The sequence below is a fragment of the Argiope bruennichi genome, chromosome 9, assembly GCF_947563725.1.
Source record: "Argiope bruennichi chromosome 9, qqArgBrue1.1, whole genome shotgun sequence".
NCBI lineage: Eukaryota > Metazoa > Arthropoda > Arachnida > Araneae > Araneidae > Argiope > Argiope bruennichi.
This window is the reverse complement of record NC_079159.1, coordinates 122704284-122848462: the sequence shown is the minus strand read 5'-3', so window position 1 is coordinate 122848462 and position 144179 is coordinate 122704284. Positions and strand designations below refer to the sequence as shown.

At 31.1% G+C, this 144179-nt stretch overlaps 2 protein-coding genes across 8 annotated transcripts; one reads left to right on the top strand and one right to left on the bottom strand.

Annotated features, from left to right (window-relative positions):
* The first annotated feature begins 34516 nt into the window (after window positions 1-34516).
* Window positions 34517-54872, top strand: LOC129983908 (S-adenosylmethionine synthase-like). Of its 2 annotated transcripts, none has more exons than XM_056093610.1 (9): window positions 34517-34672; window positions 42503-42580; window positions 43566-43688; window positions 45020-45132; window positions 46587-46730; window positions 48351-48569; window positions 50085-50267; window positions 51759-51892; window positions 53376-54872. In XM_056093610.1, the coding sequence occupies exons 1-9, from the start codon at window positions 34558-34560 to the stop codon at window positions 53476-53478; spliced, it is 1212 nt and encodes a 403-aa protein (XP_055949585.1). In that variant the 5' UTR covers window positions 34517-34557; the 3' UTR covers window positions 53479-54872. The 2 variants fall into 2 exon arrangements, with proteins under 2 accessions (XP_055949585.1, XP_055949586.1); XM_056093611.1 differs by lacking the exon at window positions 34517-34672 and adding an exon at window positions 41141-41281.
* Window positions 54873-57414: 2542 nt separating this feature from the next.
* LOC129983906 (SEC14-like protein 2) lies at window positions 57415-132884 on the bottom strand. 6 transcript variants are annotated; one of them, XM_056093605.1, is made up of 13 exons: window positions 132726-132884; window positions 81865-81949; window positions 78401-78470; window positions 75847-75890; window positions 74802-74867; window positions 73771-73864; window positions 73519-73610; window positions 70755-70836; window positions 70478-70558; window positions 67337-67423; window positions 64614-64720; window positions 59107-59416; window positions 57415-57583 (listed from the first exon to the last, which is right to left on the bottom strand). In XM_056093605.1, exons 1-13 carry the CDS (start codon window positions 132773-132775, stop codon window positions 57486-57488), a joined length of 1266 nt encoding a protein of 421 aa, XP_055949580.1. In that variant the 5' UTR covers window positions 132776-132884; the 3' UTR covers window positions 57415-57485. The 6 variants fall into 6 exon arrangements, with proteins under 6 accessions (XP_055949580.1, XP_055949581.1, XP_055949582.1 ...); XM_056093606.1 differs by lacking the exon at window positions 132726-132884 and adding an exon at window positions 115844-115965; XM_056093607.1 differs by lacking the exon at window positions 132726-132884 and adding an exon at window positions 113180-113199.
* Window positions 132885-144179: the final 11295 nt, after the last annotated feature.

Here is a 144179-nt window from a genome sequence, read left to right as displayed (position 1 = left end):
TTAATCAGCTAATGTCAATTCGATTTGCCGATTCGAGGGGAGTGGCACGGAGCTCTTGAACTCAAGATTCTCAACCTCCGGACAAAACAGGTGAAAAGAATAGTGGCATGACGTTGAGATGATTTAGTAAGCGGTTGTGCTTTGATAATATATATAGGGATGACGAATATTTTAGCGGTTATTACGTAACCAATATCATAAAGTCACAAATAAAAGTGATCAATACTTTTGAAAGAGGGGTATGATTCAAATCCTTGATACGATCTTACTGATGATATTTCGATTACAGGTTTTGGATCACGATAGAAAGTAACAATCGATACGATATCACTGAAATTTACCGGGGCGGTGACTTCACTGGAAAGTAACAATCGATAAGATCTGTCCAATGGAAGCTCTTGAACAAAACAGAAAAGGAGAAATCTGTGAATGGATTGAAAAGTGAACGGACTGGTTATTGGAATTATCATATCATTGAATTGCATATCAATGAAATTTATCGGAGCGGTGACTTCACTGGAAAGTGTGAAGTTGCCGCTCCACTTCATGAGAATAACCTTAACTTTCTGATATTCGTATTTGATGATGCACTACTCCATACATATCCTTTTTAATTGCTTGTGACTTGACTTTGCATATATTCCGTTTACTGCTGGCGCCATCTATTGGTAAAATATAGAACTAAAGTAAACAATTTAAAGAAATGACATATATATTTAATTCAAATTTTTCAGAAAATGGTTTACTCCAATAAAGAAATTAAATAAATAGTTTTGAACAGAAAACAAATTTAAGAAGTAAGCTGAAATAGATAAATTAATTCAATCACACGTTACTTAAATTAGTAAATTAAGTATTAATTACAATTAATAGATTTTATATTTAATATTAAGTAATAATTTTTAATTAATAATATGATTGAAATAACAGATATTTGGAACAAATATTTAAAAATAACAATAGCAAAATTATTTGTTATTCAAAAAATCGTGGATTATGCATCTCTAAATATATATATATATATATATAACTTAGGAGTGCAACTTATTGTTGATATGTCGAGACAAAATTAAGAAAAAAAAAAGATCTTACATGAATGTTTTTATTATTTATTTATCAAAATAGGTTCTTTAATTGCGAAACGTTTCCTGCCAGACATCTGTCAGTTTTGAAATGAGCCTGCAAAACGAGCTTGCATATAGGCAACTAACGCTATCTGTTAATCCATATCTGAGTGAAACCAGAAAAGCCGAAATGAAACAATGAAAGGGAAAAGAGCGGGTTGTACAGCTCAATAGGTGGAGAAAGTGCTTCCCGCGGAAATCGCGAGCTGCGCAAATTTTGCTACTTCTACGTTGCCTGTGGAAATCGTGGGATACGCAGCGAGAGGGTTAAAGCAATACTAAGACTGTTTTGGGATGGAGCTTGTAATCTTGAGCCGCGGTCAGATGACGAAGGCGACATCTGAGCCGGCATCTCCCTTCTTCCACTCCATATCACGTCAGCGGAAGGACAATTGGCCTCGACAAATTTAACATGCACCAGACTCGCTTACGCGATGGTTTTTCGGTGGAATCACGTTTCGAACTTGAAACCCTCCGGCTCCGAAATCGAGAATTTACCACCAAGTCACCGCAACCGAAGTTTTATTATAAATGAATTTATCGTTTCTTAAATATAATATTCAACAAAGTCAATTTTATTTAAATAATTCTTAAGCAATATCAGTTGGATGCATTTCTGAGAAAGAGAACTAATGGTTTGAGATGTAATATATTGTTTCCTGAATATGATATCTCCTGAATCTCGAAGAATCCGGAGAACATTTGAGGTACTTGAAAATTATGTAGTATCAAATTACAGTGTTCTCGGATGATCAAATTCCTGATTTTATGTTTTAGAAAGAGGTATTTCTATGCACTTAAGATGCACGTGCATAACAGTTAAGAGGTTAAATTTTGAGTAAAAGAAAGTTATTTTTCTTAGCTTGAAACTTCTCTTTTCTCACAAAATTTGCGACGCTCCAATTTTATAATTTTTTGACTTTTCTTTTTCTGAAAGTTTATTTCCAATTAAATTGTGAAACTTGTCTTCATTCATTTTTATATAAATTCAGAATTTTTTTATCAAAAATGCTTTTATATTTATATCACTGTTTATTTCCTTGTTCAGTTTAAAAGTATTTCAAGAAATGCGCAGCTTTCTGATATTCCAGAATTCATCAAACTTCGCTTGCAGGACAATGGTGTAAACAAAAATCTATTCCCGTACAGAGAGGAACGAATGGTATGAAAGCAGCTGTATCATACATATTGTGATTTCCTTCTTCTAAGCTTTAAAACTGTAGAAACGACGCGCTTTAAGTTGGAAATGACAGAAAGAGAGCTTACGTCGAGTACTGTTTCACATTGCATAGGAAGAAAAATGATACTCTCCCAGCAGTTTATTTTTAATGCAACATCAAATAGAGACATCCGTCATCAAAAAATCCATCATTTTGGTCGATATACATAGAGAAATTCAAACAATTTTTCTTTCTAATTGAACGCGAAAAATTCGCAGTTGTAGCCGGTTAAAAGGTCAAGCTTGCCGTCGTGTAATAATCATACTTTGTTAATTTATTTGATGCACTTCTAATAGCGAATTTTGCAGCAGCTCTTCAAGACGGCAACAAGATGGAATCATGCCAATCTTAATCACATGCTTCTTTGAAAGTGCAGGAAGAAAATTAATTTAATGTTGTGTTAAGAAAGTGTCGTGTTGTGTATGCCACCTGTGAACTACACGAAGCAAAGCAACTGCGCAGCAAATACGATTTAAAAAACATGCCATAATATTTTTAGATCAACATTTAGATTAGGTTGCTTTTACCATGGATTTTTTTCCCAAAATGGACGTAGAATTTCCACATATATATTGTCATTTGATTTATTTTTCTATCCATACATTTATAAGATTAATACTGCTCACCATTTCACATCTATTCCATATTTTAATATTCCGAGTTTCGAATATCTAATATTACCTATTTTCCTCGCCTGTTTTTCCAGAATTTTTACTTAATCGAATACGAAGTTTAGAGAAAGTATTATGATTGTCAAAAAATTCGAATTCAAAATTTTGACGAATCTCTACCTGTTAGACCTCTTTGAATTCGAAAAATACATTTTTGGCTTTATATCTGCCTGCCTGCGATAAAAATAATTCAAAAGCGATTTGAGCTAGAAAGATGACATTTGGTATACGGTCTTTACACTAAGTTTTTTGAATTCTATCAAATTTTGAACAAAATCCGTTCAGTAGAAATATGTCTGTTAGGCTGTTCGAATATAAGTCAACACGAGAACCACGCAGCGAAGAGAGATAATTCAAATTCGGTACACAGTTTTAGCATCTATACTGCAAACACTCATCAAATTTTGAATCAAATACAATAAGAATTGGTTATTTATTGGCCTGTACTTTCAGAAACGCGATGGCCGGCGTCCTGGCATAGGGATAGCGCGTCTTCCCCGTGATCTGGGCGTCCTGGGTTCGAGTTCCGGTTTGGGCATGGTTGCTCTGCCGTTGTTCTATCTGTGAGAAGTGTGAATGTGCCCTCATGTAAAAAGAAGTTGTGCAAGCGAATGAGTGATGCGTGAGTAGCAAAGTCGTACTCTTGGCACTAATTGGCGCTACTATAAAAACAAGAGACGCTTCCCCACCAGCTTAAATAGCTGTCTTCGTAACAGAGGGCTTGTCCATGGCAAGTGCCATAAGAAACAATGACAGAAACGTGATAACTGAAAGCGCCTTCAATTAAATGTATCAACTTTGATTCTAAAACACAAATTCAATTGTCGTGTACTATTAACCACATGCCAGGATTAATCACTAAGAATCACACGGTAGATTCAGTAAAAATGCCAAATTGCGCCAAAGGCTAACAATTCGGAACTATCATGCGCCAATTCAGAGCACATCATTTTCTGGAATAACATTTTAATTAGATATTATGCAAAAATGATTTTGGGGAGACTACTGCCACAGGTTCTTGATCTAAAATCGTGTTAGAATAGAACAATATTCTCGAATATCATACTGTGTCAAGTTTTCCTATATGCTTCGATCCGCATCATAAGAATTGGGGCCTATTTGAGAATTATTAAAGTTTTTATTTTCTTACTATGTTATAACAAAGCACAAATGAAGACTCAGAAATATTGCAACGGAATTTAAAGTGAGATGATGTAAGGGAGAAATGCATAATCTTGAAGTCAGAAGCATGCAAAACGCACCTGTGCTAACTTGATTCGATGAAAAGTGATTGACAAAGACCTGTATGTGAGAGACGGCGCAGAAAAGTTTATTTTATTGCTGTCTCATTAGTGTTGCAAGACAAGAATTGTAGGCACATATTTTTCTTATATAAACTTCAATTTTCATTTTTTATTCATTTATGAAACGAGGGAAAGCTGAAATCATTAAAATCAATTAAAACTACAGAACAGAATAGAAATAATAAGTGAAATAATTATAATGCAAGAATTGAACTTGAACAATGAACATATCTGAGAACATAAGCTATCTTATGAAGAAAATCGTGAAATTAGCTTTCAACACCTGTAAAAGAAAATTTGTTTCAATTATGTACTCACGCATTGTCATCGTGAGTGTCTGGACTTTTCACATTCCTTCAGAAAAGTCGAACGAAGGTCAACTTCAGGAGATCGACCGGGAATTGATATAAAGGAGAAAAAGATTTTTGCTCATACAGTTTCACAGAAAACAGAAAAATGCAAAAGTTTCAGCAATGATTTGATTTGCTATGAGCTGTACTTACATGTATTTTCGTAAAAATGACACGCTTATTCGGGAAGATATAAAGTTTTTTCCTTTATCTAAAGCTTATTTCTCAAATTTAGTGCTTATAAAATGTAGAGTTTCCAAACTTACAGAATGTCTTTTCTCACATGGTTATTGGAATTCAGACCAGTTGTAATGTCCCCCGTTTTTACATACATAGTTAAGTGCAAACGGACCTCAGATGTGGATCCTTTTCACTAGGAGAGTCATTATGTCTGGACATTTGTTACTAACCAGGTGTGGAAACACAGATGTATATCCAGATGTACAGATGTACAGGTACCAAATGCATCAGGTATCAGATGCATACCCAAAGAACAATTTTCGAATAATATACTTACAGTGCAGTTATGATCAAGAACAGAGGCAACCATTGAGGTCCATTACATGCTGATGAAACAATGAACAACGAGCAGAACGCTGCTGTTTTCCTTGTCACAACTTGTATTTTACACCCGATACGTAGGAAGATCGTAGAAGATCGCCCGCTTCCAATGCCTTGGCAATGTCTCAATGCAGTGCCTTGCCTCAATTAATTATGACACAGGAAAAATAGGTCGGATAGTACGGAAGCCGGATAATCACGAACCGGATACTCGGAAGTGTACTGTATTATAAAAGAAAGCAGTAATCCTTTTTTTTTTCTCTTTCAGTATATAATGAATAGTTTATTAGATTGTCAAAAGCAAAAATCCTTTCCTCTTTAGATTTGGATTCAGGTTTTTTTGCCTATCCATCCAAAAAATACTGGAAAACTGGCTTTCTGCGCAAATTTTGGCTTATATGAATAGTGAAGATGATCTTTTTTTTTTTTTTTGAATATTTATCAAACACAATGTTGTTTTTGCTTGCAATTATTTATCTTATATCACTGTGTACTCAACAAAACTCAACAAAAGAATTTATGTGGACCTAAGTACCATAAAATCAAAAATGTCACAGTATTAAAAGCAAAAATTTGTATTCAATAGTTTTCCTTAAATTATTAAATCAAGCTTAGGAGTAATTGGGTTCCTGTGGTGTTTAAAAAATAATTTATTTAATTACTTCTTAATACTGTTGACTTAATACTAGTTCAGATGTTTTTCAGTTTGTTAAGAATTGTACATTAAGCCAACTTAATAAGAAACGAAGGCAAAAAAGAAAAAAAAATTAGTTACACAGATGTCTCTTAAAATTAAGCCTTTTGAATGCATATTCTGTTGACCCTTTGAGAAGTTTTAATTGCTACGATTCAACAAAAACGTCTCTGCATACCATAACTGACTTTGCAAGAAGACGTTTTGGGTTTTTCATCAAAAAAGGAAAATTCTGAAACTTAAATTATTATTTTAAAACAAATGTTCCAAATTCAGTCTGTAGTCAACTGATAGAAAGGCTATATTCTTCTACATTAAAAAAATTCTCATGAAACATCTTTTAATTTCAGCTTATATTCTCAAATAAATGGTAAAGTTAAACGTGCAATCAACCACTAGCAACTAAACGTAAACGTAAATTATTTGTCTACTAAAATGCCTTCTCCAAACTTATTTTAAAACAAATATTCCACATTCAAGTCCATGTAAAATTGTTAACTGGTAGAAATTCTACATTTAATTTTTCTAGATTAAAAAATTCTTATGAAACATCTTTAATTTTCAGCTTTTCATCCTCAAACTAATGGTAAAGTTGAACGTGTCATTAGGAATTAAATTTAAATTCCTTCTCTACTGAAGTTTCATGGATAAAAGTTCTAGAACAAGTAATTAATGAATGTAATATAACCCCCATTTGACAACTAAATTTCCCCCAGCATACCTGTTGTTTGGAATATATATGATTCTTCCATTGGTCAAAATAATAATTATAATTATAACTATTGAGTTATAACTAACTCATAGACTTCCATATCAAAAATAAAATAAAATATAATGCTCGCTTTTTTGAAAAAAATTATTTTAGATGATTTTGTTGTTTAATTATCCTAATGCAAGAAAATTAAATCCCTCTTTTTCTGGCCCATATGGAATAATAAAACAGTGTTCTGAAGTAACTTACGAAATTAATAAACCAGTTTCTTTGAAATGAAAAAAAAAACACATCACTTTAAATTGTACGTGTTTCTAAATTAAAATACTTTTATTTTACAGAAAAATTTAAATTGAATCATAAATAAATTATAAAATCTATAAACATCAAAAATTTTAAAAAATTATTAAATATAAATCCACTTATTTTTCCCTTTGTTAAGGATCAACCTATTCGAAATCAATTCTCTATGAAGGGTTGATTCCTGTCCTTATGCATTTTTAGATGTTGGTAAAAAAAAAAACTGACAATTTATTTGTATCACTGCGCTTGAGCACTACACTATTGCGAGTTGCCCCGTGCTTCGTCTCTTTTTGGTAAAGAAAACACGTTTCCCATGTCTCTCTTGCGAGACTTCTGAGCAATACATATTCTTCGAAAATATAAGAATTAGGATATTTTTACTGGCTTTAAATCAGATGTCGCCAAATATTTATATCGGGAAATATTACCAACTTTTTGAAACTTTCTCATTTTTATTTACATATCTTGATAAAAATTATATTATTATCACATTCTTTATTATTTTTATTTTTGGTTTTTGAAAATGTTAAAAATTTCATTTTCAGGTTAAAAAATGAAAAAAAGAAACTCTCCCACCCCAAGTGAGACATGTAAAAAATTTCCGAAGAATTCTTTTCAAGTTTAAAACTGTTGGAAAAAAAATTACAAGCATTTTCGATCTCATGTATTCGATCTTAATTCCGTAAAGCAACTGCATTGCTAAATGAAGCCTGGAATTCTAGCAAAATTACAATGCTCCACATTAATTATAGAGCTTTTTAGTTTCCTTTTACAAGAATGGCGGCCACTTCCAGCCGAAACTTTCCAACAGTAGTGGGTAGTCTACTTTATGGAGTTGTAGTAAAGGTGACTCCATTTCAATTGTCCATAGCAATTGTCATGCCAGCAGGTTAAAAAGGTGTTAAAGTGTCCGAATATTTTTAATTCTATTGTAAAACAAATTATTCAATATTGAAAGAGCAAATAATGACGAGTAACATAATATTTATATTATTTACGATGTCTAATTTATTCCAATTTATGTTATGTACTTGCTTTGTAAGTATAAAGAGGTATTTAGTGTATTTTTGATTGTATATAGAATTCAATATACTTTTTCGAAGATTCAAGTATAAAGAATATCATTTCGTGAAAAACCCTTCGTCATTCAGATTCTCCTAGACTGAAAACTGAAATTCAGTTCATTGAAATGCCGATATCTTTCTGAGTCTTAATGGCATTCAGCTAAAGCTTTTACACAAGTTTCTCTATGTATATGGCTTTGAAGTTAAGAAAGCAAAATATGTTTTATTTCTCGCATGCACAGTTAAAATTGATCTGCTAATATTTCCTCGGATATTTATAGTTCCTTCAATTTTAATATGATGTTTTTGCATAATTTTGTCCCATATTTTGTATGTATCATACAATCTGGTCGAAACATCTGCATCTTGTAAGCAACGTACTTGCAGAAAAATTTGCAAATGCATGCAAATATTACCCGGAGTAAATCAAGCCAGTTTTGAAAATATGAAATTATTTTATGTTCTATGTGAAAAAAATGAGACAAAGTTTTTTTTTTTCCTTGATCAATTTCCTGTCGATCTTCTATAAGCCCACATGACTGCATATTCTTGTAAGATGTGAATTAAAACGATTCTTTCGGATGACAGGAATTGCAAAACAACTCGTTCAGTCTTTCTGGAGAAATCTGGAAAAATGCTTGAATCCGGATACTTTTATTCGCGCAGTGTTTCCCCGAACATAGAAAGGTTCTGTCCCGCAATGCATCCTAAAAGGTGTCATAACACTAATTGAACAACCAACCATCATTTGATTTGAAAATTCACCTACGCTGTAAAAAGCTTCATTTTTGAATCATTAATGGTAGATTTCTAATTTCAAGCATCGTTACAAATTAATTCAAAAAATGCGTCGTCTTAATTCAGGCTAAACATATCTGTTAAGGAGCTGTTTTTGCCGATGCGAATTTATTTATGGACAGCTTGCTACACGTGTTCATCGGTGCGGCACCATTATGAAATATTTCCTAGAATGCCTGCTAAGTGAGCCCAATTAAAGTTTCAAATCGCACGGCAACCCACAGAGATGTTCAAAAATAAAGAGAGCAAAAGACGCAGGTGGAGAGCAGGAAACAAATTCAGACGAAGAAAGTTAACTCTCTTATGTTTCGTTTCTAATTTAAAGAGAATCGCCTTGAGGTAAGACATTCTGGAATCAAAATAGTTGCTACGCAGCAAAAGATAAATGGCAAAATGTCATCGGGAACTTTCTCCCGTTCTTGATACTTATTATTCAACAAAATTAATTTAAAGGACAGTCTAATGCGCTCATTTTATTTGAAGGAATCTTTTTTCAAGAAAAAAGAAGTTTCTGGAGTTTAATATAATCAAAAATAAAAATAATAAGAAATTTATTGAATAGTCATATGTGAGAAGAAATTTTATTAAAATAAAGTCAATTTTATAATTCTATCAAGATTGCTTTTTCGGATAAAGCAGTGGAAGTGGTTTCCCAAACATTTCTTATGCACTTTCTAAAAGTGTAATTTCTCCCGCATTAGATCCAACTAGTAGATCCTGCAGTAATTGAAGGTTATCAATACTAAGAGCGTTATTGTTCTCGGAATTCGGAACCGTGGCAAAACAGAAGGGTGGCAGTAGAAGCGGGCAAACGAAATCTCTCCCGATCTTCTTCGATGACCCATTTGCCTTTATAGTGTAATGAAGAAACTGAGCAACACTTCCTTTCGAAAGATAGAAATCAAAATTGAATTATTTGGTATTTGCACCCAATCACATTTGTGGATTCTCAACCAGTGTCATTTATGTCGTCTTTGTAGATTTATGAGAACTTCATAACCTTCGTCAGGAAAGCGCGATGAATGATTAGGATTGTTTCCGTATATTTCGTTCTTATAAGTTTGTTCTTAAAATGTTGTTTCAAATTTCTGTATCATCTTGCATATAGTAATATTGCATCTGTTCGTATCCGCTTCATACGATGGAATTCTCTTAGAGCTGCAACGCAGCCCTACTGATTCTGGAATAACAATTGAACCAGCGACACTTTTTCATGCAACGCAGCCCCTGCATGCGGAGAATTAACTAATGCTGGTGCAGAATCCATCTCCTTTTTATCCGAAGAATAATATTAAGATACATGTGCTGTAACGAAAATAATATATTCACGTTTTCAATACATATAAATAATTCAAGTTTAGTTCAAATTTTATCATTTAGACAAATAGAATGAATTCAAGAATCCTCTGTAGAGGGAAACTTATTTCTTGCTAACTTCGTTCTTCCATGTAGCAACACAAGTTTACCCTAGAAGAATGTTTCTCTGATAGGAAACAGGTAAGGTAACACCTGCTCCATAAATGTGTCTGCTCACATATTTGTTTCCATTTCATTCTTTATATAATACGATAGACCGTGTCTATTTCGAAATAAAAATTTGTATATTAAATTCCGATTATTTCCACACAAAATTTGTTTGAGATTTATTAATCGCAAAGTTTTATTATGTAAAATACTACTGAAAACTACAAACGTTCTGACAAATACACTTAAAACTATCGCATCAGGTTAAAACATACCTATACTCAATTTATGAAGATAGTTTACTTTTAAGATCGGAGGTCGCGCCATTTGCTTCGTATCATAACTCACTTTGATGTGACATAGTACAGAATCGGGGCGTTGTGTCAAAGCAGTTTTCAAAGAAACCAAAGCATTTTGAGACATTGAAATGTGTCTAATCAGAAAGCAGCGTCCAAAATGAATTTGAAAACATGCGAAAGTTTTAGAAATTTCTTATTTTCGCGGATAAATAATAATGAAGAAATTATTGAATTGTACGAATTCAGTTGTAAATGTAACCATGACTAATGCAAATTTAATGTACTAAAAATTAATTTGTCACACTTATCAAACGACATCTGTAATTAATCATATGAGAAGGAAAAAAACATATGCAAGGAAATATTTTAAAACTAATCACATGGGATAGTAGAAAACAGGATCAGTGGATCAGTACGATCAGTGATCAATAGATGTCACTCATTTCGGTTCTACTGTCGCGATGACAGTTTACCTCGCATGTTGTGGCAATTCCCTCGTGGCCATATTGAGTGTCTCTGCATTATCGTACATATATATATATATTTAATTTGATACAAATAAAACTTACTTTTCTATTTCAACTTCTGAAGTCACGAAGCTAATATGGCGGAAATCACTAAATAATTCTGTACTTTGGTTGCGGTGGCCTGGTGGTAAGGTGTTGGCTACGGAACTAGGGGGTTTCAGGTTCTTCCTTCTGCTGATGTGGTGTGGTAAGTTTAGAGAGGGTTGCCAACTCAGGTGACGGCCTCGACATCTGATCGCGGTTCAAAATTACGAGGTTCGTCCCAGAACAGCCCTAGTTTTGTTTTAAAGCAAGACGTTAACATATTTAAACTCAGCTTAGTTAGATGGATCCATTCATTTGCCTATAGCTAATTTTTAACGAGCAATGAATAAATAAAAAACGAGCATAATTAGAATATATTTGAAAAATAGCTTTCTGGTTTAAAATTCACTCACACACGCGAGCGCGCATATATAAGAGAAATTTGACTTGTATCTCGTTGTACACCAAAATTTCAAGTTCGTTTTTACTTTGCAGTCAGTATTATATTAAAAAAAATCACAAATTTCATTTAATATTAACGAATTATTTCCTTATGTACGAGAATGATGAAAAAATGAAATATTTTTTTTTTCAATATTACTAAAATTATTCGGGAAAAATATGTTACAATTGAATGAGAGTCGATTTTTTTTCAACTGTAGGTGAGACTGGGATTAACAATTTCTGGAAAATTGCTTTGCGATTTCTTGGTTATAAATTATCTTTATTACTTAACTATTCGCTTATAAACCGCATTAAAAAATATTAAACTATTTTGTTGCTTTTAACACCAGAAATAAGGGGGTGGCCGTTCGAAGAAGTTTCACTGTATATGTTCAGCGTTTCTTCCTGAGAAACTGAATGGCATTCAACTAAGCAACTGCCGCGCGTATTTAAACAGTCTTTTTTTCTTAAGAAATTATATTCATAATATTCTTGAAACTCCAAATTTTAAATCAAAAATTGTTTTTATCGATGCGAAACCAAATTTGACAAAGTTATGAAATTTTGACTATACTACTTAATGATAATCAACACGATTACTGTGAATTTTACAAAGTACAAAATTTAATTTTGTCTTTCATTAAGAAATATAAAAAATTTGGTCTTTTTTACATTTTGGAAACTCTACCATTATTTTTTATAATTATCTTTTATTTTAATTCGTTCTTTTTCAATGTTTTTATTGGTTTTAAAGTAGTGGTGTGCCCATGTTTAAAAACGAGTGTTCTGTCGCTCAAACGAAGAAAACCTACCTTACGCTTTAGCGTTTGTGAACAAAATTTCAGTACTACTAATATAACAAACAGTATTCATTTTTGAAAATCAACCACCGGCGGAATTTTCTCTGGCTTAAATAATGCTTTAATTTTAATTCAAAAACGTTTCAGTTAATAAAAAATTATATATATATATATATATATATATATATATATATATATATATATATATATAACGCTAACATACGTGGCACAGAAATCGTTCTTATTACTTATTAAGGAATGGCAGCAATGAAATGTAAATATATCGATGTACGAAAGTTTCAGCAGACTGCTTTATTCAGTGTTTTTACAGCTGCACTTAATTCAACATTTCGCAAATTAAATAAAATTATTACATTATAAATGCTGCTCATCGTATCAAACCATTCAGTCGGAAGATGCAAAAGAAATTAAGAAATGAACTTTAGTCGGAAAGTTTAACAATCGAGAGTGGAAATAGGCTTAATCCTCACTATGACTTACCTACTGGAAATAGAGGACTTCCCAAACTATTCATTTCGCCAAAAGTTTTTTGCATTATCTTAAAACTCATAAATTATCTCTTTAATGATATCGATTTCATTTCTATATAGTTTTTTTTTTTTACTTTTATTAAATTCTTCAAGTTTAATTTACGGTATTAGGTTTATGGTTTTAATGTTAGGTTTGGTTTGAAAAATGTTTATTAGGAGTACCTAATGCTCACTTCAGTCGCTTTTTTAATGTTATGAAATTCTAGCTCATCCATCAAAATATTTAATTGAATCGCGAGATTTTGTTAATGTTAAAACTAAGATAAAATAAATTACTTTATAATTAATTCCGAAAAATGATTTTTACTTCCGCTTATATTTCATAGTATATATGCAAATTTAATTTTAATTTGTTGCCCGTTAATTTGAATGATTCCGTTAGGGTCATATTTTTAAGTCGAATCAGATAAACTGAAATTCTATAAAATGCACCCCATATTAATTGTTTAATAATCTAAAAAAATCAATAATCCTAGCGAGGAAGCTGGTCGCCAAAGGTAGTAATACAGTTCTACCTTAATAACTACATGTAGTTCTACGTTAAAAATATAGTCCTACTAATTAATGTAGTTCTACATTAGTTCTGAAATGTAGTTCTACGTTAAAAATATAATACAAGAAAGTATTTTAATCCCAAGTAACGCCGGGTATATGATTAAAAATATACAATCTCATTGAAGTATAAAAAGCTTTTTTTGAGATTGGGTCTATTATAACGAAGACTTTAAATGAAAACACTAATTATGAATTAAAATCAGAGTGCAAGAAGCCGCATCCTTGGGATGATTCATTATACAAAAGAAGAAAGATTGTTGTTCATCTTCGCTCGAAATCATCTCATGCGAATAAGATTCGTAAAAAGTAAAAATAACGAAGTTGTAATATCTTTCTTTGCTATTTTAGAGAGTTTAATATTAAAAAATGAAGTCAATCATCTTATATACTCAAATTGAGTAATAAACGTAACCACGGTCGTTTATAATATGAACCTAGAAATAGGATGGCAAAGATAGATTTGCAGTCCAATTTCATTGCTAAATGAAGCGCTTCTACAGCAGTTGAGTTTTATTTATTGTGACAAGAGATCATAAATCTGTTTTGTTTAAACAGATTATCTGGCCAAACAAAATCACTCTCAGTTATCGAATTAAACTTCATGTTTTGACTGTGATTCAGTAGGTATTAAAGAAATTTTTCTCTAAAAGAAAACGTTTAGGAATAAATTTTATTGATTTGAATTCCTTTTTGCTCATTTGTGCCAGTTATTCACTCAGAAATGAGCGCTCTCTGAGCCTCGGGCAGTTTTCGATATAACATTTTTAACCCCTTAAATTGCCAATTTAAGGGTTTAAAATTTTTACGTTTATATGACATTTTTTATCTGTAAAATGTACTGTTATTTCCATTTTATGAAAACGAAATAAGATATTTAAGCATGCCAAAGGAATTTTAATGTTTTAATTAATTGTTGCTTTAAATAGGACTGAAATATCAAACATCGGTACACGTATCAAAGAAATTTCAGTTGTTGGGATTAATTTGTTGTTGGTCAAGAATCTTTTGTACAATTCGGATCTTTAGTAAAAGGCAGTTTCTCGACAAACCTGTCTATCTCAACTTGATGATGAATGATCACGAAATATTAGTTAAAAGAACTGGACCCCAGACATGTGTATCATTGAATACATGTGTGATGCCTTACAACGTACAGTTCAGAAGAGATCACAACCACTTCGCTCTCCTATGGACTAGTCTGCTGTTCCAAGATGTGAATCACTTCGAAGATGCCTTCAGTTGTCAGTCGAGTTCATGCCACTTCGTGTCGTGGCATTTCTGCATGCTCTGGAGTCTAGATGTTATTTGGCCTTTTTACCAGTTCTTTTAGGCGAGTGGGGGAGGGGCTTTTTATTGTAATATAAACTATGCCAAAAGTTTGAATGCAATTTTCTCGAAATTGATTGTCTATTAAGTTTTAATAATTTAATGAAAGAACATTTTAAACATAAATCTCATCTCAATTTTCCAAATCCTGCTCTTTCCTTGTTAGGGAATATCTCCCTAGTATGAAGACTGTAGACCTTCGATAAGGCTAAGGGTTATTTATTAAATGACTCGCAGGTGCACTTTGCGTTTCAATTATCACGATTGAAACGAAATTTTGACACATATAAATAATTTTATAGACACGATTGGATAACAGATTTCCTTTATCTGATATTTAGGTTTTTGAGTTATCCCGTTACATAAATAGGAATGTGCAGACGATCAGATAGTTTATCTTTTGACTGCACTTTAAATATTAAAACTATATACCAAACTGTATTATTCGAGATTCATAAATTTTGAATTATCTTATTCGTCCATATTCGGATAGATATACAAAATAAGAAAATATCCATGAATAGGTTCCTTATAAAAGTTGACAGAAATCTACAAATTTGATGTATAAAGCAGGCATAATTCCAAGAATGTGTGTTGTGACTCATGGCACTTTACAAGCACTTTACGATTTAAGCCGAGTGAGCCTCTCTTGTTTTTTTAGTTGCGCCAACTAGGGCAAAGAGCAAGCACGACTTAGCTACTTCATGCGTCGCATTCGCTTGCACAACCCCTTTTTAAAAGGGAACGCATTCACACTCCTCACAGATAGAACACAGAAGAAGAGCAACCGGGAGGCCCAGATCACGTGGAAGACACGCTACTCCTATGCCCAGGACGCCGGCATTCCAAGAATATAATTTTATAATCCAGGAAGGTCTGAAATGTGAAGACTCATCGACGGTTTGACGTCAAATTTTTCGACGATTGCAGATTTTCTTTACATATTTTGCATTCGAGAAAATAATAAAAATCTCCATAAAAAAGCACATGAGCATACTTATAATCACTGAGAGATATGTTCAAAATATCCTATTTTTCTTTACTCGTGTACAAGGAGAAAAAAAATTGGAAATGATTTGACGTCGTGTTTGTGATGAAATTTTATTCCATATTTTAAATTTCTTGTTTACGAAAAACATAATGAATTATATTGATACGATAACTCAAAAATCAAATAATTCAGTACCGAATTAATACATTTTTTATCAAAATTTGGGGAAACTCGTTAAGTTTGGAATGCGTTTCCATAACCTTTTGCCTGATTTCTGATTTTGCTTTAATATTGATCGTGTGTCATGGATTTTGACAAAGAATCTTTTTTAAAACATCCAAGAAGTAAGTCTTCAATTTAATAATTATAAAAATGTCCTTTAAAGAGACTTGCTTCTTTCCCAGAAAATTCATTTAATCGTGAGGGGGAGAAAGAGAGACGATTTCTGACTGGAGTATTAAAGTGGTAAATGGGCAAGTGCTTTTTACATATTATCCGTCAAAAATAGAAATGGTGACAGAATAATACGACGATTTCACAAGCTTTTTAATCGCTTGATGTTGAGTGCTTATTCTTAATTGTATAAAATTCATAGATGTAGATTTTCCTGACAAGCGACATTGAATTCACAAACAGGTGTCTAACAGAAAAAAAGTCACAATGTACTTCACATTTACCTTAGCCTTCAAAAGTAATGCCAATTTGACATTATGCATTTTCTAAATGTTCATCATAGTTTAAGCATTACATAAAGATACTAGCGAAATTGCAAAAGCATAATTTTCAAAAATTTATAATGTTAATTTCATCTCTTTTAAATCTAGTCATTGGTTTGATATTTAAAATATGTGAGGCAAAGACAGAGTTGCAGTTCTCTTTTAGAGCATTATTATCGGAAAGGATACTTTGGAAATTACTTTAATTTTCGGTTTTGATAGAATTATATCTTTCTTTTTTTTTAAATTCAAATGAGTATTGAAATCTGTGATTTATCAACTAGAGTTTGAATACTTTAAAAATTTTTACTAATTATCGACCATATATTCTTGATATTCCAATCAAAATATAACGTCTGCTAAGAAAATGTTTACCATTAAAGCTTTAATGCTAAAAAGACGTAAATTAGCTGAGCATCTTTCAAGTCCTGAGCATTGCTAATATAATTTCACCCTCCACGCCATAGAGAATTCAGACTTGAATTGAAAATTAGACAAATATTTGAAACTAAATTTTGTATTCATTAGAATGCATCCAATGTAATCATTGGTCTTGGATAGAGAAGGCCAGAGAGCGCTATCTTATAATTGTGCTAGAAGGTAAGGTTTCCCAGAAGAATATTTGAGAATCCGTTTTTACAATGAACATTTTTGAGATTCTAAGAAGCAGTCACTTTCTCTAAGAAATTTGGAGTCTGTTGGCTTATCTTTCATTCTGTGGCAAGTTATGAACTCCTTCAAATAAGACAAGTAAAGCTTAAAAACTGATAAAAGTTAACCGTTAGGTATCTCGAGGAGACATCTTATCACATTGGCCCTTGTTAATTAAACGGCAATGTATTACAGGGACAAGCGTATTATATCGCATGAAAACGCGTTTCCCTCCAAGGTGGTGTGCTTTTCGCCAGCATATATAAGCAGCTCTCAAACTAGAAGATGCGAGTGGATAAATAATATTGACATCGCTGACATTTTTGGTCTAAATATTGGGGGTTAATTTTCTCTCCCTAGTTCTGAGACACTTTTCAGTTTCAATGCATTATTAATAGTTTTGTCAAGTCGAATGAGATTTCGTTATACATTTAATTTATAATCAACATGAAAATTACAATCAAGATTTACGTCATAGTCAAAAAAAATCCATTTTGTGAAATGGGAGGTATTTTATGAATTATTATAATAATTATCTTATGCCACCCTTTCTCACAGAACTTTCATTATGAAGACATTATCATGACTTTAAAGGGCAAAAAAGTTTTAAAAGAGACTTTAAAGTTTATCTCCGGAGCAAAACCAAGAAATTCAGTATTAAATAAAGTAATATTATCGGAAAAACATTACTCAATAAGCTGTGATTGAATATTTGAAATGAAATCTACTTTCAGTCGCATCGCCAAGACCAAATAACCAATGAGGTCGTCACCAATATAGCCCCAAACAATCAAGTGCAGCGCTTTATTTGCATTATAAGCCATTCACTGTTAAAGACATCACATTTCTTAGCGATGATGGACTTTTGGAGAACAGAACCATTATAAAGCCATTTTGCATATACCGAGGCAATCCCGACTTTTGAAGCTTTGTTCCAAATGGTAGGAAATGTTCGTGACTTACTTATAACGAATTTTAATTAAATGTCTTTTTTTCTACATAGAAGTGAGTTGCTTATATTTAATAAAATTTTAAAAATTAATTATGTTTATCAAATTAAAACACACAAAGAAAACCATGAAAGGAAATATAAGACCTTAATAGATAAACGATTTTCTGCACCCGCACTGGATAAATGACGTTTATTTTTCATCGTCATGATGATGTCATTTGGTGAGCAACATACGATTAAAATCGAAATAAAATCTTGCCAATTTAGTTCCTCGCCAAATCAGCAAAAAAAAAAGTAACACTTTTCTCACTCATCCTAGTTTCTACCACTTATCAGCAAACAAAATTTTTGAATACGTCAGGAAAATAATTATTTAACAATCATTGAAAAATGTATTTTATCTTTCTTGCTTCAAATTAGAGAGAGATGTTCGAATAATTATCTTTCTTGCTCAAAATATAATAAAGGTAATTGAATCAGGAAAATCGAACTCAGCAATTTTTGTTTCAATTCTTTCTATTCAAAAGTCTTCCGGAAAAGTAACTAATTTTTGAAAATTTTCCAAGATTGAGAGAATCATGTCAGACAGAGACACGTCAATAAAAAAAATTCTATAGAATTGCCCTCTTCAGAGATTTGCAGATTTTCTTTTCTACAAACTATATTTCGGGCAAAGACATGCAAAAATTCTCCCAAACATTACAAAACATTCAATAAAGGGTTTCTATACAAAATTTTAAAATGCAGGTTTTGAGGTACATTGACTACCTGCATGCCAAATTTCATGGTTATTAAGTGTAAAAGATACCACCGAGCACTTCAAACAAACATGCGCGCATACACAGATATTTCTTTTTGTAAATATAGATCTAAAATGAGAAATAAAAATTAAAAAATTTTATTTTACTAGCTTTTTTAATTTGAATTAATTTGTAAGATTTAAAAAATACCGTAACAATTTTCCTTAAACTCGAGTTCATTTTAGTGGCTTTAACAGGGACAGTTTCAGTTTTTCTGATAATCATTGGTAAGTATGCCTCGACAGCTTCAAGTGGCATCGTCTAAATTGGAATGCAAGCAGTGATTCGTTTTTCATGGGCGAAAAGGTGTCGTTGCACTGAAATTTATTGGCAGGCACGTCAAGCTATCGCGAAGTGGTGCAACATGTTTGTGAATAGATGTACAAATATTGATGACATGGATCTCGAAGGAAGACCAGCAACAGCGACACATTTTGAAATCGCTGCTCGCGTAAATGAATGCATTCTTGCAAATATACGCATAACAATAGACAAAATCTCAAAGAAACTGGCTAATTCTCATGGAAATGTGTATAAAATAATTGCATATCAGTTAAATTTCTTAAAGTTTTTCCTCGATGGGTGTCATTGACGGAGGAACATAAAGGGAAGTGTTTTCAAATTGCATTTGAATTTCTGCAATATAACCAAAAGGGAGGAAATGAGTTTTCGACAAAATTTTGTCCGGCGATAAGACTTGGATTTACCACTTCTCACCTGAAACGAAATGCAGCTTACAACTTGTTCCATCTCATAGTTTCGAACATTTTTTATTGATGAATAGAAAAACAAATTCTGATTCGGAAAAAAATGAAAGCAATTTTTAAAAAAAATAATATATATAGGCAAATGAAATAAATAAAAATGTTTTTGAAAATATCATCAAATTTATCCTTAATTAAATACGTCGAAATATTTCTCCCCATTAGCCGGATCATATGTTCAGAACATCTCAATAGCCATTTTAGTTGGGCACTAACTGTGGTGATATAATAGAAGCCAATCATAAAGATCATATTTAGCGGAAATTCTGATTAAAATTTTTTAAAAAATCTGCGTGATGTGAATGTTACAACCACCCCAGTACTCCCCTGTTCTTAAATGCACCGTGAAGGAGGAAAATACTATTGACTTTAATTATTATTATTATTATTTGAGGTGGAGGCAAAGATATGGTGACCTGAAAAATCTGCTTATGGTTGTTGGCGAACACACTTCTTCATGCCATGACCAAATCGATCGTCAATGCGAAACTATGTAAGAATTGCAATGGCATAGACAGGAATCCAATCCGTCTTCTCTGTTCATATTTATACCACCATTTAGAATAGGAATTCATCAATGGAGGGGTCGGGAATGACCATTCCACGAGCGTGTCATGGAGTGTTCTCAATGAGAATACGAAATATGACATTCCTCCATAAATCCATGTGATTATTTTCATGATATCAAGCTATGCTGTCTTAGACTGCTTACAAATCCACTGTTCTTCTAAAAAAAAAAAAAAAAAAAGGGAATGAATTGACAAAAATGATAGAGAATAGTAATATGTCGTGCGTCAATATTTTTCATAGGCTTTTATTACTAGTAAAAGGTATATTCAAGGTTGAGATAAATTGACATTCGATTATTTTCATGAAAGATACGAAATGACTCCGTCACTTCCATAAAACCTTTTATGCTTAGCATCTAGATTGCAATAGTAACAGTTTGTCCTTGAATATTTTGAGCGTTATCTGAGACGTCATGCAAATCATAGAATTTTTTTCAATGTGACTTCTGTGTATTGACCTTGAAAATGGGAATAATATTAGCTGAATTTTATTTTTGATCGCTCATAATATTTTATGCGAGCCATTTTACTGCAGATACACTAAAATATAGCGAAAATATTGTATTGTGTAATACTGATACCAGAAAATCAAATTATGCGATTTGGTGAAAAAGAAGACATTCATTCAGTTAATCATAGTATACTAATCATGCGAAAAAGAGAAAAGTTTTGAAATTTTGATAAATATAGGTTTGAACTATTTTGATGGATACTATTCTGATCTTATTAAATATACTTTTTATTATAAATTACTTCAATAAATTTTTGAATAAACATTATGTTACAAGAGCAATCTCTAAACAATAAAAATGCAATCTCTTTATGTATATTGAGTTGTTCTAGATCTTTTCAAAACTCTATTCATTTCTAACAATTTTTGGAATTTTAAATAATAAAAGTAGATTGCTATTTATAGTGGAAGTATGAAGAATGCCCGAAATACCTTGCCTTTGACTTTTGTTGAGTAAATATTTATCCTAGTATTTGTATACATAAGATACATAATATATTACATACAAATACATCCTGGTATTTATATTCAATATATTCCATTGCTTTGATCAGTGAAATTTCGTGACAAATAAATAAATCAACACTTATCATAAAATATCTCAAAGAATAAGATAATACTTCTCTGTAGGAATACAGTAAAAATAGACTTTTAAAAAATTGTAACTAATTAAAATTTATCCTAATTTAATCATTTTTTCAAAACTAATTTAAAATCATTAAAACTAAATTAATCATTAATTTCATATTTTAAAAAATTAGCTTTTCAATTACATAAATTTTATTTATTGGAACATTTTGTTTAATTTATCTATATTTCTATTAATAATGAAAATGTGTGCGTGCGTATGTGTGTTGACGCTCTATGGGTCAGATCGTTTAAATATATTATACATATACTAATTTTATAATTTATATATAATATAAATTATAAAATTAGTATACATTTATATATAATAGCTGTTAAGTGTGACACATATGCATTTTGAAGGATGGAGATGTATTGTCCTGAGTAATTTAAAAAATTTTTTAATTAATTAAAAATTGGTTATTTAATTTAAAAAATTTTAAGATGGTACGTTTAAAATTTTGTTTAGATTTGTTTAAATCTCAGTGCCAGTAATTAACTTCTGCTGTTGGGCGCCTTGGTGGGCAATGCTTTTGGACCCTGAATTCAACTGTGTTTTTGCATGGGATATGTTTAATTTAAACTGTTTGAGTAAAATATTTTATCTTGCTTTCCACTGATAAACCTAGAAACTTGCTTCTCTTTTCGCTGTCCGCTAAGAGATTACTGGTATTGATAGAGAACCAAAATCCGGTGATAGAAAATGTCTTCGTCTCAAATTCATTTCTCAATGCAGAAACCCTGTTTGATATTCCCGTCTTCGTTATTCCACATAAAAGCTTGAACTCTGTTCCAGGAGTAATATCAGAACATTATTTTTTGAGTGGATCAGATTCTACGGTCCTTGAAGACTTTTCTGATCATGGCATAATTCATGTTCGCCGCGTTTCTGAAAGAAAATGTGCAGAATTTCAACCTATAATTCACATAATTTTAACATTCAACAAAATTAAACTGTCAAAATTAATGAAGTGGAATACTTACATCTCTCTATATATACCCTTTCATTCCAAATACAATTAGATGCAACAAGTGTCAATGTTGTACTAGATATGCGACAGTTGAGTGCTCTGTCAACTAGAGCTTAAGGTTTCTGAATTGTGTGTGATCACATGAATCTAGTTCAAAAAATTGTCAGACTAGGAAAAATAAATCCAGAAACTGAAAGCATTAAAGAATATTTCCAATTCTTTAGCACGTAAATTATGTTTGCCAGTAACTGCTAGGCCCTTTGCAACCACAGTTCATCAAAACGAATCTGTTGATACAGCAGAAAAATCAACACAAGCTGGTTCAAATATTATTGTTTTCTTCCTAAAAAAATCTATTTCAACACTGACGGTAAGATTTGTAATAAAACACAACCTCCTGAAAAGAAAAAAAAAAATGTTAAACTGGATACCAGTATTCGTTTTAATGGGAATGTGACAAAATCCCAGAATACAGGTTTTAATACACTTTTTAGAGCCCCAAATGAAACATATTGCAAAGGAAAAAAACCAATCTAAACAATAGTTTCTGTTAATTCATTATTGGAATTTATGTTCAGTTCATTTGTTTCCTGATTCGCAGATATTACAGAATCCGAGGATTGTATTGATTACCATTCAGGAGAATCAATAGACAAAGATTGATAAAAGACCTTACACAGCAGCTTTCTAGTAGTCGAATAACCAGTAATACAAAATTTTATCGAGATTTTTAATGGAGGTCAATGAAACAATAAAAAAAATGCTGACATTTAGTGTGTAGCACCGGCATTTACAATCTTATACCATTGGCTTATGTTCAGGGAACTTCCCTCTGCCTAATGTTAATTTTTGTGCAATTGTTTTTAAATATTTATATAGTGAAGTTTAGATTTCTGAACCTTATAATATTCTTTGCTGTTTTATAATCAAACAGTTGTATTGCTTCTATGTTCGTTTTTCATTTGCCACTTTTATCCAGTCTTTGAATTACACTATACGCTTGGTGCAGCATAATCAGAAATAGTTTTTGGGACATAAAACTTCACATTCACTCATTCACTTACATCTGACTTATCATGAGAACACTTAAATCCATTTAATTGATATTTTACAATTTCCATAATACCAAGATGGCAATTAAAACTCAAACGGGGAAGCCTTATTGACCGAACGCAAAAGCTTGTACGAGATCACTGATTTTCTCTTCGAGTCATGAGTAGATTCAAATGAATAATGATTGTTTTGTCTTTGATAGCCGTTTTGATGTGGAATGAAAGGTTCGTTTAGATTCTAGAAACAGTCGCAAATACTTTTATTCGTTAATCCAGATGGGTTGGTAAAATATTTCAATTTGTTCTAACAATGATTTACGCAGGCTCTTGTGAAGAGGAAAACACATTTATTTGAATAACCATAATTATCTAGTATATGAACAAGAGCTTCAGTGAGCTGTGTTTGCAGCCGTGCATTGATCGTGAGTTAAAGTCATAATTGCGTTGTCAACAGCAAAGTTTTTTAAATGACGGGAAAAAAAGTCTCAGAAATATCGTTGGCCGACTCTTTAAATTCTATCGAATGTTGACCTCTGTGTGCGAAGAGTGTTTGAGAGAGCAGCTCCTACTTATGAAGTGATGCAAGTCAAGAAGAGGAGACAATACCTCCCACTCGAGAAGCAAGACACAGGCGAATAATTTTGCATCAGATAAACCAAAATGTTAAATAGCTTAGAATCAAGGCATTATACCAAATTTTATCAAAAGTTTTTACAGTTTCTAGAAAAAAGGGAAGATTCGAGGTTTCAGACTTCAAAGAGCCTTCGGGCTGTAAAGGAGAAACTAATCAATAATACTTGGATTTCGCTTGAAACCAAATGTTAAGCTCGACTATAATGATATGTTATTGCATCGCTCATTCACGCTTTGAAAAACATTGATTCATTCTCTTTCATTCTTCAAAATATTTAGTATTGAGATGGAATGATAATTTTGAGGAAATTTGAGATCTGAATCTGGTTAATCAAGGCACCAAATTTCACCACACATTTGGTTTACATCCACCACAGCCGTTTGCCAGCATTTAGACGAGTAATTGATCCTAAATAAACAGTTCAAAAGAAAGGTTCCTAAAAAAAGATCTTTAAAAATAATATCTATGCAAGGAAACTTATTCCATTTCAGCTGTGAATGAAGATCCAGACTTCTGAGATTTGAATAGGTATTGTTCCAGAGTATATTGAATTTCCACGTATTCTCCGAGTTTGGTAATACGTTGAACCAGACCTTGCTTTTCAGTATCACGCTAATATTAAAATTGGTTCATAAGACTGTCGGCTTTAATTCCCTTTTTTCTGTTGGGATTAAATACATGTTACCGCAAAAGCCATTCTAGGATGTAAAAGGGTTACTGATAAGATGTCTCTTCCAAAGAGTGCAGAACTCGGTTGTAGGTGTCCCTTCTCAAAACGAATTTTATTGGATTCTATTGTTTCCTTACGTAGTTTTGATTTAGATTAGGATTCAGAGGATCTTCGGAATATTTTCCATATTTAATTTAATTTTGTTTTAAATTTCTGAAGTTAGTCTCATTGGAAGTTGATTAAATCTTATTATTCTAATTTGAATTCATTTTTAAGAATTTAAGCGCAATTTCCTTTCTTTGTTGAAACATTAAAATTGCTGTAGCTGCTAATCCCGTCTATCAATAACACGTTTTCTTGTCAATGGTAAAATTATTTACTTCTGCCATTATAAAATCATTTCTTTTTATTTCGTATTATAAGTATCTCTTAATATGTGTTAGTAATAAATTATCTTTAAATACTATCGTTTAAAATTATTGCAATCTTTTTCATTGTTTTTATATAATTTTGTCTCATATTTTAGCATTTTCAAGTTTTTAAGAATTTATTTGGCATATCAGATGACTGTTGATTGTTAATAACTGTTATGATTAATAATAACTGTTGTGATTGCGAATGACTGCTGAGTTTAAAAAACTGTTTCATAGTTTGAGTCCGTTGAATAAGTTTTTATTTCGCTTGATAAGTTATCCAGTTTTTATTGAATACTATATTTAGTTGCATAGGCTTCACAGTTATATTTCCATGTCTGCCAATGAACACTTACTTTGAATTTTGGCAAGCTACAGATTCTTTTTACCTCTTCTTTTGAATTTCGTTGTATCTGGAAATCGAGGCTTTTTTTTCTGTTATTTTCACTATCATATCTTAGAAACCAATGTATTTCATTCAAAAGTTATCAGTAACTGAATTTGGATTCTGCTTTCTTCATTTTTTGGCGCGTGTTCTTATCGTTAAGTATTTTTCCTCTCAGAGCTATTGTAAGCTATTATCAAAAAAATGAGTTTTCTTCTCCCCTCAATTATATGCATTGATTTTTCTTAATGAGTTTTATATTGATGTTAATGTCGGTTAATGTTATTTAACAGAATCTGGACTGAGAGAAATATCCCCCACAATTGCTTAAAGTTATTCCAATCCTAAAACCTGGTAAAGATCCTGCATATCCTCTGCACTACAAGTGTTTGTGCAAAACTTTATAAAGCATGGTCAATGCTTTACGATTTAGATAAACGAAAGCTGCATCCTCCTGTTGCAGTATGATTTTCACAGAGGACGAATATGATCCTCTTGGATACCCATATTCGTAACGCTTTTGTTCGGAGGATTCTGCTAATCTCTGATGACGAAAAGGCATATGACATACTCTTTCACCTTGCTCTTTTGCTTCTTATGCGTTTTAACCTTGATTTCAGAGGAAACTTGCCCATGTAATTAAAGAACATAGTATTTTTTTTTATTTTAATCGTTTCATTCAAATCGAGGATGTTCTGCAAGGGAGCGTTCTCAGTGTTACTCAATCATTTGCCCCTACTTGTTCATTAAAATATCTATGTTAATGATCTGTAGATCTCTAGACAAGGATGTATCATGAATTTAAATTTCTTTGGAAATTGTATCGAAGATTTTAACTAAAGTAAGTTCTTGAAGGCGACTTTGATTTTCATTATTTTTAAAGGAAATATATCTTACGAATTCAGTACTTTATTTTCAGTGAAATTATTGAATTATTTCCATTAAATCTATAGGTAAAATTCATCTACTATTGTCACAATCATTGTCAAGATTTTTAAAATAATGTAAAAAAAGACATTGATTTAAATTTTTGCTCTTAATGCTAAATAATAATTATAAGAAATTGAGCTTATATCTTTGAAAGAAAAAGTAATTACTGAATTTAAAAATAGTGAATCTGTTATGCTATATGAAAATATTTAGAGATTAGCAGGATTGTATTTCTTTTTGGAATTCGATGAGCATAGGCAATTGTAAAGAAGTAATTCTATTAAATATTTGCTGCCAAATCTTATCCAATTTCATAAAGATATGAAAATTATATTACATTACAGGAAGCGTATTACAGTTTTTTTAATTAAAAAAAAAAGAAATCTGTGCAGGCTTGTTTTCTCACCTTCTTGTTGTTTGAATAGTTTCACTTCTCAAATATGATTCCAGGAAACTAAAAACATATCCACGTTAATATGAGTTAGAAAATTGGAATATTTAATGAAATTTTTTCAACTTAGGTGCCCTGATTGTGATAACAGAATGATAGGTTACAAAACTTATGGATATTCCCAAATGATACTGAATGGGCTTTGAACGAAATTGTGAAGGAGAAATTGAAGGACTTTGGGAGTGGCGATTTTTCCACCTCTAAATGATAAAATGAATACAAGAGTATAGAGATCCTTTACAACTACTATGCTTATGATTGCTTATATTTATTGAAATGAAAAGTTTTTGCTATTTTCAGCCTATTCTTTGAGACGAGAGTTTTCGAGAGAAAATGTTTTCTTTGAAATAATTAGTTTCTTTTTCAAACGGAGGAAAATGAATGTATTGTCGTCGGGAATACTACCTTAAAACGGACTTTTACATCTTCTTTCGTAGAGATAATGTAAAGCGATTTCAAATTATTTTTAAAAACTTTATTTAGGTTTCTTTTGAAGTCCGGGATTTTTGGTATGTGCCTGAATGAACACTTTAATTATTTTATAATTCAGAATATTTTTACATGTAAACTTTGCGAAGTTATTTATGTTTAGAACTCTTGTGTATATTGAAAAAAAAAGTTAAAATTGAATTTAGTTTTTAAAAAATCTAAAAATTAATAGTGTGATAGTTTTTAATTTTGTGTTTCGAAAAATAGTATATAATTAAAAACAAATAAATAAATTTCGAAAAAGTTTCAAGCGTATTTAATAATGAACATTTTACTTTATATTAAAATATAAACAGCCTTTTATAAAAATTAAGAATATACTATCATTTAATGTTATATTAGTAAGATTACCTGACATGTGCTTCAGAGAATTACTTAAATAAATTTAAAACAAATGAAATAAAGATTATTACTTTTTTTGTCTTGAATTGATTCTGCTCTAGATTTCTTAGTTAATTTTTTTTCTTTTTATCATGCAGTTGTTAGATATATTAGATATTCAAATAATTATTCAATATATGCATTTGATTTATTTTGTTCTTTGTATACATATAGCAAGAAAATCAGATATTTTCAAGCTTCCATGTATTCAAATAATGTGGAACTTAGTGAAGTATTTTTAGAATTTGATTTCAAAAATAAAATGTTATAGTACCATTAATGTAATAATATACCGCCAATTTGCCTCTAAATGTGCCAATGCAAGAAACTTGAACGAACTTCTATCTACGCGAAGTGCACTCTTTCTACAGTTACCTGTTTCCTTAGCAGTCGCTGTAAACCAAGACATTTGGCGTAAGTAATTCGAAGTATATCTTTTCTAAAAATACTGGATGTTATATAATTTACTACCCACCCAGGTGGCATTTGAATAAAAGAAAATATTAGTTTTCAGAATGGCGCCAGATTTCTTCAAAGATTATGAAGGGTGAAGGTGGTAAGTTTTATTTAAAGACTGTGCGTCTTGCATTGATGACCGTTGGTCATTCTGATGGTCAGGAGCTTCCTTTTTAGAAAATAAGAACTACTTTCTTGTGAGTCATTATTTTGCGTCTTAGTCACCACTTCCTTCAATAATCTGGGTAACTCATTTAACTCCCATCAGAAAGAGGTACATTGACATTGGCCTTTTTTTCCGCTGTAATGAGATTCTTAACTGAGCAAACAAAAAAAACACTCTACAACCAAGTCGTGTTCGTGACTCTAGTTTTTGGAAAAATCACACATTGCCAAGCAGAAGACAATACTGTTATCACTTAACGCTAATAGATCCGTCATAGAAAAAGCGTTCCCGCTCATGAAACTAATTAAATCGTGTGCATAAATATCTAAAGATTTTTGGCACCAACTATTTGCTAAACTAAATTTGAATTTGTCAATAATTCTTATATATTTTGGATTTTGTATTGACATAATATCTTTTTTATAAATTTCTTATATCTTTTGGATTTTGTATTGACATATTTTTAAAACACTTTCAGTAAATTGAATTTGTTTTGACAAAGCTAAGAATTGTTTTTATTTTGGAAATGCTTTCTTTCCTCCCATCTGTCTGCTCTTTATGCCCTCGGTGAACATCAAGGAAAAAATTAAGAATTTTTTAAAGTCCTCTGTTTAAATTGCAATTATTATTACTATATGTATGAAAATTACTTAATGTTCAATATTAATCGTTTATTATTTATTAAAGTTGTTAAATGTCAAAATAAATCTTAACTGCAATTTTTAATTTAAGATTTGTCATTTCTTCTAACTGCATATGGCTAATAATTTTTTCATCCTGGATTTTTTTACATAATTAAAACATTTGTAAAGATCGTCTTTTTATCTTGTTTCTGTCAACTTCGAATAAGGAAATTCCAACTTAGTTTCGCAAATCCCAATGCTAATTCCTCTTCTTTTAAATGGACGCACTTTCTCGGAACTTTACTTTCTTGAATAATGTTTCCAACAAGACATTCGAATCTGAGTCAGAGTATACATAAAAGAAATTTAAAAAAATTTTTTAAAAAAAACCCATCGCATCGGTGACCGTCGAAATTGCAAAACAGTGACTTCCACTGATTCCAAACATATTTCCTTGTAATCTTCTTTTAATTTTAATAAAGCCACGCAATATTTATTTTTATTGTCCCATAAAATCTTCCGCTTACATTTGTCAATTTTAGCTTTCTTATTAAAAAATAAAATCTTTCTTTGGAGAAAGCAGAAATTTCATTTTCATTTTTACAACTACTGAGCTTACTATCAAGCTGACTTTTATTTTTTCTTCTGTAAACTGAATGACGTAGAAAAAACATTGTGTACAGAATGATACATAATAAGTAAGCGTTAAATTAAAGTCAGAATATTTTAATGCCATTCCTTTCGACAGAAATAAAACTGACTCATTTTCGTTTGAAAAATTTTGCTGCAAGTTCCAATGCCCATTTCAGGACATTAGGACTTGCATTAAGTTTTTAATTTAGACTTTTTATAGGAAGAAATACCTTGTCTTAATCTTTTCTTCTTTCTTGAAGATATTATCGTTGTCCTTGTAAAGCTTTTAATACGTCACCTTCATTATCAGAATCTTCTTTTACATTTGTTTGCACATCGTCGATTTTATTTTCCTCCGCTTAATTAAAATTACTCTTGAATAAATTTTGGAGAAGCTTATTTTATTTCAGATCTTGCGCTAGAAAATTCCTGATCTTGTTTTTAATGAAAAATTTCCGCCATCCTCAAATGTAAAAAATAAACAAGAAGAATATTAACCCCGAGATGCCTTTCAAAAGACACAATGCAAGGAGTTTCGAAACAGTAGGCTACGACTACTTTGCAATCAACGATAAGAAAGTATTTTAGAAGGAAGTTTTGTTCGCGCTTTGCATTAATCACTCTCCGCGGTCGCGTGTGAAGTATTCTTTAAGCAGTTTTATGGACATATGCCAATGGATGCAAGAAATTAAAAGAATTAGAATTTTACTAGGTTCTTAGAATTTCAGAAGGTTTAGTTCAGCGACATAACATGCTAGAAGGCTTCACAGCGAGTGGCTTGAAATGAATACCAGGCAACGCAATCAAAACCTACAGACCCTTATTTAATTTTTTTTTTATCAACTAGAACCGATTTGTAATCAGTACAAATACAGAATCTGAAACAGTTTTCAGTGCAGCCAAGAAACAGACCATTTACATAAATTTCTTACGTGTAGTTCATTTGATGTTGAAATTCAGTATAAAATAAGTAAATAGTTGCAACTGTATAAAGAATCATTAGAAATAAACCACGTTACTGAAATAATATATTATTAATATCAATAAGTTTTTACTAACTAAAATGGTAACAAAAAGATAATAATATTGTGCTCTCTGGGTAAAATAAAATTAAAAATTAAATTAAATTCTAACTGATTTGTTCTAATAAATTTATTTATGCAAGTATAAATGCTCGTACTTTTTTACTATAACTAATATATATTTTTTATGTTTAGCCGTATCTTAAATTAAAATTTATGAGCATAAAAACTGCATTCAAAAAGTAAGTTACTCATCACCATTCAAACAGGTGCTCGAATAGATACAGCAGTGCCAAATATCAACTGCATTATCTTGAAGTGTGATATGTTGAGTGCCTGTGAAAAAAGGAAAATCCTGTGTGCCACACATTGGAAACAATGAATGTTTATTTATTAAGAGTTCAAAAAGTAATTTTTTCTTTACAAAGGATGATATGCATTTACTTTTACAACTATTTGCTGAATAAGACCTTCAGAAGAAAATAAAACATCTCTATCAATTGTTTGCATTCGATGATAATGGAAAACAAACAGGACTCAAGAACGAAAAAGTTTTCATCGGTCAAGAGATAGCGCAGGTTAAGTGCCGCGAAGGTCGTCTCGATCAGGAAATGGGGGAGACATCTCATTCACAGGAGATAAAAAAAAAAGTTTCTTTTCTTTCTGGATTATGGGGATATTTACTAATTTTAAACTGCTAAGTTCCATGGTAGATGATTGGAATTCCCGCCTTAATGTATCATAAAATTTAGTGCGCTGACAGAATTTGTTTCTCTGCATACGGATTTATACCTGGGGTGGACATTAAGTTGATCGCGATCAACCGATGGACCAACAAGACATTTTGAGGTGACCATCTTTACGAAGACCTCAGAGACTAATTATTACAAAAGAGACTAATAGAGACTTACTAAAAGAGACTAATTATTACATTCTTGTATTTCCCATTTAGCAATGTTGATTTGGAAGAAATAACTGAAAATATAAATGATATATTCTCTTTATCTCTTAAAGAAAACGACTTTTCTCTTTCAAAATGGCACAATTTTAAAAGCATGCAGTTCAAAACCTGAGATTCATTTTTGGAATCTAATAGACGAAGTAAAATATCCTAAAAAGTTAAAAAAAAAAGCTGTACATCATTTAATATTGGTCTTTGGTTCTACCTACCTGTGTGAATTTGCATTTTCAACAATGAGTATAAATAAGACAACATATCGCTCCCATCGCTCAGACTACCATTCAGAATCCAGCAAAGAAATTAGTAATTATATACCGAGATATTCAGGACTGGCAGACTGTAAGCAGACTAAGTCTTTTACTAACTAGCCACTTATCTGGTCACCTTGCATATTTCCCTGACTTATAGTATAAGGCGAAAGTTAAACCAACTGCCTGGAGTGGAGATGAGAATGAATGGCGGCGTAATTGGGCAAAAGAGACCGCAGATTAAGTTTTGAACCGGAAAGACAGCATGTTCCTTCTAAGCCAGAGCCCTATTTTAAGAGGTTATTTCGGAATTTCATTCTAAGAAACAATTTTCGTAAATCATATTAAAAAATATTTTTAAAAAATCTGTTAAAATCACGAATAGGATTACACAGCTAAATTTATTTCATTGATGGGGAAATATCTGCAGTTTTAAGATGATATAAAAATTATGTTGTAAGATAACATTTTCATAAATCATAACCAATAAATAATTATACGATATATACATACCATATATACAATACAATACAATATAAACATACCATACATATAATTGCATTTACATATACAATATACCATAATTTTCCTCATTGTTAAATTAATGAAACTTTTAATTAAAATTTCAAAAAAAAAAGAATGCAGGCTTCTGAAATCCGAATAATGATGAAAAATTATATACATTGCGGCATTTTTTATTTACAGTATATAAATTTTCATAACTTGGAATGGATTAATTTTATAATATAACAAACAGGATAAAATATTTATTTTCATACTTTACTCTACATTTTGAAAATAAAAAGAGAACTATACTCATAATTATTGGTTATAAATTCCAGACTATATTATTTTATAGCTATGAATACAAAGAGAAACCCTGAAAAATTCTGTGCACTTAATGAATATTATCTCTCCTCTAAAAACATCTAAGTATGATCCTTCTCCCCCTTACTAGGGCCCGTCCCAAAATAGCCTTAGTGTTGCTTTAAAGCGGGATGTTAATATAACCTCCCTCCCACTAAGACATTAATGTTTGCAAAACACAACGTTTTTTTTTTTTTTTTTTTTTTTTTTTCTTTTCCCGCAGATAGTTTTAGCCATTTGCAACATAACTTCTGTAGCAATTTTGTTTTTAGAAATGTAACTTGAAATGATTTCCAGTTTGTAAAAATGATAATATCGGTCACTAGCTTTGAATTTTTAATACTGCGTGGAATAAGAAATTTAAAACAGCATACTTTTCTCCTAAATGCAATTAATTGGTTCTTCAGTTTCAACCACCAGTAACGGCACTCAGAGTATCTATCCTGCATGTCCTTCTCTAGTTATATCATTACTTACATTGAGTAACAATTAAATGTCATTTGAAGGAATCAGCAAAAAACTGAAAATGAAGGGATTTTAGAGCATAAAGAGGATGGAAAGATTTTAATTTTTCTATTACTGTTTAGTTAGCAGTTATTGTCATATAGAAATGTCTTCAACTCATGAGCTTGTTAGACAAAATTAACCATTGAATAATTCTTTAAGGCTAGACGGCAGGAAAATAGGCTCATGTGATGGAAGGATTATTCCTCATTTAAATAAAAGATCTGTTGGAAATTCGTTAGAGGAAAACAGCTGCACTATCGAAATTTTGTCAATGAAATTCCATTTTTCCCGACGCCGCATAATGAATTCTAATAAGGCTCTAAACAGTGATTTGCACAATTCTAGATAGAGACGCAGAAATTCATTTTTCTATTCTATTTTCGGAAAATTTATATATATATATTTTAATTTTATTTACAGAAGTATATTCGAGTGCTTTCGAAATCCCCGTGTGATAACATTAATACCTAAACTTTAACACATGAAGATTGCTTTTTAATTTTCCGTGGAAGGGAGGGACGGGAGTTAAGAAGTATTCAAGTCCATTTTTCCCGACGCCGATTTTCTAATAAGGCCCTAAACAGTGACTTGCGCAATTCTAGATAGAAATTCATTTTTCTATTCTATTTTCGGAAAATTTAGATTTTTTAAAAAATTTTATTCACAGAAATATGTTTAAGTGCTTTCGCAATCCCCGTTGAAAACATTAATACCTAAACTTTAACACGTGAAAATTGCTTTTTAATTTTCGGTGAATAGGAGGGACGGGAGTTAAGAAGTATTCAAGTCGGCAAGAAGAAAAATTTGGAACTGACCAGTTACAAAATGTCGGACTCGCGCGAGCAATTCTTTCCTAGTTGAATGTTATTTATTTGAGAAACAGCTCTTCGACAGCTATTGTATGACCTGACACTGATTCGGTTGCAGAGAACTTGAACAATGCGACCGATAAAATCTCTGGCTTTCAGAGATTGTTTTCCGATTCATCTGCTTGAGATGAGATTTCAAAGTGTTATTCCAAGAAGATTTCTCGCTTCTGCAAACATAAACAAATTTTTTACAGATTTGATCTTTAAGCCTTCCTATGAAGGAAGTAAACGAAACAAAAATAACAAAAAATAACAGCTGATATTTTCCCCAAAAATAAACTTTAGCAGGTGTGCGTTGAGAAATCTTGACGTGCGCTGAGTAACAATGATCTTGACGTCAGATCAGACTGCAGTGAAAAAGAAAGAGAGGCTTTCTTGGGCTCTATTTATTGACAGGTAGCGCTAAACTAGGCCTCTTTTTTCCACAAAGCCCCAGTGACAGCGCTTCGTTGTGAAGATGCCCATAGACACCCTCATACGAGACTTGGTGGTCCTGCAGGGACTCGAGACTTTCGACAATGGCCACAACACCTTCATGTTCAGTTCCGAATCAGTCGGAGAAGGACATCCAGGTAAGTTTTTCATATTGGATCTTCAATAAGCTACATCAACAGGCAATTTTCAGCTGTCTGAACCGTTTACCTTAGGTTCAGATCTCATCCGCCTTTGCTTTCTGAAATCAGACGTTATCAGCATCGATTTCTAATTAAAACCCGATCTAATAATTTTGACTTAGTTTTGATTCTTCTCAAAATTTGAAATCGTAATCTTTGCGACGTTTCACACCCTATAATTATGTTTTTTTAAGGTTTCTTTGGACAAACGATAGCATTTCATAGACTGACTTCAATAAATAGTTTTCTTTGAAGTATTAATCTTTTTTTTTTATTGTGCCTTCTAAGAAGCAGGGCAAGGATTAACGGGTTGTGATGAGGGCTGTGTTCAAATTCCAATAATTCAATATGCTTGATACTATATACAGACGTACCGATTTACAGTATACAGGATAAAAAACATACAGATAGCCTTTTAAATAGTTAAGTGCTGAAAATCTTCCTGGCACTTAATAGGCAGGGCAGCCTTTAGGATCTGTTAAATTTTACAGTTACCTAAATTTCTGGATTTGTATTGATAAATTTACATATCGATAATTCACTTTAATGGTTATAAAAATTAAAATTTTTAGTAATCATAGTATTAATTTAGTGCATACATTATAAGATAATTGATAATGACCTGTTTCGGAGGAAATCGTGTGAAATTCCATTTAAAGATCAAATTTTGCGTAATGGTTACAGTGATAGAGTGTATTACGAAGTCCCACTCTAAACGAAATGTCATTCGATCTCTACATTTAAGTTTGAATCAGTTTTTTCATACAAATTATTATTAAATAGAGATAAAAATGTAATTTGAAATTATCTTAACGAGTGCTTGTAAATAAGATAAGACCGTTTAATAAAGATATACTCACAAAAAGATGCTTTTAAAATAATGATTCATCGAGAAAATAAGCGTACTTCTGTGAAAATATATACAGACTTTCAGATTCGGTTTAATTTATGAGCATTACATTCAGCTTCATCAAATAGTAAAACATAATTCTCAAAAAAAAAAAAAAAAAAAAAAAAAAAAAAAAAAAAACGATTTTAGTTTATTGACGATTTGCCTAAACAATTTTGAGATATAAAATCGCATCGACTGTGTTAAAATCGTATCTTTTTTTCAGAGCCGAATAATTATCTGAGACTTCCGCGAGTTTGGAGCAGTTAAGTCATAACCGCATTAATTCGTTGAAATTCTACAATCCCTTGTGGAAGATGTCGACTTAAATGGCCTTCATTTATTCCAAAACAGTTTTATTTTGGGGCGACTTTTCGTCACATGCATCAAGGACATTTTCTCTCAATTCTCTAATACTGCACATTCACATAAAACAGAATCGGCATTTTTTCCGAACAGCAAACATAACTTGTCGATTTCACAGAGATAACAATTATATCCAAATATCATCGATGTGCAGAATAAAATATAAAGCTTAATTACCACTTCAAGTATTGCCAACTCGAAAAAAATTTCCACATTTTTGCTCAGAAAATGCACCTTTAAGGAAATCGGTAAACTAAGATGATATTGACCCATTACCGTAAATGTAAGATTTCGGATGTCTTTTTACCTAGTTTGTAAGATTTAAAAAAAAAAAAAAAAAAAAAAAAAAAAAGACTCCCAAAGGATCTTTATCTTTCGTACTTTTCACTTTAAAAAATTTATTCGTTTTTTCATGACACCCAAAATCTGTTCACTTCGTACAGTTATCAGTTTAGTAAATTTTCTAAATTACAAACATCATATGCCTTTTAAAATATTTGATTTTTTTTCTGTTTGATTGTTATATGTAAGTTAAAAACCAATACAAACCGAAGAATAATTCATAACTTTATTCCTATTTCCGTTGTTATGAAAAGTTTATTTTTAACTGAATGAATGAACTAGATGCATTCTACTTTTGTGAGCATTTGATACGTTAAGTAAAATAACTTTTTTCCTTTCCCACAACGAAGAAACGAGCAGCTAAAACTTAGAAATGTCTTCTACTCAGCAAATATCTCCAAAATTCTTAGATAAGATAAAATTATTTCTCTGTTGCATTTATTTTGCAAATAAATTGTCACCTTTTCAAAATTCAAGATAGCGTGCCGATATAGTTTTTAGGAAGAAGAGGGGGGGGGGAGTTTTAATGTCGAATTCTTTTTAACGGCTCTCCAGAGCCGAATTCCTTTGATTGTTACGGAAAACGCCTCTTTATGTGGCATAATTCCTTTCGTCAAATCAACGAACTTTTGCATACTTATTAGTTATAGATAATTTAGTCTAGTTATAGTAACGTCTCGTTTTAAAGCAACACTAGGGCTATTTTGGGACAGACCTCGTAATTTTGAGCCGCGATCAGATGACGAGGGTGGCACCTGAGCTGGCATTAATAAATTCTCATGGACATGAACCGGCGAAGGAATGGCCTTCCTACTAATAAAATTTGTTTGAAATTTGTTTGAAAACTGTAACTTTCATGATTAAACAAATTTCGTACTAGGTGCTCATTGCAATTGTAAGCAGAGATGAGGTGAGCATTTTTTTTTTCGAGAGGAGGGGGATATAAAACACTAAAAATGTCAATAATTGAGTGGAATGTTGCCGACTAAAAACAAATATTTCTTTGTCGTCTTCTTTACAATCAATCGTGTTCGTTTCACCTGGGAGCTCCTCGTAATTGAGGTTGAGAAGCTTCCGGTATGATTTTTGGTTTTTGGCAGAGGCGGCGGTAACAGACGGGCAAGAGCCCCCTGTCGGCAACCATTCCCTTCCCCCCTCTCCGTCGGCAAGAGATTCAGAATTTCGTCGGCAAAAGTCTATGGAGAGCTGCACATTCTCGAATATGATAATTTCAAAAACCCCTTAAGTTAAAATGTTGTAAACAGTTGAAATATCCAAGTAACGGTTCAAGCGATTTGACTACATTTGGCAAAATAATCAATAGGACGAAAGGTCAGCAAGATGTCGCATTTTGTGGACAATTTTTGATCAGCCGTCTATGAACGCAATACGATGGATGTCGAAGAGGTTAAATCTGCTGAGTTTCAGGCTTTTGATTGAAAAGTCGTCCTTCAAACTTATAATTTGCATTACTTCTTTTAATATATCCGATGAAGTGAATAAAATTTCGCTACTGACGACAATTTCTGGACGGCGGACTATGAACTAAATGCGATGGAAGTTGGCAGATTTTCATACATCTAATTTAAATGCCGTTTATTCAATTTATGATTTACACTAAGTTTTGAAATATAATCGATAATGTAACAGGTGAATAAGATATCGCATTTAGCCAAAAAATGCTTGAACGGTTGACTAAGAGTTCAATGCGATGGATGCCGACGATTAGTTTCAAGCATCTGATTTAAATATTGTTCATTCAGCTTATAATTTGCATTATATTTTGCAGAATAATCAATAAGCTGGTAAGTGAATAAGACGTCGCATTTTTGTCAATCTTTGTCTTTCGGCTAAGAATTCTTTTTATCGAGTATTTCGATTATCTGCATGTGGAGTTATTAGGGAAATATACTTTTGTATTATACATGAATAGGGTAATAGAGTTGCTTTCCCTCATCCAGAATTTAATGAATAATAACTCTAAAATGAATCCTCATTTTATTCATTTAACTGTTGCTTCCTCGGTAACGAACTGGTAAAGTTGTTTTATTTATTTCACTATGAAAATTCTCTGACTAAAATCTAGTTAATGATTAAACTAAATTTAATAAAAAAATAACTTTTTTCTCTCGACACTCTTGCGCACTGTGAAGGCTAAGAAGAGTTATTTTGTTTTAGCCAAATTATGTGAATTTATTATAAATCATTGGAATAAATAAATTGTATAACTATGTTAAATATCGTTATTTTATAAGCTATATTGTTTTTTTGCAGCCAATTTACAGGCTGCAATTATACACTAAAGAAATAGAACCGATTTCAACTGACGATAAAAAATAAATATAGTATGTGATATGGTAGCATTTTAGCTACTCTAAAAGATATTATCTAAATAAGCACCGAATTTATTAAATAAATTACTACCTAAATTTTCAGATTCTGTATTCAGTATTACAATTATGCGATCGGGAAACGTATTTTTTGAAATTCTCTTTTTCATTTTTTTTCTTTCAATTAATCTTTGCGGTAAAATCTATATGATTTCAGGTGCTTCTGAATTTTTAATAGATTTTGGATAAAGATGTTTTGTTAAAATGATAATTACAATAGTTGTTCATAGAATATTCATGCATAGCACATTAACTCCTTGATATATAATTTACTTAACTTCCTAATTAGATGGCATATCTTGGCACATTTGGGAAAATTATTATTTTAATCCTTGGAATAATATAAAGGCGTTTGAGGCAATGATGCGTTTTCAGAGATTTTTGCATTTTAAATTATTTAATACTTCCACTTAATTACAGATTGAATATTAAAAGTTTAGTAATTCGATGCGCGATCCAGACTCGTCATTGCATATGACGGGATTAAAAAAATCAATGCATGCCAATGAGGGGGATAATATTCATGTTTTGGGGGAAGAATATCAGCGTACAATAGCTTGGTGGGAAAAAAAGTATTTAACCAGAAAACCACGAGCCTGAAAATAAAGGGGAGTTTATATTCAAGATCTAATTGTTTTTTTTAAAGAAAAAGGCATTGATTTAAGAATAAATACATCGGAAACCTAATGCTTAAGTAGTTCATTTTTCACGGGTATATTTTTCATATCTTACATAAAATAGAAAGTTTTCACATATATTTACAAAATATTTTCTCCAACTTTCATAAGAAACATCTTTGTATCTTTTCTGCACACTGTATTATTCATGTCCGAACTATAGAAAATTTTCGTTGTGCACGCGTGCTTATTTGTCTCAGAATCGAAATACATCTGAATTCCTGCTCGTTATTGGAATTCTTATAAAAAATTATTTTAAAATGGAGACTACGCTAAAAAAATGACTTGTGGCAAAATCATCGAATATATCATTTTTTTAAAAATTTTTATTAAGGATTTCTAAAAATTTTCTAATTTCGCTTCTACATTTCTTTTACATAACTTCCTTTTGCTTCCATTTATTCATATAACATGACGCGGCATTCTGGCGCAATTTGTGCTTCTATTTATATACTATAATCTAGAAGGAAATGCAACTATTTTTTTTCCAAAATTAGGTTTCAGTACAAGTAAATCTCAAGAGTCTCATAAAAAATAAATTCAGATATTGACAATCTGTTGATGGGCAGTAAAAGAGACTGAGGACATTTTTTTTTTTTTTACAAATATCTTTATAAATTTTAAACAACGAAAGAAAAAGCCAATAGCTGAATAAAAATGTTGTTAAACAATATTTAACTTCCTTTAATTAAATGTAAAAATTAGTTATTATGAGTTGTTTTGAAGCCAAAGAAATTGTGCTTGCCTTCCCCCCCCCCTTCCGTCGGCAAATCTCTCCCACCGCCTCTGCTCTTGGGTACAGAAAAAGGTGGGAGTGGGTTTCGTCCTATAGATGATGGGGACGTACTTCCCAAAAGAAGGGTTGTACCGTGGCCGATGATGGGCCTGAGGATTAACCACAATTCACGCCAGTATTGCCGTTTCTGCGGTCTGGTTTTTCAAATTTTTCCGTATGCCTTCGGGTGGGTCGGAGTAGCCAGTTTAAGGTTACAATCGTGTTCCTATTGTGAGGTATAGTATTATTTCGATTAACTTTGATTGCATAAATATGATAACATTGCACAAAAAAACTTGAATAATAGTAATATATATATATATATATATATATATATAAATTAAGAATGGTTATGCACAAATGTATGTTGACTTATTTCTCTAAATAATCTTACAAAATCTCACAGAATTAATTTTTTCCTTCACCAATTAATTATATCTTTCTTAAATATAATAATGAACTTTTATTCTCTAATCCTTCCCACAGAATTTTTTCCCATAATAGTTCTTTCATCCCTTAATATACAAGCTGAATACTATCTAACTTTATTTTTCCTTATATTAAGCTGAATACTATCTAACTTTATTTGCTGCCCAACTTCATAAATGAAACTTAAATCGAGAAAATCAGATATTTTCAAATCTCTTTCTTGTATAATTAGTATAAAATTTAAATTCTGCTAGAGAGGAAACAATCGATTCAGATTTCGAATCGATTATGTGTCTTAATTGTAGATTTATTTTCTTTTTCCTTAAAAATACTTTTTAAATTAGCATAGTATTAGGAAGGAAAATAATAAAATCATAAATTATCTATTCTTTTTTTATTAATGTACAAATTTCTCGAATGCAATTATGAAGCTGTTGCGAGATGATAAGTGACGCTGTATGTTAGATCAAAATGCATGGCGCTGCTGTCGCAGAGAACGAGAAAGTTGAGTATCTATTTATTGCTTGCCGCCAAGAGTGAGGGTCTCTTTTCCATTGATATTGAGTCGAAGTAGTATCTCCTCGAAGATGTCTGAAGATAAAATTCGTGATTTTGTTGTGCGTAATGGTGTTGAAAGCATAGATAACGGCTTGAGTACTTTCTTATTCACTTCGGAGTCTGTTGGAGAAGGACATCCAGGTAAATAAGCTACGTTTTCTTTTGTTTTGAGAAATTTTCTTTGATCGCCGGTCAACTCACGTGGTAGCAAAAATGAAAGTTTGTTTTATTTACTGGAACAGATTCTTTAAAATTATGCAATCAAGATGTGTCTAAATGTATCCAGAATTGGTTATTAAAGATAATTAAATTTCAATTCTCAAAATTGAGTTAAATTTTCAGTTGACTGTGATTAACTCATTGTGTTGAATGAGCGAGAATGTTAAGCCTGCTGTTCAATATTTTGAACTATAATTTAGCTTTTGTTTAAAGTAATATTTTTTCCAAAGTATTAGTTTCTTTTTGTATTATAAAGTGCATATAACACTTCTTATTTTCTGTCCTCGATTAAATGACGCCATTACCCGAATACGGCGGGAATTTTATTTCCCAATTTATTTTATATTCGGGCATCTGTGAAATATTGTTTTTTGAAAAATAATGAACTTTCATCATTAATATGCCTCTAAATTTATCTTCGCAGTGAACATCTATACGTTATACTTACTAATATATTTATATATAAGTTAAAGTTTTTTTTTTTATATTTAAATACCAGAGTGAATTTTGAAATCTACCGTAAAAAATATTATCACCAAATTGTTGATTTTCATAGCGAATACTTAAATATTTGTAGGTATCTTTTTAAATTGACGGTAATCTCAAAGGAAAATCGTAATTCAATTGAAATAGCTATGTAATTTTTAACAACGTCTCGTCATGTAATGATTTTATATAATTATATATCTCACATAATGTATTTCCTTGGGAGTTATAATGTATGAAGCATTTTCAGAATTAAATTTTATCATTCTTGATATCAATTTCTTTATTTAATGATTCTATAAAGTTTTTAACAACCCAAGTACTTTGTGTATAAACTTACTCATTTTTTAAATTTTATTGTTATATTAATGATCTTTGTTTTATTTCATGATTTATATTTAATGTTCGTAATTTTACAAAATTCAACTTTTTTTTTTTGTGTTAAGTCTGTGTCGTGTATATATGTGTATGAATATAAATTCTGATTATGTAATAAGATGCTAAACATGGATAACAAATTAAGATTTTGTCATCTTTATTGCTTGATTTATATACTTACTTGATATTACTTTGATTATTAGTCAGTGTGACAAGACGTGTAACTTTTATTGCCTTCTAATTCATTAGTAAGAATTTTTTTTTTTTAACAATTTACAGATAAATTATGTGATCAAATTAGTGATGCTATCCTTGATGCTCATCTTGAACAAGATCCTGATGCTAAAGTTGCATGTGGTAAGTTTTCCTAAAGTATGTGTAAAACTGTTGAAATTTGTTTTCAATTGTATATCTTCAATAGAAGATGCTTGTAATTAGGAGTTAATTTCAATTTCTGTAATATTTCTTCTACATATTTGTACATTATAATTATGCTACAGTTATGACTTTTATAAATGTAAGTTTGAAATTTGTATGGAATGCTAATAACTTTATATTGGGCTTGTATAAAGTATGAAACTTAGTTTTCGATTTTAAAATTTAAAAAATGAAATAGTTACATACTTTATTATTCTTCTTACTATTATTTAAATTTATCATTTTTAAGAAACTGATATCAGTATACATTTTTATACAAATTGTATTGTTGTTTTTTCTAAAGTATAATGAATATATTTGGTAAAAGTTCAGCTGCAGATATTGTATAATAGGATAAAATAGGCAGTTCATTTGAAAGTTATATTTCAGTAAGACTTCACAATAGAAGACCTGATTTATTTTCCCCTTAAAATACTGCATGTTCCTTGATGAATGAATGAAAGAATCTGTATGCATAGCCTTCAACAATTACAGAATTTTTATAATTGCTATGGAAATTAGGTGACAACTATAGAATAGCAGAAAAATAATGGGGAAAATTGCTAAAGAAAGATGTATCTTATACAGAACTACAAAATATGATGAAAATGCCCATTTCCCAAATCTTTGTTCACAGCAATACAGATAATGAAAATATTTTTTTAGCATGGTTAAAAATAGAATAAATGTAAAAATACTTTTAATTTAAAATGCAAATTTATTAGTGTTAAAATTTAATGGAAGACTTAGGAAAAGCAAAAGTGCTCGCTGTTTAATGGAACACAATTATAAATGTATAATAGTGTTAATTTATTAAATCAACAAAGTTGCATTATTTTTTAAAAATTTATTTTATCAGTAAACTTTTTTTATTTGAATATGAAAGCAGTTGCGTTCTTAATGTTGTATGTTATTTCTTTTGTAGAAACTGCAGCTAAAACTGGGATGGTGATGATCTTCGGGGAGATAACTTCTAAAGCTACTGTGGATTACCAAAAAATTGTTCGTGAAACAGTTAAAAAGATTGGATATGATAGTTGCACAAAAGGTAATTTTCTTAAATTCATACTGTTATTTCTTATGAAAGATTTTGAAAATCTAAATGACTGTTTTTGAAAACTTCATAGTTGATATTAAATTCACCTGTTTAAATATAAAATATATTTCTTAACTTTCAGTTAGTTTATTGCAGTTACTTTTCTTTCTAGATTATTTGAATTTAATGCCAAGTTTAATTCATATAACTTAATATTCTATCATAAGATTAATTATGTAAAATGTTTAGGTATTTAAGAAAAATGTAGGTATTTATTAAGAAAGATATTTATACAAGTATTTGTTTGGTTCAATTCATATAAAATACCAATAATTGTATGATATAACATTGAATGCATGATAAAAGAAACATTGAATCTTTTTCGAATATTGATTTAAAAGGAACATACTGAAAATATTTAGTAAAACTTTTATTGACTATCTTTCTATTGGTCTTACTATTTTACTATCTTATTTAAATAATGACTGTTTTAATGATGCAATATAGGCTGTTGTGCCAACAACATCAAACCAAAATTTTTTTTAAATTACAATGATTGTTTTTGATTCATTTAACAAAACTTTTTTGTTAAATGTAAAAACTATCGGGTTTGGTTTTTAAAGGATTCGGAGCTGATAATCAAAAATTAAATGAAAGTCAACATGATTGCATATTATTCTTTCTTGGTTTAAAAGCTAATTGAATCAAATTCTAATATTTCACTTGTCAGTCTTGGAGTTTGAAGAATTCGTCAAGAGAATTCAAACTGTTTCTTTGCTGTAGGTAATTGTATTGGTTGAAGTAAAAACATCTTGCTTGTAAGCTTCTGCTTATGATCTAAGATAAGATGTCTGTATCTAAAGATACTGAAATGAAGGATACTAAAGATAATGAATATACTGAAATTTTTTGGGTACGTTTCCACACAAAATGCTTTGATGTTAGATTTCCCCCCCCCCCCCCCCCCCCCCGTAACGTCTATTGAATGAATTTTATTTTGGAGGTAAAATTATATGTCGGCTATCTTATAGTAGCAAAATAAAAAGAAATAATGATATTTGAATAGAAATTAGACTTTAAATAAGTCATTTTTTAAAAAATGTAATTAAAGCTTTTGTATCAATTTAAAATTTTATTTTTGTAATTGTTGAGGGGTCTGGAAAAGACTGTTAATTTTTATAATATCTATATTGCTACCTAATGATATCTGCAGCCCATGCCTTGTTTTCATTTTAACACTCTTCTATCACCTTTCAGAAAATAAAGAGCTTGCAGTTCCATTCTATAATATAATTCATGTATATATTAAATTTATTTTTTAATTATTCTTTGTTTAATGATAGGCTTTGATTACAAAACTTGTAATGTCTTGGTTGCAATTGAACAGCAAAGCCCAGATATAGCTTCTGGAGTGCATTTGAATAAGTCGGACGAAGAAATAGGAGCTGGGGATCAAGTATGTTAAATAGTTTGCTAGCTATATTTTTAATGATTATTTTGACATAAAATTACCATGTTTTATCACTTGGCTTGTTTTGTTCAGTTTAGCAAAAGTTGCAAATAACTTAACTAAAATTTTTTCATTTCTGTTAAATTTGCATTGCATATAAATTGCCTTTTAGTTCATATTAGGCATCCAAATTTCGCAAATGCCATGAGAGAGGCAATGAAATGCCTCTCGCATACTCATAAATGCCAAACTTGGTCAAATGCAAGGTGTTTATATAAGGGGTGAGGGTTTATAATTTTTGAAACTGCTTTCTATAAATGAAACATTAAAAATGCTATTTTAGGAAATGTATGAAGGCATATGATAAGGAAAATTGCTGATGTCTTTAATGGATGCAATGTGTTAGGAAAACTTCATGCTTAAGTTTTTATTTTATAATGGGCTATCAATATTCTTTCATAATGAAAAATGCATTTATGAAGTTATAAATTATGCCTGTCATTTTATGCACAGAGCAAAGAGAACTTATGGAATAATTTTTTGTTTTTGTTTGAAAGACGTGGTGTTTAGCAACTTTATACAGTGGAACCTCACTTCACAAATATAATTCATTCTTGAATCTTAATCTTAATGTGAAACGCATTAAGGAAAACAATATTTTCCCCTAGGAATCCATGTTAAATAGGCCAGTGCCTTCCATTAAAAAAAAATTACTATAACAAATTTATGATAGGTTATTTATTATAATGCATTCTCTCTTTTACAAGAATGTTGTTTAAAGACATTTCTTTGGCTATGCTTCAACATTTGCCAAAAATAAGGTATAAAGTTGCTGTTAAAGGAATTTGTAATGTGCATAGCTATTGCCTTATCAGGCTGATGCTTCTCAACGTGCGATACAGTAAGTTCTCATGTTCTCTTCAGTTCCTTTATTTCACTGGAATGTTGTTGCTCTATTATTTTTTTCCACTCCTGATGAGAATCTCCTCTGCAACTTTTTGCTGCGATACAAAATGCAGCTCCATGAACCCTGGAATTTCTGGTTATGTTCTTTTACTGGTTCATCAGTGTCATTGCTGTCCATCTCTAGTTTTGTAATCTTCGGGCTCCACAGGCACTTGCTCAAACCCTTTGGAGTTGCATTTGACAACATCATTCAGCTAAATCTTTCTCCATTTAGATACAAGGGCTCTCTTCAATTGGATGCTGAACAGACTGATGCATATCAATCTGGTATATGGTGTCTCCTTGTCATTTGTTCGGCTAAACATTGCTCATTGAGCGTCTTTTTTTGAGATTCTATTTTGTTTATTATGCAAGATGCTCATTGAGCGAGGTTTGAATTATATTTTTATAAGTAATTTTCAAACAATTCTAAATTACTATTAAATTTTGTTTAGTCCATTTCATAAAATAAAAAAATATATAGCTGTATTTATATAAATTTTTTTATTTTTTAGGGTTTAATGTTTGGATATGCTACAGATGAAACTGAAGAATGCATGCCATTGACAGTTGTTCTTGCACACAAATTAAATGCTAGGCTTGCTATGCTAAGGAAAGATGGGACTTATCCTTGGGCTGGACCTGATTCAAAAACACAAGTAAAGCTCTTGCTTATAAACTTGAAAATTGAAATACATTTTGAATATTTCGAAACTATTCATAATATATTCATGTAATTTTTTAATTGTGCGAATGAAACGATTTATATGTTGTATAAGCTTGCCATGTGCCGAAACTTACAGAAATCTAAAACCCTTTGTGGCACACTACCTTCTAAATTTCAAACTCAACACAAAAAAAATATTAAAATTAATAAAAAATAACCTGCATATATGCCTTGAGGCCTAAATAGGTTAAATTTTTGGAATATTGTGCTTACTATTTTGATCTGTGGATATTGCCCTTGGTAGAACACTATACCATTAAGAGCTCTTAAAAGTGCAATTAAGCAAACATTCCAGTGAAGCCTGAAAATGGGTAAAATCTCATGCATTTCAATAAGAAAAACTCTACTTTATACCTACATAGCAAATTTAGCGTGATTCAGTGTGCACCACAAAGAGGCAGGCTCTAATTTGAGGGTAATGCTTGAAGCATTTTTAGTGCTTTGGGATCTCTCCACGTCATTTTCAATACAATTAATTTGCAATAAAAATTCTGCTCTAATTATTAAATTTAAAGTTTATTGTATTTGTTGTAATATTGCATTTTTATAAGGAAATAATTTGCATAAGGGGACTCCTTATGCACATTACATTTTGATTTGTATTTGAAGATGATGGTCATGAAGTTGTGAACAAACATGTATTTAATATCTTGTATTTTAAGACTTAACAAGTTGGTGAAATACAATATTACTGAGTTGTTTTGCTGACTAAACCGAGTTTTTCATTCTGTAGCTGATTTGCTTATGTTTTTTTAGTTGACTGAACTTGACTATAAAATTTCTTCCAACATTTCTGTTGTAGAAACTCGTCTCGTAACACAATCAGTGCATTGTTTCTATTGATTGAATACCTGATTTTATCCTATGATTTCACATATGCTTTCTCTTAAAGAGAAAAGAAAAAACTTAAAATATTATTGGTTAAAAAGTTAAGATAAGAGTCAATAAAATACTGAAATTCTTTGAAAAAATACACTTTTGTATAGCTGTAAACTATGGAACTGCTTGGTTTAAACTGTCATTTGTTATTAAAGGAGGTTAAAATTGAATTCTAACCCTTTTTTCCCCCATTTATAATTGAGTTTAAGTTTTTCAACACCTAAATTTGATAATTTTCATGTAGTGGAGCACGATGCCACAAAAGGTGAAGAGTAATTGGATTGAAAATTATAACAGCATTGCCACACCACCAGGGGAACCGGGAAAATCCAAGAAATTTTAAAATCAACAGAAAAAAACAAAGTGCAGTGAAATTTGAAAATTTTCATAATAATCGGGGGAAATGCGAGGAATTATACCAGCATACAAGACATTAAATTTTCATTTTTATAGATTAGAAGCTAGTGCAGTATTTTACTGATATACATCAGTATTAAATGATTTACAACACTTGCTTTAGAAAGAGGAAAATAAAAAAATTGTTAGATTTAACAATATTTTATCTTTATTTATTTTTTGTTTGTAGTCTTTTGTGCTCCTTTATAGGTGTGTACACTTCTGTATTCATTTTTTTAATGCTATGATAGTGAAATACTTGTTTTTGTCCTCATAGGTGACCTGTGAATATAGTTTCAAGCGTGGTGCAGCAATACCAATCCGTGTTCATACGGTTGTTGTTTCAACACAACACATGAGAGATATTCCATTGGATGTTTTACGTAAAGAGGTTATGGAGCATGTAATCAAATACAGCATCCCTGCAAAATACCTAGATGATAAAACAATTTATCACATTAATCCGTGTGGCGAATTCATTACTGGTGGACCAATGGTAAATTTTCTTCCTTCATTTGTTATGTTAGTGTTATCACGGTGATGTCATTTCAGTGCTGAAAATATTTTTGCGATTCACATTTTAGAATTGTGGAATGCAAGTACATTAAATTATTTCATCTCCCCTAATTGTTTTTTAGATTGGCACAGCCCTAGTATATAACTTATTGCAGTAGAAATTTCGAGTTGTAAATTACTGTAATGAAATTATGTTGCAAATATTGAAATTGATTGGAAATTATTTTTTATTGCCTTAGAATTTATTTTATGATGTTTTTCAACTATCTCAATAAAAATGCATTATTTTTCATGAAGTGTTACATAAAAAGGAATATAAATATTTAATACTTTTTTTCAAAAAATTTAGAATGATTTACAATTTTTTTACATTTGATTTAGAAAAGTTGCGACCTTGAACTCCCATTTCAATCTCGTATTCAACTTGTTTTTACTCGATATTTACATTAACTGAAATTTGATTTCATTGAAAAAATCTGATAGAATAGTTTTGATATGATAATAGAAGTCATTACCTATCATTGACTGTTAAACTGCCACATTATGATAAAAATTATCAAGATAGAGAGCACTAACCTATTTGTCAAGAAGTAAAAAAAATAAATGAAGATTGAATCTTGCTTGTTATTGTTATATCATGTAGATCTAAGAACACTAACTTTACCGAATATATAACTTATCAACTTGCTTTTCAAATTACTGGAAATATAGGGAGTGAACGACATTTGGGAAACTTTTAGTTATAATTTTATTTTATGTAATTGCTAACAAAGTAAATAAATAAATAAAAAAGGAAGTAATACTAGAAAAAGTAGAGAAATGTTTGTATTCCTTTCAAGTGGTTTAAAAAGAATACTTTACAGCAAGTTAAAGCTCCACTCATGCTTACTTTAGTTATAGTTTTTAATTGCTCTTCCTAATTTTACTTAAGTTTTATGTATTTTAATATTCCTTTTTATGGAATAAAAATTAAATGCAGAATATGCAAGAATTCTTGGACAGATTGTAAAAGAATAAATGAGAATAGTTGTGTTTCTTCAGTGCTGCTTATTTCTAACATGGCTTTTACAGTTTTGTTTTTATTATTATTATTTATTTAAGTACAATGTTATTTCTTGAAATCGGATAAGACAATGGTTTGATTGGTAATCCGTATGGTTTGATGATGATTTTAATGATACTATTACACATAATTTTGGAAATTGCTTGATATGATACTTAAGATTTTTTAAATGTAAAATTGTAGAAAGATTGCGTATCTCAGCCTTGCAACAATTTGCTGGGGGTCAGTATATCAAAATTGCTATATGTAATCAAAAGATAATGCATTAAGATTTAATAAATTTAGTTGCATAAGTAAGTTTCTCCTATATACTTTATAGTTTTTTTTACATAATTTTGTTGCCCACCATAGAAATCTTGACATTATTAAGTAAAAAGTACCTGTAGATAAACTTTTCATATGATTTACTGTTTTTCTTTGTAATCTTTTCAGGGTGATGCTGGTTTGACAGGTCGTAAAATTATTGTAGATACCTATGGTGGATGGGGAGCCCATGGTGGAGGTGCTTTTTCAGGAAAAGATCCTAGCAAGGTAGACAGATCAGCAGCTTATGCAGCAAGATGGGTGGCTAAATCTCTTGTAAAGGCAGGTCTTTGCAGGCGATGTCTTGTTCAAGTAAGTTTTTTGGATATGTATTAAATTGCCTTTTTAATCTGACGAGTGTATATTGAAATTTCATACGACTAGGAATCATTTCAATAAATTATTTGTATGTATTTTAAATTCAAGATGGTGCTATACCAATGTCTAAATCAGTTTTTCCAGCTTTTTTTTAATTATAGAAATTAGAATTGTTCGTTTGTGTATTTTAAATTGTATTAACAACACTGAAAATATTAGTTGTTCAAATCTTTCAGCTAGGTAGAATCTGTGATGTTGTAGCTTTAAATCTCTTAAATACTATGTTAATGTGTTTGATACATTGTTACTGGAAAATGATTAGACATTACACTTTGTGGAAAATGTTAATTCTGCAAGAAAACTCTTTTCTTATATATTAAATATTTTGATAAAATATTTAATATATATCTCTTCAGCTCTTCAAGAATTTAAAATGTGGATAAATATCAAAAAGCCAGTTGTTATGAAAATACTAGTTTTCCTGCTGTTGCAAATGAAATCAACAAGTCAATTTTCACTCTAAGAAAAGTGCCATTATTGGCCATACACAATTCGCATACATAAACTACTGTAGGATGATACAGATATTCAGATAACATTTATAATAAAAGTTATTACACATATTAATTTTTCTTTGGGATAAGTGACAAAATGCATTTTTATTTAATTGGCCTTGTAAATGCAAACAGTTACCACATTTGGCAGAAAAAGAATCCTAATGGTGTACAACTTAAATAGCATGCAACAAAATTGATAAAACCCATTCTATATAAACCTGGATGCATAAAATTGTGAGAAGTGCTTACATTTGAGAACTATTTTTAAGCACTTTAAAATGTCTTATTTTGTGAAATGGATCCTTAAAGTGTTAAATTTTTTCTAACTGTGATGAAAACATCCACCATCCCAATATTGAATACTATAAATGGAAAACATAGTAATAAAGCTTTGTTTACTATATTATTAAGAAGACTGCTGATTAGGAAGAATTCAGCAAAGAAATCCAGGTATGCTAAGATAAAATTTGAAGATTTTAAAATTAGCTCTGTTACATATGGGGGAAAACAAGAATACTTATCCCGGAGGGGCTTTCAGTCTTTGTACTATGTTATCAATGTTGTAACAATGCACTATGTTTGGTAATATCCTATAATATGGAAAAATCTGTTGAAATATTAGATTTCTATTCATTTACCTCGGCTTATTTGAAGAATAAGAATTGCTTTTGAAATTCTAATTATTTAGGTTTCCAATCAAACATTTTAGGAATATTGAATTCAAATTGGAAGAAAAAGTTATACTCATTTTAAAATTGACAATGTTTTTGTTATATGTTGCATATATTTCTTTTTAATGTGCTTGAAGATTTCTATTGCTTTTCAATAAAGTTATCTGCTTATTTTGAAATCCCATGGATAATGGAACAAAATTTTAATATTTATTGCTTTTATATATAAAATATTTCATAGTTTGTTTTGTGTATAGCTCTCTTATGCTATTGGAATTGCTGAACCTCTATCCATAACTGTGTTATCTTATGGAACATCAGAAAAAACTCAGAAAGAACTACTGGAAATTGTTATGAAAAACTTTGATTTGAGACCTGGTATCATTATCAAGTAAGTATTTCTGTACAATTATTTAGTATCTGCATATTTTATATTTAAAAATGTAAATAATTAGTCTTTCATGTGGGAAGCACAGGAAAAGTAAAATTCAATTTTTAAAAAAACCCTGCAAAATGCTGAGAAATTTTCATAAAAACCAGGAAAATAAAGGGAATTAAAAAAAATTGCCCTTTTTAAAAAGTGCTGATCTCTTAAGGATTGTAATCATTGCTTCCAAAAATGAAACAATACCGTTCGCAATGTGTAATGCAGAAATGCATAGCTTTGCTACTTTTTTCCTTTTTTTACTGTATAGACGAGTCCAGTTTCGATTTGCGAGACAGCTGTTCTTTTATCATAATATTCCCAAATTGCAGCTAATGAACATGTGCAGAAGATATGGATATATTTCTCTGGCAGCAATATCAACATTCAATCTGTGGAAGCATTGCAGTGATATTTAGTCACTCGCTACCGAGTTTGAGTGATTTGTTTATCATTTGGGAAATTGTGAGCTTATTCAGAGTAGATTAGGGAACATTTTGAAACGGTAAGCTATTAAAAATATGTATTTAATGCAAATTGGAGGATTTATAAAAAAAAAAAAAAAAAAAAAAAAAAAATCAATCCTGATTTTGCTGAATGGGTTCAAGAAGTTCTACAAAATCAATTTATTGTGGACTGCTCACTTTGCAGGAAGATAATATGCCTACATAATATGGAAAAACAGGCATTTACTAATCGTGTCAAAAAAGGATAACAAACCAGACTGCAAGTTCGAAAAAGTCATAAATAAGCTTGATAAGCTGAAAAAAAAATGCTGATATTTGAATATTGATTACAAGTTACTTAATTACTAGTGGAGCTACTGAAACTGAAAAGTAGAGGCTTTTTAACAATGTTTTTTATTTATGAATGCTATAAAAATTGTTTTGAATGCATGTCAAATAAACATTTTCTTCTTATTCTTATACATTATGCAGTATTTAAAACTGCATCTAATTCCCCCCCCCTTTTTTTTTTAAGAAGTGGACTTTTTCCACTCATTAAAACTATGTAGTGTTATTCCATTTTAAGTAGCACATAAATGCTATTCATTCGTTTCATCTTAAATTACAAAAATATACACAATCTTTTCAAATTTAAGTAGCAAACCCTGATTTAAATGGCCAAGTTTTGTTTTAAAAAGCATTGAGGAAGAAAGTAGGCTATAAATACTTTTGAAAAGTACTAAAAATTAAGAATATTTGAGTTTCCAAAACTGGCCTTTCCTAATTTTTTATTTTACCCTACACGAAAAAAATTTAAGAATATTAATAGTATTTGCATATGCCGATTGTTTCTAAATTTAGTACTATAAAAGCTCAAAAATCGGTAGAAGTATCAAAGTTTTAGTGATGTTGCTCTCTTTGAAATTATAAATAAATACATTAGTTTAGTAATTGCATTGAAAATTTGGATACATTTTTCTAATTTATATCAATTTTCTTTCTAGGGAATTAGGTTTGAAGAAACCCATTTATTCCAAAACAAGTGCTTATGGGCATTTTGGTCGAGAAGAATTTCCATGGGAGAAACCCAAGAAACTTGTCCTTTGACGTAGCTAACACAAAATTAAAATTTTTATGTCTGTGCAAGCAAACCACAGTGGATATGTCGAATGCTTGCATTTAAGGTGCTGTATATTAAATTATTCCTTACCTGCATTTATTCTGACATCTGCTGCAAATGTGTGTAAAGACAATTGTACATTATCGCATCAGATAGTGAGATTATTGATGTAAAAATGCTATCTTTTATACATGTCTTTCTTTATAGAAATGCTGGGGATAATTTCTTTTTTAAACTTTCATTAACTTTATTGAAACAATGATTGTGCTATACACAATTAAAATGAATGCAAAACAGAATCGGAAAAACATATTCTATTATGATAAATGTTTCTTGTGAACTGTTCTGCTTCGGTTCTTTGCAAGTGGAAAGTTTCCAAACTACTCCAGCTTCTTGTGAATATTTCAAAAAGCTGCCTTTTTTTCTGGCATTAATTGTGATTAGTTTGTTTTATAGAATTCTGGACGTGGAGCTTTTATTACCAGAACTTCTATTTCTTATTGAAAGCTATATAAAGTAATAAAAAAAAAACATTGAAAGGCAGTTTTGCTGTATGAATTTAAAGCCTTGCCCGCTGAAATATTTACTCCTCAGAATCAATTGGCATAATTGTGATTGAGCTTTAGGATATGTGTTTTGCAGTGTGTGCTGAACTCTATCTTCTGGAAACACTGCATAATCCTACAGTCATGTTTTTCTCCATGATTATATCAATAACCTCACTATTGAACTAATAAGCACATTTGTCTTGTGTTTATAAAAATTCCAGTGGAAAAGAGCACTTTTTTTAAACACTCGGGTTTGCTTGCACAATGGCTGAAATTCAAGTTAAATATTAGTCTTTTTGTAGTATGTAATCAATCTTCATATTTGAATTTGTGATAAAGGGTGAAGAAGGGACTTGTTTTATAAAATTTGAACTCTTTTCTTTGCTGCATAATACAATGGTATTTATGCAAGGTCTTGTCAATGTGTAAAAAGGAAAATCATTCACATATTGTAAATGTTGAAAGGATACTCATTGTCACTAGCTGTATTGCTGCATTGCTTCTTTTTTTTCTCTTGCAAGTTTTGTCACTTTTTTTGGTGCAATGGTGCATCAGTTTTGATTTTTGTGTTAGTAGTTTGACTTTTTCTATTGCCAAATATTTTAGGCGGAATGGGACTAGCTGTTAATCTTAACTCTTGGCATTTTATATGACTTTAATTTTCTTTCCCCCTCCCTGTTTTTTCCCCTTTTTTTATTGACAACTTATGCCATGTTACTTCATCATGTTAATCACTCACTTTATTCATCAATGAAATGTGCAAGTCATGGCATGCATTGTAATGAAGATACTGTAAGTTTTTATGATCTGAATAAAATAAAAACTCTCCTGCATATTGTATTTAATTGAGAAAGATTGTCACTTAAGATTTTATGCCTAATAAGCTATTTTCTGTACAATTCATTTTTATTTTGTTTATTCATTTTTATACCATCTGGAGCTCTAAAGCAAAAAATATTTAATTTTCATCAAGACAATATTCATGTCCTTACGCTCTTTTGCTCAAAGACTAGTACAATTACAGACTTTTATTTTTGGATCAGCACTATCGCATGCTGCTGAAAGATACAATAATTCTTAATAAATATAAATAGGTATGCTTTTATTTTTGTTTATAAGTACGTACACTGAATAATTGTTAATTGAGATTTGGAAGATTAGGTTTTGTTTGTTTCTTTTGTTATCTCAATGTAAAGCGCAGAACTCAAAAATTGCAATATTCATTGATGATTGGAAGGGTTATCTTTTTTACGGAGTACATGATTAAGTTTCAAGAGACATAGCCTGCAGGTTTTTTCCTCAACCATACCACATGTTATGAAAACACGAATTTTGTTTTATTAATGTAGGGCTAATTTACTGTCAATAAATATTTGATACAAGAGTGGTTTTATTTTTCCACTTCTCTGATATCTTTTTATTGAATTGGAAAGTATCGGATGTTCTGCTTATATATTAATACTTTTTGGCCCCAATAAGCATATACATCCTAGATAGTAGACTAGATGCATTTTCTATTGGGTAAATGAATTTTGTTTTCACACGAGATTTAAAATTTTGATCAAACAAAGATCATATGCATTCCCCCCCCCCTTTGAATATTGTGGAAAATATGAATCCGCTGCTAACTTATAGGATCTTCAAAGCACTGTGTGAATATTATTGCCTATATTTATTTTTTAAATTCTTCTTGCATTAGTCAAATTGCTTGTAAAATTGATGTAAATATGAAAACACTATATTTTATACAAATACATATTTCTCCTGCATTCTTGTTGCCACTACATGTCGTAACATTTGATCAATATTCAGGTTGATGCTATTTTGCTTTTTGTAGCTACCTCTGTGGACCCCAAGTCCTCATAGTGTAGAAGGTGCAATATATATATATATATATATATATATAATTATGGTACTAAAATGTTTTAGTTGATGATTTCAATGTCGATTTCTTCACTTTGAAACAATCTGATTGAAGCAAGAACTCGTATATTGCCCATTACATGTGTCATTGTAGATAGTTATTTTTTTTTCTAAGCAAGAATTTAATTTTAAATGCTTGTTTAAACATGAAATTAAATCTTGAGATTCTCTAGATATATATATTTTTTTATCCCAAACATGAAAGTTCTTTTTTCTACTCATAGATATCATAATTATAAATAGAAGCAATTATATGCATATTTACATTTAATGACTTCTGTAGATCTAAACTTCCATATACAGAGCAATTATAATTGAAGTTGAATTTTTAAAAAGGTATAAAAAAAGAAAGAACCACTAGTAAAAATAACTTGCTTTTCCAGATGAGTAGATGTGAAACTATAGGAATTTATTCTGAGAAAGAAAAATAATTCAAAAGTTGATATCTTGTTGCATCGTTTCAATAGCATCTTATGTTGTGGCACTCTGTTCAAAGTCCATCCACCATAAACATGGAATGCCACAGCGGAAAGAAAAAAGGTGTTTTTTTTTTACTGTTCCCTAGGCTAAAAACTGTAGGAAAAGGAAGAACCATGGTATGTAGTCATAAAAAGTTCTTAAATTTGAAAATCATTTTTAAGCACCTTGCAAGTGCTTAATTTTCTCGAAGTGGAAAGTCGATATTTTATTCATCCTGCCTTCTCCACATGTTGAATACGATGCGAGAGCATGGTTGTAAAGGAAAAATTCGAACAAGGGTTCCAGGGTGAAATAAATCCTGGAGTGCCAATATATATTAAGATAATGCTCATGAGGGGTTTTTTTTTTTTTTTTTTGTCTGTCCATGTCCTCTTTCTTCAACAATGTGCATTGCCATTTATTGAAATACTAGAATATTTAGCTGGAAAGGGTAGTACGAAAAACGTATTGTGCCATACCTATTTCAGCTCGAAAATTATTTTCATTTCTCAAACACAAAAGATTTTTGATGTTTGAGATGATGGATGAATTATTTTATTTAAGTCATTCCTAGTAAGTGTATGTTTAAACTTTAATGCGTTGTTAAAGAAGAATACGTAGATTGATCCGATCAGCGGAAAACAAAAATACAGCAAGATGAGATTTATGGAGCATGGTAGAAGCTGCTGTAAAAACACTTTGCAGTGAAGTCTCTTTAGTACATTAAATTCGTTCTAAGTTTGATTTTATATTGTGTTCTCTGCATAGCATAATCCCATTTTTCTTAATTATATTCTAATCTTTTGTTAAATTAGTTATTCTATTAGTCTTGAGGACTGGATAAGCATCATTTCTCTATCGATTCATACGAATGTACATAGTTTCATCACACAAAGATTTTATTCATTCATTTTGGCAAAATTGCACCACCTTAACAATTAGATTTTGGTTTAATTCATGAATGTTTTTAATAATGAGATTTGTTATGGAATATCAACACAACTGAATAAAAATTTATTTACAAAAAGAATTTTACACCAATTTTTAAAAAGATAATTTCGCAATCAGTTATTGTTTGCCTCATTGGGATCTTCTACTTCAGCTTTATACAGGAGCTGTTTGGCTGTCATCCAACTATAAGAATTGTCCCAATGCAGAATATCTAGAAAAAAGAGAATTTGTAAATCATTGAAGCACGTTTCTATAAATAGTTCAAGTGACTTCATTGAAAGTAAAATATTTTAGTTAAATACTCGACGGACAACTCGCAGTGGAAACCGCTTTGCTTCATAATCATTCACTATTATTTAAAAATTTGGAAATGCGAACGGGACGTATTCCTTATTTTTAAAACATTTCATTTCAAACTAAGTTCTAAAAAATGAAATTGTGAAAGTAGGATTTTCTTCTATTTAATCGCAGCTTCAAACTATATTTCCTCCTTCGATTTTCTCAGCGAACAGTGATTCCGCACGAAAATAGTGAATAGAAATAACATGAGCTTTTCGGTCTCTGGTGGAAGTTGTCTTATCAAAAATAACTTTAGATCCTTATGGAAATCTCACGCGAGATATGTCAGTTTTGCATCTTCTTAACATAAATAAGTTGAATTAAAATTATCTTTTTTTATTTATTTATTTTCGTCTACATGATAAGAAATAGGCACCTTGTATTGTAAATAATTTTTAAAAAAAATTAAACCTCGGGAAGTATCGATTTGGGAATAGATATTCTGAAAAGGACCTCCGAAGAGAAATGAAGCGTGATTTAATGTATTAATAAAAAAAGAATCCGTGTCATGATACCACACTGCGTTTAGGATATAATTAGATAGATTTAAAATTTTAATTTTATTAAATAAATTGAAATGAATTTGAGATCTCAAAAAAAAAATAGTACTGCAAAAAAAATAGAATAAAATTTACATTCATCAACTTAATTTTCATCATAGTTTTTAATTCTCGTCATTTTTCTAGGTGTTCAGCTATTAACTGTTTCTACCGTTCATTATTGTGGTATCTTAATATTTGCGTTCTCCTTGTTATTTGGGAATTATTTGTAAATAATTTGATTTAATTATATTAACGTCCCGTTTTAAAGCAACACTATGGCTATTTTGGGACATCTCGTCATTTTGAACCGCTGTCAAATGACGAGGACGATACATGAACTGGCACCTCCTCTCCAAACATCCACACCACACCAACGGAAGGACGTTTGGCCCCGACGGATTTGATGCGCACTTGCACGACGGTTTTTCGGTGGAATCGGGTCTTGGAACCTGAAAAGCCTCCGAAGACGAGACCTGCCATCTTGAAAATGTTTAAAAAATAATATAATGCATCGGTATAATTCGTTAATGTATTTATTTAATATGAAAATCATTAGCCTTGAGATTCTTCTGTATTGCATGAATAATATTTCTGGGGCGGCAGAGGAATTAAACGAGAAAGGGATATTCCGCTAATGGATGAATAAACTAACCCAGCATTATCATTTATTCTACATTCTCCTTTGATTTATCATCTCCTTAAACCCATCATTTTTTTTCCCTAACAATTATGTGGGGCATGATGTGTTTTATTGCCCACAGATGAGGGTTCAGGTTGCAATGCATACTTTAAATTAAAACCCACAAACAAACAAAAGAAGAAAAAAAAGTCGACCGTAGTTGAGGTGGCTTACATATTCCAGTCTTTTCGCAGATGAATTCGTTTTCTTCTGGTATCACCTGGCAATCCACGTTGTCGACCGGCAGGATCTCCTCCTGCTTGGATTTTTCATCCTTCTTGTAGAAAAGTCCGAATCGTATGTTGTAATCTTTGGTCTTAAAGACCCATTTGAGGAGGGCTCCAGGCTTCTTCACCTCCACTGGCAGCTGGAACACAGACCTCTGCTGGACGGTGGTCGTTTTCATGGATTCGTCCTCCTCCGTCCCCTGCAGCATGTTCTGCTTGAGGTAGAAGGAAGGGTCGATCTTGGAATCCCAGTTGATCTGGAAAGAGTCGGATATTATTTCTACTGAAAATTGAGACTGTCTTTAATCAATGATTCTTAATCGCTTAAGACCATTTCTAAGTAAACCGTTATATAGTCGCATAATCCGTTTGAAATTAATACAGCTGTATAATTGGTTGTAGTTATATTTACATCCCGTTTTAAAACAACACTAGGACTATTTTGGGACGAACCTCGTCATTTTGGACCACGGTCGGAGGACGCCTGATCTGACCCCCCCCCCACCACCACCAAACTTCTCAACCATACCAGCGGGTAGTATAAATGTAATTATTTCTAAACAAATTAACTTGGAACTAAGTATTCAGGAATTTTATTTTAAAAATGACGATAAAATCTTGTATCAGCATGTATAAAGTTGATAGTATGGATAAAGTTCTTTGATTTCAATTTTTTATTCATATTCTTCAGCCAGGAAGTGTAAATGTCAACCATAAATAGAGTTCGTGAATTGGCTTAATTTATGAATAATCTTTCTGAACATTAAGCAATCAATCAGTTAAAACAAATTATATCACACTGATCTACAAACAGATTTGAAATCATAGAAACAGCCGGACTGTCTTTATAAAACTTTGGTTTTTATTTTTCAGAGTTCCATTCGTAAGAAGTTCTGTGCTATAGTAAAGAAAACCAGAAATTATATATTATTAACCACTGTCTTTGACGAGTTGTAATTTTGGAACAGCCTATTAACTTGCGATCTTCGGCGAGTACTCGCTGGTATGCGATTAATACATAAACTGTATATGCATTTCGGATGCTTTTTTCCCTCTCGAATGGATTGGAAACAATGTTTGACACAAAGTAACAATTGTTATCACAAGAATTCCTTTACAAGATTCATTTTGTATCATATTTCATTTATTTAAATCTTTGCGTTTTTTAATTATACGTTTTCATGTATATAAAAGTACAGACCTACTGACAATCAACCCTTTGTTGGATTTGATTTTAAATTTGATACTTTAGACGCTAAATTTTCACCATTTTGTTCTTTTCGTTTCCCAGTTATTATGTTAACGTGTATTCGAACACAGACTTCCTCTTCGAAATTTAGTAAAAAGACTCCTCATCGAATGTCATCCGTCTAGATTCAATCGTTTTCGAGTTATGTTTGTCACAGATGGACTCACATATTCCAAAAACGTGTTTTCGGACTTGGGGTAATCTAAAATGTGGAAATGCGTCAAAATCTGTTCGAATTTTCCGTCGATTGCATTTCTTGTGGGTTTTTACTTTTTGTATACTTGGTGTATTAGACAGAAATGTTCTGAAATTTAAACAATACTTGATTTTAATCTGATTGAGTTCGAGAATCAGCTCTTGTAAATCAAATGAAATCACGACTCTGCTAAATATAGATGAAAAAAAAAAAAAAATCTCGGGGTCTTTTGGGCAATCGCCTACTTTCATAATCTGGTGCTCATACCTTTTACTTTTCAATTGATGAGTAGAATTTTGCAATGTCCTACTAGCCGACATTTTTATCTTTGAAGTAACATCTGACAATGAACTTTTTACTTTCTCTTACGCGAAGTATAGAGATGGTATGTCAAAAAATTCGAACTCGAGATTTTGACGAATCTCCACGTTTTAAACCTCCTTGAGTCTAAAAAATACCTTTTTGGAAAATGTCTGTCTGTCTGCTACAAAGATAATTAAAAAAAAAAAAAAGATTTGAGCTAGATGGACGCATTTTGGTCTTAGAGTTGCTGCACCAAATTTATAGATTGATATCAAATGTTGAGCAAAATTCATTCAAAGGAAGGATGTTTGTTCGGTTATCCGAATGTTCGTTAACACGGAATTCTTGTTAGTTGCTAGAATACACGTCTCTGGCTGCTAACATAAATGAGAAAAATATATAAAATTCTATTCAGCATCTACACTGCAGACACCCATCAAATTTTGTGTCAAATATTATAAGGGTCGGCCGCACTTTCAGAAACGATAGCTCAGTGACTTAAATATATCAAATTTGGTATAAGGTTGTGTGACTAAAAGTCATTTCTGTTTCAATTGTTGGAAAAAACGCGTCTAAAATATAAATAAGATTTGCGGTTACTATTAACCACATGCCAGAGATGGGTAGCTAAAAAAATTGTCGAGCATAACATAATTCAGTGAAAATGCTAAATTAACGCCATTTTCGTAACTATTGGGTGCACGGCGTTCTCTGGGATAACGCCCCGATTAGAGAGCATCCGAGAAAGTTTTGTAAAGACCGTTCTTACTGCTTTCATTTTCTGTGATACCTTAGCTTACTCAAAGGGTGTTCAACTTGACCGCAGGAAGAAGAATTTCTCTATTTAATGAATGCATCCATCAAGGAAGAAAGTCAATCGAATAGAGAAATAATTAACAAAATACGTATAAAATAAATAATAAAAAAAATATAAGGGAAGTGCCTAAATAATAATAGTAATAGTAAAGAAGTAATGAATGCATGCATATACATTTAAATAGATAAAATAATAAACAAATTTATAACCATTTGAAATAAAAAAAAACATTTCGGCACATTGGAAGGTAAAAACAATGAAATACAGCAATATTGAAGCTACCATAGATGATGAATTTGTTGATATCACTTAGTATCATTATTATTGAAATGAATACATTGGAATTTTTAGCAGCAAAAGCTGTCATCCCCTAATGCCAGAGAGTCAGGATTAATAAATATCAAAGGAAGCGCTTATAAAAAAAGTTTTTGGATCAGAATTTTAAGAAACGAAATTTCTTGGCCATTAAAAGTGAGCTTGCACCAAAGGAATATTCTCTGCAACGAAAATTAATATCACTTTATCTAGCATTTATTGCAAAATAAATATTTAATATTTTCTGTATAGCCACATTGATTTAAATAAATAATTATAATCAAATGTATTAAAAAAAGCTAAAGCACGTGCAAGTTCTGAAATTTACTAAAGCTGGTCATTTTTACATAATGTTGCCAATAAATATTTCTGCCGCTCCTTTACTTACATCTAATCAGCTTTCGTCTCCCGAACAATCAAACAATTTCAAATTAAAGAAAGAAAGTAAGTGCAGAAATTTATTTATTTAAATATGGCAATACAGATTATGTTAAAAAGGTTGGAAGTTGCAAATCTCTTTTCAGCCCTTCACTTTTAAGCAATTGCTGCTATCGAAAGACTTTTAACACAAAATTTGTTAGTTTATGAGATTTTAATTCACCTAATTTAATAAAAAAAATTTATCGTCTATCGTAAAAACGTAATGGAGAAATCGTGACCACCTCGTTGAACTAGCCATACCTCTAACACATTTACGAATTCATTTAATATATCTCATTGAGTTAAAATCCGTGGTTGCTGCGCCCCCTAGCGGCAAAATAAAGAAATTACAAAAAACTAAAGGAGATCGGGAGTAAAATGTAGAGGAGTTCTTCGTAGTAAATTGCCAATAAAGGCTTGAAAAAAAATAAAAAGAATCCTCATTTAAATTTAAAGTTTAGTCTGTGTAAAAATACTGATGCAACAACTGATCCTTGTGAGCAACATTCGGAGCCGAATCCCTATGTGTCGAATAAAAGGCTGCCTTTGGCTTTTTCATCCAGATTATTGACTTTTTAAGCTGTTAAACGATTAATATGGAAGGTATCTTTATAAACTTCCCCTTTTTATTTGAAAGACATGGCTTTAATTGAATCAATCAGAATAATAAGTTAAAAGTGTATATATAACGAAATAAAAGTGAAAGTGAAAATCCTACTTCGGAGTTAACGTTCGAAGAAAACGATTTTTTTTAATATTAATTTTAACATGGCAAAAGCACGCGATTGAGTGTTCTGATGGAATAAGTTTGAATTTCACCATAACATTATAAATAGGCTGTTTATAAAATCATGTCATGTACGCGATTTAATTTAAACCTCCTAATAATATTTGATTGGCAGAAAAGTCAGTATGCCGAACATAATCCAGGATATTGCCCTAATTTTTACAGAAAAAATATCCTACCATTTCTGGAAAATAATTAAATTTAAAATAATCCATTACATCTTTAAAAATTAAAATTGATTTATATCTATTCTATTCAATCTGGGAACTATTACTTTTTAAATTCGTGGAAACGGTTACTTCTTTCTGACTGAGAGGATTGGCCAGATCAGATCAACAAGAGGCCTTTGTCTTTAAGTTCAGATTATAATTTGGAATAACTTCAATTTTTTTACATCTTTTTTGTATTTGTTGAATATTATTTAAAATATCGAAGTTTTTTTAACGGCGTGTGGAAAATTAAATACCAAGTATTTCTTCTGTTTAAAGATAATAGATTATCCCCGTCAGAGCCAGCACGAAAGAAGGAGGGGAAAATTCTTCATTGGTATCCAAGAAGCATGTGATTTCTTGCATACATGCTGACGAATTTGCTTAGTAATGGAATGCTTAATGACATCTACATACACAAAAAACAGCAAAAGACAGTTTCAAATATGAATCAGTGGTGAGTCAGAAGTAAATAATGGAAATATTAAATTACCTAAAAAAAAATTGGACCGCCGCATATTGCTAGATAAATATGATTCTTAATTGACCGAATATTACCTTTTTTCTCCTTTCATCTATGTAAGAGCACTCATAACGAACTTAAAAGTTCAGTTTTTAAAAAGAAATCAAAGTTTTTAACCCTAAATAATGTCAGAAATAAACTTACCAAAAGAATTAATGCATTGAAAGGAATTACATTCAAGTATTACAATCCAAGGACCTTAGATCTAATATCTCCTACAGATAATATTTGCAGCCTTTTTTTTTTCCCCCTATACTAGTCAAATTATTTACAAATTTCCAGAAATTTATATGAATGCTCTGTAGTGGCGCTGAGTCTAAAGCACTCCGTATTGCATTTGGTCTTCGATAATGAACTCCAAATGAAACAAAATTACTCAATGCTATCACCCGAGAAGTAGATCAATGATGGTAAATACTCCGATAGATTTCTTTGTTCATTAATAAGTTTTGTACTGAACCTATCAAATGAAGAAAGAAAGAACAGAATAATCAACGCCTCATTCCTGTGGGTAAAATATTTTGGGAAGATCTTCAAAAACAAATTTAGTTTCTAAACGATTAAAACCAAATTTATTTTTTGACCATAGCTGGGTAGATGATAGATCACAAATCGTGAACAGAATAATAACTCACCATTGTGAGGCATTTGGGATTTCCGTCTGGATCGGTCTTTGTACCTCCCAGGAAAGCGGGGAGCACGGCGGGGTCGAGAGTCTTTTTTACTTCATCTTGCCATTCATCTAAAAAAAAAATAATAAGAAGCATTTAAAGGCAACAATACGTTTGATTTTTCAGATAATTTATACTGGTATCTAAGTGAAATAGCTTCCATAATAATATGATTTCGAGCAATAAAAACAGTACTTTGAAAACAAAGTTCAGCTTCCATTTAAAGTTTTCTAAAATGAAATTCTAGCAAAAAACATAAATAATACAATGCAGCCATTTGTTTTGAATTTTCACTCAGAATCACAGCAGCAGCGATCTAATGCAAAGATTTACTTTTAAAATTAAAGATGTGTTCAATAAGAAAGTAAAAAAAAAAAAATGCTCTCGCATAGTTCGCACTTTATTTATGAATGAAAATTCAGTAATGTTTGGGAGCATTTCCATGATATTCAAAACTCTGTCGAATCAATAGAATTTAATTTTAGAAATGCAGTGGTGGCTTTCCGCACAGGCGATCACCTCGTCTCGAAATATATAGAGGCCTCAAAATCTATTTGGACGCATATCATAGCGCTAAGCAGGAGGTAAAGTCTCCCCTTCGGTCTGATTCACAGGATTTTCTCCTTTTACTTTTTCTTTAAAGAAAATGTGTTAATTCACTGATTGGTACTGAAAAAGTAAAGTGTTAGTAAAATGCTTGCGGAATCAAAACGCTGCGTCTGCAAATTCTTTTCTAAAACTGTATAAGTTCAGAATACTTTCTCATCGCTTCTCTTTCCTATTCGCAAACTATAGCATGTTCATCAGGGTTTGGACAATTAATTTTGATATAAAAATTGAACCATTTCCTTGAAATCATGAAGAATAAAAGTCGCTAATAAACTCAATGACTGTTGCTTTAAATTATATAATAAAATAAAGTATTCATTAGTCTAGAAACAATAAAAAAATGAAATAGTATATAAATTCGGTCGATAAAAGGTATATTCTTTGTACAAATTAGAAATAAAAGCTATAAATGCATTAGGAATTGCCTTTCAATTATGTAACGATATCGCAAAATAAACGTGAATATAAGGTTAAAAACTGAAAAAAGTTTAATCTGCTGCTTTTTTGTCGACAATAGAGTTTACCGAGAATGGATTTCAAAATATTTCAGCGCCTGTGGTCTCCGCCACTGTAGAAATGAATGAGTCTGATTGTCTTTTTCCTCCCAAAGTGTTGATGTCATTTTTAGATTTACAAAATCATCTCTGGTTTGAGATCAGACTTCGAGAATGAATCGCAAAACCAGATGGCCCTGCGTCTCTGGTTTTAAGAATGCAGCATTTGTGAAATTGGCTCTTTGTTATAATTTCTAGCATTCAAAATAATTCGCATCTTAACTAAAAGTTGAAAAAGGAGCAACTTAAGAAATTTGGTTCATAAAATATTTTAAACAGAAATTTTCATTTTTTTAAAACTTTAAAACAATTTATTTTAAAAAGTGAGGCAGAAAATTGATTTTTTTTTAAAGTTATTCTTTTAGAATACGCGATAGAAAGTGAAGTACCGGGCCACAAATACAATTTTAGTTCATTAATCAGAAATATCTGCAAAAATGATGTCAATTCACGCTATACACGCCAAGAGAGCGATTTTTGCAGTGCAAGTTTTGTAACATGGAAAGTGTTGTGAACGTCAGAGTGTACTGTAAAAATTATAAGTAGATCCATACATTTGACTTCGCAACGAAGAAAGTAAACCGGCTGCTTTTTTCAGATTGAAGAGGAAAAATAACATGAATGTGGATGGACCAGATAGTTTCCAGTTTTTCTTCACTTTTTCTGTTTCTTTTCTTTCTTTCTTAATTCTTACGCTTGGTTCTTTCCTACGCATAATTTTGTTATCCACTGACTCACTGCATATTTCATATATTTACTATCCAGAATCATTTAAATGTCTCTAATATGTCTAATGTCTCTCCTAATCTTTTATGTTCTCTGGTCACCAATTTTTATCTGTAGTACACCTGAAAATCGAATGCATTTCAAATGTGTCTATATTAAAATCTTCTCACGTAAAATTATGTTCCATGTAAAATCTGATATAATATATCGTAGTCATCCAGTGTAGTGATGTCCGATTTTAGAAAATAAATCCTATTCTATGCATGATACTTTTAATAGAAGCTGAAATTTTTGAGTAAAATTACAGTATGCTGAAGATAAATTAAAAGCGTGGAGTGCGTATACCGTAATAATATTCTGTCACTACACAAAAGCTAATTATCCGTATTGATTTAAGCATACAAAGGAATAAAGAGTTTTAATTTAAAAATTTTGATTCATTTCTTACAAATTATCCCTATTTTAGTAAAATTACCTTTTCTAAATTTACAGTAAACGATATGCTGATAGTAGAAATCTGACAATTTTTAAAGCACATTCTGTGTTTCAGAATAAATATATAAGGCGCTCGAAGTTAGAGGTCAGAAATTTCATTTCAGTGCGATCATGAAAATTCTAATGTCGCTCATTTTTCTTTCTATAATAATTAATTCTTGCAAAACAAAAATGCAAATTGCCCCCCCCCCAACTTTTCATAAAATCTTTCTTTTTGCCGCTGGCTTTTATTATTTATTTTATTTGTCATATTTATGAAGCTAAATTCCTCATTTAAGTCAAAATGCACAGTTTCGCTTTTACCTGTTTTATAAACTTTGATTTTGGAGAGCGTGACTGCATTCAGGAAAGGCTTGAAGATGTTGAAGATCCAGTTGAAGTAGGAAGGCACTGGAAGAGGAAGATGCGGTTTAGAGCGTGATTAAAAACATGAATTCATAAATTGCAAAGAAATGTGTATTACATTCAAACACTAGTGAGAATGAGACAGTTTCGTGGACAAACTATACATTTGAACGCCTCTCTTGCGTGTCTGAAATTTGACCCGAGCTTCCAATTTTGATATCAAACTAATATTCAGAATTCCATTTATTCTAACTTGTTAAATTTTTGAGCTATTGTTTTCAAGAAAACATAGACCGATAAACAGTCAATTCTTCGATGAATTAGGTCCAAAATTGGATACCTTTCAACAGGTCTGTTAATAAACTAATCTAAATCATTGCGTATTACAGTTATCATATTCGGACCAAATTAAGTTAATAAAACTTTTTACAATTCCAAAATTTAATAAAAATTTGAAGTTTTAGTGAAATAACCTCATATTAAATTTCATGCTCCAACTCGTTTTTGCATTATAGCATTCACTTGCAGACGTAATTTCAAAACTGGATCTGAGAAATTCAGAAACAAAAAATTTTAAAGATATAAAACAGATTTTCGAGAAAAAAAAAATTTCGTATGTGTGAAAGTATGAGTAATTATTTATTTGCTTTTGTTCTTATATCCAGTATGACACGCAGGTGAGCAATTATCTCAATTCGATGTTTCAAAAAAAATGAGCGAAAAATGCGGCCTCAACAAAGTGAATGCTGAGAATGCTAACATTAATTCATCGATATTTGAAAGATATATTTTAAATGTTTAATTTGTGCGCTGCTGTTCTATGAGAGTATGGTTTATTTTTAGGATCTTGTGGATGAATTTCCGACATTAATCCCCCTTATTCAATACATTATGGCAAACTAAATACTTAGAAGCACAGGCATGCCCAGAGTAGGTAAAAAATTGACTCATCATCTTGTTGATCATTTTCCATAAATATAGTCATACATATATTTCCGCATTTGATATTGCTGAATTTAAGTTTATATATTTTTGTTTTAAATTTAATAGGGTGTTTCAGGGTAAGGAATAGCAATTCTGAATTCAATTGATCGCCCATTCACACCGTTACCCTTTTCCTGGGAGATAGTAATCCGGAAAAACAGCTGGCATTCTCACAGAGCAGTATCAGAAGATTACAATGAGAGATTTTTAAAAAAATCCGAATTGTACCTTTTTGAAGCATTTTTTAAATACTTTCTTTTTTTCTAACACAAAGATATTAAGAAATTGTTGATGAAAAGTTTAATTCTCTAGAAATTTAAAGAAACTGTTATTAGAAGAACTAGTTCACTTCATCAAAGAATGCATCTTTTTTACGAATCATATGAATAAGCATTTATCTTCTGATCTGATTCATTCTGATTCTCAATTTTGAAAATACCGTCGCATTTTCTTTAGAAAATCATAAAATAAATTTAATTCTAAACTCGTATTTCGTTCTTGAATAAATCTGGGAAATTTTCTGAAACGAAATGGAAGAACAGTGATAGAAATTAGAAAAGAAAAATTCGAAGGACAACGGAAAATTAGTAAGGAAATAAACTGTATGGCTCTGAAATTCATTGCAAATATACCAAATACAAAAACATACCGAATTTTCTTCGAACAGGTAGAACAAGATGATTTATTGATACAAAAAGGAGAGTTATAGGATCAACGCAAATCCAGTTGCAAAAATATGTAAAAATGTTATCTTATATCTTGAAGACTTATATTGAAAGCATGTTCTAAAGGGGACTCATATTAAACATGAGATCCCATGTAAGAAATCATTCATATTTAAAACAAACCGCTTCCGAAATTAGCCATCAAATTTAACAAACATAAAAAAAATGAATAACATTTTATTTCATGGAGAGAAAAAAATCCAATTTTTGCCACTACGAAAAAGCAAAAATATAGAAATTGAAGGATGAAAAATTTAACGATAAACATGCTGCTAAACAAACGCAGGGGTGGCTCCCGTACCATCTAGGACAGCAAGAATCAAATTTAATTTTTCCCGAACCTTCAATGAACGAAATGAGGCTCCATAAAAAAAAAAAAAAAAAAAAAAAAAAAAAAAAAAAAAAAATGTTGCCCATAGCAATGAGAAGTTTGGATTGCTCAGCAAAATAAATATTTCAAATAATTTCTCACATAAAAAATTGTGAAGGAAAAAGAAACTGATGCTCATTACATGGAGGACACATATTGAACATCAGCACCTAAACTGTCCCTTATCGCATCGAATATTTATAGCGTATCTTGAAAACTAAGTACGCCAAAGAACCATTTGGAATAAAGATTTTTAAAAAGACTGCCATGGTCAAATTTTGACATAGATTAAATGCAGTGGTAAAAGGAATCTTGCTGATTGTCTTATATATTGCATATTTCAGACTTGGAGGCTGCCTAGAGCCACTAGGTTGTCAGTTGCTAAAGACAGTTGGAAAAAAAGTTAGCATAGTTGCCAAAAAAATAAATTTGCAAAAAAAAAAAAAAAATGCAAATTCTGAAAATTATAAAATATTAAGATAATCTTAACATTCTGTCAAGTAACAATAGTTAAAATCCTTTATTTGTTATGTTGACAAATTATTTCAATATTTATAAATGTTAAAATATAATTGTATAGAAACCGCGCAATAATAGTGAAATAAATATGACTAGTATATTTATACACAGTCACTAAAATAAAATATTAATCTAAAACAAATCATTAACATGTTAAGTTAAAAATAAAAATATGAAACTAAATTGACTAGTTATTAAAAGAGCGGCTCCTAATGTGTACTGCTCAATGCATAAATCTGCACCTGACGAACTGCTGTCATATTTGCTAAATTATACAGCTTTGATATTTGATTTGCAATACGATTTTTTTTCAGTTTCTTTTATACTGAAGGCCGTTAAAAGAAAAACAAACCACCATCAATATTTGACCACAAAAGGAACTGCTATTTTGTGGTCAAATATCGATGGAATACACAAGGTATTTTATCAAAATAATATCCATTCTTATATATGGCAGATTACTTGACTGTTTTAAGAAGCTTTTAAAATTTTATTTCTTACCATTGACCAGATACGCTGCCTTTAATGTTTCTGGATAATTGTCCTGGTACATAGTAATGAGTTGAATGCCAGCATTGATCACTGAAAAAAAATATTTTTAACGAAGGGAATTTAAAATGCTAAATTTAATATTTTACTAAATAGAGCAAATCAATATCTTAAAGAAATAGTAGATATTTTTAACTTGATAAGAAATATATAAACTTCATAATATAAATATTTTAAATGCCAAACTTTTATCGAATGGTATTCAAAAATGTACAAAGATTTGGTATACCTGATTTGTCATAAAACTTCTTCAGTTCAAATTCTGTAAAGTCTAATATAAAGGTTGACTTTGTATCGACATTTCCAATTTTCTAGAAAAAAGAAAGGCATCAGAATAAATTTCTGCACATGAGATTAATGCATTAGCATATTATTTCCTTCGGAGTCTGTTGATTTTTAATCATTTCATGAAATATGTAACAACAAAATATAAATGAATAAAAAGGGAGTAAGCATATTAGAAACTTGGGCTTAAATATTTTATGTTAATTTAATAAATACCTCACGACAGATCTGACTAAGAATGGAGGGTATGCTCGTTTATGGAGAAATCTGTTTATCATAAAATATTTATATTTCGAAATATAATAAAGGTGGCTATATACTCGTCCAGTATAAGACGGTCAGTAGGCAGCGCATGCGCAGAAAGGCTGGAAATGCTGTTCGGTCGTTTCAAGTACTTGTCCCGACGGCACAATAACGTTGCATTGTTGGTTTTTTTTCCCCCTTTCTGTGCATGCGTTGTAAAATTTGGTGTTAGTTTTGGTGTGAAAAGATTGATCACTTATCATAGATTAATTCTGATATTTTTGCTCTTTGTTCTTTCTGATGCAAGGTTATATGTGCGGTTTTTTTTTTTCTTTCCAATTTATTTTATTATTTTTTATAGTTTTCCAAATTTAGGTGTACTGTTCTTTTTTTATTTTACCAATATCCCTTAATTTAATACGATATGCAGCGAAAAAGAAAAATTCAACGGCGCCAAAACGGCAATTTATAGCCAAGCATGGAATGCTTGAATCTATCGTATGCAATTGTGTCCCTTTCTGCGCTGCCTACTGGCCGTCTTATAATTAGCCGAGGGTAAACAAACCTACATCAAAAGTCATTTATTGAATTCTACTCTTGTTGAGAATGCAGATCTCTACTCTTGAGAATGCAGCTTTCAAAATTATCAACAAAGGGTTCAACTGGAGCAGTTTCGAAAGTGAAGTAAAATGATGACAGTGAAAAAAAAATCTTGCTGGATAAGATTAATTACTTCATTTCGGAAGAATACTCGAAAAGTAGTGTGGATTCAAAAATATACTCTGGTATAAAGAAATACCAGTATGAAATTTCCAAAAGTGTTCTCTCACACATTAATATATCAAGAAATGAATTAGCTGACAATCTATCGAAATTTTCTACCACTCTATTAAATTCTCCTATTCCATTCAACTGTATTAAAAAAAAAAAGCATGTTAAATCCAGTCTGTATTTAAAATGGCAAACCTAGTGGAGCCTTAAATTGGCAAATAGACTTAAAACAATTAAACACCTAATCGACTGTCGGCCTTGTTTCCCTAGTAGAAAACTTGACAGAGTTCTCATCAGATTGAGAATTGATCACACACGGCTCACACATAAACGTTTGTTGTTGGGGGAACCCGCACTTCGATGTACACTATGTCAATGTCCTATGACGGTTCTACACATTTTAATAGAATGTCCACAATTTAATAATCAACGTATCCGCTGCTTTCATTCTTCCCACATCAAATTAAAAGGCATTCTTCGTAAAGTACCCAATCCCCATCTTTTTACACTCAAAAAATGGTTGGCTTTTAGTTTTTGATTTGATTCTTGAATAACTTTTAGATTCTCTTTTACCATGCGATTACTTTTAGCAGATTTTACTGGTTGACAGGTCCTGGTAAATGACTTCATTTAGAAACAAGCTTTTAAAATAAGATTAACTCTCTCTCTCTCTGTCTGTCTTTGTCTCTCTGTCTCTGTCTCTCTCTCTCTCTCTCTCTCTCTCTCTCTCTCTGCTCAGAGAGAAAGTTTTAAAAATGTGTCCCTCGTAACCTGTCGATATGGAATAAGAAAAATCCGTTTTCCTTGCTTTTTGGATTTGTATACTTCAGAGTAATGCTCGGATAACAAACATAGTATCTGCTTGTTATGGCTTAGGAAAGATGATTTGTCGATTATAAAAGGAGTAGCAGCGAAATCGTAACTAGAAGTCCGAATTTCATTCTTTCTGTAAGATTTTAGGGTCATGGCTGCAAGGTCTCGGCTTCGGAACCGAAGGGTTTCAAGTCTGAGACCCGTTTCCGCCAAAGAACCGTTACGATATCCATTCAAAATAGCCCTAGTGTTGCTTTAAAAACAGGACGTTAATGTAACTAAATTAAACTAAGCTAAGAAAGCTTTTTATCTGAAATCCCGCGGCTTTCCTTTGATCCGAATTGACGTTGTTTAGTAAATTTAATTGCATCTCTCCTTTCTAATATACAGCAGGCTGCGCCAAATAATCTATGTCTTCTTTTAGCTCTTTAATTAAATATATACTTTCAAAATCAACATTATTTCGATAATAGAATATTAGTAAAAAATAATTTTGCTATACATTTGTTGTAAAGTTTTTTTTAAATTAAATTTTGAATTATTTTTAAGTTTATTGCTTAATATAGAGATTTCTCAGTTATCAATTTTCTCTTTCTGACGGTTCAAATATAAAAAGGAATTTCATTTATTGCGGTTGAGAAAGTGGATAATAACTGAAGCAGCACGTTAAGCCTTCAGGTGATGGGTTCAGTTCTACGGGAGTCTAGAAGCAATTTTAGCTATGGTTTTAAGCGCGACTTTTTATCAGTTCCTAAAAATGATTATTTTTTGTAAAATTTGTTCACCCTCTCATTTTCAAAGCTTTGAAATATGAATATGAAAGGTATCAGAACTATTTTTTTTATAAAATAAATAATATCTTTCTAAAAAAATCAGTCTACCTCTTTTCTTTGCTGTAGCAAATTCAAGTCATATTCAAGAAAATAAACTAGTAGTTTCATTAAGTCCATCATTTTTAGAGATGACACATAACCTGAAAAAGTAGAATAATTTTTGGTGATTCTAGAAATATATCTACAATATTATAACATGAAATTTGATCTTAAAGTTTCATTTCTTGTATAGTAAATAAATAAATTTAAAAAACTGATTACTGATCTGAAAAAAAAAAAGGTTTTAGAAACATTTTTCACCTTTGTAATCACAGATGCCAGGCATGAAAAGTCGCACAGCGCTGTTCTCCGAATCCAGTCCAAGAGAGTAGGTGACAGGATATTTTTGAAAGACCTTTAAAATAAAGGGAACAATATGATAATATGAATTCCATCGAGTAAGATAAAATATACTAATCCAAAATGCTATAAAAAGTTAATAGATAATAACATATTTTTTGTGCCTATTTTTTTATATTTATCTTCCTCAAGCTATATAGGAGTTACTAGCTATCTTTGTCACTTATAAGCTCAGATCAGAGATTCATTTAAAAAAAAGCTTTTGAAATTCCCATTTACTCATACTGAAACTCAAATTGTGGAATTCAGACGGAATAAAAAGAAAAGAAAAAAAGCACCTATTTATGTTCTATTGAAGCGAAAATGAAATGCTGCGAGTAAATAACTGGCATCAATTTGAACTTAAAGGGTAATAATGATATAAATTACTTAATACTTCAGTCAGATGGCAGATATAATTTCCAAAAATCCTTGGAAGAAATCTCAGAAAATGTGTTATATTTAGAATAATCGTTGTAAACATATCAAATGTATCTATTTCTTGAAAAAAAAACAGAAATGAACAATTATAAAGCTTTATTCATTGGAATGAACCTGGGTGTAACAAAGAAAATGAAAATCATTGGTCATCTGAACTATGGCAACTCTATCTACATGAGTAAAATTCAGTAAAAATTTTTAGAAATAATAAAAATACGCTCAGTCCGAATACGATATTTTTTCTGTTTAGCAAAACAGAATTGGAGAATGAACATGTATAAGAGACAAAAGAATAAATTTTCTTAAATTGCAATCAAAATCGGTGGTCTAAGTGACATGACAATTTGATATGAAAAAACAATCTTAGTAAAATTTTGGACAATCTTTAAGTATTTTTGTTATTATCCTAAAAATATCCAGATTATATGCTGTAAAACCATATATTCAGGTTTATATAAAATTATTCCCCATTCTAGCAACATTTGCAGCTTCAGAATAGAAGCATCGCTTACTTCCGGCAGTTGGTAAGCTTCCGTCAGGATAGTATCGGCCCCGATTTTCTTGCGGAACTTGAAGCTCTGCAATGGAAAGAAAAAAAAAGCACATGCAATGAACGGAAGGATTTATTTATACGAAAATTATGTATGGAATTTCTAATATTATAAGTCTAAGGAAATCTAGATAGTAATTAATAATCAATTAAATCGATCAATATTAAATTAAAAAATAATTTTGAGTCAAATCAATGACTATTCAGTGTTTACCTAGAATCGACCATTTTGCGTCGATTATTTGTCTAAGAATTCAGATTATAAAGTTGAAAACTGATAAATGAAAATCAATATTATACTTTTCATTAATTTCTTAACTAAGTATATTGTATTAGGTGCTTGCATGTATTTTGATCATTTTTTTTAACTTTAAAAAGGCATTTATTGAGAAAAATTGGTACAGTATATATCAATCAAAATATTTTCCATCATTTTCTGCAACTTTTTCCCATTTTCGTGCAATAAGTCTTGCAACGGATTGTCTTCGAATTTTTTTGGTCCTCCATTCCGTTCTTTGTCAGTGACATCGAAATCACCACTCTGAAATCTTTGAAAACAAACCGACCAAATTGGGACATGACGGAGCAGCATCACCATAAGTTTCTAAAAGTGTCTGATGGGCTTCGGCAGCGGATTTCTTCAAATCAACAACAAAAAAGCAATGAATGTCGAAAATGCAATTTGGAGCATTCTATGATTGGGATCGTTATACTCTGAATAACTCAATAATACGAAATGGAAAACTTTCAAAATGACAACAATAAAGTAATAGCAAATTGGTAAAACCCAAAAACATTGACGTTTATATAGATACTTCGCATGTTTACCTATAGATGTCGCTGATTAAAATACATGCAAGCCCCTAATATTTAGTACTCCGATTCGCATCTAAAATATATAGAAGAAATAATGAAAAAAATGAAACCAATTAATATTGCTTTTTTAATACCATCAATAATTGAATGAAATATCATTTGTTGTTGTAAGAAAAAAATTGATTGCTTACCTCTCTGATCATCTTCTCAGATTTAATAATGTCGAAGTCCCGGGCTGAAAGAAGGATTGAAAGTAAATGAGCTCGGATGGATTCAATATTTACGAATAAAAGAGATGAATAAGAAGACCTCATCGAAGGGCCGTCTTACTTTTTTTATTGTCGAAAGAACGTTTGTTATTTGGTGCATTCAAATATAATTCATGCAATGACCATTCACTTGGTTTTCAGACATTATAAGTGATAAGTGCACATTGGGATTCTATACGCAAACTCGTATCTACTAAAATTCATTATTGGTTTATGAGATTTGCTTCATATATTTTCAGTTCCTTTATGTATCTACAAAAACCGAAGGGCTGGGAAGGATTCCGAGAAGCTACAAAGACAGATCAAATCTATCGCACCACACATCGACTTTACGGAACCTCTTGGCAGAAATGAAAAATGTTATGCTTCAAGATGTCGCACGATATAAAGTGAGTCAGAAAATTCCGATAAAAAAGGGACAGTGAAACCAGGATGGAATTTTACAACAATGTTGGAATGGTTTTTTTTAAATCATTGTAAATGGGAGAATTGCGTACCTTTTATAGTGAACGCTTATATTGAAACTTCATTTGTCACAATAATTATTGGTTAATGCATGCCACAGAATTGTTGTACATTTCCTTCATTAAAGCAAAGCTGAAGTCGCATCATTTATTTTAAGCCGTCGTTTTCACTGGCATTTTCTTAAGCTACACTGATTTGCAACGAAAAACCTCTTAAAAATCATTACCAAGGTAACCTGCACCAGAATAATCGAATGTATTTGGGTTGTTCAAATAAAAAGTGGGCACTTTTGATGGGTCAGAATGACTGCAGTTATAGCAGCGTTACTGAAAAGGAATATAAAGCGTGGTAGGAGGTGTGTACTGCATACAGCATTCAAAAGTGAAATCTATTCATGGTAGAGAAAACTGGTCAAAAGTAAATTCGTGCTATACATGGATGCGCCCAGAGCGGAAGAACACACGGTTGTATGGTTTCCAAATTCTTTGATTGCCGTAGACCACTCTTGGTTGACTAACTGCCCTAAGAAACACCATCCATTCAACACAATACTGCAGTACTCTGACGAGACTACGGAAAGCAGTGAAAAGCAAATGGCCAGGCCTTTTCACACAACAAGTGATCCTTCTCAATAACAATGCCCTCCTACACGTCTCCCGTGAAACCCAGACGAGTTAAAAAAAAATTCCGTTGGAAAGTGTTGGAACACCCGCCGTACAGACTAAATTTGTCACCCACTGACTTTTACATCTTTGGGTCACTTAAGACAGCATTACAGGGGACACTCTCCATTCGGACAACGAAGTGAATGAAACTGTGCATTACTTCCTCAAGAATCAACTACCATCTTTCTACAGCACCTGTTACCTAAACAATGGGAGCTGTGTTACAATACACATATCAAATTATTTTTATTTCCAATAAAAGTATTCTTTTCATTCATCTTGTCCACTTTTCATATGGGCAACCTAAAGAATACATCCTGTACTCTTCATTTTTACACCACATATAACAAAGAAACAATTTAAATATATTTTAGTATGCGCTCTGGAAGATTAGACGAACGTGTTTCCTTCTTGCTCATTTATTTTAAATTTAATACTACTTTTCTTTCTTCATTGCTGTCGCTATTTCTTCAACGGAAAGCTTTACATAACGTGAAAAGAAACCATCTTTTTTTTGTCACAGCAAACTCTCAAATTGATTAATGAAATAATCCATTGCATTAATTTTAACCAGTTAACTGTTCCAACCTCTTCGAAAAATGCGTATCTAAATTCTCTCGCAAAAATAGCGATGACGAATATACTTGTCAAACACAGAATATATGTAATATGAAATTATGCTGTAATGAAATCACTTTTATTTTTTTACTTCAGCAATCATATTTATTTATTTACTTAAACTAAAGAGACATTTTTTGCATATGAACGAAAAGAAACATAAAAAATTAATTTACTATTTTAATTTGCTATTTGAGAATAATACTGTGCAAATCTTGGCACAACGCATAATAATCTTTCATTTGTTCTTTTGATTTCGACTTGGCCTCAAAATATTTTAAACATCTTGAAATTTACGAATATGTTTGAGTTTTTACAAAAAATGTAATTCAAACTGCGTATCGTCACTCGTGACGTATAAACGAATCATAACGTAAAATGTTGTTCTTTTTATTAACAAGTATACTGGTCAAAAATAGTTAACTGATTAAGAGATTGTGTTAGAGTGAAAAATTCTCCACGTAACTTCTATGTCTGAATTTGTCAAAAAATATTTAAGACATTTTACTCTTTAAATATTGAAATGTCAAAATCATAAATGTTATGCATATAGAATAATTTAGTAACCGATAGAATAATTCTACCTGAAAATAGAATGCACAACTGAATTTTTTTAAATGTCTCAGATACAAATTTACTATTCTTATTTATTGAATAAGGAATTAATCACTATCATCTACAAATATATATTTTTAAAAAAACAAACGGAATTGGAGAAATTCCTTTACCTCTCAACCATCTGAGGAGGAATTCGTCGTCGTGGTGGGGCTGCAAGATATCTTTCAGGACTCTTCGAAACTGCAAAAAGTGACAATTCATAAAGGAAATGCTTGAAAGCAGTTCTAATAAAACCTCTTGATGCTAAAGAAACAGCATTCTCTCGAATTCGGTGTCAAAAGATAACTGAATGTGAGTGTGAAAGAGTCGATCAGTATTAGAGTTTAAATTTAAGGCTGTTAATCTGAGATGAAAAATTTGGAAAAAATATAGGTTTGGGGAAAGAAAAAAAAACTCTCTAAAATTTGGTTGTTGAATATTAATATAATTAAGACTGGGCAAAGAAAATTTTAAAAACAGCATATAATTGGGGGGGGGGAACTATGCTTAATTGGAGCAAATTTTTAATATTTCACTTGAATATATGCTACACAGGAGAAAATATCTGGGGAAAATTTCAGATTGAAATATATTTTGAAAAATTTCAGCTTGATCAGGATATAAAATGAAATCTATTTTCCATAGTTAATTCTCCCCGTTGCCTGAAATCGTAGAAGTGTCCTGTGGAAATAGGAATCTTCATTCGAATTCAGAAAGATAGAAAAACACTTGCAAATATCTTTCGACAAAGTTGAATTTTTCGAAAAATAATGCAGATATCGATGAAAATTTTAATCAAGTATTTCCACCTGTGTAATACTTATTTAAGTGAAATTTCAAAAACTGTGCCGAAATTTGAAAAAGAAAAAAGAAAAAAAAAAAAAAAAATCCAAATGTGTTGGTTTTGAAAATTTTCCCCGGCTTAATTGAACTATCTTAATGTTCGATTACTTATTTCATAGGTAATTTCCCTATCTATCATTTTTTGTCCAAACTTTTCCTCTCAGATATATAGTCTTTTATTTAAACTTAAGAAGCTTATTTTTTAAGTTGCACCGTTCTCCCTCCCTCATTTGGGAGCCAAGAGAGAAAAAAGTGCATTTTTTTTTTTAACTTAAACAAATGTGAATATTTTTTTCATTTTTCATTTTTCAACATTTTTTCCTCTTTTGTACTTATAAGATTTTTAATCTCATAGCTTACTTTATTTAGTGGCCCTCAATTTGTAGTTTGGTGGATAAAGTTCCCTAATTTCCCAAACGCAAGTTCGCAAACGATAAATTTTCATCACATTCCATCATTTTTTTAAAATGATTTTCAAATTCCATCAGTCATTTTTGGGACACCCGGTAAGTATAAGTTTAATAACTTTAGGTCAAACGATTTGCTTTGTAGTTGTGCCGCCAATAAACAATTTTCTATTTTATTATAAGCAGAGAAAACATACAGAAAATAGCTTTTTACCAAAAATTTTGTGGTCAAAATAATAATCATGTAAGTGCGGAGAGTTGTTGAAATACACAAAATAATTAAAAAATTTCCTTCTTTTGATGTTTATTCTGGCTTTATTTTCTTATTGCATTGCTTCTAGTGTCTCATTTGTTTTAATTTATGCTTTTATTTCAAATTTTTGAAATGAAAGTTATTTTCCACAGTTTGCACATTAATTCTTTTTACACTAATTTTTACTGTTTTACTTTAATTTTATTCTGTGTGTTAACAGTACCTCGCGCTTTTACGATTTTTGCTTTGGTTTCTAGATCTTCAATTAAATAATATTTTCTACGTCTATTGTGAAAACTTATAAGCCAGTTAACAGCTGCGCTACCCGAGCAATTGCTTTGGTATCATGGTTTTGTTACTGAACTGCGAACCAGAAGGTCTCAGTCTATCCTCGCGCATCACCATCTTCCACACGTCTTACGCACTAGTAAAGAAATTCTTTAAAAAAATTCTTATGCTTATTATTTGCAACTTTTAAGTGTTATGATTTATTAGTATAGTTCATTTTCTTCAAATTTGCTCCCAAATGGCGCCTCTTGTACTGAGTTGAAGCTTAATAAAATGAAACAGTCAAGTGATGTCTTCGAAAACAGAATTGTGAATTTTCAAAAGTGTAGTATCGAAAACTCGAGTACGAAACTTCATATTTATAAACATGATACAAATCAAGTTAACACTTTACCGACCGGTAGCGGTTCGAACATACTATGCCATTTCACCGCCCGCTCAGCTGCACTCGAGAAAACGACAGCTGAATTTTTTTCAGGGCATGCTGAATTGGTGGAAAACGTAGTCACCACAGATCGGTCAAAAGTCGATTAATCGACGACCGGTCGGTAAGCGCTGGGGAGCAAACGTCGAATAATTGACGACCGGTTGGTAAGCGCTGAGAACAAAACGTCGATTAATCGACGGCCGGTTGGTAAGCGCTGAGAACAAAACGTCGATTAATCGACGGCCGGTCGGTAAAGTGTTAAATTAAAAGTATGTGAAGCGAGGAATTATCATCAAAATTCTTCTCTCAGAATCGCACGTTTAATAAAATGTTTTAATGAAATGCTTTTATCTACTTACTCACGAAATTAATATTCGCATAGTAAAAAAAAAAAAAAAAAAAAAAGGAATTTAATGTCTTAAGAATAATTTTCAGCCTTAGCATTTTCCCACGCAAACTTGTTGCTCTTCTACTAATCTGTCAATCAGAATAAAATAAAATCATTTTCAGAGTAACGAAATCATTTGACATTAAAAATTTTGATTGCTGTTCAAGATTGCTGACTGAATTTTTTTATTATTTTCTCTCAAATTTTCTAAATTCAGCAGAAGAAAAGGTGTTTCTTATCTTAAGCAATTCAGTCTGATGGAGATAGATGTCGATTAGTTATAAAAGCAACGCACACAGAAAGCGAACAGATATGCTTATGTAATTTTTTTTTTGTTCAAAATTTGATGGTTTACTTGCAATACTTTTTATTTTCTCGATTATTTACACTGTTATAACAAAAATGCATATAAGCGTTGAGTAAGCAAAAACAAACTAAATTGTCGACAAATGCTAGTTTTAAAAACATCATAAGATTTCCGTGGAAGGAGATGGCTCAAGTCTTAATTTCTTCGATTTCCGATCCATCTTCTAAAACTTCTTGTGCGCCAATTCAAAGTTCTAAAAGTTTTTATGCCAATTTCAATTCAATTTTCTTGGTTTTGTATAATTTGTTTTTAAATTTGGTTTTTTAAGAAGAAAAATGTTCAAATTTGAAAATATATGTATACTCTTGATAATATAGTGTACCTAAGTAATGAGTTCGAGCATTTAATGTGAACCAGAGGTATGTGGATATTCTCTAAAGTAGATAAAAAAGCAAATAGGAAGTGGATTAATAAGTGCATTTTATGGAGAATCTTATTGGAAGAAAATGAGTGAAAGAAGAATTTTAACTACAGCAAAAAATAAATCAGTTATTAAAGCTCTGAAGAATTTTGCTTTTTAAAAAAGTTTCGAAAATGAAAATACCCTTTTTATTAATTAATTAATTAATTTATTTTTTACTACAACTTGACTGAGAAAGATGACAAAGAACATTCTTTTTACCTCTTTCAGAATCATTTTCCGATTTTCTTCATTGTTGTAGTCCACTTTCTTGTGTGCCATGCTCAAATCGATGTAGCTGCAGCTACTGCAAAAGTGAAGAGATAGAAAAGAAGAAATCGTTAATACAATATCACATTGCCTAAAATGTTCTTATGATTTTTAAACTTCAACAGAGAAAGTCGCTGATCATCTTAAAATTTTTATCTTAAATAATTTAAACAAAAGCTAAGCATCATGAAACAATAATTTTACTTGAAACCATTTTGTTATTCTCTGCTTGCAAGAGTATTTAAATTTTAATGATAACTATCTTATATATATAAAATGCTAACGTACGTGGTACAGAAATCGCTCTTATTACTTATTACGGAATGGCAGCAATGAAATGTAAACATATCGATACATGAAAGTTTCGGCAGACTGCTTTATTCAGTGTTTTTACAGATGCACTTAATTCAACAATTGCACAACAACAAAGTTTAATAATCATGAGGGGAAATAGCCTTACCCATTACTACGGATACTCACTATGAGTTACTTATTGGAAACAGATGACTTCCAAAACTATAAATTCCCAAAAAGGTTTTTGCATTATCTTAAAACTCAAAAAATTATCTCCTTAATGATATTGATTTCATTTCTGTACAGTTTTTTTCCTTGCTTTTAATAAATTCTTCAAGTTTAATTTACAATATTACGATGCTTTTAATGTTAGGGTTAGTTTGGTTTGAAAAATGTTTATTAAGAGTACCTAATGCCCCACATCAGTTGCTTTTTTAACGTTATGAAATTCAAGCTTATCCATCAAAATATTCAATTCAATCGCGAGATCAAACTAAGATTAAAAATTCAGATTCAAACTAAGATTAAAAAATTGCTTTTTAATCATTCATTCCGAAATAGGATTTTCGCTTCCGCTTATGTTTCATAATATATGCCCTTTTAATTTGTTGCCCGCAATAATTTGCTGCAAAATTATTCAGTTAAAGTTCTATTTTTCAGCCGCATCAAATAAACTGAAATTTTAAAAAATGCATTCCATATTAATCATTTAATAATCTAAAAAAAATCAATAATCCTAGCGAGGAAGCTGGTCGCCAAAGACGGCTATTATATTAATAAATAATGTAGCATAAAACATATGAAATCGCTAAAGTAATTATTTGCTTGAGCAAACTAAGTTCTTGATTTCGAATCAGTTTCATTTCTTCTACAAATAGTAAGTTTGTAGTTATTTATTTGTTTGTTCATCATAAGTTTAGCTTTGAAAAGGAATAAAGATAACCATCAGTATTTTTTATTTTCATGTTTTTGTGCTGCTTGTAAGCAAATCAATGCACAGATTGTTTTAGACATCTCGTGTATTATACATTATAAGGCTGTTCGCATTTTTATCTTTAATTGCTAATTGCCGAGATGAACCGGATGCCAGTAAAAAAGTAAGAAAGATCAACTGATCACTTACAGAAGAATTAAACTCCATTGAATCTGAGAACTCTAAGTAAATTGAAAATGGATAAATGTAATTTCACTTCATTTTAACCTGTTAACTGGATATGACGAAATATTTCAATGCAAAGCGAATTGAATATAAGTTAATTACCCGGTTAACAGGTTAAATAACACACATTTGTTGCGTGGAACTATAATTCGAACAATTTACACTATAAATTTGATTCATAGCTCTTTATACATGAAATTATAATTAGAAAATTTCTCATCTTTTATAATTTGAGTTCTATCAAAAGTATTTCAAAGATTTCTTTTATTTAGAAATTTTTAAATGAATAAATTTGTTCACCCGATCAATGATTTTATCAGATAAACTGGTGAATCTGGCAGTAGCAGCGTGAAAATAGTTTAGAGACAAAATAAAATGCACGCGAAGTGGAAGATAATTTGTACAGTAGATTACAGTTGAATTTTAGAATCGAAAGTAATTAGTATAATTGATCACATTTTTTTCTTCTGTGCTTCATATTTGTTTTTCATGTTGAATAAATTTGATTACATCGGATTAATTTCTTTTTGAAGCAACATTTTGTGCAAATTTCAAAATTAGTTTTGTCTGAAACGAAGGGAAAAAAATAGATTGAATATACAACTCAAAGAAAGACTCTGTCAAAATTATACCTTCGCTTTAAATTTTCAGTAAACAATTGAACAATAATCAAAATGAGCGCTGGCCTATCAACTTTATTGTTTCTCTTCGTAATTTTGCGTCTTCACTGGGGTTGATGAACTTCAATAACCCGAAGCAGCATTCATGGCTTAACTGGTTTTTGTGGCTTCTTTTTTCCACCTGCATTTTCATTATCTAAGCCTTGAGTAGAACACATGCTGTTATTTCACTTGGAAGGAAAAAGAGAAAGCAAAAACTATTTCGATGCCTGATATTTTTCAATGTCGCACTATTTTCCGTACATATTATAATACCAATTGTGCTTGTTCCAACGTATTTACAAAAATGTTTGTCGCAAAATATAAAGAATATATGCGATTTAAAAAGCATTATACAGATATAATTAATTTCAAAAGTTAAGATAAAAAATAAATTATAGAATTTTAAAATGAATTTTCTGTTATAACCTCTGAAAGGATGAAGCTAGAATGCGAATGAACATTATTATTACAATGTTTCAGTTTTCTTTCTTTTTTAGATAATATTGCATTAATTTTACAATTCAGATTCCTTGAAGAAAATAATAAATATTTTTTTAATTTTATTTGAAATAAATTTTTATCAGAAGTTAAAAAAAATTACAAAATCATCGTAGAATAACTAAAAATTTGTTCGGATTTTTTTTCATTGCTCTTGGGTTGTAATTGTATGCAAACTTACAATTAAGTCAAAATCCAAGTAAATTTTTTTCAAAGTGATCTTTTAAATATAATTTATGTTTAGAGATCAGAAAGTCCACAAATAATCATTAAAACAAGTTAATTTATTTCTAAGCAGAAGCATAAGAATTATCAACCTCAGTCGATTGGTAGATCGATTTCTAATCTCGATTCTGCCGCAATAACTGTTAGTTTCGTAATGTTGGCACAGTACGGACAATATATCCCCATGTAAACCGATATTCATCAGCTGAATATAATTCCGTAGCAAAGAATGATTTTGTTAGTTCCTGCTGAGTCATTCATTTCATCCGAATGTTGGCATAGAACAAATGAACTGTAAATAATGGAAAATTTTTCTGTTCAACAGCTGTTGTAGACTTTGCAATCGTTAATAAGCTGTGCTGTTGCGACTCAGATTTGTTCAAATTCAATTTTCTTAGACAGTAGACTCTTTAACTTATCTTTAAGCTTTGTAATTTATCGCATAAAGATTATGAAATGGTAGATGCGTTTTTATGAAACCAATTTATCAGTTCCAAAGGCAAGAAAAAATTTCGAACTTTTTAGATAAATGAACAGGAAACACATTAACTGAAATCCGAGTTTAAGGTCTCCAATGTTAAACGCGCTGACAGCATCCACGTAGTGACAGAAAAATTATATTCGACTCGGAGAAACGATCTTAGTGTCATTTACAATGGAAATTTGTTGAAATTCTTAATAAAATCACAACTGAAACGTCGAAATATTACAACAAAATGTTACTCTCTGTACAAGTAATAAGCAGATGTATTAATAAAATAAAGGTTATTAAGAACACAATAGAGGTCATCTAATAGTTCTTTTGCGGGCATTTTTCGCAGAACATGAAAGCATCTCTAGTACTGTAAATATCTACTACTGTATAGAATATACTGTATACTGTAGAAAGTATCTCTGCTACTGTATTAACCCTTTGCACTAGGAAAAATAAGTCGATGCAAAATTATTCAAGTTAACACAAAAACTTGTTTATTGATATGAAAAAAAAAAATATTTATTATAATTTGAAGTTGAATTTTACCAAAAAAATTAATCTAGATCTTCTTACCATTCTTTAGATATTTTTAAAAATCAAAATTAAATAAATAAATGTCAAAATGATTAACCGTCTTGAAATGGAGAGTGAGAGTCACCATCCGAGTGCAAAGCGTTAATATGTAATACCAATGGCGGAATTGTGTGGACCTTGACAACTCTTGTAATTCTGAACAATTCTCGAACGGAGAATTCTTGGTGAACACAAAGCTTCTCTTTTGTTTTCTTTTTTTATTGAATCATCCCAATAAAAGTAACTTCATAATTCTTGTAATTCCGATTAAACAAATTTATTAAACCGAAATTTTTATTGTTATCTGTTACGACGACTTTAAGCCAACGCTTTTCACTTACTCCGACTCCAATCTTGAGAAAAAAAACCACAAACGTGCCGAGAAACGTGCTCGATTGCGACAGCCCTTTCAGTCCCCTGTGCACGTTTCAATCACAGAATATTTAGCTCTTCATTAATTCTATCGAGGTTAACTGCGACAACAATCATTAGGAAACGTCATGGTTGAACCACAACAACATGACAGAATTATCGTGTCATTCGGAATTCTATAAGTTTCCTAATATCTTGAACCGATTCGGCATTGTATAAAGTTCCCAACTAAATCGAAGATCGAGAAGAAAAAAAAATGAAGACGAACACAAGCGATGACAATAAAGAGGTTAAGAGTTTTTTGAAGTAGGTTTGTGGAACGGGAACGGTAGAAAAAGAAAAAAACAATTTTCTTCCATGAAGTTGCCGCAATCGAAATGATCAGTCAACTTTCAAAACAATGAAAAGCCAGTTCGCCAATAGGCAAATGTTATAGGGCTGCAAAACTTCATAAAAAATATCTGATGTACTGCTTTTTCTGACGTTTAGTAAGAAAATACCAGTTAGGAAAAGTAACGTTGTCAAACATTCTCTTCTATCAAAAGGAGAAGGTTTTGGTGAAAAAATTTATAATGAGAGAAAACTTCAAGTACACGGTGAAAATTGTAGTTAGTTTTGTATCTTTTATATTGCACTTTTTCTATCTTGCTTATTTCATGCTAATTATTTTCTTCAGGAAAAGAAAAACTGAAAATATCTATTAAATATCATGCTTATTAAAATGGAAAATTAACCCACTTATTTCTCTTTTAAAAGCTGCAAAGTTTTAACCGTAGGAAAAATAAGAGATATGTAAAAAGCAAGTGATAAGTGTTCTTTCGTACAAATATCGGTTTAAAGGTTCTTACAAATATAAATTTAAAGGTTATATAATATAATCCATCTCATGACATCTTATTGGGACAGCTTCCAAAAGTAAAGATTTTTGTAATAAATAAAAATTATGTTGAGTTTAATTACTCTCACAACAATAAAGCACCACAAATGATTAACAACGTTTTGCTATGAATGATTTTTATTAGATTTGCATTGCAGTTAATACCAAACAGTTGAACACTTTAAAAAAATACATCAATAGCAGAACTGTTTGTTATCAAGTTATTGATCCGATCTGAAACTCATGTAGAATTATACGCAGTATACAAATCGAGGAAATAACCTTTTTTCAGTGTCTTGTAGATTTTCATATAAAACGGAAGTTGTTGAGAAGTTGTAATTAAACTGAAAAAAGTTGAATAACTCTTTCCTTAGGAAGCCATTGTAATGCAAACTAAGATTTTTCTCAAATAGTCAAATTGTAATATATTTCATAAATAAGTTTCTTATTCTTTGTAATAACTGATCGATATTTACTGCTCTTTTCGTCATCGCTTCGCAGTTCGTTTTGAATTGCAAAAGGAGTTAATCCTCTTCAAAACACATTTTGGGGATTTCAAAGAGAAAAAAATAAATATCAGCAAAATAGTTTGTTTTTTACCCTGAGTGATTCAATCTATGATAAGGGATTTTTTGAGAAATGTGGAATATTTTTTCATCACATCAGACTGAAGCGCTATTACCTTACTGTTACTACTGCAAAATCCGTTTATCCGTACTTCAGTTATCTGACAGTTCTTTTTAGAGGAAATAAGGAAATTCGAAAGCACTTATCTTTCCCAAGTAAAGGCAATGAAACGACTGACTGATATTTCAATACAATAAGTTGAAAGAATGTAAATAGTATTGTTTCTAAAGTCATTAAATTTAAAAGTTACAAATAATTTTTCTCCTTGGACCTTACTACTCATCTCTACTAACAAATCGATTATTTAGATGTCATTCAGTCGGAATTATTGAAGTGCTACTGGCTGAGATTGTATGACTGACAGAATGCAGCGATTGTCAACCGGGTAAATGACAGCTTGGTTTTAAATTTCTATTCTTTATATTTTTAATCCTTTGCATTTCGTGTTTTTATACTGAGCATTTGGCGCAGCATAGCCGAAACGCTAGCAAACCAAAGCCGAGTTTCAACGCTTTTAGTACCGTTAGGTTCGAAAAGTACAAATCGGCGCATCAAAACTTTTTCCACTCACCTGAGAGTCTCAATGTCACTCCACCTGCGAGCGATGGCCGTCATGTTTCTCATGGAAGGCGACTCGAACGATAATCCCGTTCCGCAAATCGTGTGCCACCGTGAGGGCGAGAGAGAGAGAACTGACACACTTCTCGATCACCGCGCACGGGGAAAAGAGAACGTTCTTCCGGTCAAGTAAAAAGCCTGGCTTTTTTCTGAGCTTCAAATGACTGTTTTCATTCTTCGATTCAGAAAATTATTTCCTGTAGATTCATTTGTTGTTTATCGTAGCGTGATCCTTTAGGTTTAAAGAAGTGAAAATGACTATGGCCACGGAGAAAAAAAAAATGGTAGTATGTTTATTTATTTTTGAAAGCCAAGTAGAATGAAGGAGCGAATAAAATGTTTTTCATCCTAGATTCATTTAGTTTTAGAATAACCCTGAGTAACAGGACTTTTTATTTTGGAGCATACTGAAATTATTTGCTGAATAAAAACCTGCGATTCAAATGCAAGTGTTGAACAAAATAATTTAAGAATTAACATTTAATAATTTTATTGCTCATCTTTACTTTATAAACCAATTGATGATAAAATTATTCCGCAGGTTAGAAGAGAGGGGGGGGGGGTCAGAGATATGTCAGGCATCAGTTTCGGGTACTTTTTTCTTTTTCTTTTTGACAAATATTTAGTTCTATCCGGCATTAACCTTTCTTGTGACACTGGAGAAGAAATTCACAAAGTGGAACATTTAACTTCGTTTCTAGATTAAGTGAGAAATGACCTGATCAATGTGAATTAGTATAAGTTGAAGTGGACAACATCATACACACATGCAAAGGCGTTAATCCTATGGTAGATTTCAAATTTGCGGGCAAATACCATGATTATTCGTGAAGTCGCCCTTAAAACGCTCGAAATTTCGAATTTTAGCACCGAATGGTCACGGCCCATTAGTAAGACGATAGTAGAAATCCTGCAAAGAAAAAAAAAAGTGAAAATGATTCCGTTGTTTGAGGGATTGTGAAACTTGCGTTCACTCAGCTTTCACTTTTGTAGGTTTACTGGAGCTTAGTTACCATTCGCAGGAAAACTCGGTTAGTATGTATAGGAATTACAGAGAATGCATATTTCTCGTTCTGACGAGACATGATTAATGGTCTAAGGATTATTCCTCATGGAATAATCTTCTTTTCCCGCTGTAAAACTAATCAAGCCCCTTTAAAAATGCGGGAAACAGAAATTTTATCTTTTGATTTGGTGTTCGGTGTGCCTTCTTTTTTCTCCGTTGCTTTGACGTGATTTTTAATATGAATACTACTATTGAAATTTTTGAAGCATCAAAAGTAAAGCCACCATCTGTGTATACTAGATGTCAATATCAACAATACCGTATTAGCCTTAAGAATGTAATTAGATGCCTTTGCTTTAACGAAAAATCTGAAAAAAGTAAAAAGTGTTTGAAAACAACAGTATTCTCTCCAAAATGACTCATTTTGTAAGCCGCTCGACTTCAAGAAACATGTAGCAAAAATTACTAAGAGATTTTGTAAGAATAACGAATCCGCCTTAAAAATATTTCAAGAGGAAATGTGTCCTCTTTTACAAAGTGAATATGAATTTTTGACAGATATGAATCTTTTAAAATTAAAAATTTAAACATCATTCATGTTTTTAAAACTATCTACCTTAAGATAATCAATAAATATTTCGATTGCAAAAACTGCTTCCAGTATAGAAATCATAATGTAAATTGAATAATAGTTTTTATAATTTGGAAAATAACTTTCTTCAACGGAAAATAGAACTTTTTTATATTTCTTAATGAAAACAAACAATGTTACATTTCAAAAATATGAAATTTTAACTAGAATGCTGCAAAGGTCATATTCATAAATGCATTGCATCTTCTTTAATTAGTCATTATAGTAAAAAAAATTAGATTTTCATTTTGCACTAAATACTCTTTTACCAAGATTTTTATCAGTGTATTTTTATCGACGGAAATATAACCGGCGTTTTTAACAATCAAAATTGAAAAGTAAATAAATAAAACGTCAAAATGATGCACCGTCTTGAATTCTAAGTAAGAGGCACCATCCGAGTGCGAAGGGTTAATTGTTAGTAAGATTGATTAGTGATCCCACCCAATTATCATTCGATAAGGCGACGTTTCTTTCACAATTTTGTGTCTTAAGAAGGGTTCCGGATACTTTAAGTCAACGCTACTTTACTCAGTAGCACGCTTCCAGTATTGATTTCTGAAAAGATATAAAATGTATTGAACTAACCATTAATCTAAAAATTTCTTAAAATCTTTCAACTGAATTGAACTTCAACAGAACTGGTAACTGAATAATTTAAAAAAACACTAAAAAATTATATTTTAAAAAAGAACTAATTGGACATAAAAACGATGTCCATAGTATATGCTTTGATAATATAATCAGAAATTTTGTTTTTGGTTAGTAAAGAAAGAAAATATTTTAAATTGAAATTTAAAGAATCATCTTGCTTGATTTTTGTTTCTCAGCAAATGCTGAATTACTTATCCTAATAAATTAAAAGGCCAGTATATTTTTAAATGATTAAAAGGCCTGCATATTTGCACAATTTCTGGAGCTTTTGGCAGCAATGTAAATGAAGAAATTTGAAAAAATTTCAGGCGAAACTGCACAGAAGTTTGCAGCTTATGTAATTTCGAGCCCACAAAGTTTAAATCAGGGCTTGAATGATGCTGACAATTATTTTACAAGAACTGCATTGGTTTTGTTATTAGTCGATTGCTATAACGAATCAGACGTTTCATTAAATAGTTTGTAATTTTTTTATAATTTATAATTACGAAATTGACAGTTTTGTAGAAGTTTTCAACACAATTCAGATAATGATAGATGATAAATTAGAACTTTTAATCTTTCGATTCATTAAAGTGATAGAAAGAAAATAAGAAATCTATGACATTTATTTATATTTAAATATAAATTTTCAAAATTATACTGAACACTAATTATCTTAAGAATGTAAAAACTATCTATTGTGTTTCATTTATACATTAATATAGCAATTTCACGATGAATGAAGCATTTTTTCTTTCATATGTTTAATCACTTTAACAACTGATGTAGTTTGCCACATAGTATTCAATTGACATGTAATGGATGACAATTACACTGCTGAAGAATTTTGAGAATAAGTGAAAGAACTAAGTATTATTAATATCCATTTAAAGTTGAATTTAAAATAGTTGTTGTATATTTTGTTTTAATCTGTTTCACAGCAAGTTATAAAAATTAAAATGCAAGATATAGAAATTAAATTTGAAAACTATGCTTTCAATTTAATAGATTAAATTAGTATCATGCTCATAAAAATTATGATTTTTAGAAATGCGTTCTGTACAGGAAAACTGTACATGTCTTTTTTTTAATAAACTGATAAAAGTGAATTTTTCTCATTTTATTAATTATTTTCAACCTAAAAGGCGGTATTAGTCATTCATTTCAAAACAGCAATCATTTCGGCCATCAGCATTCGTCTGTGGAAGCTCCATTCCGTTATCAGAGACATGGAGTGTCATTTTCATACAGAAATCGATTGATTATCTGGCGTCTCTCGTTGTCAATGCCCCAAACTTTATAAACAAAGATAAACTTTATAATATGGCAGCCGGTCATAATGCTTGAGCGCATATGACACTAGTTAATGAGTGAACACAAGTTACACACAACCATTGTTTAAGTGTCTGTCTGAATGGGTGGAAACAGATTTCTGATTTTTTTTAAAAAGAAGACAAAGAGAATAGATTTATTGTCTTCTAAATGTATGTGCATTATCACCATCTCTCTCGTTTGGAAGCAAACTCGGAAACTCACATAATTTCCTAAATTATTATGATTCAGCCGAACACAAACATCATGAATCAAAATCTCTTCTGCCAGTCGTGTATTGTGTGCGTGTATTGCGATGATTTCGGCTTAACTTTTGCCGTCAAAATTCGGTAACTAAAGACATGACACGCGGATTGTGGCAATCGTATCTGCACGTGCATCAAAATATTTCGTAATGATCAGTGATTGTTTCAATTATCCTTATTATTGTTAAAAGTACGAAAGCAAAACATATCCGTGTGCGCAATGTATTAACACGATTCCATTAAGTCGCTTTCTTGTCCATTTTGTAAACATTTTGCACTCCATTTTAAAATTAACTTCCCGGTGATATAGAGACTTGCGACTTTAAACATAATTCAGGACTGGATGACAGTGTAATATTAGCTTGCTTTCTAGTCTGTCTTCTTATTTGTTTGTTCTGCATAAATCATGAATAACAACTTCGATACAAGTTTTTAAATCTATTAAAAACAAACTTTTTCACTAAGAACAGATGGTAATATAAGTTACTAGGAAGTTAATTCAAAATCACCCACACAAGACAGAAAAACAAAAAATAATTATTTAATAAAAAAAATCAATGAACCACGTTTCTTAAACTCATTAAAAAGTATAAAATAGTTTCTTCTAGACCCATATAGAGTTATAAACCCATGTAGATTGTTCTGAAAATTTGCAGTTATATATTTCCAAGATCATCTATATGGGAGAAATTATTCATTCAAAACGTGGCACTTAATTCTTTTTGTTTAAATAATTATTTACTTATTTGCATACGAAGAATAGAGAAAGCATTGCATCTTCAAAAAACTCGAATTTGAGATTTTGACTAATATCCTAGTTTTACACTTTCTTAAGCTCGAAAAACACTTTTTAAATTACGTCTGTCTATAAACATAATACTCAAAAACTCTTGAGCTAGACTGATGAAATGTGGTATATGCACTTTAGACCGAATTTGTTGATATAAAATTTTCAACGAAATTCGTCCAGAGGAAGTTGGTTTGTTTGGAGATTTGAGTGCAAGTGAACTTGCTAACTTCAACGCATAACGAACTAGATAGCTGAAATTTGGAATACGAGCTTAGCATCTAAAATGTAAGTTCTTGTCAAATTTTCAACCAAATCTGTCTACACTTTCACATGCATGTAAACGCAATAATTAATTCATGCAATAATTTAAATCAAGGAAATTCGGTCTGTGATCTTGTGACTACAATTATAGTTCCGTTTGAAATTTTGATTCCGATAAGTTAGAAAAAAAAAAGATGTTAAAATAATATTCGCATGATAAGTTCAATAAACGTGCTAAATTCATGCCAATGGTCTATATTCCGTAACTATTTCTCGCCAATGTCCTGCTAGGCTATAATCAAGATCCACTATTTACTGTGGAAGAAGGGAGAGAAGATCTTTATTAGAGAGCATGCTAGAATTTCCGCATGATTTACTTTAAATTTTACATATGAGTTAATTAAACTTATCACCGATTCGTTAAATGCGTTAGTCAAGTTGTCTTCGTTATTCGTTATTTTTAGTGGCATAGCTTTTACTCAGAAACAGAATGAATGTAAAATGCCTGCCTCTTCTTTAACCTTTTGTTGCAACTTTTATGATTCGGACATAATTACTTTTCTATATTTGTCTGTCTTTCCGTAAAATGGTGATCATACTAATTATATATTAATTATGGCTCTAATGTAATTACTTTTCTGAAAATTTAGAAAATGAAAGTTAGTTGTTGGTCACATGTGATTATATCTATAACCAATGCAATAATAACGCGCATGCGCATGATCGCAGCAGACATCGGGATAGAATTGAATGGCAAGAATAGTCGCTTAGCCTCTAGAACAGGGATAGGCAGACTTTTCCAGAATACTAGCTACTTCTAAATTTTTCAAGGTGTTGCGGTCCACCCAGTGGGGTAGGTGTGGTGAGCTTTTTTTTTTTAAAAAAAAAATCTACGATATTTATTACAACTTAATATTAAATGCGGAATACGTAAATTTAACTATGAAGAACATAACTACATAACTACAAACACAATAATAATAGCAAGATACCAACACAATAGTAATAGATACAAATACAATAATATCAAATGATTCATTTAATATCAAACATTTCGAAATACATTAAAAAAAAATCGTTTTCATCTAAAGTTAGTTCTCGTAGTTATCGTTAGTAGAAAACTTCGGCTACAAACGGTACACAATATCTCGGTATAAAATTACAAATACAATAATATCAAATGATTCATTTAATATCAAACATTTCGAAATACATTAAAAAAAATCGTTTTCATCTAAAGTTAGTTCTCGTAGTTATCGTTAGTAGAAAACTTCGGCTACAAACGGTACACAATATCTCGGTATAAAATTACAAATACAATAATATCAAATGATTCATTTAATATCAAACATTTCGAAATACATTAAAAAAATCGTTTTCATCTAAAGTTAGTTCTGGTAGTTATCGTTAGTAGAAAACTTCGGCTTCAAACGGTACACAATATCTCGGTATAAAATTACTAACTGCTAATCTTGTACTGGATTCAAAGGGGTCGTCTGTGAGATGGGAACGATTTTTTGTCCTAATTATATTCATCGTTGAAAATGCAAATTCACACAGGTAGGTATAAGCAAAGAACGATGTTAAATGATATGTAATTTTTAAAAAATTAGGATACGTCTATTAGATTAGAAAAGTTATTCTTAGATTCTGAACAACGTGCTTTTAAAATAATGTCATTTTGAAGTAGAAAAACTTCGCTTTCCTCAAGAGGTAAAAGAATACAATGTTCCATTAATGCATTTCTTTTAGCATGCGCGTAAAGGCGGACACCCCAAAATGCCTTGGCGGTCCACCGGTCGATCGCGATCGACTTAATGCCCACCCCTGCTCTAGAATTCGGCTCCTACGGAATCGATTCTAGCTTAAGTCGAACGCTTCGTGAAACATACTTCCAGTATCTTTTCTTATTTTTAACATATCTTGTAAAATTTTCTTCAGATGACTGTTTTAACTCTATGCCCAATCGAATTGCATTTTGATATGGAAAGAAATCTGGTATCAATTTTATTGTGTGAAGTTGTTGTGGCAGCATCCAGACAAAAACCACGATAATTACTTCTCTGCAAGAAGTGAGGGAACATTTTCTTTTCACATCTAAATAAAAAATTCTTAATCTGAGGAAGAGTTTAGGTACGGGATATTATCTCAAAATCAATAGTCGATCATTAAGGTAGCTTAATTAAACTAGAATATTTTTAAAACAAGCATAAATTTAGATTTTTTTTTTATTTGGGTGAAAGTTTGTGAATTATATTTAAGTGGGCACTTAACAGAGATGGAAAAAAAAACTGGTGAAAATTTTAGATCGATATCTGTATTTTTTAAATTCATTTTTATAGTAAAAACAGAATTAATGAAAAATGCATGTAAGTACTTTTCTACTTATCTGGATTCGCGGGGAAAAAGGAAATCCTGCTCTAAGAGGGTTGTTCTTCGATTTCAGATAATTTAAAAGATAGTATAAAGATAGTATTAAAGCGGTCGTTTTTCAGAAAAATATGGTGCCATTTGTCTCAGAAAACATTAAATACAGCGGGTTGGTAAGCGAATTGGACCATCGAAAAATTTATTCAAAAAAATATATCGAAATATATTTATATAAATATGTATCGAAAATGTATTCAATAAGTGAGACAAAATTTCAAATTTAATTTTCATTGTTTTTTTATTTATTGAAAATAGACCTTTACAATATTCTCTGAAATCGTCGAATAACCCTTTAAAATATGATTTTTTTTTTTTTTTTTTTCGATCCGAATATCAGAAGACTAGCATTTTTTTTTCTTTTGACAAGATTAAATTTTTTGAAAAAGGGTGCAGATATCAATAGAAATTTTTATTATGTATTTTTTTTTTTTTTGCGTAACACTTATTTAAGTAAAATATTAAACGTTTGTACAAATTTATAAAACGATGGAAATAATTTACAAATTTGTCCTTTTAAAATGTTTCTGCGGGCTTAATCAAGCTATCTTGACGTTTGACAAGCAAGTTTTTTAAATTTGTGATTTTTATTAATGTGAGAACCGAGGTTTCAACTTCCTCCTTATTCTGCCTAACATCTAGGAGCATTTGATATGGAAAGTAGAGAAATCTGTATTACCAACGACTTAAAGTAATAAAATTGGATCCTATTATTTTCCACAAAAGGCGAAGAGATGCGAGCACAGATCTAGCATCTATGAACAATTAGTAAATACATTTACATCAATCCTCGCGATTTTTTTTTTTTTTTTTGTGTGTGAAATGATTTACGTTGAGATACAAAATCACAGGAAGACAACTTTTCATCACATGGTATATTCGGAATTCTAGAAACAATTTCAGGAGATATTTCATTCGAAAGAAGAATCGAGAAAAATATAATTTCCGATCATTTTCCATGGGCACAGTCCCATGTGCGCAGAAAGATAAAAAAAGAACGAATCTTTATTCAAAAATATCATTTTAATGTCTACATTGCTCCAATATGTTTATCCCGCGTTTCTTAAAGCATAACAAATTTAAAGATGAATTTTTAAAACTTTTAAGATCCTTAATAATTTCCTTGGTGTTTTAATTCAAAATTTATTTTTAAAAATCACATCCCGACACATGACTTTTAAAAATGTATACATACTCTGATATAATCATCAGAGTTTCATGACTGTCTTACTGTGAGAATAAACCTTTACATTTACCTTAAAAATTTCTTTTAAGGTAAATGTAAATATACCTTAAAAGAAATTTTTATTAGATCGATCGTTGTAATATATTGATTGATTAGATCGATCGTCATAATTATAATTATTCTGTAAATAATTATCCTCATTTGAAAGTTGAATTCAGTTTGAACTTAACGCTATTTAAGATAATTTTTCAAAATGCGAATTATCTTTGTGTGAATATTGGCAATAAGAACGCAATCGGAACATGTGTGAGAATTAAGAATGCTACCTATTTTAAAACCAGAAAGGATACAGTTTTAAAAATCACGAATGATATCATTTGAATATTTAAAGCTATTCGCAATTTATTTATTTATTTTGGATTATTAAGCCTGTGTTTGGCTATTTTACTAATATTATCAAGAATAATAGAAGCAATTTATGAGAATTACATTTGCTAAAAGAGACATATTTGAGAATGAAGCGTAGCAATTTAGATTTAGAAAATAAGACGCTTTCAAATTGACACCCTCGAGCGCTATCACTATCGCTGATACCCTCGAGCGATAAAGAAATGTTACCTGTGCCCAAACCGTATTTACATTTAGAAACACATTTTTCTGACCATTTGAAGTTTATAAATGTTTTGGTTCAATAAATAAGCTATACTCCCAAACTGCATTTTAAATAAAAAGAAAACCTACTTTTTAAAATTCATAGCATACGAAATAATTCGAAAGATAATTTCATTTCATTGAACTCAATTCAATCATTTAACTATTTCAATGGGGCACAAAAGTGTACCATTGTTACTTAAAAGATAGAAATTTCATTATCATTAAAGAATCAAACTTCCGTTTCGTCTTCAAGAAGCAAAGAAAGAGAAATTATTTGACACGCGATCATCACTACTGCTTTTTAGGGATGAAACAAACTGCAAATGCAACTGAATATATCTGACGCAATTGATAAGAACTAAGCGTATTGTTTAGGTAAGATCTTCTACAGAGATGCGATTTCCTCAGAAAAATTTCGGCAGTTTCGATGAAGATTTTCAAAATTCTTCGTACAAAATTAATTATAACACGGATGAAAAAAAATGTATAGATGCTTTGAAAGTTTACAATAGGCATACCCAATAATTGTTATTTAACCCTTTCATCGTCCTCTCCTGCCAGCGAAAATTTCTGTTTTTCGCAGCATTAAAACAAGCAAAAATAAAAACTTAAACAAGTAAACATTTACAGAGCGTTTAAAAGTTATAAAATGTAGAAGAACGCAGAAGAACGCTACCGCTCAGTAGAAATTTCACTTGAACGCGTTAGACGCGTTACGGGCAACGAAGGGCTTGATTATAGAAATATCAATAGTTATAATAATGAGTGCAAAAATCTGAAAATGCAGTGCAACAACTTTAAAGCAATCTTTTGCATCACTCAATTTAAGTATAAAATTTTAAGCAAAGATATAAAGTTATGGTTTCATGAATCTAATTTAAAGAAAGATCGAAGTCATTTTCAAAGAGAAAAATCTCACCAAATGCGTACCGTGAAGACCCTCACCGCAGCAACCCTCGCAGTCGAATTGAAAGCGCTTACCCTTGAAGAAGAAATGAAAGAAACACTCCTCGCTTTCCTTGTACGTCACCGGAACGCACTTTCCTAAGCTCATTCCCTGGAATACGATGTCACGAAACATTCTATCACGTGAGAGGTCAGTACTGCTTCGGTACAGGACAGCAAACCCTTTCGGTCAAAGAAATTCTCACGACACTTGATTTTTATTGATTATTTTTTCATCCCCTGACTCCATACTTAAATCAGAAATTTAGACATTGAAAAGTAGTATTGGAAAATGTAAACATGATTAAAATATTTCAATATAATGTTTAACACAGATGGGTCCTCGCCCCCTTATTTTCGAAAATTAAATATCAAAGATCATGCAAAAGGCTTTTCTCCTTATTTGTCAAGAGTCACAATTTAAGGACACTTCAAAATTTGAGATAAAAATTTCTGTTTCAATTCCAATCGCTGCTCTACTCGTCCAATGATTTGTGTTCCGTTTTGCCCGTTTCCGAATTATTACCAAAATAGCTTTCTGTGTTATACGAAATGAAAAGTGAAGCGATCCACAGCTAACCCTTTTCATCAGGAATAGTAATCATTTTGTGAAGAATGAATCCATTTCGAATCACATGCCAAATATGTCTCTCTAAAAGTGACTTAAAGCAATGGACATGAAGGATTAAAAACGAAGGTTTGAATTATTCCATAAGAATAATTTATGTTTTGAAACCTTTTAGAAAATATCGAACGCTAAACAGTTCAAATCGTCATGATAAATGAATATCTGATAAAATGCAATATTTTTTTATCCCATTCAGTTGATTGAATAATAGGATCTTTCTTTCAATGGGGAAAAAAAAAAAAAAAAAGTGTTTTACTGGAATTGCGACTGAATATTCTGGAGCGTTCCGCGAAACGTGTTCAGATTGCTTTTTTATTTCTGTATTAACTGAATGAAACTTCTTTTACTTTGGCTTTGTTGATCAGTTTCTGAATATTATTTTCATAATACCGGTTCAGACATTCCTTGCCTTGTTGAGGGGGATGATGTCCCAGAGTGAAAAAAAATCATTAAATATTTTGTTATTATATCGGCTAGTGCAAAGAAATGCTATTAGTCATTAATAAAATCTGTGACAGCTTCCTCTCACAAAGGAAGTCAAAACCACAGGACCCAGACAGGCGGTACAGATTTCTGATGCTAAAATGTTTATTTATATTTTTATACATGTCATATAGATGTTTACAAAGTTACTTATCATTTTTTTCCTCTTTAGTTTGTAATCTCTATATAGTTTACCCACAGCTAATGGCCTCAAAAATGTAAAGAGATTGCCTCTGCAAACAGCAACATTTCTCTGTAAGTTCAACCCATTGTCACCATTTGTTTTTAAGTATTCTTCATTTGATTATTAATTCACCAAAATATTGAATAGAACCATGCAGGATTTGACACCAATGAGATTTTCTGAGGAGATCCCTGAATGGTTTACCGTTTCTTTTCTTTTCTTTTTTTTTTTTTTTTTTTTGCTTCCATCTTGGACTCATTCAACTGGTTTGATAACTAAGTGTTATAGGCACCGGGGGGGGGGCACAAGATGGCTTTATGTTATGTCATAGCTTCTTAATTTGCGAGATATAAAATTTTAGTTAGGAAATCCCCATTGAGCGCTACTAGAGTAATTGGACGCGCAGCATTAACAACAACAACAACAAAAAAAAAACTTTTAGCAAGAAGTAAAAACAAGAGTATATAATTGGTTGCTTATGTTACTTCTAAATTTTCTAGAATAATGTTTATGTATGACGTACGTTATAAGAATAATAAGTATTTACTTTACAGATTAAAACAAAATTTCCTCGGTACTTTTCCTCGGAGTCATCTAAAAGGGAAAAAAATGAAGATATTCGTGACATAAACAGTTGCTTTTTCCATTATCTGTTTATATTCATTTCATTTACGAATTTTAGCGACTTGTATACAAATTGGCAGCAAGACTAAAACCGAGAATAAGATGAGAAGTTTTCTGATTTCTTGATGACATCAAAATTATTGTTTACAAATCTGGCATTTATTATTGTAAGTTGTCAATCATGAATGCATTTCGACATTTTTAAGTTTCTGAGGCTGTTTTCAGAGTAAATTCTGACGAAAAAATCTTCATGTTTTCTAGAAATTTAATTTTCAAACAGAAATGAAGAATCACCCAATTTTCATCTCAAATCCTTCTTGACTTAAAACATTTTCTAGTAATAATAATTTTTTGTGAAGAAAAGAGTGTAATAAAATATTTATATTTATGTAGTATTTTGGTTTTACCGAAGCTAATTCAAATGCCATTTACGCAAATAAGGGTCACGAGGGGGGAAAAAAAAGAAAGCTAAAATTAAATGGAGAAAGAGAAATCTGTTTGAAAAACATTCTCCTGAATTTTGTTCCCTTTTTATTTGTAACAAATTTGAAATCTGTACTGCAGTAACTCATAACAGTCATTAGAGAAATCTTCCTCCATATTTGAAATAATCTTTTTTTTTTTTTTTTTTTCTTTCGAACTGGCGATCTACAAAAAAGGTGTTTATCTTGTAAAAAAAAGTTACATTTTTCACTGCTTGCTAATGCAAAATAATTTCATAGCAAAATAATCAATAATAATTTTGTGACAGAATTTAAAAGTAGTGCATGATACAAGCTGCGACGCGAAATTTTCATATCATTGTTTTAAATACGGTTAAGTTTCTGTTTGCTTTATGCTGATTAGACGATCATGAGTAAAAGCTGTGAATTTAATAAATGGAGTAAGATGCATTAAAGATTAAAAGAAATTTGTTTTAAATGTTATCAGAACTGCACAAAATATGTTTCTACAGGTGTTATTCATGATTTCAGAAACTATGAGAAAAGATTTAGACTATAAATAATTTAATAATTAATGTTGTACATGTAAGCTGTTTGTCATGTTATTATTAGCTAAAAAAGTAAGCTATACGAAGCTAAATGCTGCGCTCCAAGAATTAAAAAATATTCACCGTTGAATTATATAATTTAAAATATTATTTTTATTAAAATACCTTTTACCAGAAGAAAGATTAACATTAAATTTATTGAAACATAAACCAAAATATGTTGTTTTAACGAAACGCTTTATTTCGGGTTTATATTAAATTGCATATTTATGAATATGGTATTATTTCAAAAGCTATTTGTTCATCGTTCAAGTAAAATATCAGATTTTTTTTGAATTTTTTAATTAAAAAGTAAAATCTTTAAAATTATAAAAAAAGATGAATATTTCGTATTCACCTTTCGTCGTAATTTTCAGTGATAGGAGATTAGTTTGGTTTAATTATATTAACGTCCCGTTTTAAAGCAACACTGGAGCTATTTGGAGACGGACCTCACAATCTTGAATGGTGGTCAGATGGAGACACCTGAGCTGGTATCCCCCTATCCAAGCTTCCACACCACACTAGCGGGAGAACGTTCGGCCCCGACGCATTTAGCGTGCAGCAGACCCGCTTACACGACGGTTCTTCGGTGGAATCGAGTCTCGAACCTGAAACCCTCCGGCTCCGAAGAAGAGACCTTACCACCAGCCACCGAGGCCTTTTTAGTTATAAGAAGCTTCATGATAAATCTATAAATAACATGTAAAATATAGTTTCTTATCTCACCACGCTGCTGTCGAAATGGCAGGCTCTTGGCCTGAGAGGTGGACACAAAGTATTATGTTCTGATAAGTCATACTTAAAGTTTTTGTGAAAGTATTTACAAATTTTTTTTTTATTCTAATGAAATATAATTTATTACTTTGTTTTCGCCGTTGAAGTGTTCCCTTGAATTATAATAGCCTCCCTTTTCTTTTGCTGTATCCTTCTTTTCCAGTAATATATCCGGTTTAACATTATTTCACACACAATACAGAAATTTCCCTTATTTAATTCTTAAAACTGCTGAGTACTTTCCATTGAAGGATTTATTTGATTCCAGGACCGTCTCTCAGGATGCCGAGTTGCGCATTTATTTTTTTTCAATTTTCGAATCTTCTTATATAATTCTTACCTATATTATTAACTAAAGCAATTGCTACAGAAATTTTTCAATTCAGAAATTAATGCATTCTTTGAAAACATTCATTCTTATTCAGGGTCATGCTACTTAATTTTAATTTTAAACCTTGTTGAGGCTTACTTAAAGAAATCTATTTGTAAGAATTCAGATAATTGATTTTTAGCAATATTATTTGATGGAATAGTAAAACCTTGAAAAACAATATCTCAATGGAATTGATCAGGTGATTTGTGGTACTTAGTTGTGTGCCTAGGAGACATAATTGTGTGACATAATCTTTTTTAATTCTTCTAATACTTTCTACTCCTTTCGTAATTTCGGATTTATTGTTATATTATTGTAGTAAAGGGATTTTTAATAACTCTCTTTCCGGAGTTTGATTATCATTTTGTTTGAAACCCATTCATCGAGCAACAGTTGTCTTTTAGATAGGAAAATTTTCAGCTGCTTTTCAGTTATTTTAAAACAACATCTACAAAAACACTTAAAAATCCCAATGAGCAAACAAGATAATGATACCATAAAAAGTAAATTCCTTTGAAAAAATATCAGCAAAGAATAAAAAAACTCAGAGCTAGAAAATTAAAAAGAATTATATTTATCAGTGAAACAAATAAAAAAAAAAGAAAAAAAAGAGACATTTTATTTTTCTCTGACGTCCTTCTTATAAAGCTGTATCAGAAATTCAACGAAATAAGAATATTCAGCGTTACGGATTCGTGCTAAAGGAATTATATTATTTCTGTCATATTTCAGAAAAATACTTTTTAAGTACTAATTCCTACAAGCATGCTCGTACATTAAGAGCTTTCTATTGTTCTCCACTGTTATCTTTGCGCAATCAAATTTAAGCATCAAAAATCGACAGTAATCCAGCAAATCTATCATTACATATGAATAAATAAAGCATTATTAAGGAAGGGGGGTGGAGGAGGCGCGCATTCTGCCTTTCATCGTCTGGATACAATGTGTGGAAGAACATTGATTGAAATACAAATAGCTCGGCTATTGGTGCTTTCAAATGCTTTTCAGCAACGTTTTTCTCTAATTCCAGCGAAGTGTCCTCGAGTAGGGTTCTTTAATTTAATGCAAGCTTCATCAAGATCGACCTTTGCTGCTAAATAAATATAAATACTTAACTGAGAATACAAGCTTATAGGTCTTGATAATCGAATAGTACATAAATTAAATTTGTAACAGCGAATTAATTCTTAAAAATTAAAAAAAGGCAGAAGCTTCGTAACTACTGAAGCAAAGATTAAGAAATCGAATTGGCTTCAAGAAATAAACAATACAAGAAGAAAATGTCTAGAAATAAATAATCATAACTAGTTCTTTAAAAAGTTGAAGTGAAGGAATACATCTTGAGAAGTAGCACCTCGAGTCTAGTTTTATTAACGCCCAATTTTGAAGCAACAATGGGGTTATTTTGGGGACTGACTTCATCATTTTGAATCGCTATCAAATGACGAGAACGACGCCTGAGCTGGCACCCCCTCTCCAAGCTTCCATATCACACCAGCGGGTGGGCGTTTGACTCCATCGAGCTTGGAATGCACTAGATGCACGATGGTTCTTCGGTGGAATCAGGTCTTAAACCTGAGACTCTCCGGTTCCGTAGCCGAAACCTTGCCACCAGGCCACCGCGGCCCTATTAGCACCTCGAATGCAGCCATTTTGATATTGATTCATCTCTGCTAGTATTAACATACCATTGTCACACATTGCACTCATTATAATTACACCACTCATTGCATTATCGTAATTACATTCGAAAATTGCGCCATTGAAAATAGATTTATACTGTTGATGGATCTTTGTGGGAGATATTTCTAGACCCAATCGCAGAGAACAGAAAACCCGATATTTGGAAGGTAGGAAAAATTAAATGTCGGTATGAGTTTTTTTATTTTATTTTTTTAATTAAAATTTGTAAATTTAGTGAATGAATCAATAGAAAAGTAACTGGACATTTCTTGAGTTAAAAGACAAATGCTGCTCCTCTTATCTTCCTTTTCAACTAAAACAAATGCACATCAATTTCCAATTTAAATGGTCGAACCCATAACTAAAATGAATGAATCGAAAAAAATGAAAAGCTTTGTATTTGGGAAAGTTCTCAAAAACGTCTATAAAATGTATGATATTAGAAATCTGAATTTCAAATAATACTTTTTAAGAGATTCTTTTCTTATTTTCTATACTTGTTGTTGCATGGACACAAATACTTATCGTGGTTTTTGAAACACTTGTGTGTGCGTGCGTATGCGTTGGGCTGCTGAAAAAGAAAAGGGGTGAAGGAACGGCAAGATAACGAAACTTGAATTATTGTAGGAGGGGTGGGCTGGCGAATATAAACCTTTGGTTTTTCCTCTCTGAGACCTTGAGAGTTTATTCACTTTAGCAAAGGGGGTTTGACAAATTGAACTCCGGAGGAATCTTTTCACACGCGTCATCCACGAATCTCTCAGAAACGGCGGAAAGAAACAGGTTGAGCACACACAAGTTAATTTGCGAAAGATTTAACTATTCTCGAAAACTCAAGGATGTCTCGCAGACATAAAGCGAATGAACACTAATAGAGTTCCTTCATGTCATATGTCCATTTTTAATTACGACATCTACTTTGTAAAGCGAAAACATTTAATGGCGGAAAATCTCCTCATAAAGAATCGGAATGACGCCATCCTCTTATCACCAGCGGAAAAACAAGTAAAACTACGCTTACAAACTTCTGGGAAACAAAAACATAAATTTTCATTACCAAAACGAATGCTTCGGACCTCTAATGAAATGCAAAGATAGAGAATATTTTCCTCACTGTTTTCGCCGAGATTCTGTCGTGCATCTGTAGATTGAGATTCAGAAAATATTCTTCCGCCTTTGCTTCGGTTTGAAGCTCTCTCAGGGAGTTTATCGACAAAGAATCCTAAAGCCAGCGCTGAATGAATCCCGTGTGGTTCTTTTCTAATGAATAATGGAATACAGAGAACGCAATACCATTAAAATTTGTCTTAAAAATGAAAAGTCACTGCTCAGTCATCAAAATGCTATTGAAAAAGGGTAGGCTAATGATTCGGAAGCGAGGTTCCAGTCTTATTTCCTTCAGGTTTCATCATCCAGCATTGATGAAGTCTGCTTGTAGCTTCAAAGACAGCGAATAAGCTTTCCCAAGGACTAAATTTGAATATATCCGTAAAAAGAAAAAAAAAATCGTATTCTAAATTGAAACTAACTGCTATAAAATCTGCAGTTTTATCGAGGCAAGGCACCCGCATGTAATAATTAGATTTTGCTGGAAAATTTAGCTTATGATTAAAAACTATCTGTGAAATGCTTCTCCAAATGTTAAAAAAAAAAAAAAAAAGAATGAAAGAAATCCTCCATTTCGAAGAACCAGTCGAAAATTCGAACAGAAATTTTTGTGCTCCAACATTCTTTCTAGGAAAATAAGCAGCATGTTGCAATAAATTTCTGAAATTTCTCTGCCAGCAGAAGTTTCAAAATTCAGATATTAGTACAAAGCGATGCGTTGACGCTTTCACTTTCCTGCACGTGTGACAAAATCCTTGTGACCATTACGATAATAAAAGTATTTTTCTTCCAAAGGCAAAACATGTGATATCAAGCTATAGGAAAGTACCCGGTCACAAGTAACAATCATTAGCATACATTCGAAAACAACGTCGCTTCACCACCGAAACAGAAAAAAAAAAAAAGAATCATTACTCAAATGTCTGTTTTCCTCTATTTAACTTTAATTGATATCTGTCATTCTGTGCCATTTCTTTGTTTTTTTAATTCCAAGCAAGCTTTTTTACAATAATCGTTTCTATCCCTTTCTGGCTACTGGTTCAACAAAAATATTTGCACTACAAGGGAATGTTGTGGATGTTTCTTTTTATTGTGTTTCTGAATCGTCACTGTCACACGAGACCCTAGCTTGTCAGTGACGTCACATCTTAAGAAAGGTGTTTTTTTTTTTTTTTTTTTTTTGTCTATAGATTTCTTTAAGAGGTAAATTTTCTTTCGTTTTAAAAAGATAACTAAATATTAGAAATGGATGCCTAGGTAAATGGATTCAAGCCGGTGACTAGACTCGAATCATTTTAGAGACACCAACGGAAACAGTGAAGAATTCGCTCAACAAATCCGCTAATCAGTCTGCAATGGAGCAGGTCAGATACACCAATGCGCTGTAGATGAGAAAGGACCGAAAAAGGGCGGAATTTATGCGCCACATTCTAGAATTCTGCATCCGGCCTCCAACGATGAAACATAGCTCTACTGGCTTGTATGCAAACACATATAATACCATAGCTTATAATAAAGCCATTTTTAACTTCTTTGTATCTGTTTACAGAAAAAAAAATCTAGTTTCGTGTAGAAAAATCAAACTACCATTTTAAAGCTGTGCGAAATCAGTTTTGAGACTCGCATACTTTTAAACAATGGTTAGATGACGAGGATGATATTGCAACCAGTGCCACTTTACCGAAAGGATGTTATTCACCCAGTGCATTTAATGAGCCTCATTTTCGCATATCCATAGGATTTTTGATAGAATCGGCTTTTCTTTACGGCTCCGATTTGGATAAAAATTAAGTGGAGAATAAATATGAAATTCTAAAATAATCTCTTTCTTTTTTGCGCATTCTTTCCTGTATTTATACCCTTTATATCATTATTAAGAGTCGTAAGAATTGCAATGATACATAACTGAAGAGTTTTCTACTGAAATTAATTTCTATTTTACTCCAGTAGTTGTAATATCGAATTAGATGCGAAAGCAACCTTAACCCATTAGCTGCTTTCAATGCATTGCAATTTGATTTTTACCGAAGGCGGATGAACACAGCACAGAATACATTGAGACTATTTAAGAATGAAAATTATAGTAGATGAGACATATTTGTAAAAATGATAATTGACACTGAATGTTTTATTCGTGAATATCTCTTATGTATTATTAGTACCCAGCTGGTATAGAAGTTTGGAGGGGGGGGGAGGTGTGCCAGCTCAAGTGTCGCCCTCGTCATTTGACAGCGGTTCAAAATTAAAGTCCGTCCCAAAATAGCCCTAGTGCTGCTTTTAAACGGGCCGATAATATAACTAAACTAAACTAAATTATGTGGTAGTACGCAGATATTTTATGGTTAGTATAATGTACATAATCGATGAATAGTGCACTTCAGTGATAAAATTTAGCTATTTAAACCGAGTTATTTCTATTTTTATGATACTCTTCTAAAGTACTCATTAGTTTATCTGATTAAAGCAGATGAACTGATAATTTTGGCTTTTTAAGTATGTAAATGTCTTAAAAGAAAAATTAATCTTCTATAACTTTCATAATATAAAACTTATTTTAAAACTTTATTTTAAAAAGTGCTTGTTTCGTCTTTTTAAATGAACTCTTTTTGTATTACTAAATGACCTAATTTTCGATTTGAACTGCGTATCCATGTGGAGCTATTTTATTTGTAATTTTGAAGCGCACTATACAAAATAACAATTTATTGAACCTAAAAACAAAAATTTAGAACCAATGAACAATTATTTTATAACGCATTGCGATGCCGCATTTTCTCTTACTTAACAGATAGTTCCAAAGATTACTAATGTTTGATGAATGGGATATTGAAGAAGCCAAATTCCTGTCAAGAAACCAAAACTATATGACCAAACAATCATCCTTTTGCGTTCAATTTCAAAACGGGCATTCGTTCTATGGCAACATAATTTTATAAGAATCAAAAGAAATAAAAGTTGAAAACCGAGAAGTTTTCTTTTTGTTCCTCCTTTCTTTTTTCCATCCCTTTCTGTTTCTGATCTCATAAGTGAGGTCGGAAAACAACGGACAACATGTTGCATGTCTAAATATTTGACAAGGATATTCATTTTAATTGAATATCATCGATGTTCCTCTTGGATATATCATTCTCCAATGTTTCCTAAAACTGCAGTTGTGACGTATTCTTTTTTATTCTATACCACATAATGACCTTTTGATCCATATCTATTGCTTAAAAGAGAATTTCGCTTGACATTTCCTTGTCATTTATAAGCCCTTACTTCGTTATCGACTTAAACGTTTCCTTTTACAAGCACTTTAGTTAAACGAAAAAAGTACATTTTATTCTTTCAACAGTTGCTTACTATATTCCTTTTAGTAAAATGGATTCCAATTTCTTTTACAATTTAGTGTGTTGAAGTTTGAATATTTTATTTTCCTGATACAAGAATTGATAAACTTTCTGTCATTGTAGAACACGACCACTCTCGGTGGATAAAATATTCCTTTTTAACGGAGCCTGGAAGGTCAGTGAGAACACTGATAAAATGTTACCGGCCATTTTTTTTTTTTTTTTCCCCTACTCCTTAAACTGTCGAACTGTCGATTTCGATGGAATGCCCTTTTCTTCTCATAAAAGTGAAAATATATTAGAGAATTATTTTAAAATTTGCTAAGATTACTTTACTTACTTGTAATCATAATATTCGTTTTTCGAGGGTGGATGTTTTCTATATTTCAGATAAACTCTTGAAATTTTTATAGATCTTCCCATTGTTAATGAGGATATTATTTATGAAGATGAAATATTTGAAAGGGATCGTTCAGAATGATTATTCTAGGCGGTAGATTAATCTTATTGAAAGCCGTAGAGCTGAAACATTTAATAAACACTGAAAACATACTTTTAAACATTTATTGCATTTCAAAATGATATTAAAAGAATCGTCTATTCGACTTTGAAACTACACGATTCTTCTCTCACCTTTCATATCCTTTCATTTTTATTTTTATTAAAAACAATTAGATTTATTTATGTTATTTATTTTTAATAGTTAAGCAAATCTTTGTTGCATAATCGCAAAGCGTGGAAATGATTCAGTCTTGAATTTAATATAATCTAATTAAAGAACGAATTTGAATTTTAAAAAAATCGCTCATTAATTTAGAATAATTAAGATTATTTTTAATCAATCAATTTTCAAAGAAGAGAACTGAAGACAAAATCACAAACTGTTAACAAATGGTGTTCTTGTATTAGAAAGTAAAGAAATTTTAAAAGCGAAACAGATTTATACATAAAAACTCGCTCGTTATTTCATTGATGTTGCTATATTTTCCTTCTAGCACCTTCTATCTATCACGTCTTCCATCTACCTAGTCGAAAATGAATACTATTTCATCATCTGCATAGATTACTGGTATCAAGTTCTAAGCACTATTTAAATATGGGTTGTTGTTTTTTTATACAGCTTTGAAGTGCATTTCTTAAAAACACGGTTTTGAAGATTAGTGACAAAAAACAACAACTATTTCTGATTAATTATTTCTCTAACATTGCTGATTAAAAAATGTTTATTTGATCCACACGAGTCAACTGTCCCGTGAGGAATAAGCAGAAAGTGGTTTCTTTGAGCTAAGTAATAATAATAATAAAAAAAAATGAATACAATTTGTGAGAACAGAAAGAGAAAAAAATTGGAAGAATGAGAATTCATCTCTCTCGGTGGGGATGAGCCCAGACCAAGAACATAAGCTCATTTTTCTTTTTTCTTTTATGGAATACTCGGGTTTTATATCTGGTACATATGCTCTCTTTTATAGAATACATTTATTTGGTTCTTGACTTTTCAATAGACTGTGCATCTAATTTTTTGTATAATGCATTGTGTTGGGGGGGGGATAAGTAATGCGTAATTTGAGGTATTCCAATTGATACCTTAAAAATACGGATTTTTTTCTTTCTTAGTGAGATCATAAAAGACTTTTTCTGCATCTTGGGATTTCGAACTTAAACACGTCATTAAACAGATTCTTCATGATATTAGAATTATTTATTCTAATCAGTAAAGAAATAAAGTTTCACTTTTTAAAAAGGGCACTGCTAAAGACTCTTTGCTTTTACGCAGTGCGTCCAATTCCTTTTTCGTTTTATTAAAAAAACTAATTAAAAATCATTTCGCGTCTGTTTTACGATAATATGCAAGCAATGAAATGAAACAATGAATTGGAACATTCAATGTAGGTTCTGCGCATCTCAAAAGCATTTTCTTTGGAGTCATTTTAGGGATCATTTTTTCCATATAGCTTGAACCAAAATTCTGTAACAGGACAAATATTTTCCAAAAAATGCCTAAGTTTTGAGTAAAGTAAAATGAGAACACATATTACAAATAAATTTAATATTACAAAAGAATACTGCCAAACAAAAATAGAAATAATAAGTAACTTTTCTATTTCTTTAATTCATCACTCTATTTTGCCTCCTATAAAAGTCTATCATTCTTCAAAGACCTAAACATAAAAAATTTCATGCTGTCTAAAAGGTAACGGATATACAAAGAATTCAGAAAAGATTATTTAGCGTTTAGAATATACAATTTTGCAGCTTCTGGAAACATTTGCAGGCAAATTTAATCTACGTGTATTGAGGAATAAAAGTAATAACCCCTGATAAATGTGGGAAACAATTGCGCTTGTTTCAAAAGTGAAAGCCTTTGGAAAATTTTCATACGAGCTGTGAATTAGCAATCTCTTTACAAGCGTTTCTAAAGTACTCAAACGACAATAAGGCTTTAATTTAGTTTAGTTATGTTAATGTCCCGTTTTAAAGCAACACGAGGGCCTTTTTGGGACGAATCTCGTTATTTCGAATAACGGTCAGATGACGAGGACGACACTTGAGCTGGCATATCCATCTCCAAGTTTCCACACCACACCAGTGGGAGAGCGTTTGGCCCCAACGGATGTAACATGCACCAGACCCGCTTACACGACGGTTCTTCGGTGGGATCGGGTCTCGAATCTGAAGCGCTCTGGTTCCGAAGCCGGGACCTTGCCACCGCGGCTCCAAGACAATAAGGTACTTTTCGCGTTATAAGCAGTGACCTGGAAAAATGTTTTGTGTAGGGGGTGGGTATAAGACTCAAAAACGCAGATTCCAATGAGTGTTTCCGACTAACAAAAGAAATATATTTTTTTTTAAAGTGTCAGATATACCAAAAGTGTTGTGCCATAGTGTGTTATATTCAGATAGAAACAATACTTTTATTTTTCATCTGAAAACTTCAAAATTCGTTTATATTTTATCTTGAATATCTACTGATAATGTATATCAAAATGCATTTGCAGAACTTTCTTAGATCAATTGAAAACAAAACATGATTTTATAAGCAAATAATGAATAAATGAAAGCACTTCAAAATAATGAAAAGCAGTGGGAATCGATTTTGGGATCACAGTAAGAACTCGATTTACTCAAAATTTGAAATATTTATCTAAAAACAAAAAGCGACAAATTTTATTTTTACAGTACACTTCTGAGTATCCGGTTCGTGACTATCCGGTTTCCGTACTATCCGGCCTAAATTTCTTTTATCGTAATTAAAGGAGGAAAGCAAAGCGTCTGTTAAGGACTTTTACAAAATCTAAAAACTGTAAGTTTTGACTCTTAACTTAGGGTTACCTTTTCATATCAGTGTAATCATAATAAAATCAATTTGTTATCAATCAATTAAAATCAATTTTCTTAAGAATTAGGCCTACGATTTATGTTAATGTTTTGTTTATGTTTCCTGCATTCAAGTTGAGCATTACGGAATTTATTCTAAAATGTGAACAGCTTATATCCTTTAACTTATTTGTTCTCTAATAAATTGAGCCGTTTATTTTGAAAGTGGGGCAAGTCCATTTTTGAAAAAAATGGCGATAATGGCAGTTATAGATAAAACTTGTTATAATCTTTTTATGCGCAAAAAATTTACAGTAAAAAAATTTAGATTCTAGTATTTGGAAGTTGGAAGTTTTAGCTCTTAACAGTATTGAAAATCTGTTTATTTTGAAAGTGGTGCAAGTCCATCTTAGATTGAAATTATATTTGACCGAATATATTACGGCAAAATTTAGCTCCGGTTGCTCTATGGTGAAGCAAATGTGGCCGTTTGACATCATGTCTGAAATCTGAGGTGTTTCTATTTATCTATTTTTGATATTGAAAATCGGTGGTTGTACAGTATTTCATAAATAATAAAAAGTATATCTTAATTTTGTGTGTCGATAATAATGTTTACTTCCATCACCGATTATTCAGTCCAGTGACAATGAAATAAATATCATTGATCACAAATTTTTATTGACAGGACATTCATTTCTACCGAACGATCATGATTTTGTTGTGGGACCATCCAGTAACTATTCAATCCAGAAACCAGTTCCTTGCATATTCCCCAGGATTACTATATAGTAATACAAAATTTTCGAAAATATAATGAATTTTTAGTACATGAAATTAAACGTGAAAATTTATTTTCAACCCAACCTCTGGAAAAAGCGGTTTTAAAAAGAAAGAAAAATACCGATGAACTTTTATCAAATGATTAAATATTTTTAAAAATTTAAATAGTATTTTGTTTATATTATTAAAAAAAGGCTCATGCAATTGAAATATTTTCCAATTAAATGTAGGTTTACAATAATTCATTAATTTTGAAAGTGAGGCAAGTCAATTTAGTTATAAAAAAAACTCTAATTTTTTTAATCACCATTGTAAACACTATTGGATTACAAACTTACATTATCTGGTACCACAAAATACAAAAAATATATCTATTAATACTTACCAATATTTTTAAATTTATTGAAATACAAACCTTTAAATATCTCGCAATAACAAAAAAATGGACTTACCCCATTTTCAATATAAACGGCTCAATTCGTGAAACGCGCAGTGCAGTTTATGAACTACCAGTACAGAGCCTTCTATTTTAACTCGACACGTTACCGGCAGCTGCTTCTATGATTCACTAAGCCGTGTTCACATTCTATTGTCTTGAGTTAAATAGACAGCTTATTACTCAATAAGGAGCGAGAAAATACATATTACAACAGTGTGTTTTGGTATAAAATCTCTGTCTTCTGGTATTGGTAGGCAAAGAAATGAGTTCCTAGAACTCCGGCCTATCCGGCGTTTTGACTATCCGGCCAGTCCTTCCTTCACATTAGGCTGGATACTTGGGAGTATACTGTACTTTTTAACAGATTCAAAAACTAGCACATAACGAATAAATAAATATAATTGTCAAAGCTTACAATAATTTTAATAAACTTACCAACTCGATATTAAAAGCTTAAATTTACAAAAAAAAAAAAAAAAAAAAAAAAAAAAATGTTGTTTTAACTGAATGCCCGCAGCACCATCGTATCGTTCTCGGACGGCTTAACTGCCTTAAAAATATGCTTTTCCAGAATCAGGGAGGATACAAAGTGCGGTTTCACATGCTGATTTTTTTTTTTTTCAGATTTTCACATTATTTTTTAAGTAGGTAATAATCGATAATTTATAGCAGTATTTAAAAAAAGAATTTGTTCATTCTCTAGAAACTGAAGAATATGCACAAAATTCTACATTAATTTGATTTTTTAATGGCTTGTCAGAATGATAAATGTCACTTCGTTCGTATTTGCATAAAAAAAAGAACACGTTCAAATAAATGAAATGAATGATTTTAAATTCATTTTATGTGCATATCTTTTCTTGTTTTCCGTTTGGTGTCATTAAAAGACGCTAGATAAAGACGTTTTTTTTTTTCTAATCGCATCTACTTTATATTATTAGATTCCACTTTCACTGCACTAATTGTGTGCACCTACAATCACAATTACAACAACTGGGCGGGGCCTTGGAGCCTGGTGGTAGGGTCTCGGATTCGGAATCGTAAGCGGGTCTGGTGCATGTTAAATCCCTTTGACCCAAACGTTTTTCCGCTGATGTGGTGTGGTGTGATGTGGAAGTTTGGAGAGGGAGTGCCAAATCAGATATCGTCATCTAACTGCGATTCAAAATTACGAGGTCCATCCCAAAATAAGTGTTGCCTTAAAACGGGATGTTAATGTAGCTAAAACTAAACTAAACAACAACTGAGAATGAAAATATAAAGAGAAAAAATAGAGCCCCCCCTTTGGAAATCTGTGCAATTAAAAGATTTTGGAAGCGCTGTCCTACTATTAGCTAAAGCCGAATAATGAAATTAGTAGAGTAGGCAATTGCTTACGGGCCCATAACTTTAAGGGGTTCAGAGACCTAGAGATCTTTTTGCAATATTTTGAAAGTTCATTAACTTTGCGCTAAGGCCCTACAATTGAACTTATTCAAATTTAAATCTAGTATTGTTTGAATTATTCTGTGGTTATGCTAAAATGTGGAATTTTATAATTTTATGAAATAACCAATTCTATTATTAATCATTATTTTGATTGTGTTAATAAAAATTTTGTTATTTTTTTTTACAGTTTTGTCTAAAATTACTTGTAAATTTCAGCTGTGCATTCTTTTTATACATGATATACTGAAACCCAACTTTTTTTAGATAATAATCTCTAATTAAGCACTTTGCTATTCAGTTTATCAAAATTTGCTATTTAAAGCTACTTATATAATGATTAAATTAAAATCAATTTTTTTTAATTGGTTTTAAAAATTTGAATGACAAGGTGGCTAAAGATTGCCCTTAGAAATAGTTCTCTCTTAGCTGTAAAGACAAAATACTGGTGACGATGGTCTTACATTCTTATATTTCTCTTAAGTATATGGTTTCATTTTCTCGAAGCAGTGCATATTTAAGAGCCATGCCTTTCAGTCGCATTGCAAATTTGAATACCAAATTTCTTCCTGAATTAATGTGAAACCATTGAAAAAATTTTAAATTAGATTATGAACATGAATCTCAAAAGAAGTATTATAAAAAAAATAAGCAAATTATTATGGATTAATTATATTTAAAAATGATTCATTCAAAGCACGTATTTCTCTTTTTCATTAAATAAGAAATACTGATATATTTCTTGCAGAATTTAATGCACTTAAAAAAAAAATACTGTCAAGAATTTTTCTAGAGGTTATTTAAAAAAATTACGTGAAAGAATCTTATTTAAGTATAGTTTAATTAAATTATATCAGACTTTTCCCTTTCGAATATCTCAGCAGCTGCACTTAATAGAATTTCTAAGTTCATTTATGGATATCAGATTTCATGGATTTTGTTCCGAACTAAATTACTTCTAGATATTTTAGAGCTCGCACTTGGTTTTCAGGCGAAACATTTGCGGCATTCAGAAACTATTATATTAAATAGATAGAATCTCTGTACAAATAGTTTTCTTATGCATTTTCACTTCAAATAATTCCTCCGAGGAGAATTGTGTTAAAAATCGAATAATCAGTGCATATACAGAGAACATTGTAATTTTTCCAAGTAAATCAAATTATTCTATTCATCAAAAATGTTTGCTGAAATTGTCAAAGTGAATTCATCTCCCTGTTTCATAACTTTATCATTGCCAATTCGTACTCACCGATCGTTAGATGAACTCCGGCACACCATGCTGTAAACTCCGCTCTATACTCCGTCTCGAAATTCGGGATAACGCGACAGATCACGAAATCCGCCCTCTTCTTTAAGGGGACACTTATCTAAAGAAATTTTGCATTTCCCAACAGCTCCAAGAAAGTTCTAGAGGAAACGTGCATTGCTAATCGCTGTCCCGTCAGCAAATATCAACGTTAAATGTTGGCTTTAATCTTAATCGCTTGAGCAAAACGAAATTTTACTCTTCAAAAAGAAAGTGCGACTGATAAAATTCATTGACACAAACAACGGAAGATATTTAACATTTGGTTCTCGACGAAGCCTATTTGCAACATGATAATCTATCTAGGAATTTTGTCCTTATTTGCGAAAAGCACTGCTTTCTGTTTAGATTCGATTTATTGAAGACGTTTCTGGGACGGAATCTGCATGCATTTTGATTCCCACGAGAAGACTATCGCTCTAACTCCGCCTTGTTTACAATAACGTCACGCTGGCTTCAACGTGTTAAGGTTTGCAATCATTGCTTTTCGATAAACAAAATGACCGATTCGATTTCTTAGAACGTTAGTTCAGCAAAAGTAGCCAAATAAATTATTTCTTTTTAAAATTCTAGATATTTGTGTCACAAATGTGTAGCCAATATGTGCTTTTTGGAACATGTCACAATTTTTTTTATTGTTTATTTAATTTATTTTTTTATTTTGTAATTTAAGATTTAAGACTTTAATTTAAGATTTATTGCTATAAATACTATTATTTATAAATATTATTAAATTTTCACAAATTCGTTAGCTGGTGTCACCACAAGTATTCAATTAAATGTTGATCCATTTAATCGATTAACAGCTAATTAAGTTCTGAAGATATTAAAATAGCATTATCGCAATCAAGAATACGCAAATGCAGATCTAACAAAACGTCATCTATACAAGAAAAAGTTAAATGAAGTTGTATTAAAACACTTGCAAGACATGGCCTACTTGAAGAAGCTCCCATTAATCCTTTTAGGGAAATTGCTACAATAACAAGAAGAAAAAGAATAAACTTTAGGAAAATGCTTCAAAAATGTTCAGATGTTTCTCTTTTTGTTTCTGAAAATGTAATAATTTCGGAAATTTTTTATTGTAATGATGATTTAAGGATAAATTTCTTCTGGATATATTCACAAAATTAATTCTTATCAATAATTAAAACTTTAAAATAAATATAAATAAAAAAATTATTATTGTTTGCTTCAGTGATTTATGGATTGAAATTTTAAAATAATATATATCTTTCTCAACGTGAAAAAGGGTTTAACAAAACAAAAGAATGCAATAGTAATTTTCTATTATGATTTTCTCAAACGATTTGAAACTTTCTATTCATTTTAGACAAACACTTTTCCCCCCATTAAAAAGAATTAGCTGAAATTTTCATATGAGAAAGAATTAGACGCTTCTCTTCAGCAGCTTAGGACAAATGCTGAAGACAATCGGATCTGACTAGAAAGCAGAGAAAAGTAATAAAATGTCTACAGCGCCTTATCGAACCGGTGCCCATATTCCCCTTAACCACTCTTCGATAGGAAACTGTTTTTCTTCAGAATATAACTCTAATATTCTATAATATCCTTTAAAACTCGCTCGACGTATGCATTCGTAAGAACGTGCAAAATTTTAAATAATTAGGAATGAATAGTTTTTCTTAGTTATTGGTGGAAACTAGTTTCGAATATTGATCATTAGCAATATGAAGATTATAAATGCATTGCAATTGGCTCGAAGATACATTGCGATAACTTGGATTAGAGCAATGAACCAGGCTGTCTCCAGTTTGCATAGTAATGGATACAAATTTTATGTTTTAAAATTTTTGAATTCAGATCTTTAAGATTTTGATTTGTGAAATTGATTTGTATAATATATATCAATCAAAAAATATTTAAAATTATCTCACTTTAACCATAAACTTTGAGCTTGTTTGATTTGAATCGCACTTTTTGCTTTCATTTTTTTTTTTTTTGGATGGTCATTATATTCTAAGTGCTATTTACTATTTCTGTATTAAAATCACTAGTTAAATGTTGATATTTATTGTATTTACTGTTGTTAATTTTGTAATGATGATTGCTCCTTTATTTACAAATTTAATTTATTTATTAATAAAGTAGTTTTTTAATACTATATTTATTACAAAGATGCATTTTTTTTCTTTTCTGTAATCATCCACAGGATCAATTTTATATTTGGAATCCCAATAAAATTAAGTCACCCAAGCTTCAATCATTATTGTAACTATTTCTGAGTAATTTTTTATACACCCATATTTCATATTATGGATCTTACGCTGTAACTTCCTGATTATTTTTTATTTTCAAGCAGCTTTTTGTTCCTGAAGAATTTAAGCCCTTCTCTACCGGCCGAACTCTGGGAGTGAACGCAGGTTTTAATGGAATGTCTAAGATACTATCAGCAAAAAAATTGACATGTACCAAGAGCAGGCACAACAGAAATTTTTTAAAAAATCCCATCTGAACTTGTAATTTTTGAAATAAGCCAACATCTCTATGAAAATCCAAGGTTTGCCATTAAAGGCAAAGAAATTGAAATGTTCCTCAACAATGACTTCTTTTGCTCCATGGTCCGTTAGAGTAAGAGAAAAAATGCATTTCTTACAAAGCTCCCCACCCGATTATTCCATCCACCTGCTACCCAACACCTTTCCTTGTCCACTTTCCTCGAGGAAGGTAAGCAGCAGTGGCGAAACTGTTTGCAGGCACAAACGAAATGTTCACTTCTAGAGATCTTCGAGGTCAAAATGCGTGTTTTCTCTTTCAAATGAAAACATTATAAGTCAGTATTATTAATTTTAAACATGCAACTTTCAACTGTTTAATTGTGCTTCATTTTCCCTCATTTCAACATTGATTTAGTTACAATAGAAGGCAAAATTGTGCCGTTTTGAGGTATGTTGAAAGGACGATCTAATTACTTGTGAAGTCATGAATTCATAGAACGTCAGGCCAATGAAATCTTTCCTTCGACTATAACTGTCATTAGAAAAAAGCTCCAGGTCATTTATAAACTGTTGCCCCTTCCTGGAGTGAACATCCACGAGACAGAAATGCAATTTAAGTAACATTATTTACCTGTTTATGTATCTTAACGTAATAATATATAAGGTATCAACGTCTTAATTGTTTACCTTTCTCTGCAACCCTATTAGCTGGCATGAATTGTTTTTGACCTCTTCAAATAAATGGCTAATGAACACTTAAAATTCATTGATTGTTCATTACTTTTGTGTCTATGAATTGCTTGCTTATACAAAATAGAACTGCAATACATGTAAAGTCGGCCTTCTCTATAAAGGGGCTGGGTGCAAGAAACCATTTGGGGACTTAAAATTTTTGTATAGTAAAAAAAAAAAAAAAAAAAAAAATACAAACAGAATGTTACTATTGCGTGTTTATTTATTACGTGATTTTATTTTTGTTATTAATTCCTTCAGAAAAATTACAATTTTTACAATTTTTTCCATGTTTAGCATAGTTAGTGCATTTAAGCGTGTTTCTATGTTTTCATTGCAAGATTTTTCAGTTTGTATGGAACTTTTTTCTCCAGTTGGATCTTGAATTTTAACTTCTGAAGCCGAAGTAATATCATAGCCAGAATTACTTCATAGACAAGAAAACAGATCTACATGCGACTTCTTGAAATTTAGCTTTTATTCTTTTTCCTTTTCAGCTAAATTTCCTCTTTGATATCCAGAGGGATATTTCCTTAGCATGAACATGATTAAATCTAACAATATTAAGCATTTTATGGTATGTATTATCAAATTACTATATGCAATCTAACTAAAAGATGAGGTAAATGACTAATATCAAACTGAAAGATCATTAGCAGGGGGAAATCCATAAGTAAGTTTTATGTAATATATTAGTATTTATTTGGAAAAAGATTTGTAAAAAAGTCTACATGTTTTTTTTTTAAAAGTCTGAGAGATTTAAAGAAAAGTAAATAAATAAATAAAAATTCATTTCATGTATGAACCCATTTCGTAAATTTCGGTTGAAATTTCAGAACAAAAAAATTTTTTTTTTCTTATTACTAATGTTTATTAAAATTTTAAATTATATTAACAAACTTTCAAAAATAAAATCTTTTATTAGCTATTAAAGGCAGGGACAATTTTTTTTCTTCTTCCTTTTTCGAATATTTTGAGGTTTATACTATCTGAAAGAATTTTATGGTTGTATTTGATCATCGATTAATCATAGATAGAATTAATGATGACAATGATGATAAAATCCTGATAATAGCATATTCAAAATTAATATTTACAATAGAACTTAGAGAATGAGAGTATAATAAAAGGGATAAGTTCCTTTACTTCAAATTTTTTTAAAATATAAATTTATTATAAATGTCGTAGAATGTGTGAGTTGTGCATCATTATTTAAATTTAAAATATATTTTAAAATATGTTTCATTTCAGATCAGAGGTGGCCGTTCTCTGATTCATGTCTAAATTACCATCTGTGGATGAGTGAATGAAATGCATTAATGAAGTCCGCCCCGTCAAAAGGGCTGTGACGCATGAGTAGTGAAGACGTACGCGTGGTCCTTGATGGCGCTACTGAAACAAGAGACGCTAAACCATGACTTAAAATGACAAGCACCGTAAACAACAACAAGATACAAATAGAAACTACAAAATAGTTTAGTTTATCCGTTGCTCATTTTGAAAAACCTTCGCAAAGCTCTTCGAAAACTTAATCTCACAAAATTGAGCGGGTATCTGATCTTAAACAAAACAAAAATTGTTTGTGGCATCGTCGCTGACAATAAGTAATGGTTGTGATGGGAGTTCCCTGAATCTAAAAGTTAACGACGAGTACTTAGCTACATTTAGAACTTTTTCATCGTGATGAATCTTGCAATCTGTTTCGAAATCTATATTCTAGAAATATCATTTCTGGTTCTCTTTTTTCTGGAGCTTCAGCATCTAGTTATCCAGTATCGATCTACCCTCAACTCTTTCAGTGAAATATTGCATCACCGGCTGTTTTAACAGCGAGTCAACAATGGAAAAAATCTTATCGAAATCTTGCATCAGTTTCGTGTGGGAAAGTAGGTAAGTTTGTTGTGTCACCAAGAATCTTTTTTTTTTTCCAGCACGTTTTGAAAATGTCAGCTTCCTACAAAAATTCTTAATTCTGAAACGTTAAGCTTCCACGTGTGTTGTAAAAGATAGAATGTTGCTGCACTTTCTTGCAATCAAGAATTGTCGGAAGTGTGTGAATGCTTAACGCCATTTTGTTTCAGAAAAATGTGAATGGGGCTCAATTAAGAATCTTGCGTGGAAGTTGTAAATTTTTAAATTATGAAATGTTGCTGATCTGACTAAAAAAAATCCCCGTGTTCACTTAAAAATTCATTGATTCTCTAAGCTATTGTTATTACTATCTTTTTAACGTAAACTTGCATATTGAAAAAAAGAAAGTCATCAAAGATTATTTAATTAATAATATAAATAATGAATTTAGGAATTTTTTAATAAGTTTTAAAAATTCTTTGATTAATGATCATATTCTTCAATATTTGAAGTTTTTATCATGTTTATGTCTACCTACAACATTTATTCTTAATGGAAATTATCATTGTTTTTATAAATGTTTATCATTTAAGCGAACTTAATCCAAAGTGAAAGTAATCAGACACTCGGGGAGCTGTTGTAAACACTCTCTCTTATAATACATTACTTTTGAGTAATGATTGTTAAATAATTTTATGTTTAAAAGTCTGGTGGCTAAGGGTGTGCACCAGATGTTCAATATTTCATTTTTAAACACGTTGCATTTTTATTAAATAGGCCAAACGATATGTTTTGATTCACCTGATCCTGTAGTAAAATGTTTTTCGTCTGGTGAATAAGTTGTTTGAACAATAATATATATATATATATATATATATATATATATATATTTTAATAAGTATATATATATATATATATATATTAATATAAGTTAATATATTATATTAATATATATAAGTTAATATATATATATATATATATATAATTCTTATTTGGTTCAAATGTTTTTATCCAGACTCGGAAGGACAGAAGAGACAAGATTGTCCTCTTCCTTTCTTTGTACTATTTCATCATATCAGTTAATTGGAATTCAAACAAATCACAATGACAAACTGACAACTCCCACCCCCCGGAAAGGCACGCGAAAGCACTTGAATGACCGGACCGCTGCGACAGCAACGCTAGCGGGAATTGTGGCTTAGTCCTAAGGGCCATCACCGGCCACGGTACAATCCTTCCGTAAGGAAGTACTTCCCTTCATTGATGGGAGAAGCTAGACCCCCACCTTTTCATGTACCCACAGGGGTGGCGAGAAGCAAACACCATGTCAGTAAACTTTTTATCCTCAATTAGGAGGTGCTCCCTCCGTGGGACTCCGCGGATTTTTAAACAAATAAAGATCATTTTTGAATTATTTGTGAAAGTTGATTTTCTTTTTTCTTTTTGCTTCATTTGATTTATCAGCATTATTATTTATCTTCAATATACCAATTTTTAATTCACGAGGCCTTTACTTTTTATTTCTTCTTTTAATTTGGAATAAAAATTTGTAAAAATTCAAATTTTCCTTAAGATTGAAAGGAGGGTTAGAGCATGTTTTATATTAAAGAAAAACCAAGTGCTATTAATATCGAAAAGCTGAAATTGAAAAATGTGTAGAAGTACAGGAATATAAGAAATTTTGTCCCTATTGCAATAAATGGTGCAAATTATTAATATGATGTAATTTTTTCCTATCGCGGTAAATTCTGCTCATGAAAAATATTACTTCTTTGATGTGTTACTCATTTAACATAAATGATTTGTGACAGGAATGAGCGTTGTTTGCTGCTACTGCATCCAGCGAAATGAAAATTTTATTTTTGCAAGAGTTGGAATTCAAAGTGACATTTCCTACCTCTTAATGGAGAGTTGTCCGGTTTTGGTGAATCATATTGCACATGGGATTGATTTAATATCGAGGAAATATTCCATTGCTGGCCTAATTTTAATATTAAGAACTTACTTTTAAGGAAAAAAAATACATATGGTTTAAAAGGAAAACTTAAACCAATGTAGAGATAACATCCATATTAGGAGCTTAAAAGAAACTTGTCACTATGATGTACAAAATCCCATGAATAAAACAGAAGAAATTTTCCACATATTGGTAAGATGCACAAAAGTCTACGATACAGATAAACATTTTGTAATTATAATTTGTTTAAGAAATCTCATAATATATTGCTCTTTAAATAATCTTGTTTTCTATATATATTTCTTTCTTTTTCAAATGATATGGAATTTCATGCTATCTCTATTTTGTATAACGTTATACTACGCTATTTGTTATAATGATATATTTGATTTCGATACTTTCCACCTCCACCAAGTCATTCCTTCTGCATTTTTGATTTTGTCAGGTTGAGTGTAAAGTGATGTACTTATGCACTGGATCAAAGTTAAAAAGTCGGATGGCCGATTTGCAAGACTGTAACGCTAAACACATGATCTGACCAGACGGTGAATTTTTTGAAAAATAGAGGGCAGCTCGAATCAGGTGTGATTACCATGAATAGCAACCTGTTTGATTACACAAGCGCACGTGTCTTAAGTGATGCATTGAAAGATTGCTCAGACACGTTGCATCGCGCGTGCGATGATTATGAGTAATTTATAGATCCGAAAAATGTAATGCTAATAGATATTTCTGTTAAAAGATCTTTCTTTCAAATTTGTGCTATTAATTTATGTAAATGATGGTATGTGATGAGTAGCTTTAATAAAATTAATTTAGTTTAACTTAGCATCCTGTTCATTTTTGAAAAAGACAAAAATCCCGAGTATTTTACCTCACGTAGAAAGTGTCATATGTATGCCAAAATTTCAGTTTAATGCCCTCCCCCCAGAAAAAAACTTTGAAATCTGATAAACTGGACTTCCGATCATTCAGCTTTCCATCACTTGGAAGAAAAAACAATCTTGTTTCTCTTTTTAATATCAGAAGCACACCATTGATTTTGATCTCTGCCCATTTACAGAACTTACAAAAAACTTTTGAGTGAATGAAGGGCGTTAAAATATTCTTTTTTGATGAACGCTAAAGATATGACAGACATTTTAAATAAAAATAATTCTGAAACGTGTATAATGTCAACGCGTTTTAGTTTTGACATCGAATAACCAAAATAGATCTACATTTGAATTAGAAACAATGTCTTAATATTAATTTATAAAGGAATGTCAAGGGACTAGTGAAGAAATTCGAATTATCTATGTGTTTTTTTATTATTATTATTTGATGTTCCAATTAGCCAAGTTCCACTCTAAATTGTATCACCTGAATATGTTTCAGAAATTGAAAAGCAAATGGATAATTTTTAGAAATCTTAGAAATATGCATTTTTTAAAACTTTTGTTTTATCCATTGGATATACCCCCGGGGGCACCTTGAAAAGAAGATGAAATGCTTCCGGTATGGTGGTTGGATCTCGCCACCCTGGAGGGTGCATAAAGAGGTGAGAGATCTGGCTTCTCCCATCAATGACGGGACGTTGTACCGTGGTTGGTGATAGCTCTTAGGACTCAACCACAATTTTCGCCAATGTTGCTGTTGCGGCGGTTCAGTTATTCAGTTTTCTTTATCCGTGTGCCTTCGAGGGGGACGGGGAGTCAGTGATATGACCTATGCATTGGATATGACATGCGCTGTGCAATTTGTTACAGGACATGATCCATTTTCTTCTTTTCTTTATCAGTTTGATAATGACTTTAGGCCTGTGGAGAACTATGAGGTGTCATAACCTTTTATTCTTTCATAACATCTTAAAAAATCCTCATCTTTATCAGAAATATTAGGTTATTATAAGGAAAAAAAAACATAAATATGATTAAATTCTTATTAGGCAATGAACTATTATTAAAATAATCATAACCACTTTCTTAGTGCAATATTTTCAATATTCCTAGCATTTTATTCACAGTACATCCTTATTCCTTCTTTTGTTTCTCATTTTATCCAATTTTCTCCCTAGCTTCTGAATTCGATACATAATGCAACATTTCTAAGCTTACTTTGTGAAGGAGATTATATAATACTTCAAGTTTTCCTTAATACCGTGCATTAGCATATTTATTCCTTCAATATTCAAGACATTGTCTCCTTTCCTTTTATCATTGTTATCAATTTTATACATAATCGTATCTGTTATTTCTACGGCTCTTTGAGATTGATTGCAGTGTAATATTGCCTCATTTTTCCTTTTTTATAAAGTACACTTACATTTACGCTTAACCGTCTAGGAATCGCATGAGCTCTAGAAATGGTGGTATTGAACTCAAGGAGAGATCATTTGAATACTTTTCGCCGCGTTCCTGCTAATTCACTCAGAATTAGCTATTCTCACTTAATCTAGAATGAAGCCATTTGCTATTCGTTGAAAACATGCGATTTTTTTTTTTTTTTTCACAAAACTCTTTAGTAGTTGGTTTGTTATATATATATATATAGTTGACACTTTGTTCGTAATCGTTCCCTCTCAGATGGTGGTTGGTCTGTTGAGTTGAGTTTAGCTATATTAACGTCCCCGTTTTAAAGCAACACTAAGGCTAATTTGGGACGCGCCTCGTCATTTTGAACCGCGGTCAGATGACGAGAATAAATTCCAGAATTATTTAAAATTTCAAAATTCGTTTCTTGTATGAAATAAATAAAATATTAAAAAAATTGTTCATTATTTTTTTTTTGATAAAAATACCCTTAAAAGAAATATATAGGTAACAAAAGTAAAATGCAACAAAAACACAAATGCTATTATCCGATTTTTTTGCATTTAATTGATTTACAATTTAAGCGTATCTGCGTAGGCAAGATATTCAATTCCTTTGAAAAATTAGAACTGATTATTTTACATATTTTTAATAATTATAATTTTAATTAATTATTTTTTACACATACATAAACAAATAATATTACCAGATTTCAAACCAGGCAGTTGCCTGGAATCATTAGGAGGAAGGGGGGATGAAAGGCAGATAAATTTATAAAAATAAAAAAATATGGAAATGATAAAATAGTAGGATCACAGACATGTTAAAAAATTATTTGAAAAAGAGAGAATTTAGAATTTAAGAGTTCTTTCTCAATATTCAAGTTTATACGATAATGAGAATTTTCTCGCTAGATGGCAGCTCGATTCAAGGGGTAACTTGATACTTCATTTTTCTCATTTCAACATTATACATCATTGATTTGTCAAATTAAATAAGGGAAAAAAAATAAGAAACGGGCGAGCCGTTCAAATAAACCATTGAAATTAAAGGAGGAAATGTACACTCACTTAATAAGATTACGAATTTATTTCACCTAAAAGTACCCTTATTGTTATAAAAAAAATAATATCTCTATTGTAATAATAAAGAATTATAATTTTTATGCTATAAGCAAAACCTTGGAATCTTATCTTAACATGATCTCCGAATTTGGCTTGCCTGTAGCTGTACGAATTGTTTATGCTCGGGATTAGGCTTACAAACAGAATTATGAAGTACATTTATTAACACAGCACAATGTGGGTGTGTTGTTGTGTTGTCAAATAAATGTTTTAAGACTTTCAGTAGCAGTATACCGCCTTCTAAATAGAATCAAGTTCACAAGGTGGCAACATGGTTCAGAGAACAAGAACGTTTACGAAGCTAAGGAAGAAAGATGAATGGAAGGCCAAAAGAAGAACTATGAAAAACACCACGTTTTGGGGATCTTAATGAGTTAAGGTCAGATCGTTGGATTAGAGACAAAAAAGGTAATTGGAAAAACTTTACAGGAAACATCACAATCACGATATATGTTATTCAATTGGGTAGTCGTAGCTATAGGAGGAATCGGAAGCAATGAATTCATTCGCCAGATTTTCATGCCGAGCCTGCATGAGTTTGATATCACAAAAGATCAATTCTCTCCTGACAATCCGTTTATATCTGATTCCATAATCACGTTTATCTTAGAGAGCTCAAGAATAAAAACACCAGAAGTGTTAGAACTGTTCGACCCGTTGGAAACTTAAAAAAGGGAGTATATGTGTCATAAGCAATCATAAAAGTTTCTTGTATTGTAAGCTGCAAACTTGACAAGCCTGTGACTGTAACACGTTTTGTTCATGTTCGGAGTTTTTTACCTGTAATGCGCGTATTGTTGCGTTGTGTCTAATAAATGCTTTTAGGCATCAAGCAGTTAGTTGTCTTTAGTGCCTCCTAAACAGACAGAAGTTCAAAATTATTCCTGATATTAATGCCACAATATAGATTTCTCGTTGATATAAATCAGCATGATATGAAGCCAAGTCTAATTTCAGTTCCACCTTTTGAAATAAGCGCTTGGAGATACTTGGAGGACACTCTCGCCAAAGAGTTTAGGCGTGGAATGCGCGTGAATATGAGGGCTAACGATGAAATGGCATATGTCACCATACTACTGGGATGATTAGAAATAAGTGATTGATTGTTGTAAAATTTCTGAAGTTGAGAATATGCCAGTACGAATAAACTAAAATTTAATTTTAAATTCAGTGTTCAAGATAAAAGTGATTTAAATGTATGTAACTCATTTCACAGCTCAAGGACATTTAAAAGTATATGTAACGCCATTCGTGGTCTCTCATATCTTTCTACGTATTATCAATTTAAATTGAAATCATTATAGAAACTATTAATTTACAGCCCGTAATTCCCTGCATGAGCATAATGAAGTTGACAAAACCCTTTTTTAAATGTTTAATAATTAGGTTGACTTTATCATTTCAATGGAAATGAAGCTTGAATAGTGAATTGAAATATAATGCAATTCTCTTCCCCCTCTAAAATAACAACACATTAACAATTTTTTTTTAATATAGGAAGCCCCATTTAAGCACATAAAGTAAAAATTTTGTAGTATACTGTTAACAATGAAAACTATTATTTATTTATTTATTTTTAAACACTACTCATCATTAAGTCAATACATTAGGATAAAAGAAAATTATATTAAAAATTTAATTCCTCAAGATTTCAAAAAAAGCTGATTAAATTTTCGTTATTTAAAAATAAAGTTAATGTTTTATGAGTTGTGAGAATAATGTGATATGAATACTTTCATCAACTGCTTCCAAACAGCGTTGTAAAACTTGTATTATAGATGAGCCTAGTCTAATAAATAACTTAGCCGTATAACTTAAAATGGGCAGTTTTTCTTTAAAAAATTATTTATATTCAAAATTAACATTGAAGTTTCTTCTAAATCTTTACAACACGTATTTCTCACAAACATAATCCTTTTTTTATCACAAAAAATTTAGTTCAGGTAGATTTAATAAAAAAATTTTATATAAAAAAATCTTTTTTTTTTTTTTTTTTTTGGAAATTTTATTATTGTTTTAAAAAATATTTCGACAGTCATAGTCTTCGATATAATTTTTCCGTCGAATAAAACTTTTTGAAATTGAAAATGAATTTATTATAATGGGATAAATACTACAAGATGAAATCTGATTAAATCGAAGCTGTTACAAAGATTCAAATGAATCAAAATTTAGAACGTAGAAAAGCTACATGTATAAATAAGAGTAAACGACAGTTTTTTTATGCTATAAACAACAATAGCATTCATTTTAATATTTATCAATATTAAAATAATTTGTCTTAAATAAAGACTTATAATTATAATAAAAAATAGTAATTTTGTAAATAAATTATTTAAATAAATAAATGATACACATTATTCTAAATACTATAATTGTATGGAAAAAATTTCTTTGTAGATAAAAAAAATAATTCAGAAAAAAAGAATAAAAATTTGGATTTGCTAAAATAAATTCAAATTGCATATTATAGTTTAATATCATAGTAATAGGTGAGGCGATTCAATGGAATAAAGAAAAATTCGAAATGAAAAACATTGAAATTGGTCAAGTTTTATTATGTCCATTGATCATATCTTTTTAAGAGAAAATATGGCAAGGGCAATGAATAAGTCACCTAGCCAGCATTAAAATCATTCTTTGGAGTTAACAAGCCAAATGAGTTAAGTGAACTTCTGCGGTCCTTATATCAGATTTCAGATACTTTAGCAACGAGTATTAAAAGATGAAAATGTCAATAAAATTCTCATTGATGTGTAAAGCTTTCATTGAAATAAAAAAAATCCTGGCAAAAGGGGAAAAAAAAAATCGATCACTGAAATGCGAGAAACTAAAACTCACTAAGCGTTAAGCATTCCAACATTTCGAAGGATTTCGTTTTAATTTTTATATAATATTCAGATTTGAGTAATTTCCAAGGAAAAAGAAGCGATCACATGCATATTTTTAGCTGTTAATCAGTAAGTTGAATTATCGTTTCTCTTCCGTAACCTACCCATCTATCACAGGAAAAAATCAATTTTTAAGGTAAACACAGATCACGTTGCGAGTCTAAATACTCTATTTAAGCATGCAATCGGTTTTTGCATCACTATCTCCTCATTCATTCTGCGAGATCGATTCCTTTCATAAGAGATATCACTGAAATTGTCCTGTTGCAATTCTTTTGTGGTGACGAGGAAATTGCAATAATTTTGATGGAGATTAAATGGTTCGCCTGAACACTGAACCGTTTTACATACTTTTTCTTGCGGACCGCAAGGACAGGGGGAGGGCGAAAATTTCCTTTCATTCACCCAGCTGGACGGATTGCCGATGCATCGTCCGTGTTCTCAGACTTTAATGTTAAATAGAAAATGTATCTTTTTTTTTTACAGATGTTATAGATGATAAATATTGATTGCGTAAAAGGAAGATATAAGTATTCATTTTTAAAAAGAGCATCATTTAATAGATTCACGATTCTAAATCAATGCAAAAGTAACGAAACTTTCTTTTAAACATAAAATTTTGATCAACAAAAAGGAAAAGAATTGTGTTTTGTCTGATCAACGAATGTTAAGATGCATCGCTTTACGATGACATGCTAAAGAACGATTATGGTATATGTTTTTAGGGTTCTTTGGAGCAAACTTTTCTCGGAAAAAGCTCTGGCTCCCGAACTTTCAGTATTGATGCGCATTGAGGAGGAACAAATTTCTCTTTAAATAACTGTAAAATAAAGTATCGCAAATAGTTTGTTACATTTGCCCTTTCCATGCTACAAACGATCTGAATTAATCTGGCAGCTGAACTAAAGTGCAAATAAATTACGAATTCATTTCCAATTCCATCGTGATGAAAATGCAACATTTTCATGATAAAAATACGATGTTTTGAAATTTTGTGTCCTTTGTTAATACCGGCAACCAAAATATGCAAAATAGGCAACATCTTTTCGGCGAAGATAATTCCTTCCACTCAGCCAGTTTGAAATAACTGAAGGAAAAATGCCAAAATCACTTTAAAGAATACGAGGATATTGCAAAGAATAAGTCGCTCCGGTTCTATATTTCTACCAGTATAATATCCTATCGTTTGATTATGATATAGAATACAAATATTTTTTGATAAGTATAAAATTGTTCCCATTTTTTATTGGTTCAAAAGCATGCGTATTAACACTTATTTGAAAAGCCTTACAGAGATGATAACAATTCGTGAAAGTTCATTGCTGAATAGGAGACAGCCATAGCAATCCAGGTGCTGGCACGCAGATCATTGAAGAGTGCTGTTGGCAGCAACGATTGCATGCTCAACAGAAACGAAGCATTTGTAGATATTTTGACAAAGATGCGAATACTTAGCTGATAAACGAGCTCTCATAAAGTCAACTTATTGCTTATCTGAAAATAACTAAGTCACAAAAATACATAGCACTGATAATTTATCAGAGTTTCTTTAGAATATGAGTGGAATATTGTTATTCTACTCAGTATTTATACATAATTTTTTTTTAAAAACAAATAAATACCGAAATTTCAGCAATAACAGCAATTGGATATATCTACACAATTCAAATTCAGCTCCAAAAGATAACTGTTTATTCAAGATTTACAGAAGATTTTCCATTACTATATTTTTCCTAAATTAGTGACTAGTTGTTGTGAAATGTTTTGGAAGTAGTTCAGTTTTGTATAATAAACTATCCACATTCAACTACAATTCCTAAAAATGATCCTGAAATCCTTAAAATGTTGTTTCCTTCCCGATTGTGCTAAAATGAACAAATAACAAAATCCTGACAAACATTTTTCATGTGAAGACTCTATTTCAGAACTTCTTTTTCTTTTTTCTTTTTTTTAATTCATAAAATTGTTCGTACGGAAAAATTTAATTTATGTTCTCACATTCATCCAAGTCATCATATTTTGAAATGTTTTCTAAAAAAATGATTTTTATAAGATGAACAAATTCTATATATCGACTAAAAGTCTCATATATCGAATAATATTCTCTTAAAGAAATAATGTATGCTCGGCCTACTGAGTTCAGTTGAACAAAAATTGTATTATTTTAAATTTGTTTTCTTCCATTACAAAACTGCAGCTCATGAATCAGGTTGCAGTTAATAAAAAAAATTATTAGGGAAACACTTTTTATGCATTTGAATTTCTGTTTAAACTGGCCGGGATAGCCTGTTTGGTAGGGTGTTGGACTCGCATCCCTTTGTTTATGAGTTCGAACCCCACAGGCCGAAGACTCTCCTTGTGTGTTGTAGCTGGCGCAGGTATTTATCTGCCGTGGATACAAAATACCATGTCGAAAGTAATACCACTAGGGGTACCGGTTCAGAGGTGATCGTTTTTTGATTTAGGTCTAAATTACGCTCTGTGGATGAGTGAATGAAATGCATGAATGAAGTCCACCCCATAAAAAGGGTTGTGACACGTGAGTAGCTAAGTCGTACTCTTGGCCCTAATTGGCGCTGCTGAAAAAACAAGAGACGCTCAGTCGGCTTAATTCGCTGCCAGATAACTGTCAGCGGGCTTGTAAAGTGCCCCTAAGTCACAACACAAAAATGGCAACTTACAGAAAAATTAACAAATCTTCAATAATGTGCAAGTTTACTAGCCAAAGTATAAAAGAATGATATTTTGACCACTACAATAAAGAAAATTCAAAACTCCTTTTTTTGTATATGATTTCTTGAAAAAAATTTCATAAGTTACAATGTTGAATTTGAGATATTTTCATTCGTAGATTATGGTTGATAATTCCACCGACAAAGCATACTAGATGAGCCCAATTTGTTCTTATTTTTTATTCTTAATATTCCTGAAAAAATCCTTATCTTTTTAAATAAAAAAAAATCTTATTAACGTTAAAACATTATTTTGAAGCGATTTCCTTAAAAGATTATGTTCAGAAACACAGTAGGGACAATTTTGTTCAAAAATAAATTTAATTTTTTTCAACGTACAAACAGATATTTTAGTAAAGTGCAAGTTAATTTGCAAATTGCATATTTATTTGCATGTATAAAATGAATTTCTTATTAGTTACATATTTTAATTATTTTCAATTTTCTTTAATCCTCTAAAATGAAATGTGGATTATTATTTTTAGTAAGAAAATGACGAAAGATTTCTATATAACGATATTTTTCAAGTCCAATTTGTAGAGATTCCACCGTAAATCCTTATATTTTTACAAGTAAACGAAATACTATTTATAAGCAATACCGTAATAGCATCAAACACCACATTCTGATTTATACTGTCCGAGGTAATGTATTGTCCCTGCCGCTAATGCAACTGATGATTGCATTTCCTGATTATTTTTAGTCTGGAATTCCATTATCTTTCCCCTTTCGTATCATCTTCGCAATGCATAATATCTCTTAAAACAAAGGAAAAAAGAAACACTTACAACGACTTCTTGGATAAGGCATTTTTGTGACGCACCCGATTAAGATTCATGTTGGGAAAGTAAAACCGTTTCGGTCGAGACGCAAGAGAATCCTTACTATTCAGGGAGCACAAGAATTTCAAAGGAGTGGACCGATGGTTTATTCGCTCGTTTTATTCGACCAGCTGGGTACAGGAGTTTCGGTAATTACTTCTGATGAACGTGACATATTTTCAAGAAACGGCATAAGGAAAATGATCAGCAATTGGATGATCCTGGTGCTATTCCGACATCTATCGGACGCTGCCATTGTCGTTGTTAACAACTTAATCACAGATCTCAAGGTCAGATACGCTATCTCTCGAGTCAAGAAATCACTCTCTGTCGCCATTTCTCGGAAACATTTCATATTTACAGTATATAGCAAACTCACTGCTGCTTTTTTTTTTCTGAAGAATTCTTGAAAGTAGTAAACACTTTTGATTATTTTAACTGCATTAATATCCCTTTAATTCGGTGGGGGCAAATCAGGAGCCTTTTCATTCGCTAAAAGTACAAACTATTCCAAAAAAGCTGTAAAACAACCTTGTTAAACTTATGGTCCAGATAACATAATAGTACGGGACAAAGGTCTGAAACATTTGACTCTGTTCATAACAAACATTTATTTAAAAATGCGCTTAAAAGATTTCTTTGAAACTTGATTTGACTTCTTAGTGAGCGAATTTTTCACTATTTCCTCGATGATTATAAAATTGAGATTTCAAGACTTTAATCTGTGAAACTGAGATATTTGAGTTTTATTATAGCTTTCAATCGCGTTGAAGGGCAGGAAAATCTATAGATGAAATTATCTCTTTCTTTGGCAATAATTGTCATTCCAAGAAGAAATATGTGCTAATAAAATAAAATTAATGTCCTGGGATCTTTTTGGGACTATATTGGAAAAATGAGAAATAACAACAATCAAGTTTTTTTTAAAGGAAACAAGTGAGTATAGAAGACAAAAAATAGGAATAAGCCATTATTTTTATTTTTATTGGCATCGTGTATCTACACAACAAGCACAATTAGTCAGAAATTTCTTATTATATAAACATCCGTTCAAATGAAGAATATCGATGCCACTATGCTTTAATAATGCTTTGATAACAAGGTGATTGAAGGATCTATGTTCTGTTGACCAAACCGTTTTCAAACATCGAATTCTCTTTTCGTTTAAAGCGCAACATTATGTGTGCCAGTTTTACCACCGAATGGCTATTATTATTTATGCTTTATTTTTAAAGAAATCATTTCTGTTTTTGATCTTTTTATCGAAAAAAGATTCATTTTAAAAATTCCGATAAGCATACTTAATTGCGTTTCATTATGCTCAAAATTTGTTACAGCTCGGGAAATACCACTGGTTCAAGGGAAATTTGGAATAATATTTGCCCTGAAGATCGTTAAACAATTTTTAAAAGACTCATTGCATTAGAAAGAGAAACAGCTTTCCAATTTTAGGCAATGTACCTTCATCTAGGTGAACATACTTCCTCCACTTTCTAAATTTGGCTTTGATCATAATGATTGTCCTATGAAAAATAAGAAGAAATCGGCTTGTTGTGTTACGATTTTTAAAAAATTCAAATATTTGCTGTAGTAGAGCAAGTCATTTATTGATATCACTTGCTAACATTTTGCTCTAGGCTGGGAATATAATTTTATATTGGTATTTATAATAATATCAAGCCATCATGTTACAATGTCTAGAATGGAAGACTTCCCTTTTTTAATGAATTTTCCGCAGAGCTGTCTTATCCAATAAACTAATTTAGTAACAGTACGAACCGAATACATACAATTAAAGAGAGGGAGAAAAATTTCATTGTGGATAAAATCAAGTAGTAGTGTCACTACTCACGAAATAATAAAAATCATGCTGCTTTTATGAAAGATGGTTTCTTTAAAATGTCTTTTTCGTGATTTTATTGAAATAATTGCTAAAATAAAAAACATGCCATTTTCTACCAAAACTGCAAATGCAAAACTATGTGAAAAGTCGAAGATATAACCGAACAAAAAGTTTCCGGATTTAAATTTAACTCCAATATTTTCTATCATTAGGTTAAAAGGCAACGCACAATTTGTACATAGATGCGTTAACTGTGTTGCTAATAAGAAATAATTAGTTGATGCTTCGCAATTCAAAATGAGTATATATTGAATCTGCTGTTGACAATTATGGGGAAAATAAAAAATAACAAAACTGTACAATTGCCAGCTGATGAAAAGATGATAAAATGGGAAAAGAAAGGCTTTAAAAAAAAAAAAATTTCCATTGCTTGCTGTACAAATTTTTCAAACGGTTAATAACAATATCTGGTTATACAGACTGAAAACAAAATAAATGCGTCGGTAGTTTTAAGAACGAATTCAACAGTCAATATTCTGACATTCTTTTGCAAAACAAAGTCAAGTAACTTACCAGAAGAGCAATGTCAAAAGGATTTTGCTGTTGGCAAAGATAAAAAAAAAAATTATAAATTGAAAATAACAAGGAAAAACCAATGAACCAGTCCTCCAGCACAAACCACTGGTTCTATTTTGTTCATTTCATGATCTCTAACTGTATCTTCAAGCCAAGCATGCATTCCTCCACTTTCCATTTTTTAGGGAAAACTATTCATAATACATTTTCTACGGTGAAATCTTGTGACACTAGCTAAAAATGCAGAACCGATTTCGAAAGTGTTATTTCATATAAAAATTCATGACCCCTGAATATGTCATATGTCACTCACCCCCTTTTATTCTTGGGAAAAATTGAAAAAAAAAAAAAAAAAAAAAAAAAAAAAAAAAACCTTCACTGCACATTTTCTATGAAGGAAAAATCCTGGTGGATTTTGAAAAAAAATCATACTTATGATCTCTCCATATGTTAGAAATGGTTATCTACCCCTTTCCACTCCATTTTGGGAAATATTGCAAAAGAAAACTTTCACACAGTCCTTATCGTCGGCCAATGGAAAGATTTTGAAAATTTTATTAGCCAGTTTAAGAATTTCACCATTATGAAGTACGGCTAACCAATCAACCTCACACTGACCTCATATTAAAGCTCACTAGATAAAAAAATGCAGTTTTTTTGCTTTTGTTTGCAGCAGAAGGGAAGAAAAATACATTTTTGCATGCTGAAAAAACCCAAGAAATGCTGATAAACATGAAATCGAAATTTGGTGAAATATTTACAGAGGTTAGAAAAATAAAAGGGGCAACTTTGTCGTTTACATGAATGAATGGATTCTACCGATTCAAATTTTCCATCTTTTAGACTGTTACTTTCAACAAGAACTAGCAAATTTAAAAAAGCAACGAGGAGTTCAACCAATTTAGACGAAGATTGCGAGATGAAGTTTCTTTCTGATACTTGAAACATTTTATTCAATGAACCGAAATTCTGTCGGTTTTCGTATTAGCAAGCACACATTTCCGAACATGAGTTTTATTGATAATTAATTTAAAAATCGTTTGAATTGCTTAAGATTGCCATCCGATTTGAAAATAAAAGTAACGTCCTATTCACCTGATTCTGACAAACTTTCTAAAGAAATTCAAGAACTCAAATATCGCAACAAACTGCAACAGAAGTCTAGTTGAGCAACAATTCTTCATAACAAAATGAGGAATAACTTACCTTTGTTATAATGCATTATGCAAGTTGAGATACAATCATATTATCGAAGACTTTTTCAGAAATTACCCAATTTTCACCTCTTTCATCTTAGGCCTTATTAGTGAAACTATTTATCAATGAAAAATAAATGAGTTTAAATAATTTTATCAGTATTGAATCTACGTTTCGTTCTCCTGTTTGCATTAATACGTAGTAAATTTGATTTTTATGTTTCTTTTTCACTTACTTTGGAGAGTATTAAATTAACCTTAAAATGTGTGAAAAATCTTTATTCTTGGTTTTTCCTTCCTTGTTATAAATCTATAAAAATGACCTGACAATCATTTATAATGTAATCGACAGTAAAAGACAGTTTCTTTTAGCAGAAAATGTGTTTCTAATGATGCGGTGAACTGAAACCACCCTCGTCACAGTAAGGAGTTACTGTTGCATGTATTCTTCTTAAAGTTCTGTTTAAAATAATTCTAAGAAATAAAATAATTCCTATTTCTACTACTATTAATGATGAAAGTGTGAGTGCGCCTGTACATGGGCGGCTCTCAACAGGACAAACCTAGAGCTGCCAAATTTTGCACAGATATACTTTAGAAAGAGCATATCGGAATGAAATTTTTGGAAATTTCTATAAATTGAAAATTAACCGAAATTTTTATGTTTTTTATCCACAATTATCATGGTGCAGAAAGGATTTTTACATAGTCTTAAAATTCAAAAGGATACAAATTTAATATAAAGATAATTATTTTTAAAAAAAACCATTTTTTATTCCTTTAAAAACTGTTTTTGAAACATATTCTACAGAAATAAATTTAACTGTTGTCAAGAGACTCAAATTTTTTTTTATTGTTTCAGCAAATATTTCATCCTGGTTATTTTTTTCTATTGTTAAAGATGTAAATATGACATTTCAATGAGGAGTAGGTTTCTGTATAAAGTATGTTTTCAATGTACTTTTTGAAATTTTATTGTATTTACTGCTGAGGCTTAACTTATTTTAAAGTATGTTCATTTTTAAAAATTGCTGTTTATTCTTGTGATATAGCTAGATATATAAAATTATTACCGCTCTTATTGCAGGAAAATTGCTTTCTTATTGTAGAATTTTTGTTGATTCATAGAAAATTTTATTGAATAATCCTCCAAGATGTTGCATAAATTATAAAAAAATTCATAGTATCCGTTAAGACTTCAATGAGATATGATTTTACTTTCTCTCCTCACATTTTAAAAAATTTGTTTAGTCTCAATAAGAAAATCTTTATATTAGTTGAAGGTATATCGCCTCTGTTTCAAATTAAAGCTCAAATTTTAAGTGAGGTGGGGAAATTAGTGAGATTATTTATTAAAAATTAGAGAGATGAATAATAGAATGAATAGACTCCCAATTGGTGTGTGTCTGTCGAAATTGGAAAATACTTTATTGGGGAACCATTAAGCGTAAGATGCATAATATATTGAAACAAAAATTTTTGAAATGAGTTTTAGAAAAACTATTAATCCCAGCTGAATGCTAGTGCCGGCATTGTTCCATAAGTAAGTTAATTATAAGTTATTTTATCAACTTCTATCTTTTTTTTTAAACAAAGTAAAAAAGACATTGTTACAAAGAAAATTAAGCTTAGTTTAAAAGATGTGCCTTTCATAACTGGAAGTCGCACTCATTTAATCTGGTTATATATATATATATATATATATATATATATAGAGAGAGAGAGAGAGAGAGAGAGAGAGACATTAATGAGAAATTAATTATTAATAATATTAATGAGAACATATTAGTGGTCGGATGTGTAATGTACTTAAAAAAAAGGCTTTAATGTAAGAGTTTTTTTCGATATATCAAACTCTTTGGCGCACCAAATTCATTTCGTTTTATTCTTATTTTCCTTTGATCGGAACAATTTGCGTAATCTTCTTCAGTAACACATGAAAGGATGCACATGCATTTATCAGGCATAGCTAAAATAAATTCTTCGCCATTTGAAGGACTAAAAATTATAGTTCGAAAGTTTTTCCGGAGTTTCAAAAAGTTTGATTCTTTAAGTATTTCGCACTGCTCACATGACACAATCATTCCAATATTTCAAAAACTGGCGATGCCCGTTGTTAAAGAAAAAAATCTTTAAACGCTCTTTAAATATGTGTTCTGTCTCACCCTGGATTCCTTCTCCAAATTCTTCCCATTTGTTGGTTTTCCTTTTTGATACATCCAATAAACTAATCTCTACGCCCATGCTTTCAATTTATCGTATTCCACGTCAGAGAAAAAAATAAATGAATTTCTTGAGAAAATGCAGCACTTTTTTTAAAAACCTTTTTTCAAAACGGTTCTTGAAAATTATTATTATTTTTTTATGGTACTTAAACGTGATTTTCAAATGAAAATCACGTTTAAGTACCATACTATGTACCATTAAGTACCATACTTTCAAATGAAAATCACGTTTAAGTACCATACTAAGTACCATTAAGTACCATACTTTCAAATGAAAATCACGTTTAAGTACCATACTATGTACCATTAAGTACCATACTTTCAAATGAAAATCACGTTTAAGTACCATACTAAGTACCATTAAGTACCATACTTTCAAATGAAAATCACGTTTAAGTACCATACTAAGTACCATTAAGTACCATACTTTCAAATGAAAATCACGTTTAAGTACCATACTATGTACCATTAAGTACCATACTTTCAAATGAAAATCACGTTTAAGTACCATACTAAATACCATTAAGTACCATACTTTCAAATGAAAATCACGTTAAGTTCTTTCATAATACTAAGTACCCTATGTATTTGACTCGAAATTTGATAAGTGTCTACTCTGTACTGTGTGAATTTTCTCCATATAGCTCTCTTCGTTTTGTAGATGCTGTGTAAACTTCATTTGAACATTCGGGCAGACTTCCTCGGGTAGAATCTGTTCAAAATTTGATATAAATCTACAAATTTGGTGTAAAGACTACAAAACAATTTTCAAACAAAGTTCAAAGCGTTTTTGAATTAACTTTGTCACAGACAGACAGATATAATGACAAATATGTGTTTTTCCATCTCAGAGAGTCCTAAAACCTGGACCTACAATACATCCCCTACGCTTCGTATAATAAAAATTCATGGACGAAGTTTTCTGTGTCTGAATCGTCCACCCACATTTCGTGACTTCAAGGCTCCTTTCCATTTACGATTCGGTGCACGGTTGAAGAAGTGGAGTGTCAGCATAGAACTCATCATTCAAAATAAGGTGCATAATTGAAGAAGTGGAGTGTCAGCATAGAACCCATCATTCAAAATAAGGTGCATAGTTGAAGAAGTGGAGTGTCAGCAGAGAACCCATCATTCAAAATAATATGATCAAACCTTACAGGAGGCAAATACGATTACGGGAAATACATATATTGAGTGACATTTACGCTTATTAAGATGCTCACGAAGGTTTGGGTGAAAAAGTCATATATACTCCGAGCATCACAATCTTGTCCAATGTAATTTTAGCTCCTGTAGAAGTTTTCTTAATCCGTGCAAATCCATTGCATCATTTCAACCGAAACAAGAAATGATCTCGACAGAAAAATGATGTAGCCGGGATACTTTTCACATCGCATTGAGCAGCGATTCCTGTCTGAATTTTCGCCATTTCAAGAAATAATTCCGAGTAACTTCACGATTAAATAACAAAGTAGTTCAAAAATTTTTTTGCATCGAAGGAGGAAACCTAATTGATAAAATTTTTGCAATAAGTTATTACATTTCTTAATTACTTCACTTTAATAAGAAAGCGCAAAAATTAAAAATCTTACGATGCTTCGTTAAATAAAAGCTGCATTTGAATTTTAGGTTTAAAAATTCGAAAATAACAAAATCATTTCCTTAATTTAACATTAAAAGTAGTAAAAACGGACTAATACATTTTTTTAAAGAAAAAACATTTTTCTGCATAGATACATAACTGGGGAAAAAATGTATAAAAAATAGTTTTCTTTTTCTTTCTTGCTTTTTTTTTTCTTTCTTTTTTGAATTCATATCCTTGAAGCAAAAAAAGAATCAATTTTGAAGTGTAAGACTGAATTTTTTTTCCAGTTAAAAACTTAAAAATGTCATAAAAATGAAAAAAAAAATCAAGCTCGGGGCATTTTAAATTGCTTCGTTGACTACTAAAATTTTATGGCAGTGAAAATCTGAACGGAGCAGGTTTAATGAAACTCTAAAATGACAACTTCTGAGCTTTTAATTTTACTAAAATAAATTATTGCTCCTGTTTACACTGAAATTGCTTTGTACTCATGGTATTTTTTTTACACTGTTGGAGATCTGTTAGAAAAAGCTCTCTTTTTATGACCAGGCGAAATCTTGGTGATCGCCCAGGATAGCCCAACAATAGGAAACTTGTCCAGCCTACTTATCTGATATTTGGTCAGTGAAATAACTATTGAATGTACTTAATAACTTCATAATAAATGTTGAAATGCAATATGCACTTAAAAACTAAGTACATATTGATGCAAAGGCATTATTAATTGTAAATGCATCATTAAGGTTGCTAAATAATTATTGATGCTCTAAAAGCAAGCTCATGTATATCATTTAAAATTGCTTTTCATTTTAGGCAAATTATGTCATGCTTTGTTAATCTAAAAGCAAAATTTTCATATAAAATTTCTTTATATTTGGGATTTTTTATTATTGTTGGGATATTTATGTGAATATATACAAACATGCAAATTCTTCTTTACCTAGAGGCGCATTAATTTTGTTTGCTTTGGGGCCTAAAGTACCCCTTCTCTGATCCTGAAAATTAGCTAAAATTCAATGGAAAATATATTTCAAATCTGTTTAAAATACTGATACATGCTTGGAGTTGTTTTTAATCGAGAAATAGATGAGAGAGGAATGGTTTGATTAAAACTAGAGGCGTTTTGAGGAACGGTGGTGAAAATACCCATATTCTTTACAATCCGAAATTCATTACGGTTAAAAAAACAATAGATGCTTTTTATCAAGAAATTTTAGTGCAAATGACTCTTCACAGAAGACTTAAAATTTTATAAATATTTTCTTTCGAACTGCCGATGATTCTAAGGAAATAATTTGATGATTAAATTGCTGTTTCTAACTAATATTTTAAAAACAAATCTCTCGAATTTTTCTCCAAAATACTCGAAATTGTTTACAGTTTAAAAATATTCTTAATATTCTTTGCTTATTGCAAACATCTTCGGTTAAATTGAACAATAGTAAGAGTAAATTTCGTTTAACTTAACAATAATATGAGTAAAATTTAAAGAATAATATAAAAAATAGGATTCGAAAATAAAAACGATTTATGCTCGGGAAAGATAAAAAGAACTTTCAAAATTATTATAAGAGAAAATGAAATTACTGCACCAAGTTTAAATTTTAAAACCATAGAACCTTCGGTATTGTTCCCGACAAGTCGTTTAAAGAGGTTCACAAACGTGACCTAAACATAAATTACGATATACTATTTCATACACTGAGTTTACGGAAAAGAATGTCGATGCACAAGAATTAAGATAAGGAAAAAAGAATACTAAATAAGGAAAAGGAATTAATTGACTGAAAAGAAAAGAGGGAAAATGATTAATAACAATCTTTGAGGATGCCAGAAAACAAGTTTCTGTCATGTACCGAAAGATCTGAAAAAAAAAGTAAGAAATTAATATTTAAAGTGAAAGAAATTCTGAGTACCAGGGAGATAAGATAAATTCAAAAGAAGGTTTCCTCATGTGCACTGTGGAAATGTGGAAAGAGAAGCACCAGTTTTGGTATCGTGCTCGATATCAGTGTTCAAAATTATGAGAAAAAAATCATAGTGAGACTTTTAAACAGAACCTTAATCGAAACAAATCAAACCTTATGCACAATCCATTTGAAAGCAGCATCTTTAGGTTAATTGATATCCAATAAAATATTCCACGCAACTGGCTACTTTTCACCAAAAAAAAAAAATCTTTATGATATGAGATAGAAAATGTTGGGATAATTTGATTGTCTGATTTTCCTTTCATATTTGCTGTGACGTGTGTTGTTATAATGACGCCACTTTACAACACAATGCACAAGTTCATGGCTCCGACGATGCATTTGTTTTGTGTATGTGAAATTACTACTTTGCGAATCTAACAATAAAAATGGCCTTATTCTTAAAAGCAATATAGTGCTATTGATTGATTGAGAATCTTTTGTGCCTACAAAAAGGTTACTCGTAACATTATGGGTACAGGACTCTAACTATATAACTGAACGTGATAGTATCAAAAATGGAAGATGTATTTAAGATTTAATGGCTCAAGAGATGGATGTGATACACTGCGCCAAACAGATGCTGATAAAGCTATGTCCATATAATTCTATCATATAATTTAAAACGATAAAATCTTATGAAAAAAATGAGGAAGTTCATGTAAAAAGCAAGTGCACTATCAATGATGTCCTAAAAATTCGAGAAAAGTTACAGAAAGCCTCTATATAAAATTGGCTTTGTCAATTATAGTAGAACTACACTCATGTCAAAAATTAAGGTCACAAACATAAAATATGCGAAAATTCAAAAACTATTCTCTGTTTTGCCACGAAATTTGGCACAGAGGTACACTACAATGTAAGAAAGAACATAGACACATAACAACACGGAAAAGATTTTAATTGGGAATTAAGAAACAGGGTATGTCAAAAAGTGTTACATTATGAATCAGAGATAAAGCTGTTATCACGGGGAAGGTCTGTCTAATATGGAGTGTGACCATCGTGCACTGCTATACAGGCTTCACAATGAGCTTTCATACTGTTTATGAGGGCGTCAATAAATGCTTGGGGTAACAAAGCCCATTCTTCTAAAAGAGCGGCTTTTAACTCTTGGAGGGTTTTAAGAGGGGGGTTACGCTGTGCAACGGCTCTTCCGAGACCATCCCAAACATGTTCAATAGAATTGAGATCCAGAGACCTCGAGGGCCAGTCCATACGTCGAATATCCTCTTCCTCAAGAAAATCATCAACGATCTGGGCTTTGTGTGGACGCGCGTTATCGTCCATGAACATGAAATCTGGGCCAAAAGCAACCCGGAACAATCTCACATAGGCTTCAAAGATCTTATCCCTATAGCGACATGCATTGACAGTACCCGCATCGAAGACGTCGAGTGGTGTACGACTGCCCAAAATTATGCCACACCAGACAAGGATTCCTCTGTCACCAAATCTGTCGATTTCTTTTACGTAGGAGGGATTATAGCGAGCTCCTCGCTCTCTCCAGATGAAGATTCGACGAGTGTCACTCTATGTGGTAAATCTCGACTCATCACTGAAAAGAACACTCCCCCATTCTTGATGTGCCCAAGACCGATGTGTTCGGCACCAAAACAACCGGACTTTTCTGTTGGATGCAATCAAAAGGACGCACTCAGCTGGTCACCGGGCATAAAGGGCCTTCTCTGCTAGAAGTCTGTATACTATTGTCTGAAAATTTTTATTCCAGACGCAGCAGCAAGGTCACAAGCAAGTTGAGGAGCTGTTGTCAACCTATGCCGTCGTGCGCTTAATGCCAAATAGCGATTCTGTGCAGGTGTCGTTGCTCTGTGACGACATTGACCGGCCTTCCTGGTTACAGTACCACTTGTTTGGAAATGATTCCACAACCTGGATACCACTTTCGGTGCCACATGTAACCATTGAGCTACCTCCGCTTGAGACTACCCAGCTTCAAGCCTGACAACGGATCTCCATCTCAAGGGAACGTCTAAACGATTATGAGAACTCATTATCACTGGAA

What these genes read in the sequence shown, in the direction of transcription:
- LOC129983908 (XM_056093610.1), top strand. Translation starts at nt 34,558, where the DNA reads ATGCCCATAGACACCCTCATACGAGACTTGGTGGTCCTGCAGGGACTC. An exon ending in AGTCGGAGAAGGACATCCAG is followed by an intron (nt 34,673 to 42,502) that starts GTAAGTTTTTCA and finishes AACAATTTACAG; the next exon opens with ATAAATTATGTGATCAAATT. An exon ending in TCATTACTGGTGGACCAATG is followed by an intron (nt 48,570 to 50,084) that starts GTAAATTTTCTT and finishes TAATCTTTTCAG; the next exon opens with GGTGATGCTGGTTTGACAGG.
- LOC129983906 (XM_056093604.1), bottom strand. Translation starts at nt 88,298, where the DNA reads ATGAGAAACATGACGGCCATCGCTCGCAGGTGGAGTGACATTGAGACT. An exon ending in GAAGTTTTATGACAAATCAG is followed by an intron (nt 70,559 to 70,754) that starts GTATACCAAATC and finishes ATTTTTTTTCAG; the next exon opens with TGATCAATGCTGGCATTCAA. An exon ending in GGCAGCGTATCTGGTCAATG is followed by an intron (nt 67,424 to 70,477) that starts GTAAGAAATAAA and finishes TTCCTCTTCCAG; the next exon opens with TGCCTTCCTACTTCAACTGG.